The 144,179-nt window shown below is 41.3% G+C and overlaps 2 protein-coding genes, 1 long non-coding RNA gene and 1 other non-coding gene across 62 annotated transcripts; 2 read left to right on the top strand and 2 right to left on the bottom strand.

The window, feature by feature from the left end:
* Nucleotides 1-5,445: 5,445 nt before the first annotated feature.
* Nucleotides 5,446-25,661, top strand: SERBP1 (SERPINE1 mRNA binding protein 1). 10 transcript variants are annotated; one of them, XM_063625308.1, is made up of 9 exons: nt 5,540-5,676; nt 6,023-6,719; nt 10,410-10,560; nt 11,482-11,622; nt 11,742-11,813; nt 12,380-12,502; nt 16,556-16,733; nt 21,391-21,564; nt 23,454-25,661. In XM_063625308.1, exons 2-9 carry the CDS (start codon nt 6,218-6,220, stop codon nt 23,508-23,510), a joined length of 1,398 nt encoding a protein of 465 aa, XP_063481378.1. In that variant the 5' UTR covers nt 5,540-5,676; nt 6,023-6,217; the 3' UTR covers nt 23,511-25,661. The 10 variants fall into 10 exon arrangements, with proteins under 10 accessions (XP_063481381.1, XP_063481378.1, XP_063481376.1 ...); XM_063625306.1 differs by having other exon boundaries at nt 11,724-11,813; XM_063625313.1 differs by having other exon boundaries at nt 5,606-5,676; nt 12,425-12,502.
* LOC134734983 (U6 spliceosomal RNA) lies at nt 19,423-19,524 on the bottom strand. The gene has a single exon (XR_010117850.1). It is a non-coding gene; the product is annotated as a U6 spliceosomal RNA (small nuclear RNA).
* A 12,094-nt stretch (nt 25,662-37,755) lies between the features above and the next one.
* Nucleotides 37,756-132,541, bottom strand: IL12RB2 (interleukin 12 receptor subunit beta 2). Of its 50 annotated transcripts, none has more exons than XM_063625226.1 (20): nt 131,906-132,539; nt 131,598-131,728; nt 126,879-127,216; nt 125,773-125,860; nt 119,328-119,435; nt 117,897-118,184; nt 112,926-113,040; nt 111,411-111,595; nt 110,066-110,208; nt 108,651-108,801; nt 100,570-100,649; nt 88,438-88,657; nt 74,867-75,067; nt 70,281-70,379; nt 70,034-70,192; nt 62,426-62,563; nt 55,608-55,698; nt 51,900-51,999; nt 50,079-50,198; nt 37,756-40,902 (listed from the first exon to the last, which is right to left on the bottom strand). In XM_063625226.1, exons 5-20 carry the CDS (start codon nt 119,401-119,403, stop codon nt 40,360-40,362), a joined length of 2,709 nt encoding a protein of 902 aa, XP_063481296.1. In that variant the 5' UTR covers nt 119,404-119,435; nt 125,773-125,860; nt 126,879-127,216; nt 131,598-131,728; nt 131,906-132,539; the 3' UTR covers nt 37,756-40,359. The 50 variants fall into 50 exon arrangements, 49 of the variants coding, with proteins under 49 accessions (XP_063481296.1, XP_063481303.1, XP_063481304.1 ...); XM_063625233.1 differs by having other exon boundaries at nt 119,328-119,439; nt 131,598-131,689; XM_063625234.1 differs by lacking the exon at nt 131,598-131,728 and adding an exon at nt 128,740-128,851 and having other exon boundaries at nt 119,328-119,439.
* Nucleotides 40,898-53,257, top strand: LOC134734054 (uncharacterized). Its single transcript, XR_010117459.1, has 2 exons — nt 40,898-41,043; nt 53,000-53,257. It is a non-coding gene; the product is annotated as an uncharacterized lncRNA (long non-coding RNA).
* Nucleotides 132,542-144,179: the final 11,638 nt, after the last annotated feature.

Raw genomic sequence — 144,179 nt, 5'->3', positions numbered from 1 at the left:
TAATAGATTAAGGCCTAGCTGTAAGGCCTAAAACTATTTTAAAAAATCTATAAAACTTTTTTTTTTTTTGAGACGGAATCTTGCTCTGTTGCCCAGGCTGGAGTGCAGTGGCGCGATCTTGGCTCACTGCAAGCTCCACCTCCCAGTTCACACCACTCTCCTGCCTCAGCCTCCCGAAGAGCTGGGACTACAGGCACCCGCCACCATGCCTGGCTAATTTTTTTTGTATATTTAATAGAGATGGGGTTTCACCATGTTAGCCAGGATGGTCTCGATCTCCTGACCTCGTGATCTGCCCGCCTCGGCCTCCCAAAGTGCTTGGATTACAGGCGTGAGCCACCGCGCCTGGTGTAAAAATCTATAAAACTTTTAGAAGAAAACATAGAAGTAAATCTTTGTGACCTTAGATTAGGCAAAAGCCTGTTAGATATGACAATAGAGGGCTGGGTGCAGTGGCTCATGCCTGTAATCCCAGCACTTTGGGAGGCTGAGGTGGATGAATCGCTTGAGCTCAGGAGTTTCAAACCAGCCTGGGCAACATGGTGAAACCCCATCTCTACAAAAAACACAAAAAAATTAGGCGGGTGTGCTAGCGTGCACCTGTTGTCCCAGCTACTCGGGAGACTGAGGTCACTTGATCGCAGAAGTTCAAGGCTACAGTGAACCTTCATCAGCCCACTGCACTCCAGCCTGGGCGACAGAGTGAGATCCTATCTCCAGTGAGCCTTCATCAGCCCACTGCACTCCAGCCTGGGCGACAGAGTGAGATCCTATCTCAAAAACAAACAAACAAAAAACAAAAAAAGACAATAGAAGCACAAGTGACCAAAAAAAATAGATAAATTGGATTTTATCATAAAGATCACATCAAATTAAAAACTTTTATGCCCCAAAGGATACTATCAACAAAGTAAAAAGTCTTATGATGTTGGCTATGGGGGAAAAACAAAAGAATAAATGAATTAAAAAGAGAAAAACAAAAAAAGAAAGCGAAAAGTCGATCCCCAGAATGGGAAAAAAAAATTTGCAAATCATATATCGGATAAGAAACTTGCATCTAGAATATATGAAGAACTCTTAAAATGCGATGATAAAAAAGAGAGGTATACCAGTTTTAAAAAGATGCCCAACATCATTAGCCATTGGGGATGCAATGAAAAACCACAAGGAGAACCACTTGACACCCAGTAGAACGGTTACAATAAAAAAGACAGACAATAACAAACATTAGTGAGGATGTGGAGAACTTGGAACTCACATAATTGTTGGTGGGACTGTTAAATTGTGCAGCCTTTTTGGAAAACAGTTTGGCAGTTCCTCAAAATGTTAAACATAGAGTTACTATATGACCTCAGCAATTCCATTCCAAAAGAATCAAAAACATATGTCCACCCAAAGCCTGCAAACAAACATTCCTAACAGTATTATCCATAATAGACAAAAGGTGGAAAAAACCCAAATTTCCATCAACTGATGAATGGATAAATAAAATTTAGTCAATTTATACAGTGGAGTATTATTCAGTTACAAAAAAAAAGTAGTGATAAATGGTACAACATGCATGAACGTTGAAAACATTGTGATAAATGAAAGAAGCCAGTTACAAAAGACCACTCATTATAAGATTCCATTTATATGAAATGTCCAGAATAGGCAAATCTATGAGACAGAAAGTAAATTAGTGACTGCCTAGGGCTGGGGGTAGAAGGAATGAGGAATGACTGCTAATGGGTATAGTTTTCTTTCAGGGGTGACAAAAATGCTCTAAAATTAGATAGTGGTGATGGCTGCACAACCCCGTGAATATACTAAAAACCATTAACTGGTATCCTTTAGGTGGGTGAATTATCTAGCACATGAATTATATCTCTATATAGCTATTTTCTCCCTATGTTTTTTTTTTTTTTGAAGAGCATAACACAGAAAAAAAAAAAGGAAGTTTAGAACCAAGAAGCTCAACTTTCAAAGTGAGTTTGAGGTGGAAAAAGGAGTGTAATATTTCTATTTTTAGCTTTGATTTTCTAACCTTAGCACGAGCCTAGACTTGCAATATTATATTTAGCATTCCATTGTCAGACATAGGGGATTTGTCCTTTTCTTCACAAGGACCACCTTTAGTGGTTTTGTTTTAAAAATACATTATATATTGAATACTCTAAAAATTAGTCTATTTACATTGATGTGATGCCTACATCCAGTGTCCCCAAACTGTTAGAATAGTTTGATTTTGCTACATATGGTAGCAATGTAAAGATGAAGGACTTTTTCCTCTTCCATGTTAACACTGGGTGCCCAGGCTGTAAGGTCAGACTGCCACTCTTTCAGTCAATGTGAATTTGGGAGGGGCACTTAACCTCAGGCTCCCTATCTATAAAAAGGGGATAGAGGTAGTAATACTTTTTACCTCATAATGTCATTCTGAAAATTAAAGGATATAATGCATGTAAAGTATTTAATACTTAGCAGTGTCTAGTGCATAATAAATGCTCAAACTGTAGTACAGTAGGCCCGGTGCAGTGGCTCACACCTGTAATTCCAACACTTTGGGAGGCCAAGATGGGTGGACCACTTGAGGTCAGGCGTTCAAGACCAACCTGGCCAACATGGTGAAACCCTGTCTAAATACAAAATTTTAGCTAAATACAAAAATTTAGCCGGGTGCGGTGGCACAGGCCTGTAATCCCAGCTACTCTGGAGGCTGAGGCAGGAGAATCACCTGAACATGGGTACAAAAAAAAGTAGTACAGCAATTGTTAGTTATTACTACTATTTGTAGCAACAATAACAGGGGGTTGAGATTATTAAGAAATGAATGAAAGCAGATTATAATGTGGCTGAGAATTGAGTACTGTATTAGCATCATGAAAGTAAATGAAGGCAGGAAGGAAGGAAATATAATACTGTTTCTCCATTTTGTTAACATTAGGCAACTATATCGGATATTTAATCATGGTTTTCAGCATTTATTGCTAGAAAACCCTTGTAGATAAGACTGTGAAGTTTCATGAATATTTTTCAGAGAAGAAGATGTGATTCAAATATTGCTACAGAGATGACATTTGAGGCCACATGTCTACTCAGTGATATCGTCTGACACTTGTTGCTTTTATAAATCATTTCTTTAATTTGAATAATAGTGTCTTCCAGGAAATTTCTCGTCCCTTGAGGTTTATTTGGCTGATGTTCTCCTATTGAGAGTAGCAAGAACTTTTAGATATTTTAATATTTAATATTAAGAAATTAATATTTCAACTTTGTAGAATAAAGGAAACTTAGTTATAAAATAACGATTGAGAGATGTAAAAGACCACCTTGAGCTTTATTTGTATACTTTAAAAATGGGCTTTAAAACTTTTTGGAAATATAGAAGATTCTCCCCTTTTCTCCAAATGCTTATTCATAACATTTTTATGTAATCTTAATAGGTAAATTCTCTGAAGAGCATAAATGAACCTCATAAATTCATAGCCAGAAAATTCCTCTACACGTAGCTTATTTTCAAATATTCTTATTGTAATAATGCTTGGCGGTCACGAAGATCTGTTTGGGCAAACCAGAAATCTGTAATGGAGGAGAAAAATGAATAACAACAGGCCTGCCCCACCCCCCAGATTGTGGCAGGAGTAGTTAACTTACTTAAGCTCTTTGTTTTCATTTTCTTAATCTTAAAACAGGAGTAATAACTTTTTTTTTGCGGGGGGGAGGTATGGAGTAATAACTTTCTTATAGAGTTGATGTAAGGTTTAAAGGAGATCACATATGTAAAGTGCACAAAGCACACACTAAAACATCACGTTTTAGTATGAATATTGTTACTGTGGCCGTGGCCAGAAAGAGGTAAGAAGAGGAGCTTTCACAGATGTCTCAAAGATGCAGATGGTCTCAAAGATGCAACAGCCCGTGAAGAGAGAGAATCTGTCAAAATGTGGACAACAGGTGCTGGAGAGGATGTGGAGAAATAGGAACACTTTTACACTGTTGGTGGGACTGTAAACTAGTTCAACCATTGTGGAAGTCAGTGTGGCGATTCCTCAGGGATCTCGAACTAGAAATACCATTTGACCCAGCCATCCCATTACTGGGTATATACCCAAAGGACTATAAATCATGCTGCTATAAAGACACATGCACACGTATGTTTATTGCGGTACTATTCACAATAGCAAAGAGTTGGAACCAACCCAAATGTCCAACAACGATAGACTGGATTAAGAAAATGTGGCACATATACACCATGGAATACTATGCAGCCATAAAAAATGATGAGTTCGTGTCCTTTGTAGGGACATGGATGAAACTGGAAAACATCATTCTCAGTAAACTATCGCAAGGACAAAAAACCAAACACCGCATGTTCTCACTCATAGGTGGGAATTGAACAATGAGAACTCATGGACACAGGAAGGGGAACATCACGCTCCGGGGACTGTTGTGGGGTGGGGGGAGGGGGGAGGGACAGCATTAGGAGATACACCTAATGCTAAATGACGAATTAATGGGTGCAGGAAATCAACATGGCACATGGATACATATGTAACAAACCTGCACATTGTGCACATGTACCCTAAAACCCTAAAGTATAATAAAAAAAAAAAAAAAAAAAAAAACCTGCTCTTTGGAGTCAGAAAAAAAAAAAAAAAATGTGGAGATCTTCTACATTGCACTTGAGCTATTTCAAAAAGGTGGGAAGAGTATGGTCAAAAGCTCCTTGTCTGGTAGGTGCCACAGAGCCAGAGCCTGTGGAAGGGAGGATGAGATAGGGGGTGTGTTTGAGGTTGGGCGGGGGGCGTGTAGGACTGAGGCAGCAGGGAAATAAGTGACTGAGGAACAGGGGAGGATTGAGAAACAAGAAAACCAGGAGGCTTGCTGCCACATGTATGTAATATGACTCGTGTCTTCTATTTTCCCTGCTAAGGAATTGATTTAAAATCTGCTCGGAAATGGATGATTACATTCCACCATGTTACATACCCTGACATGTAACAATGTTTAAATTATATCGGAAATGTAAAAATTGGACTGCTTTCATCAGGGCAGAGTCTGAATTAAAGAGCTGATGTCCAGTCTCCTAGTGTCACTAGCACTTACAGAGGTGTGAATTTGGTAAATCATTTAATCTCTTAGGTGGTTTCAGCATTTGTGAAAAGAGGCAAACTATTTGCCTGACAAAATGTTCAGCTCAAGGTTATTCATAGCTCCTGCCAAATAAGCGATGCATTTGCTATTTTGTGTTAACGGAAAAGAACCTAAAAAATTACGATATATTTAAACACGGTGCTACCAAATGTGCTTGAATACGCAAATTGTATTCTTTTAATGAATTTTAATATTCTCAACTAGCATTAATGCCGTCCTTATTAAGTATTGACTTCAATATTTCCCTCCCCTCACCGCAACTCCTAGCACACATGCACTCGAAATGTTCTAAAATGTTCTGTATTGAGCGCATGTGACTAACACCACAGCCACCTAAGCCCTGACTTGCCGGACAAGAACGGACAATTAATTGGAATGACTGTAACAGCGTTTCTATCAACAGTGCTTCCTGGAGGCTTGCCCCGCGTCTAGCGCTGCACCGTCAGGAGTTAACCACTCCTACGACACCGGCCGCCACACGCTGAGAAGCCCGGGAGAGACGCGCCACGCTCCCATGTGATCGTTTCACTTGTCTTTTTGGTTAGTTCTGCTACCCTAGTTCATGCCCCCGTGAGAGGAAACGTATTTCCCCTCACATGAGACAGAAGAGCCCCGATTCACCGCGCAGGCTGACGGAGGGCCGGCCACTCCAGCAACTGAGCAGCGCGGTCTTGGCACAGGCAGGGTCCAGCCTACCCGCGGCCGGCGCGGCGCCTCAGCAACACCCCCTCCCCCGGAAGTTTGTGCGTCTCAGATGTAAGGTCTGGGAGTCACCTTGACCCTCCTGGAGCGGTGGGGAAAGTTAGCCCTGAGCCCGAGGGGGCGTGAGTGAAACCAAAGAGCACTTTCGCGAGTCAGTTACGCCGTCACATTTTTTTGGTTTCAGGGTAGCTGAAGACCTAGAGAGTTTAAGGGTGGCCAGAGCAGGTGGCAGGACTCCGCCCACCACCACGCTTCCCTTCCTTCAGCTCGCACGCTTCACTCCCTTCGTGGGGTCCCGCCTCTCAGGCGAGCGCGAAGAGTTGTCGCGCGGTTCATCCTGGGAATTGTAGTCCAGACGCAGAGAGTCGCCTCAGGAGAAATGACTCTGGCCTACGTACCCCACAGTGCCTTGCGGCGCTGGCCGCTCCCGGATGTGTGCCTGGCGCCGGAAGAGAAGACGGCCCCCCTCTCTCGGCCCGGCCATCTTGTGGGAAGAGCTGAAGCAGGCGCTCTTGGCTCGGCGCGGCCCGCTGCAATCCGTGGAGGAACGCGCCGCCGAGCCACCATCATGCCTGGGCACTTACAGGAAGGCTTCGGCTGCGTGGTCACCAACCGATTCGACCAGTTATTTGACGACGAATCGGACCCCTTCGAGGTGCTGAAGGCAGCGGAGAACAAGAAAAAAGAAGCCGGCGGCGGCGGCGTTGGGGGCCCAGGGGCCAAGAGCGCAGCTCAGGCCGCGGCCCAGACCAACTCCAACGCGGCAGGCAAACAGCTGCGCAAGGAGTCCCAGAAAGACCGCAAGAACCCGCTGCCCCCCAGCGTTGGCGTGGTTGACAAGAAAGAGGAGACGCAGCCGCCCGTGGCGCTTAAGAAAGAAGGTAAAGCAGGGGCAGAATGTGGGGGAGACTGGGATGGAGGGAAGGAGCGAGGGGGCTGCCGGCTGCCACTTGTTTCTGGAGCTCCGACGGTCCGCGGGAGACTTTGCCGCCTATTTTTTCACGTTTCTTCACGCGACAAAAGCCAGGTCCTGCGAAGGTGCCAGGAGCGTGGTAGCCCCAAGTTCAAGCCACCGCCGGCGAGGTTCTCGGAGCCACCCCTTCCCGCCTCAGGTTGTGAGCAGAGGAGCGTGGTCGGAGATGAGCTGCTCCTCGAGCGCGCTCGGGGTCCTGGGAGGCTGTTGCCTTCCCGCCGGATTCCTTGGCGGGCGAGCGCATGGACTGAGGTGCGGGGAAGCCGGCCGCTCACCGAAGCTTTCCGTAGTTACGGAGGAGCTTGGGGTCCACCGCTGCTTCCTGCGCAGAGCTGCTCCTTTTGAGGTGCTGTTGTTTCAGGCTCCTGTCCTGCCATCTTGTCCCACGACGGCGCGGAGTGTCCCCGCTGAAAAGCAGGGTGTCGTTCCAGGCCGTCAGACGTGTGGAGTAAGCTGCAGTTTGGGGTGCAGCATGTCCCTTATTGTTTCTCCTCCACCTCTCAACTGTTAGGACTTTCTCATAACTTGCTGGGGTGAGTTGAGCCGTTGGGAAATGGAGGAGTTTGGCCACACTCGATTAAGCAGGAGCGGGAATTATGAATGAAGACTAGTGATTGCAGGACATCCCGAGGAACGTCCTCGAGTCACGATCCTCTCTCTCGACTCCCCAAACTGAATCTTCCACGTGGTGGGGTCTGGGCCCCGTGGGTGAAGTGAGTGCAGAGGCTGTCACAGCGTTAGTCGCAGCAGAACTCTTTAGAGTTTGCGCCTTTTTTTCCCCCCACACGTGCGTGAAGCATGGTCAGAGTTTCACTGGCGGTTCATAGTTGCTTCCAGGGCACGGTGAGTTTCACAGGATTGTCCTGATTTTTGCATTCTCGTTACCAGTTTGTGGCGGGTGAAAAAGAAAAAGAGCAAGTAGTTCAGAGATAAGAACGTGCATGATCAGTGGCAAGCAGGTGTCGGACCTAAGGTCTGCATCTTGAAAGCTGCATTTATATGTTGAAAGTTGAAATTACCCCTTTCTGCCACGTGCTTCTCTGAAAGGAGTTGTTTCTCGTTAGCTTTAGTTGAATTCTGTAACATTCAACTAATTTTAAAAATCAAAACAATTTTCTCGTCGTAGGATTTGTTTTAGGAGGGTTTTTTTTTTGTTTTTCTTTTTTTTTGAGGACTTTTGTGAGGCTTGGAATGAAGAACCTCGGTCCTAAGGTGGTGAATAAAAGAAAATAATTAATTCTTGTGGTAAAATTATAGGTTGAGGAAAAATACAGTTGGAGTAATAGAAAGCATGTTCATCACTTAGGCCAAGTATCTCTTCAGCCAGTTAAGCTTTATGGCAATCTAGCACAATTAAATAAATCATTTAATTCGTGTGTTAAGTAACGCTGACTGGTGTAATTATTTAAACTATGCTTAAGCTTAAGAAAGTACAAGAAAAAGTTGAATCTGACGAGTAATGTGTACCAGTTAGATGTGTTCACTCATTTTGAATGTTCAAAACATGAAGCATGGTTTAAATGCCTGAGTTATTTTGATCATGAAGCCCATCTATGAAATAAGCTCTTACCTGAAAAGTAGTATTTTAAGTTACAAATGTGGGGAATGATTTCATGAAGTTAGAACCAAGACTTAAGTTCACCATTCAATAAGTCTTTCCATGGGAAAACTATTCCATGTTAGCAATCGGCATTTTCCTTAGGTCAGTATTTCAGAGCACTCTTATTAAGTTGCATAAAATACAAGCATGTAAAATACAGGAAAAGTGTTGACTGGACAATACCCGTTTTGAGATTCTACTGTCATATTCACTGGGAATAAATCTGTAAACAAAGTCGCTGGAAGGTTAACCTGATTGTGTTCTGTGATTTTGCTAACACATCATGACATAATGCTTGACATACTTTAGACAGATATTTAATATTTATGTTTTATGAATTAATTTTGTAGATTCTCTTGCCCATTTGAAGAACTTGAGAATTGACAGCAGAATATCATTGAGAGTGTAGACCAGGGATTTTCTAAAAAAGAATGAATGCCTTGAAACTAGTGCAGTTAGTGAGCTTGGAAATTATGGATAAGTATATCAAAAGAAGCTTGCATTTTTAAATGTCAGTCTTTTTCATTAGATGAGTTTAATACATTTTTAAGATTCTGTAAACTTGATATTGGGTGGGGACGCCAACTATTGTTCACTTGGGTGTGTTTGGCTTGGATATTATTGCAAGGACTGGCTCCATAACTCCACCCCAGTAAACTTCATTACTGATGACATTTATTTAAATACCTTGGTGTAAGGTCTAATATTTGTAGTCTATCTTGAGTATTTGCAGGGAATGGACTTCAAAATTCTATTGAAGAGATTGATAGTTCTGTTTGGCTCCAGTTACAGGCAGTAGAACAACTGGGTGTGTCCTGATGGTGTTCTGCTTTCTTAGAAAGAACCAAAGTGAAGCAGCTTAAGGTCTTGTAAAACCAATTCCTCACCTGCTTTATGACTTTGTCGGAAATTGGGAATTAGAGCATACCGACAATCTTAAAGTCATTAATTTAACCATCTATTGATCCTCATGGGCACCAGTAATTTAAATTGGTTGCCTTTGTGGGGTTTCAGACATTACAGGAAAAAAGTAGTAAAGGGGGAAATTAGTAAATGCTTCAGCTATCACTTAGTGTCACAAGTTTCTTATTTCTTACATATTGCTTAAAAGGAGTCTTAACGTGTGTGTGTTTGGTTTTTAAAGATTCTTTGAAAATAAAGATAGTTGTTAGGGCATATTTTTTAGAGGACTCTCTCCATGCATAATAAGTAACTGTTTCCTAACGTGGAAGTACTTAGGGATGTGGGAGTGTGTACAAACATATATACACTTATATGCTATAAATTTTTAAACTTTAACAGGGAAAGATGGCCCTTTTTGTGTGCCTGTAGCTAAGAAGACCAAAAGATGACACTTTTTCTGGTTAAATGGCTGTTTTAAACTGAGGTGATGTTCTTTAATTAACCTAAATGCCATATTTTCCTTTCAGATTTGTAATTTCATAGAATTATGAGTCTTAACTGCATTTTTTTCAGATTAGATAGAATAACATAGTGTGGCCTTCACTTTTGTGAGGGGCCATATCTAGTGAGAGTGTTGATTTGCTTGGTTATTTATGAATGGCTGCTGGTATTTTCTTTGGTATTTTAAAAGCCAAAATGTATTGCTTGCCTAAAATTTTTTAAATTTAAAACTTTTTATTAAGAGACTGGTATCTTGGAAAGTGACGGGAATAATGGTTGCCCAAATGATTTCCAAGTCAGTTATAGAAAATGCTTTTGAGGGGGAGAACTTGGCAAACTAAATAGAAGTTTAAAACAAATTTATTGTTTTTATTTTATTTATGTATTTAGTCGGTGATATGGATTGGAAGGTTTATTGTCTTTAAATGGCAGTTTTCTTAAGGTACTTTGTTACACATTAGAGTTGCCCAGTGTTTGCTTTTTTCCAACAGGAAACGGTAGTGGATTGGAAGAGAAGCAGCTTTTGACAGTCCAGGCCTAAACTTTTTGGATTGCAAAAATAATTTGCTCATGCAGGTTATCTTATTGTTTTAGGAATAAGACGAGTTGGAAGAAGACCTGATCAACAACTTCAGGGTGAAGGGAAAATAATTGATAGAAGACCAGAAAGGCGACCACCTCGTGAACGAAGATTCGAAAAGCCACTTGAAGAAAAGGGTGAAGGAGGCGAATTTTCAGTTGATAGGTAAGTTGTTTTTTGTTTTTGAGCCAGGTCTAGCTCAAACTAGGTCTAACGTGTAGGCTGGAGTGCAGTGGTGCAAGCTTAGCTCACTACAGCCTCTGCTTCCTGGGCTCAGGCGATCCTCTCATCTCAGTCTCCTCCTGAGTAATGGACTACAAGGTCACGCCACCACACTTTGCTGATTTTTTTGTAGAGCTGAGGTCTCACTATATATATTGCATTGGTTGGTCTTGAGCTCCTGTGCTCAAGCTATCCTCCTGCAGTATTGGGATTACAAGCGTGAACCAAAAGTCTTCATATTTTGTTAACTTTATGGAGTCACATCTTAATGTTAAGCTATAAATTGGGCCTAATTGCCAGGTAGCAGTCTAGCTAATTGTTTCTCTTAGTTTTTCACAGAAACATCTGTATGTGTGCATTGTTAAGTTTTAGATCTTTGGGTAACGGTTCAAACTTAGGTCTCTTGTAATGGAAACACTTTGTTGAATTGATAACCAATTTCTTTTTCTTGCTCTCTCCAGATACAGAGTTAAGAGGAAAATACTGTTAGTTGAAGGAAAATACTGTTGGTTTATTGTTTATAGCAAAATAAATTACTTATGCAAGTTAGATGTGTTTAATTTTTAAGTGTATTGGTAAATAGTGATGGACTGGATTAGATGTGCAATGAATAGCAGTGGAAAAGTATAGGGTGCACTGGTAGTAATGCTTTAGAGTGCTAAAATAGTTTTCTTTTTCTGGGAGGCTGTCTTGTTCTGGTTTCCTTTATGTTTAGAAATAGACTATTTTGAATTTTCTGAAGCGTATGTATTTAACTGTTGGTTTTTGAGCCAGTAAACATGTTCTCTATTTTTGATCTTTTGGGTGAATTTTCTCATTTCTTCTGGAAACCATTGAAGTATAATTTATTTGTTTGTATTATAGACCGATTATTGACCGACCTATTCGGGGTCGTGGTGGTCTTGGAAGAGGTCGAGGGGGCCGTGGACGTGGAATGGGCCGAGGAGATGGATTTGATTCTCGTGGCAAACGTGAATTTGATAGGCATAGTGGAAGTGATAGATCGTAAGTCTTACTGGTTTTTATTTTACTTTAATATTTTAATCTAATAAACAAACTTTGAATTTCTAGAACTAAAGAGTATTATGTTAACTCAGTTTTGTTAGTTCTTTTTCACATTACAGTGGCCTGAAGCACGAGGACAAACGTGGAGGTAGCGGATCTCACAACTGGGGAACTGTCAAAGACGAATTAACGTTGGTATTCTGATTTTTTAAAAAATTCTGTACCTAACTAGAGGTTAATCCATACCTCTGTCAAATTTTACTTGTCTCTGAGATAAGAGTGAATGCTCTCCTCTGAGAGTTACTGTATTACAAGATAATGTCTTATGGGATGGGTTTGGGTTATAGTGTTGAATGACCGGTTTTTTATACTTCGATATATTTGTTACTCATTTTTTTTTCCCCATATGTATTTGTAGCTTTTCCTGGAACCCCACAATAAGGTTATTTGGGTATTCTGATTATCTTAGTGTCCTTAATAGTTCCTGTTCTAGCTTTTAACTTTGTTGTCATTACAAAATTTGATAAGCTAGTAAAGCTTCATTTTATAATTAACTGCCTTGTTCTGTTACTTTTTAAGTATGAAGTATATGAACTAACTAAACAGTTTATATTGTTTACTTTTCGTCTTCTTCTGGGGAGTGTATTTAGTAGGAAAGGAGTTAGAGAATGTGAGGGCTTATGGTATTTTTGTATGAAGAACTTTTCAGCTACATGTAAATGGACCTAGATGCCTTTCTTTTTCTTTCTTTCCTTAGAGAGTCCCCCAAATACATTCAGAAACAAATATCTTATAATTACAGTGACTTGGATCAATCAAATGTGACTGAGGAAACACCTGAAGGTGAAGAACATCATCCAGTGGCAGACACTGAAAATAAGTAAGTGGTTTTACGTGTAATAGTAATGACCCCGAATTGAAAGCACTGGAGTTTTACCAATAAGATAACCCATAGATTTAATGCTGTTACTTGATGGCTTTTTGTTTTTGACAAGGGAGACTTATTGTACCCTCATCCCTCAAAGAGTATTTAAAAGAATGCTTTTTTTTTTTCTTTTTTTAATAGAGACAGGGTCTCATTATATTGCCTAGGCAGGTCTCGAATTCCTGGGCTCAAGCGTTCCTCCTGCCTTGGCCTCCCAAAGTGCTGGGATTACAGGCATGAGCCACTGCACCCAGCCCTTAAAAGAGTGCTTTATGTGTATATATTTGACTCTAATGCTTTGAAAAATAGAATATTTTAATGTGGTTATTTCTGTTCGATTAGTCATTTTACCATTGTCATAAAACCGTACAAATTTTACTTTGAGATAGTTAAAACTAGAAAATGTGGCCATTTTAAGATTAGTTCTATCTTGAAGTTATTTCCAATGTAGAATTTGGAACATAGCATTACTGGCCTGTTTTTAAATGTATGAAGAGAGCAAAGATCAGAGTATGTTATTCACTATCATTTTTTTTTTCTTTTTTTGAGACAAGGTTTCATTCTGTTGCCCAGGCTGGAGTGCAGTAGAGTGATCTTGGCTCACTGCACCCTCCGCCTCCTGGGCTCAAATGATCGTTCCACTTCAGCCTCCTAAGTAGCTGGGACTACAGGTGCCTGCCACCAGGCCCGGCTAATTTTTGTATTTTTAGTAGAGACAGGGTTTCACCATTTTGCCCAGGCTGGTCTTCAACTCCTGAGCTCAGGCAAGCCATCCACCTTGGCCTCCCAAAGTGCTGGGATTACAGGCGGGAGCCACCTTGCTTGGCCCTTCACTAACTTTTTTTTTTTTTTTGGTGAGATGGAGTTCACTCTTGTTGCTTAGGCTGGAGTGTAGTGGCGCTATCGGCTCACTGCAACCTCCGCCTCTTGGGTTCAAGTGATTCTCCTGCCTCAGCCTCCAGAGCAGCTGGGATTACAGGCACCCGCCACGATGCCTGGTTAATTTTTTTAAATTTTTTAGACTAGCTGGCCAGGCTGGTCTGGAACTCCTGACCTCGGTGATCCACCCTCCTTGGCTTCCCAAAGTGCTGGGATTACAGGCGTGAGCCACCACACCCGGCCTTTCACTAGCTTTTAAAATTACATGGTTTTTTTTGTTTTGTTTTGTTTTGTTTTGTTTTTGAGACATTCTCTCTCTGTTGCCCAGGCTGAAGTACAGTGGCCCTATCTCAGCTCACTGCAACCTCCGCCCCCTGGGTTCAAACGATTCTTCTGCCTCAGCCTCCTGAGTAACTGGAATTACAGGCGTACATCACCACGCCCAGCAAATTTTTTGTATTTTTAGTAAAGACAGGATTTCACCATGTTGGCCAGGCTGGTCTCGAACTCCTGACCTCAGGTGATGCGTCTGCCTTGGCCTTCCAAAGTGCTGGGATTATGGGCACGAGCCATTGCACCTGACCTAAAATCATGTTTACTTTGCCAGTTATTTGTTACAGTATTGTGGTTTAAAGTCTTGGATTACGGGTTATTTAGGACAGTGATTCCTAATCAGAAGCATATTCAAGTTAGTTTGGGGTTGGGAGGGGCAGATGCTTTCTAAACTTTTTCTTTTTTCTTTTCTTTTTTTTTTTTTTTTTTTTTTTTTTTTGAGATGGAGTTTTGCTCTTGTTGCCCATGCTGGAGTGCAATGGCGTGATCTCGGCTCACTGCAACCTCTGCCTCCAGGGTTCAAGCAATTCTCCTGCCTCAGCTCCTGAGTAGCTGGGATTACAGGCATGTGCCACCAGGCCCGGCTAATTTTGTATTTTTAGTAGAGACGGGGTTTCTCCATGTTGGTCAGGCTGATCTTGAACTCTGACCTCAGGTGATCCGCCCTCCTCGGCCTCCCAAAGTGCTGGGATTACAGGTGTGAGCCGCCGCACCTTAAACTTTTTCTTTTCTTCAGGAAGAATTTGCTCGTACGGTGAGCACTGTTAATGATGGGAGTATCATATTCCGTGGATTTGTTGGGATAAGGAAAAATGATATACTGTTGGAGGGAGTAGATAAAAATACATGGTATTGGGTGATGTTTTGAACTTGGTAATAAAAATCTATGCAAAACTATAATGGAATCATAATTTTGCATGATAAACAATGAAATTGTGATTGGTGCCTTAACAAATGAACCCTATGCAACGTTAAGTTTCTCATAGTGGTCAACACAACTTTTTTTTGTTTGTTTTCTTTGAGACGCCATCTCCTGTCTCCCATGCTAGGGTGCAGTGGCGCGATTTTGGCCATTCTGAAGTTCAAGCGATTCTCCTGCCTTAGCCTCCCGAGTACTGGGACTACAGGCATGCTCCACCATGCCCGGCTAATTTTTGTATTTTCAGTAGAGACATGGTTACATCATGTTGGCCAGGCTGGTCTTGAACTCCTGGCCTCAAGTGATCCTTCCGCCTTGGCCTCCCAAAATGCTGGGATTACAGGTGTGAGCCACTGCGTCCAACCACAACTGTTTAATAGAGCCCATGTTCAATCACTCAGAGTGATCTGCAAAGATTATAACTGTTTACCAAAAGGTACTAATGTATTGATAGGCTATTGGTAGCAAATCCTTAGCGCAGTGCCCAGGGGTGAAATTGAGGGTGTTTGGTTTAAAGAAAATAATTATCCATCACATTAGGACAGTCTCTAATCTTACTCCAGAGTAGGGGAGAATCTGGGCATAGCATATGGAAGTATAAATTTAAGAAAGACAACATTGGCTGACTTTGTTTAACTAACTTATATATAGCTTCCAGAGCTTCTGTTTGGTTTTTATTTAATCCTTGCAGTAATTCCTGAAAGGTAGGTGTCATGCCTCCATGATATGATAAAAGGTGTGCTAAGTTCTGTTCCTGGCTGTGTCATAACATATGGGTAACCAGGACGTTTTTTTATATTCTTAGATTTCTCATCTGTAAAATGACTAGGTGGACTCAGTACCCAAGATCCCAAGATCCTGTCAATTCAATATAAACTTGCTCTAGGAAGTTTTGTTTTTTTTTTTTTTTTTTTTTTTTTTGCAGCATAAATGTAACTGGAGGAACTTTGAAGATAGCATTTGTCAAACAGTAAAGGGCAGCATCCAGGGAGATATTTGAGCTCTAAGGCTAACTGAATCACCTGCTATCTTTGGAAAGAAGCAGGGCTCCCCAAATAGCAAATGACTTGTTTGGTGACAATTGCAAATTGAGATTATACTAAAATAATGGATCCTTAGGCCTGTGCTTTGTTTCTGTAAAAAGAGGAAAGGATCATATTCTATAGTTATGACCTGAGAATTATATTTGGAAATAAATGGTTTAGTATTAAATAATGAAACCAGTGTGTGTTTGTGGATAGTTCTATTAGTAGTGAATCCATGGCCTCCTTTCCATATACAGGTTGGTTTGAAAATTGGAGTGTAAGGATTTTAGGATTTGTAGAAACACGGCTATCGTTTTGATTTGCTCTAAGTGCTAGTTGCTGAAACAAAGCATAGAGGAACAGTTCTTTTATATTCCAAAATTTGAACCCTGGTTGCTGACAGACATCCTAGAGGATTACCTTCTTGTGTGTTATTAAGAGTTACATATTGTGGGAATTATGGAAATTAAAAATGTGGTTTAGGAGAAGATAGGCTGAGGATTTTACATAAGAGGGTAGTTTTTAAACAAGGTAGTGTTTTTAAGAAATGTATATTTTAGTATTGGTAAAGCCAGTTCTAGATTGTATTACTGATAAATGATCATTTAAGAGTTCATAAGTATGAATTCCACATTCCTTACTTGTCTATACTGTAGTCAGCAAACACTGAATTCCTGGTCTCTACCAAGTTGCTTAGTTACATAGGAAACTAGGATACCCTCATCCTTGGATAATCTTTCTCTAAAAGATTACAAGGTTAACTTTCTTAATTAAAATCATAAATTTGAAATACTTTCAAAGTAAATGATATCAGCTCTCTACCAGGTATAAAACTTGAAAACCTTTTCACAGGGAGAATGAAGTTGAAGAGGTAAAAGAGGAGGGTCCAAAAGAGATGACTTTGGATGAGTGGAAGGCTATTCAAAATAAGGACCGGGCAAAAGTAGAATTTAATATCCGAAAACCAAATGAAGGTGCTGATGGGCAGTGGAAGAAGGGATTTGTTCTTCATAAATCAAAGAGTGAAGAGGTAAAACTAAGTTTTGTTGTGTTTGAAAATGTTCAGATGTGACTTGAATTGTATTTATAATTTTTGTTTTAAAATTTCAACGTGGGTTATTTGTCTATAAAAAAAGCTTTACATAGGATCATTTGGGGCAGATAATTTGTTTTATAAGGAAAATAAACTGTATTATCACATATTCTAAGAAATTTAGTCCTTTGATCAATTCATAATGATATTTTATGTGGTAGAGTTGCTTTTTCCTAAAAAGCTGTTAGTGGAGTATCGTGTAATTATTGGTGTTCAGAAATACGATAGTTCTTTTCAAAGTTGTGGTTGTATTTTTGAAATCTTGCCAAATGGGATCATTAAAGGGTTGTGGTATTATGGTGTTAGGTTGAAATCTTGACATTTTCATATGGTTTAACCTAAAATGTAAGTGACTTCATTTAGAATTCAACTTTTGAAACTGTCTGCCTATACCATATATAATGGCCAGGACACTCAGTAAATGGTAATATGCATTTTGTCTAAGGAATGACGGCTTTGAAAACCAAAGTATATGTGGGTTTTACTTGAGAAACATGGAAACTAGTGAAAATACAGTTGACTTGTTGAACAACATGAGGGTGCTAGGGGCACTGACCCCGCAGATCAATGCACATGTAACCTTTGACTCTTCCAAAACTTAACTACTAATAACCTGTTGACTGAAAGTCTTAGTGATAACATAACCAGTTAACGCATTTTGTATGTTGCGTATTATATACTGTTTTTACAGTAAAGTAAGCTAAATAAAATGTTGAGAAAATATATTTACTGTTCATTAAGTGGAACTGGATCATCACAAAGGTCTTTATTTTGGATAGAAAGAAAAGGGGTTGGGCTTGCTTGTCTCAAGACTGACAGAGGCAGAATGTTCAAAGCCAAGTTGTTCAAGGGTCAGCTGTATTAGAGTAAGTCACATTGATGGCTTTTGATTTGGTAGCTTCTGTTTAAGCTTGGGGGTGTGTTCTTAGAGGAATGTTTCAGTGCCACTTCCTGTTTGGCTTTAAAAACTCATACAAGCCCTAACTATATTATTTCTTCTCCTAAATTCATTTTGTCTATCAGCTTCCTTTAACCTTTTGACATTTGTGTTTGATTTATTCATATCATAAATTGGGCTGTGCCAGAAATCCAGACTGTGAGTTTTATCATCCTAAGGTAAAGTTAAATTAAAATATTGTGAGGGCAAACCCTTTCAATAAGGTATTAGTTATTTTTATTTTTTTTGAGACAGAGTCTGGCTCTGTCGCCCAGGCTGGAATGCAGTGGCACCATCTCTGCTTACCACAACCTCCACCTCCCGATTCAAACAGTTCTTGTGTCTCAGCCTCCTCAGTAGCTGGGATTACGGACACTCGCCACCACGCCCGGATAATGTTTGTATTTTTAGTAGGGATGAGGTTTCATCATGTTGGCCAGGCTGGTCTTGAACTCCTGGCCTCAGTGATCCACCTGCCTCAGCCTCCCAAAGTGCTGGGATTGTAGACGTGTGCCACCATGCCCAGCCGATAAGCATAATTTTTTAAACTGCAAAATGGCTATAAGACAAACTTGGAAACATTTTAAAATAAAATGGAGGTTAAAAAGATTAAAAGTTTTTTTTAGGTTTAGAACATTTACTCCATATGAATAGTAAATGAGGACATTGTCTTTTTTAAGTCCTGTAGAAAAAAAACTGCATTAGAACACGTGGTTTCGGCCAGGCGCAGTGGCTCACGCCTGTAATCCCAGCACTTTTGGGAGACTGAGGCGGGCGGATCACCTGAGGTCGGGAGTTAAAGACCAGTCTGACCAACATGGAGAAACCCCGTCTCTACTAAAGATACAAAATTAGCCTGGTGTGGTGGTGCATTCCTGTAATCCCAGCTACTCAGGAGGCTGAGGCAGGAGAATCACTTGAACCTGAGAGGCAGAGGTTGCAGTGAGCTGAGATCACACCACTGCACTCCAGCCTGGGCGACAGAGCAAGACTCTCAAAAAAAAAAAAAAAAAAAAAAGACAAACTCTTTAACTTTCACATATCTTCATTCTCGTGACAAATGTGAGGTAGTTAAGGGGAAGGAAGAAACTATTTACAAATGGAGGACCGTGTTACCGTGTTATTGACAGAGCTCAGAGTTTCTGTTTTCTGCTTCTCATTCTGAGTGCTCTAGAAAAAAGGTCGGACACAGTGGCTTACACCTGTAATCCCAGCACTTTGGGAGGCTGAGGCGGGCAGATTGTTGAGTTGAAAGTTTGAGACCAGCCTGGGCAAGATGGCAAAACCCTGTTTCTACAAAAAATATAAAAATTATCTGGATGTGGTTGCACGCACCTGTGGTCTCAGTTACCTGGGAGGCTGAGGTGGGAGAGGATCACTTGAGCCCAGGAGGCAGAGGTTGCAGTGAGCCAAGATTGCATCACTGCATTCCAACCTAGTTGACGGAGCAAGACTGTCTCAAAAAAAAAAAAAGAGGAAAAAAGAAAAGGATCCCCCCCCCCCACCCCCTGCCCTGACTTTATCCCAGTACAGTTTCTTGTTGTCTGCAGGGCCAGGTATCGTTCCAGGACCCAGAGATACTAAAATTTTCAGATGCTCAAGTCCATTATATAAAATGGCATAGTATCTGCATATAGCCTAAACACATTTTCCCTATACTTTATTTTTTATTGTTTCTATTTTTTAATTTAAAATATAGAACAATTTACAGTTTTGCGTGTCATCCTTGTGGGGATCATGCTAATCTTTGTGTTGTTCCACTTTTAGTATATATGCTGCCAAAGTGAGCACTCCCTCATACACTTTGAGACAAGGTCTTGCTCTGTCATGTAGGCTGGAATGCAGTAGCATGGTCCCAGCTTACTGCAGCCTCAGCCTCCCCGTGCTCAAGCGATCCTTCTAGCTCAGCCTTCTGAGTAGCTGGAACTACACACCTGTGCCAACTCCTGGACTCAAGCAGCTGTTCTGCCTATGTCTCCCAGAGTGCTGGGATTACAAGTGTCAGCCACCACACCTGGCCTACTTTTTATTGTTATATGGTTGGTTGGATTTATTTTTTTCTGAATATTTTCGATCTGTGGTTTGCAATAAATTGAAAGCATTGGTTTGAAATAGCAAACATTTAAAAATCACACAATTAGTATATATAATTGATTCTAATTTGCTGGTGTTTTGTGAATTTGTTTTTATGTTTCTAGCCTCCTTTAAAATTTGTATTAGAACATTCTGTTGCCTTACAGTGTGTTGGTGTGGTACAAAGGAGTGACATTTAATACTAGTATGAGTTGATGTAAGGGGTGAAAACATGGATAAAAACACAAAAATTTATTTGTACTTTAAAGGCTAGTTATTAACAGCTGTAATATTTTTTAAGTTGAGTCTAATGGAATTGTAATAGTACAAGTTCTAATGAAAGAACAAAATGTTCTTTATCCCTTTGGAAAAGATTTCTTACATGTATTTAGGAAAAGAAAGCTGTACTTTCAAGTCTTATAAGCACAGTTTTCAATTACAAGATTAAAACCCATCCCAAGCGTACAAGAAGACATCAGGATGGAGCAGTGTAGAATTGTCTGGCTTACTGCTTTTTTCCCCCAGGCTGGGTCATGTATCTTAAACACAAATAGAAAAGAGGATCTGGATTTCACAAACATGACTTCATTTTTAAGAAGTTTCTAGCTGGGCATGGTGGCTCATGCCTGTAGTCCCAGCACTTTGGAAGGCCAAGGCCAGCGGATCGCTTGAGCCTAGGAGTTTGAGACCAGCCTGAGCAACACTGCGAAAACCTGTCTATAAAAAATACAAAAAAAAATTAGCCAGGCGTCATGGCATGTGCCTATAGTCCTAGCTACCTGGGAGGCCGAGGTGGGAGGATCGCTTGAGCCTGGGAGGTGGAGGTTGCAATAAACCCAGATTGTGCCACTGCACTCCAGCCTGGGTGACAGAGCGAGACCCTGTCTCAAAAAAAGGTTCCTGTGACACATTTAAGGTGTGATTTTATTTGTGCATAGCTTTACAAGATTCCCCTCTTTATGTAAAGTGTGTAGTGTTACACTTGAATTTGTAGCTCTCCAATTTGTGTAGAAAAACATAGTGGTTGTATATTAACAGAAAATGCTTCTGAGAAATTTATATGTAATAAGATCTTTACCCTAGTTGTAGTTGGAAGAGTGTAGAACAGAGGTTTTCGAGTGTTCTTTTTAACTTCAATGTTAGTGCTAGTAGTAACCTTATATGTCATCTCTCCAGAGGTCTTCATCAAGGATTCACATTGGAGTCCTGATCTGAAGGGCATATTTAAAATGTACTTGTCCAGATTTCACTGCTAAAGATGATGATTCAGTAGGTCTAGGATGGGCTTCAGCCATTTGGGTTGACTGTGATAGCATACATATCTTTAGTTGAGGACTGCCGATATTACCTGCAGTTTTGAGATGGCGAAAAGTGAAGGAAATTCTTCCTCCGGGATCACTATAGCTGAGCCCTAGCTTGTTAACCTGTGGAGGCACTGAGACATTTGTTCACTGAAAGTACAGTTTGGATTTTTGGTTTTTTTTTTGTTTTGTTTTGTTTTTTTTAGAAGAAAGCTCATTATTTAGAAATTTTGCAATGTTACTTTTCTACCAATAACCCAATCATCTTCACTTACATTTTTAGGCTCATGCTGAAGATTCGGTTATGGACCATCATTTCCGGAAGCCGGCAAATGATATAACGTCTCAGCTGGAGATCAATTTTGGAGACCTTGGCCGCCCAGGACGTGGCGGCAGGGGAGGACGAGGTGGACGTGGGCGTGGTGGCCGCCCAAACCGTGGCAGCAGGACCGACAAGGTAATTTAAGACTTTCTTTTCCTTTTAGATAATTTAAGGACCTCTTGTAAGTCACTGGCTGGGTCAGACTTATAAGTCACTTTTGGGAACATAAGAAGTAGAAGTAGTAGCAGTGTCTTTAAGAAACCGCATGTTAGGTTATATTTTTGTTTAAAGCACTTAAATGCCTTTTTGTGTAGTGCTGTTAGTGGTGTTAAGTTACCACCCTTTTGAGTTCTTCCTAGGTGCCGGTCGTGGTGCTGGGCTAGGCATTTTTTGTACTTAATGTTGTTTAATTCTTGTTACTGTGATGACAGTCTCATTTTCCAGATGAGAAAATTCTGGTATAGTGAATCAGGTTAACTCTTGGCCTTTGCTAAGGCTTAGCTGAAAACCAATCTGTTCACTTTGATAATTCCTAACTGCTTTTTAGGTCTCCACTTAATAACCATTGTGTTCCTTGTATAATTCCTCTTGTGACACTCATGATTGTTGACACTTTTTTCTTTTACTAGACTCTTCTGTGAGAGCTGGGATTCATTTTTGGCTTCCTTTCTATAATCTCTCCAGTGCCTTGAACAGTATGTGGCACAAAACAAGTTCTTAGAGAAATATTTTGATGAATTCCCAAGTAATTGATAGATATGAACTCAGATCTGATGCTTGGAAACAACCATAATGTCCTCCTAAATTCTCAACACCTTACACAACAATTTGGGGACCCACCTGCTTGATTGAGTCTGTTTTTGGTGATTTTAAGGGTAACATCATTGCTGTGTAATGATACTTTGTTCCTCCAAGACCAATCTTTTTTTTTTTTTTTTTTTTTTTAAGGTGGTGGTTGTGTTTATGGGCTTTTCCCATACTTTCTTTTTTTATTTTAGTTCTGTTATTTATACTTTAGGCTATAAAGAGCAGTTTGGACTCCTTTTTTCAGACTTTTAACCTTGATGGTTATTGCTACTTAAATATTAGTTTCTTAGCATGCTTTCACATTGATGCCATTCTTATTTAGCAAGTGGAAAAAGCATAAGAATACTGAACAATGCGAATTCACATACATAATTGCTTGTGAATCTACTCGTATGGTTTATTGGAAAAAGTAAAACAACTGGGCTGGGCGCACTGGCTCACGCCTGTAATCCCAGTACTTGGGAGGTCGGGGTGAACAGATCACCTGAGGTTGGGAATTTGAGACCAGCCTGGCCAACATTGTGAAACCCTGTCTCATTAGCTGGGTGTGGTGGTACACCACTGTAACCTAGCTACTTGGGAGGCTGAGGCACAAGAATCACCTGAACCCAGGAGGTGGAGATTGCAGTGAACTGAGATTATGCTACTGCACTCCATCCTGGGCAACAGAGTAAGACTGTCTCCAAAAAAAAGAGAAAAAGAAAACAACCCATCCTATTACTCTGGAATGAAAATAGATCTTGGTAGAAGTTTAGACAGGGCTCATTGCAAATATATGCAATTTTTTTCTGATCCATAATTTTGTCTTGATACATTTTACCTAGAATTTTAATAGTAGGCTTTTTTTTTTTTGCGATGGAGTCTCACTCTGTTGCCCACGCTGGAGTGCAGTGGCACAGTCTCGGCTCACTGCAACCCTCGCCTCCTAGGTTCAAGTGATTCTCCTGCCTTAGCCTCTTGAGTAGCTGGGATCACAGGTGCCCGCCACCACACCCAGCTAATTGTTTATATTTTTAGTAGAGACAGGGTATCACCATGTTGGCCAGGCTGGTCTCAAAACTCCTGACCTCAGGTGATCCACCCGCCTTGGCCTCCCAAAGTGCTGGGATTACAGGTGTGAGCCACCGTGCCTGGCCAACAGTAAGATTTTTTTAGAGTTCTGTCTTAATGTAGACACTAGCTAACAATGTAATTTAATTTTGGTTTTTCTTTTTCAGTCAAGTGCTTCTGCTCCTGATGTGGATGACCCAGAGGCATTCCCAGCTCTGGCTTAACTGGATGCCATAAGACAACCCTGGTTCCTTTGTGAACCCTTCTGTTCAAAGCTTTTGCATGCTTAAGGATTCCAAACGACTAAGAAATTAAAAAAAAAAAAAAGACTGTCATTCATACCATTCACACCTAAAGACTGAATTTTATCTGTTTTAAAAATGAACTTCTCTCGCTACACAGAAGTAACAAATATGGTAGTCAGTTTTGTATTTAGAAATGTATTGGTAGCAGGGATGTTTTCATAATTTTCAGAGATTATGCATTCTTCATGAATACTTTTGTATTGCTGCTTGCAAATATGCATTTCCAAACTTGAAATATAGGTGTGAACAGTGTGTACCAGTTTAAAGCTTTCACTTCATTTGTGTTTTTTAATTAAGGATTTAGAAGTTCCCCCAATTACAAACTGGTTTTAAATATTGGACATACTGGTTTTAATACCTGCTTTGCATATTCACACATGGTCAACTGGGACATGTTAAACTTTGATTCGTCAAATTTTATGCTGTGTGGAATACTAACTATATGTATTTTAACTTAGTTTTAATATTTTCATTTTTGGGGAAAAATCTTTTTTCACTTCTCATAATAGCTGTTATATATATATGCTAAATCTTTATATACAGAAATATCAGTACTTGAACAAATTCAAAGCACATTTGGTTTATTAACCCTTGCTCCTTGCATGGCTCATTAGGTTCAAATTATAACTGATTTACATTTTCAGCTATATTTACTTTTTAAATGCGTGAGTTTCCCATTTTAAAATCTAAACTAGACATCTTAATTGGTGAAAGTTATTTAAACTACTTATTGTTGGTAGGCACATCCTGTCAAGTGAAGTAGTTTTATAGGTATGGGTTTTTTCTCCCCCTCCACCAGGGTGGGTGGAATAAGTTGATTTGGCCAATGTGTAATATTTAAACTGTTCTGTAAAATAAGTGGCCATTTGGTATGATTTCTGTGTGTGAAAGGTCCCAAAATCAAAATGGTACATCCATAATCAGCAACCATTTAACCCTTCCTTGTTCTAAAACAAAAACCAAAGGGCACTGGTTGGTAGGGTGAGGCAGGGGAGTATTTTAATTTTTGGAATTTGGGAAGCAGACAGCTTTACTTTGTAAGGTTGGAACAGCAGCACTATACATGAAATATAAACCAAAAACCTTTACTGTTTCTAAATTTCCTAGATTGCTATTATTTGGTTGTAAGTTGAGTATTCCACAGAAAGTGGTAATTATCTCTTCTCTCTTCCTCCATTAGAAAATTAGGTTAATAATGGATTCCTATAATGGGAGCATCACCACTTATTAAAACACACATAGAATGATGAATAAAAAAAGTTTTCTAGGATTGTCTTTTATTCTGCCACATTTATTGATAAACAGTGAAGGAATTTTAAAAAAATTTTTAAGAATCGTTTGTCATGTCATTTTTAGAAATGTTCTGCCTGTATGTGATAATGTCCTGTTTTAAAAGTATTGGGCATCTTCAATCTTAAACATTTCTATTTAGCTGATTGATTCTCACATATACTTCTAAAAGAAATTTTATGTTATAAGAGTTACTTTTTGGATAAGAGTTATTAATCTCAGTTACCTACTATTCTGACATTTTAGGAAGGAGGTAATTGTTTTTAAATGATGGATAAACTTGTGCTGGTGTTTTGGATCTTATGATGCTGAGCATGTTCTGCACTGGTGCTAATGTCTAATATAATTTTATGTTTACACACATACGTGCTACCCAGAGATTAATTTAGTCCATATGAACTATTGACCCCTCTTGAGACGGCAACATACGCACTCCTAAATCAGTGTGTTTAGACTTTTCAAGTATCTAACTCATTTCCAAACATGTACCATGTTTTATAAACCTCTTGATTTCCAGCAACATACTATAGAAAACACCTGCTACTCAAGACACAACTTCTTCTCAGTGTCATCCATTGCTGTCGTGAGAGACAACATAGCAATATCTGGTATGTTGCAAGCTTTCAAGATAGCCTGAACTTAAAAAGTTGGTGCATTAGTTGTATCTGATGGATATAAATTTGCCTCCTAGTTCACTTTGTGTCAAGAGCTAAAACTGTGAACCTAACTTTCTCTTATTGGTGGGTAATAACTGAAAATAAAGATTTATTTTCATGCTCACTTCTTAAAAGTCATAAAAACAATCAAATAGGATCATGTTTATTGTCATGTGTTTCCTGGTTTCTGACCTGTGTGCACACCCCTGTGTGTTTATAATTTTAAAATTGAATTTTATATGGTGTTTTTATTTGCTAAAAACTAGGCTGTTGAATCACATTTGGGAAGGGTACTTACCTTAATGACTAATGACTTAATTGGAAAAGTTGAATTCTTGTAAAATACAAAATCCAAGGACTTCTTGGATTTAATCTAATTGTCACTTCTTAGCAGATCACTTTTTTCATAATGAAAGTTAAGCATACTGAATGCTACTTTTGATTGACAAACTGGCTATAATAGTCTAGGGGAAAAATCCCTAAACAGATACAGATTCCTGAAGTAATGGTGGCAGCTGATGTTTCAGTGGACTTTTATCTTGATGTGTTTAAATGGAAGTAATGCCAGAGCTGACATTTTTAAGGCACTTTTACAGCTTGTATTGAAATGATTGGAGACCTGGTTTCTTTATAGCTATTTTGAGACCTGTGGAGTTACACAAGAATTTTTAAAACTGGCACCATATACATCTAGTTAGTTCCTTTACTCTTATTTTTTAAATAAAAGTAGGACACATCATTTCCAGGGTTGTAAATATATTTGGGGCTTGTTTTTGGTATGGGTTTAAAAGGAGGATATTAAGTATTCATTCTAATTTTGTTATTTTTCTAATTGCCAGAGATGGTTGCACTGAAATAAAAATAGGGAGTTGCATACAAAGCCTAAATGTGTATTGGATTTCGAAAATGCTAGGTTGGTGCAATTACTTTTGTACCAACCTAACGTGTCTTTAGGAAAGTACCATCGTGTGGAAGGAAACAACAGGTATTAAAAGGTTCAAAGGAATGAGAAATAGGAAGTTGCTAGAGCCTAACTGATGTTGACTTTAAAGGTAAGATTGTTCAGGTATATTAGTGGACATCTAGTCCAGTGGGATAGCAAATTCCAGGGATCTCAGGTGCATGCAATTCTACTTTCTAAAGTAAACACTTAGAAAATAGATTATAACCCAGACGTTTTGGATTATACTGAGACAAATACGTAAATAAGTTTTAGCAAGTCTGAACATGTACAAGCCAGATCTTCAGGTTAAGAAAAGCCCAGAAACTTCATTATTTACTGTGCTTTGTATGGCATAACTGGTAACAAGGCAGTAAAATGATACATATTTCTACTGGACCGTAGTAATTAAATGATTCATCAGTATCGTTTGCAAGATAATTGGCAGGTTGAGTTAATAGTAAGTGGCAGCTTCCCAGAAATTTGGGTTATTTGGCCTAAGCTGTGCCCTGGGATTACCTCTTCATCTTCCTTGACTTAAGTTCAAATTTGGAGGTTATGTGAAGTGATTGAAATAAATCAGGCAGAGGAAGTCGGTAATTTCAAGAATATAGAGAAAACAAGGTAATCTAAGCATGAGAAGCTTAAGTTTAGGAAATGGTTAGCATATAAATGGCTAAGCCATCAAGATTTTGGCCACAGATGAAAATATGAACATTGGAAATGAGTGCCGTTTAAATAAGATGCTGTATGTAAGCCAGGGGTCAGCAAAGTTCAGCCTGTGACCTGTTTTTTTTTTGTGTGTGTGTGTATGCATCCCCGAGTTAATGGATTTTAGGCTTGTATAGGATTGAAAAAAAAAAAAACCCACAAAAAAAAATGTAGGCAGCCCAGCATAAGATGCAGCCCAGCATAAGGTACCGCCCTTCATAGAGATGTTTGCTGACCCTGGAGCTGTCACTCTCAGGTTATGAGTTTGGTTTTTTTGAAACAGTCTGGCTCTGTCACCCAGGCTGGAGTGCAGTGGCATGATCTCAGGTCACTACAGCCTCCACCTCCCGGGTTCAAGCAATTCTGCCTCAGCCTCCCGAATAGCTGGGATTACAGGTGTACACCACCACACCCAACAATCACTTGAACCCGGGAGGTGGAGGTTGCAGTGAGCCAAGATCATAGCACTGCACTCCAGTCTGGGTGACACACACTGTTTCTCAAAAATAAAAGTTTAGTTCTAGGTACAAATTAAGTGGTCTACCCAACAGGAAGCTGTGAAATTAGAAGTAATTTTAAAGCAAACTTTACACCTCTATATAATCAAAGTAAGGGCAAGGTAAAACTTGTTAGTAAAACATGTTTTATTTTTTTAGCCTGCAACATAAAATATATTCTGAAAGCTGTTAAGGGGTGTATAATCTGTTACAAAAATACCATGATTATAGTTTAGTATTTCACATTTAGTGACTTTCAGATCCCTTTGTGTAAGTCCTTTGTGTTGTGCAAAGAGGTTTTTCTATGAGATGAAAATTATGAACATTTTATATAGGTAAATAAATTCCATAGGTTGAGCTGAGGCAGAAATTAATGGCTCCTGGAGACTGCATCTTTTTTTTTTTTTTTTTTTTTTTTGAGCTTAGAATTCCCATTTGGACAGAATTTAGCTTTTGTGCTATTGATTGCTTCTGTACTAAACTGGCAGCCAATTGTTCACTTCTAAATGGAAGGGAAAAAATTACCCACACAAGTTAGAAAATGATTTACCAAATTATTTTTTTGAGTTTGTATATACTGTTTTAAATCAGTAGTGTTTGTTCCTTTTGCTGCCTATTTGGAAGTATGTGGCAATTCCTAGTGCTCTTGTATGACATATTACTCTTCTTGAGACTTGTATATGCAAGAAAGTATATATAAAAGATACCTGGTGGTACCTTTGTATCTTGAGTTCTGATTCATTATGGACTTTTAGAAATCGATTTAGATAATTGGTTCATACTAGGTGCTCAATCACTGTGACCTTGTGTGGCTTCGTTCCTTAAATAGTTGCTTTAGGTGTTACTGGGTAGAAGCATGGAAAATGAAGGGCTAATATTAAGGATTTTTATGTGTTACTGAGTAGGGAAAATGGGAAGTAGCTTATCTTTGGACAGTTGTATTACTTTGCACTAATCACCTTGTTTGCAGTTGTAGCTGATTCAGTTCTAGATTTTAAGACCAAAAAGATCTCTAATTTAAAGAAACGGTTTTCATATACCTAGAATGAAGATTCTGTTTAAAGTGGTCTTGGTTAACTTGGTTCTTGACGTTTGCCTAAAATTTTGTTGGATTGGGACTAAAATGTTCTATTAGCCAATGAATAACGTCCAAGTAAATTTTTGTTTTATTTTGGGAACTTTTTATCGAATTCTTTGTTTTACACGTAACGCACAGAGAAATGTTGCTTCATATGGCAGCTGCACTTTGAGAGTACTAAGATAAGCACGTGTTTAGACGTTGTCAGAGTGCTCTGACTGCTGGGGTTCTTTTGGAAAGAAATGGACTGAAAGTGGGTGGGTTTTGTATTTTTCCCATTACATGACAACATGTTTAGGCCTTCTTGATTGGTGAACTAAACACATACCTTTGTTTAGAGATAAGACAATTAGTTTGTGTACTTACCCTGAAAATTCATAATTTCGTGTTTTTTGTTTGTTTTTGAGACGAGTCTCACTCTGTTGCCCAGGCTGGAGTGCAGTGGCGCGATGTCGGCTCACTGCAACCTCCGCCTCCCGGGTTCAAGTGATTCTTCTGACTCAGCCTCCTGAGTAGCTAGAGTTACAGGCGCCTGCCACCACGCCCGGCTAATTTTTTGTATTTTTAATAGAGACGGGGTTTCACTATGTTGGCTAGGCTGGTCTCCAAGTCCTGACCTCAGGTGATCCACCCGCCTCGACCTCCCAGAGTGCTGGGATTACAGGCATGAGCCACTGCGCCTGGCTGTTTTGTTTTTTGAGACAGGGTCTTGCTGTGTTGCCCAGGCTAGAGTGCAGTGGCATGATCTTGGCTCACTGCAACCTCTGCCTCCTGGGTTCAAGCAGTTCTCATCCTTCAGCCTCTCAGGTAGCTGGGACTACAGGTTTGCACTACCATGCCCAGATAATTTTTGTATTTTTGGTAGAGGGGGGGTCTTGGCATGTTGACCAGACTGGTCTGGAATTCCTGGCCTTAGGTGATCCACCCGTTTGAGCCTCCCAAAGTGCTGGGATTACAGGCATGAGCCACTAAACCTGATCAAAATTCAGAATTTCTAGTGAAATTTCCACTTTTTTTTTTATAAAAAGAACTTTTCATTAACAACTACAGATAATTTGGTTTTAATTTGATTTTGTGTTCTAAGCTTCATAGTATATTTCTTGCATATTTGCCAAGCCTTTACTTAGGTGCTAAAGCCTGAATCAGGATCTTCTGAAGAATGTATCGGAAGCCTGGATTGGATAAAGCTTTTCTTAAGGCAGATGTTCATTGGTCACTAGTTACAGGCAAATCAATACACATGGCAGGTATATTGTGTGTGCTTCAGACCTCTGTATTTTGTTCATAACAGTATACGTTGAAGATGGAGTGGCACTTAGTCACAGTATATCAGCAAAATTCAGTAGATTTTGTTGATACACAATCCAGTATTAACAATTGGACTGACCTCTTGCATCTTTAGTCAAATGCTAGACCTGGAAGTCATGTTGAATTAAGAAATGCTTTGTATGCTGAGTACTTCTAAGTGAAAATACAAACAACATGAGAGGTTCTCTTCAGGAGAAAATTGACAGTTTATTAAGAGAAAATTTCCAATAAACTGATTTAACCAGCACTTCTCAGTTACAGGAGAGCATGGATGTTTCCTTTTTTCAAGATCATCAATCTCTTGCTACTTAGGGTTATTAAACCTTAAAAATAACTGCAGATTTTTAGATGACAAATTTTGAAGATTGCAGCTGTAGCTGATGAAATGACTTACTGATTATCCTTGCAAATTATTTTAATCTCACAAGCAGGTTAAAAGTGGGTGTAATTCTTTTTAAGCCATCTCTACAGCTACTCTGCCAAAGACAGATTAGAGTTGGTAAACTAAAGAGACTCTGAAGTGTTTACAGGAAGGCAAAGGAATCCAGTCAATTTAAGTATGAGAGTTGGAAAAAAAAAAACTTCGGAAACAAGTGTTGTGAAAAGAAGGAAATGCTCTTTGTTACTAATTTTCATCTGATTTTGTAAGTGTTTTTACAGTTTTTCTAACTAGTAAAAATGCCCTGGGGGTGAGTGGGTGTTCTGCCCTTCCTTGAAGTGTTTCCTTGGGTCCTATTACCTATAGGTGGTAAAACGCCTGAAATGGGAAGGTATCTTGAACCTCACCTGTCATAGTCTTGCATGGGCAATGCCAAGGTCTCTTGATGGAAGAATTCCTTAAAGTTGTGGAACTTGAAAAGAGGCCTGAATTGACCTACAGGGACCCTTTGGCAGCATATGAGAGGTTTGTATCAGTGATGTGACTGAAGTCTCAGAGGAGCCAACTTTAGAATAGTTCTGACACTTGTAAATAAGAAAAGTGACCACTAGCAAAGTATGGAGCCATTTACCACAGAATGAAGGAAAGGCTCTTATTTGTTTCAACAGCTCAGCCACAAAATTGAGTTAAATACAGCCCTAATTCCTTTTTGTTTAAGAAATAGCCTTTATTTTTAGAAAAAGTCAAGTAAATTGGGTGGAGTTCTAGATATTTCTATTAAAGAGGGAAGAGCATATTTTCTGGTTACTTCCTGTTTAAAAGAATGTTTTTATTAATGACAAAATACTCCATTTATCAGTTTACTTCAAATAGTTCTTTTCAAGGAGTGGTACTTCTTTTTTCGTGGCCTACCTGTACCTTGTATTATAGGATTTAGATTAGCTGGGTAGATAAGTTAGCAAATTCAGGAGTGCCAGATTTGTCCTAGTGTCAATTTGTTTTTAAATTTATCTTTTTTTTTTAGGTTGGTTTCTCAAGAGCCAAGAATGAACTAGAACTTCAGAAGTATGGAAACACCAGTTTTTGGTTGCCTCATAAAAGTAACTTTTTTTTGGTCTGAGTTTATTTCAGAGGTTTTTTGGAGACTTCAAAGATTTTGTACAGAATCACAGTTACAGTCAACTACAGTGAGAATCCCAATTGGTGTAAACTTGTACAAAATTTGCATAGAATGGAATTCGAGAGTATTTAAAAGTTATGCTTTGAAACTAGACTGTCTGGTATAAAGTATTAGTTGTGTGAATTCCATTATTATTTAACCTTTGTATTTGTTTCCTCACCTGTGTGGTGGTAAGAACTGATTTACAGTCCTTAAAAACTCTATGCACTAAGTACTGTTAGTGTTATTGACTATAATTAACAATTCCTATTAGAACAGGAATTGGCAAAAATTGGCTTATTATATTTTTATTTATTTTGAGACAGTCTCATTCTGTTGTCCAGGCTGGAGTGCAATCGCACGATCTCTTCTCACTGCACCTTCTGCCTCCTGGGTTCAAGTGATTATCCTGCCTCAGGCTCCTGAGTAGTTGGGATTACAGGCATGTGCCACCATGCCCAGCTAATTTTTTTTTTTTTTTCATTTTTAATAGAGACAGGGTTTCACTCTGTTGGCCAGGCTAGTCTCGAACTCCTGACCTCAAGTGACTCACCTGCCTCGGCCTCCCAAAGTGCTGGGATTACAGGCGTGAGCCACCACGCCTGGCCTTTACATACATTGGATTTCAAAGATTGATGACCTCAAATACTACCTTAACACTCCCATCCCCCACATCACTTGATTGTGTCATGTGCTTTGCTTTTTCTTGGTCTGACAGAAGCACTAAGGGTCAATGCAAGTGCCAAACAGAAGGCAGAGGGCAAAAGAAACATGGGACAGGGCCACAAAGAAAGTAGTCAGCAGTATCTGTTGCTAGACCCCTTGTCCCAGGTCTTTGAAAAGAAATTGGTAATATTTTATTGAGTATCCAATTACAAGAGTAGTGAGTAGGTGTGATTAAAAGAATGCAAAAATTTAGTTAAAAACTATGGCTAGAGGTAACCATGGTTAGCATTTTAATGTATATTCTTTATAATTTCTTGCATTGATTTATGAAAGTGAAATGATTCTGTTGAGCCTTTTTTCCTTTTTCTTATTTTTTCCAGACGTCATTACAAATATCCAGCCTTTTGTAAATGACCATTTCCATGTCAAATATTGATATACTTTTTTTTTTTAAATTTTTTTAAAGAGACAGGGTCTGCCAGGCATGGTGGCTCACTCCTTTAATCCCAGCAGTTTGGGAGGCCTAGGCGAGTGAATCACGAGGTTAGGAGTTCGAGGCCAGCCTGGTGAAACCCCGCCTCTACTAAAAATACAACAATTAGCCAGGCATGGTGGCGGGCACCTGTAATCCCTGCTACTCGGGAGGCTGAGGCAAGAGAATCACTTGAACCCGGGAGACGGAGTTTGCAGTAAGCCAAGATTATACCACTTCACTCCAGCCTGGGTGACAGAGCGAGACTCCGTCTCAAAAAAAAAAAGAGGGTCTCACTCTTGCCCAGGTGATCCTCCTGCCTCCACCTCCCAGGTAGCTGGGACTACAGGTATAAGCCACCATACCCAACTAATTTAAAAAAAAAAAAACTTGGTAGAGATGGGGTCTTGCTATGTTGTTGCCCAGGCTGGTCTCGAACTGGCTTTAAGTAATCCTCTGGCCCTGGCCACCCAGAGAGCTGGGAATATAGGCATGAGCCACTGTACCTGGCCTTGCTTATACTAAAAACAAAACAAAACTGCATAGAATGCTTTTTATCAATTCTAAGATACATCCCAAATTCAGGCATATTAACATGTTAAATTGTGCATCATAGATATCAATGGCATATTATAGTTTTATTGGCATTTTTTTTCTACTTAGAACATAAACTAATGAGATGTCTTAAAACTGCTGGAGTCTTAGATTCTTTGAAATTCAGTGTTTTATTGTACAGATATATCATGATTTAACCAGGTCTCTACTGAAGGGCATTTAAGGCTTTTCCCCCTCACTCCCTGCCCCTCACCATTTTATAAAATCAAATGCTGTTGAGGAATCCTGTATTCAATTTAATATAATTATACTGTTCCTTGGGCTATAGTGTAGGAGTGGAGTTGCTTATTCAGGTTTTATCGAATATTGCCCATCTGCCCTTCACAAAGGGGCCAACTTACACTCCTGATTTTTATTTATTTTTATTTTTATTTTTTGAGATGGGAGTCTTACTCTATTGCCCAGGATGGAGTGCAGTGGTGCAATCTTGGCTCACTGCAACCTCCGCCTCCCAGGTTCAAGCAATTCTCATGCCTCAGCCTCCTGAGTAGCCGGGATTACAGGTGCCCACCATGCCCAGCTAATTTTTTTTTTTTTTTTTTTTAAAGTAGAGACAGGGTTTCTCTGTGTTGGCCAGGCTGGTCTTGAACTCCTGATCTCAAGTGATCCGCCCACCTCTGCCTCCCAAAGTTCTGGGATTACAGGCATGAGCCACCATGCCTGACCTGTTGCAAATATTTTTATGTGTGTGTGTGTGTGTGTGTGTGTGTGAGTTTTGCAAGGCTTTAATCTATTTTGGAAATTCATTCTAATTAGGCTGTGATGTAATGATCCAATTTATTTCCATCAGCCAGCAGATTGATTGAATTTCGTATCTTTTTTTAAGGTGGGAAGAAGACCCTCTGATCTCTTGAGAGGTGCTTTACTTATGAGGGTTCACCTGTCAGCCTTTCATAAAGGTGGATGATGTGAACTTCCATGAGTCCTGCAAGTTAGGAAGAGGAAAACATGCCTCCTTGGGAGGGCTTGAGTGGTGCTATTGGGACAGGTGACAACTACATTAGATGACTGAAAAGAGTAGAACCTGGTGGAGAAAAACCAAGAATCGTACACGGGGAGCTGACTATAATAGAATGTGCCTAGTTTGGCATTGCTTTCACAGGTCTCAGGGGATTGGTGATTTAATGCTGAAGCTGAAAGGCTATTACTGGAAGCTGAAAAATTGGGACAATGTGAAGAGAAGGAGGAAGAGAAAAAAGCTAACACTAGTTTAATTTTCCTATTGCCTATAAGGTAGACAGAAACCCAGAAAATAAAATCTCTGGCTTCAGGGAAAGAGGGGTCCTTCAAAGATACTCATGGTGAGAATCTCACAGTTGACGGTGAGGATTTCCATGAATTCATTAAGAATGAACTCAAGGGCTGGGTGCGGTGGCTCACATCTGTAGTCCCAGCACTTGAGGAGGCCGAGGCAGGGGAATCACTTGAGTTTAGGAGTTTGAGACCAGCCTGAGCAACATTGCAAAACCCTGTCTCTACAAAAAATACAAAAATTAGCTGGGCTTTACTCTCAGACCACAACTAAATACAGAGGCAACTTCTGTGACCAGATGGTGGATGTCAGGGGGTGTTTCCCCACACCAAGCAGCAGACGTCATCTGGGTGTCCTCTAATTCAGTGCCAACACTATTCTGGGCATTGGGAAGCCAGAGATAGTGTCAGATCCCACAAGTTGCGGGCTCAGTCCGCAAGACTGTCTCAACCCTAACCCCCTGGAACTTCTGACCGATCAGCTTCAAGTTGTTCCCACAGCCCCCCCTTTGGGTTTGATTAATTGACTGGAGCAGCTCACAGAACTCCGAGAAACAACTTTGGTTTATTCCAAAGGATACAGATAAAGAGATATGTAGTGCAAGGAATGGGGGAAGGGGCGTGGAGCTCCCATGCGCCACCTTTTTGGAATCTCTACATGTTCAGCTATCTGGATGCTCTCACACTTTCTGGATCCAGTCCTCTTGGGTTTTGCTTTTTGTTGTTTTTTAAGACAGTCTTGCCCTGTCGCCCAGGCTGGAGTGCAGTGGCATGATCTTGGCTCACCACAACCTCCACCTCCGGAGTTCAAGCGATTCTCATGCCCCACCCTTCCAAGTAGTCGAGATTATGGGTATGTGCCACCATGCTTGGTTAATTTTTGTATTTTTAGTGGAAATGGGGTTTTTGCCATATTAGCCAGGCTAGTCTCGAACTCCTGGTCTAGAGTCATCCACCCACCTTGGCCTCCCAAAGTGCTGGGATTACAGGTGTGAGCCAACCGTGCCTGGCCCTCTTGAGTTTTTATGGAAGCTTCATGACATCAGCATTCCTTCTCCCAGGGTATGGGTGGGACCCTCTAATGGGAGGGTCTTAAGACTCACAATTGGAAAGGCAGGGGAATGTTAGAGTGAAAGGAGGGTAGGAGAAGGTCAGAGGCCGGCCCCTGAGGCCTGACACACCCAACATAGCAAAAGACTAAGGAGGGCTACAGGAGTTATTGTTATGGGACATCCATAACAATGGATGGAGTCCCCATCCAGACCCCAAGAGGGGATTCTTGGATCTTGAGCAAGAAAGAATTTGAGGTGAAACCATAGAGTAAAGCGAAAGTAAGTTTATTAAGAAAGTAAAGGAATGAAAGAATGGCTACTCCATAGAGCAACAGCGTGGGCTGCTCAATTGAGCATACTTACAGTTTTTTTGTTGTTGTTTGTTTATTTTTTTGAGACAGAGTCTCACGTTGTTGCCCAGGCTGGAGTGCAATGGTGCAGTCTCGGCTCACTGCAACCTCCGCCTCCCGGGTTCTAAGCAATTCTCGTCTCAGCCACCTGAGTAGCTGGGATTAGAGGCGCATGCCACTACGCCTGACTAATTTTGTATTCTTAGTAGAGATGGGGTTTCACCATGTTGGCCAGTCTGGTCTGGAACTCCTGACACCTCAGGTGATCCACCTACCTCAGCGTCCCAATGTGCTGGGATTACAGGCGTGAGTCACCATGCCTGGCCTGAGTTATTTCTTGATTATATGTTAAACAAGAGGTGAATTATTCATGAGTTTCCCAGGAAAGGAGTAGGCAGTTCCCAGAGCTGTGAGTTTCTCCCCCTTTTAGACCCTATAGGGTAACTTTCTGACGTTGCCTTGGCATTTGTAAACTGTCATGGAGGGAGTGTCTGTTAGCATGCTAATGTATTATAATTAGCATATAATAAGCATGAAGATGACCAGAGGTCACTTTCGTCACCATCTTGGTTTTGGTGGGTTTTGTCTGGCTTCTTTACCACAACCTCTTTTATCAGCAGGGTCTTTGTGACTTACCTTGTGCCAACCTATCTCATCCTGTGACTAAGAATGCCTAACCTGCGGGGAATGCAGCCCAGTAGGTCTCCGCCTTATTTTACCCAGCCTTTATTCAAGATTGAGTTGCTCTGGTTCAAACACCTCTGACATCAGGAGCCTGCAACCGTGGATGGAAACCAATATATATCATTATAAGACCACAAAATTGCAATTTTCCTGAGGAATGAAAGCTTAGCTGTATGTTGGTGAGTATCACCTAGATCTGGTGAACCTAGCAACTTGGTCTGGGGTTTTTACTAGTGGTGGGGGGCAGTGGGGAGAAGGGCAGATTGTGAAAACCCCTTGGGGCAATGGCAGAACAGAGTTACCCAACTTCTGTTATTCATGGAAAGAGGACACCGTATCTGGCAGAGTGAGCTGCCAAAGACATGCTCAAATACGTCTTTAAAACGAGAAACACCCCTCCATGCATCACAATGGTGCTGTCAACAAATGGGAGAGAATGGGGTTTGGGAAGGAAAATGAACGAATGCAAACAATTGTTCCAAGAAGGAGGAAATGGGCACAGATGGGCTGGCTTCTGGAATAGAAAGAATAAGACAAAGCGGTGGCAGGTGATACTCCTGCCTCCCATTTTATTCCCCTTCTCCCCCCCAAAACTGCGTACTTTCCTCACAGTTTGCCCACGAGGGCTTCAAGATCTTTACTCTGAAACAGTTCTGTTGAATTTCACCATAGCTGATCTTCACAGGTGTGGGACAAAGGATAGGCAGAGCTCAAAGTCATCCCTCTGTTCACCTGAGCTACCTCCTTCTCACGTGTAAATTGTGTATTTAGTAAAAGGCTGATCAAAACCCCAAAAGAATGCAACCTTTTGTCTCTTATTTACCTATGACCTGGAAGCCCCCACTTTGAGTTATCCTGCCTTTCCAGACCCAACCAATGTACATCTTACATATGTTGATTGATGTCTTACGTCTCCTTAAAATGTACAAAACCAAGCTGTGCCTTAACCACTTTGGGCACATGTCCTCCAGACCTTCTTAGGGTGTGTCATGTGTGTGTCCTTAACCTTGGCAAAATAAAAACTTTTTAAATTAATTGAGACCTTTCTCAGATACCTTTGGGTTCATGATGCTTACTTTTTTATTGGTAGCTACTATGGACCAGGCATGATGCTGGTGCTGGGGAAACACTGCCAAAGTTCCTGCTTTCAAGTTGTCTGCAGTCCAGCAGAGAAAGTAAGTACATGGAAATCATGCTGAGGGGGCCTCAGCATCTTAGGAGTCTTTAGGAGTCAAGGAAGGATTCCTTAAAAAAAAAAAAAAAAAAAAAAAATTTTTTTTTTGGGAAGACAAATGAGGACTGCAGTATCATATGAGACTTTAAGGGAAAGAAAAGGGTGGGGAGGTTAAATGGGAGACTTGGTAAAATGGGGTGTTGTAGACACAAGGGAGGGGAGGAGAAGAGTGGCTGAGATGGATGAGAGGTAATCAAAAGGAAACCAAAGATAGAAAAACCAGGTATTATAAGAAAACAGTGAAGTTAGCTCCCATTGCCAAAAGATAATAGGTTGTTCCGCTTCTGAGGAGGTGGCCTTGTCTGTCACAGTTTTTGCCAGTCAAGGGCATGTCCTGGGTACAGGCAAGCTACAGCGATGCTGAGAGGAGAGGAACCATTGGGGGTGCCGCACAGTAATAGCTAAATAGAGTGGAATAGAAATAGAAAGGAAGGAACTTTTAAAAAAAAGCCTGAGAAAATGATAGGTGTTAAGTTTGGAATTTCGGGAAACGAGGATGTATCAAGAGTTCCAACCTGAAGAAGTGGAGCAACTGTCCATCGCTCAGTTTCTAGAGCTCTGAGGGAAACCTGGAAAACCTAAAGCCCGAGAACAGTTATTTCTACAGGACTGGGGTATGTATGGACAAGTTTCTAGTTCCGCACATTAGGGAAGAAGTACACATTTGCAACAAGTACTTTGTTAAATGAAAATCCAGAGGATGATGGGGAAGCCATCTCAGTTCCAGTGTTCATGTGGGAAGGGGTAGGGGGTGGACCCTAGGCTTGACAGGAATTTAAGAAAAAGTTTTTTGGATCTTTTATCCTGTTCTTTAGGGAAGAGCACTGTTAGCAGTTTAGACCAAGGCTTTTCTCCACTAGTTTGGCAGAAGTGCCTATGGTGAAGAGACAGAGGCAGCAATGGGCCAGGGAGGGTGGCAAGCCAGGGACCACAGCTTTAAAGAGCAAAACATGGATCATGTTCCAAGTCCATGCTGTGGAAAAGAGAGTTGTCTTCCAGGCTCAACTTGAGCTGGCAGAGGACCAGCTCCATATCTTCTCGGGGAATGAAGCTGTGCTTTTGGGAACAGGGGACAGACAACTTCTGAGGACAACCTCAGAGGCTGGGGTCTTAGACCCTGAGACAGCCCTGGTCCTGAAGGCAGGGCCTGCTGCAGCAAAAAGGAGAGGAAACAAGGGGTCAGAGAGCCTTTGGTCCAGCCCTTTACAAGACACCCGAGATTCAGAGGAGGAGGCTGGGTTGCCCAAGGTACTATGGTACTATGGTGAGTTTACCATAGGTCTTCACCATCCAGCTGCCCTTGATTTGCTGAAAGAGGATGAAGCCAAAATAAAACAATAAACCAGCAAATCTAGGAAAAAGGTACATTCTTTTTTTTTTTTTTTTCTTTTAGAGACAGAGTCTTGCTCTGTTGCCCAGGCTGGAGTGCAGTGGCTCACTGCAAGCCCCGCCTCCCAGGTTCATGTCATTCTCCTCCCTCAGCCTCCTGAGTAGCTGGGACTACAGGTGCCCGCCATCATGCCCAGCTAATTTTTTTTTTTATATTTTTAGTAGAGATGGGGTTTCACCATGTTAGCCAGGATGGTCTCGATCTCCTGAACTCATGATCCGCCTGCCTCAGCCTCCCAAAGTGCTGGGATTACAGGCGTGAGCCACTGTGCCCAGCCAGAAAAAGGTACATTCTTAGACTTCTACAAATAAGACCAGTCATGACCACCTTGGGGGCCCTTTTACATTGGTGTTTACCAGTGTCTTTTATGTCTTCATCTATAGAACTAGGTTGATTTGTTTTGAAGGCTCTCAGTAATCTAGGAGCCATCTAGAGCTGTGCTCTCCAATACAGTAGCCACTAGCCATGTGTGGCGATTTAAATTTACAATCAAAATTTAATTCCTCCGTCAAGCTAAACACATTCCAAGTGATTAATAGCCAATGTGCCTAGTGTCTAATGTACTGGACAGTGAGTGCAGAGGTAGAACATTTCCATCATCTCAGGAAGTTCTGTTGAACAGTACTGATCTATGTACAGCCTGCTGTGTAGCAGGTGCTTTAGAAATAGTCATTGCATGAATGGTCCTCTAGACTGCATGCCGTTAACTACTAAGAGCTGTGGTTTCTACTCTCCTCCTCATTTCCCTTTCTGGCCAGCATACCAAGAAGGTTACTAGGAATTCAAGTTGGAGTCTCTAGGTCCACACAGTGAAGGATGTAATTTTAAGGCCCTGGGAAAGGCAAGATGAGGCATCTGGGTGAAGACCAACTCCCAGTTCCTAAGACTTCCCCAGAGCTGGCTTGCCTGTCCTCTAGCTGCAGCCAGACCGATGGCGGCATCCAGAGTTGACAGCTGCTGGAGCAGGGGCTGGGGGAACTGGGGCAGGCTGTGCTGGTTGAGGGTACACTGACTTTAAGGCTTCAAGCCTCACCACTCAGAGCATGAGGGAGTCACACCTCATCTTTAACTGATCCAGAGTCAGCTTATCACCACAGGAGAAGGTGAGTGGGTGAAGAGAACTTGAGGGGAAAACAGAAAGGGAGATGTGCTGAGGCTCCAGTTCTTCCAGAGAGTCAGCGAGAGGCACCTCACGTGAGGGGAGGTCATCTATGTTGGAGGGTAAGTAGCCATCATGGGTGGGAAGGTCACCCGCTGGGAGCACCGTCCAGGGACAGGCTGGGTTTTCTGGCTTTGGGTCAGAGTCCTTGCTCTCCAGCACCTTGTACAGATCCACCAGTTGTCTGCTCTCAACTGGGAGAGCGCTTGGAGGTGGTGGGCTTGAGGCACTGTGCATCATGTGTTTCTCAGAGGCCTGATCACCTTGGATTCCTTTTTCCCTTTGTGGCCAGTTGGAGCAGTGGGGATGTCTGAAAACTGGGGTCACTTGATGAAGGACTTCACTGATGACCAGCGGTTCAGGATCTTCAGGCATGGGCCAGTCTATCAGGAGCCTGTCCAAGGGCAGCTGTGTCTTCTCCTGAGAGAAAGGAGGAGGAAGAGGCTCACACTGCTGTAGAAGTGACCTAACAACCTATTTCTCCAGGGTTCCCAAACGCCTCACAACCTGCACCGTCTCCTCAGCCCTGGCTGGAACATGGTGGGCACTGGAGTTTGCGAGGTAAGAGAAACAGTTAACATTGTTGGGGAGGCAGAGGGGCGGAAGCCGGAGACTCCTCTCAACCCCCAGCCAGTGAGTGATTCACTGCCCTGCTCAACCTTCAACCTGTTTCCTTCTTTTTTTTTTTTCTTGAGACGAAGTCTCCTTCTGTCACCCAGGCTCGAGTGCAGCGGCACGATCTCGGCTCCCTGTAATCTCCGCCCCCCGGGTTCAAGCAATTCTCAGCCTCCCGAGTGGCTGGGATTATAGGCGTGTGCCACCATGCCTGGCTAATTTTTATATTTTTAGTAGAGACAGGGTTTCACCATGTTAGCCAGGCTGGTCTCGAACTCCTGACCTCAAGTGATCCACCCACCTCGGCCTCCCAAAGTGCTGGGATTACAGGTGTGAGCCACCATGCCCAGCCCTGTTTCTAATGTGAACCAAGCTGTACTACCTGCGTTTCCTTGAGGACAGAGGGCACCGGAGATGCAAAGGAAAGGCTGAGACTGCTTCTGTCTTGGGGAGGAGGCAGTGAAGCCTTTAGGATCACACTGAACAGGTGATGAAGGGACACGAGAGCTGAGTCCTGAGAGATGTGTGGTGTTTTCCAGGTAGGGAGGTGCTGGCAAGGACTGGTGTATTTTGGAACCTGCTAGTTATTTCTTATGACTGGTAACCCGAGGCTTCAGAAACAGGAGGCAGTCACATCACACAGGGCCTTTTAAGTGATGCAAGGGTGTTTGTGCCTTGAGAGAACTACTGAAAGGTTTCAGGCAAGGTAATATTCGTTGTCAGATCTGCTTTTAGGAAAGACTGCTTTGGAATAACATTTTTAGAATAAATTTTCATCTTTTTTTGCCTTTAGCTAATTTTGTTTGTAACAGACAAAATTAGCTTATACTTTTGTTCCTTAATTAATTCATTTTCTCTTAGCATTCTGCCGGTGACCAGCTCTTCCATGTCCTATCTCTTTCCTTTCCGAACTTGCTGCCAATTCCTGAGTCCAAGTCCTTGGCACTTTATTCACATTTTTAAAAAACTGGGCTTTAATTGGGGTCTCTGCATCCTAGAAACAATCCTACACACTGGCTGCCTGACCTTTCCCAAGCAGAGGGTCCAGAGCCTCTACTGACTTGGCTTACATGCAGTCAAGATTCCAGCATTGGCCTGGCAGTTGGTTCCTGCCCTTCCTGCACCTCCCTGTCTTTCTCTTCAGAAGCTGCTCTTTCAGCCACTGTCCCGGTCTTACTAATCACGCCCTTCTCTCAGTGCCCCACACACTTTTGCTTCCACTGCCAGCCTTCACCCTGCTTGTGTGTACTTCCCACTGTCCCCTGCTTCGCACCTTCTCGTTCCATGAGGCCCCTGGTGACTGTTCAGTGAAGAAACCACCGTTAGGTTCTTGGCATGTGATACTTTGTGCTGTCACTCTTTTTTACATGTCTGTAAGCCATATGTGCACAGGGACCAGGTCTTACAGGAGGAGTAGGATGATAAGAAATAGCCATGGGACGAGGCACACCCTGGGGACTAGTCCCAACTCCAACATGGTAGCCTAGGAAGAACCAGTCAACCTCTCTGGGGTCTCAGTTCTCTCATTTGTCCAATGACAAGTTGTGCAAGAGGGGTTTGGTCTGGATCTTCTTCTTACATCCCCTCCCTTGCCTTGGACATGGCAAGTGTCAAGAAAGTGAACAATGGCACTGTCTCAGAACAGATTTCCACAAAGGGCCCCGCCAAGCTAGAGGATGTGTGTGTGTGTTCCACTTCGGGGAGACTGCTCTTTTCTGATCACTACCCAAACTGGCCCTGGCACGTTGGTCTGGCTCGGAACACAGCTGGCAGCTCTGGGAAGCTGAGCCGCCAAAGTGCTGCTACCACAGATGTGGGAAAGATTACACCCTGTGCAGAAATGGCTTGTCGTTTTCACAAGGTGAGATGTTTGCTCTGCCATCAGGAGAGCAACGGCAATACTGAGAGGCCGCTTCTCACGGCTTTTACAAAGCGGGCCCTCTGGCTGCCAAGTCCTTGGGGGCAGGCCTCTTTTTTTTTTTTATTATACTTTAGGTTTTAGGGTACATGTGCACAATGTGCAGGTTTGTTACATATGTATCCATGTGCCATGTTGATTTCCTGCACCCATTAACTCGTCATTTAGCATTAGGTATATCTCCTAATGCTGTCCCTGCCCCCTCCCCCCACCCCACAACAGTCCCCGGAGTGTGATGTTCTCCTTCCTGTGTCCATGAGTTCTCATTGTTCAATTCCTACCTATGAGTGAGAACATGCGGTGTTTGGTTTTTTGTCCTTGCGATAGTTTACTGAGAATGATGTTTTCCAGTTTCATCCATGTCCCTACAAAGGACACGAACTCATCATTTTTTATGGCTGCATAGTATTCCATGGTGTATATGTGCCACATTTTCTTAATCCAGTCTATCGTTGTTGGACACTTGGCTTGGTTCCAACTCTTTGCTATTGTGAATAGTGCCGCAATAAACATACGTGTGCATGTGTCTTTATAGCAGCATGATTTATAGTCCTTTGGGTATATACCCAGTAATGGGATGGCTGGGTCAAATGGTATTTCTAGTTCTAGATCCCTGAGGAATCGCCACACTGACTTCCACAATGGTTGAACTAGTTTACAGTCCCACCAACAGTGTAAAAGTGTTCCTATTTCTCCACATCCTCTCCAGCACCTGTTGTTTCCTGATTTTTTAATGATGGCCATTCTAACTGGTGTGAGATGGTATCTCACTGTGGTTTTGATTTGCATTTCTCTGATGGCCAGTGATGATGAGCATTTCTTCATGTGTTTTTTGGCTGCATAAATGTCTTCTTTTGAGAAGTGTCTGTTCATGTCCTTTGCCCACTTTTTGATGGGGTTGTTTGTTTTTTTCTTGTAAATTTGCTTGAGTTCATTGTAGATTCTGGATATTAGCCCTTTGTCAGATGAGTAGGTTGCAGAAATTTTCTCCCATTCTGTAGGTTGCCTGTTCACTCTGATGGTAGTTTCTTTTGCTGTGCAGAAGCTCTGTAGTTTAATTAGATCCCATTTGTCAATTTTGGCTTTTGTTGCCATTGCTTTTGGTGTTTTAGACATGAAGTCCTTGCCCACGCCTATGTCCTGAATGGTATTGCCTAGGTTTCCTTGTAGGATTTTAATGGTTTTAGGTCTAACATGTAAGTCTTTAATCCATCTTGAATTAATTTTTGTATAAGGTGTAAGGAAGGGATCCAGTTGCAGCTTTCTACATATGGCTAGCCAGTTTTCCCAGCACCATTTATTAAATAGGGAATCCTTTCCCCATGTCTTGTTTTTGTCAGGTTTGTCAAAGATCAGATAGTTGTAGCTATGCAGCATCATTTCTGAGGGCTCTGTTCTGTTCCATTGATCTATGTCTCTGTTGTGGTACCAGTACCATGCTGTTTTGGTTACTGTAGCCTTGTAGTATAGTTTAAAGTCAGGTAGCGTGATGCCTCCAGCTTTGTTCTTTTGGCTTAGGATTGACTTGGCGATGCGGGCTCTTTTTTGGTTCCATATGAACTTTAAAGTAGTTTTTTCCAATTCTGTGAAGAAAGTCATTGGTAGCTTGATGGGGATGGCATTGAATCTATAAATTACCTTGGGCAGTATGGCCATTTTCACGATAATGATTCTTCCAACCCATGAGCATGGAATGTTCTTCCATTTGTTTGTATCCTCTTTGATTTCATTGAGTAGTGGTTTGTAGTTCTCCTTGAAGAGGTCCTTCACATCCCTTGTAAGTTGGATTCCTAGGTATTTTATTCTCTTTGAAGCAATTGTGAATGGGAGTTCACTCATGATTTGGCTCTCTGTTTGTCTGTTATTGGTGTACAAGAATGCTTGTGATTTTTGTACATTGATTTTGTATCCTGAGACTTTGCTGAAGTTGCTAATCAGCTTAAGGAGATTTTGGGCTGAGACAGTGGGGTTTTCTAGATATACAATCATGTCATCTGCAAACAGGGACAATTTAACTTCCTCTTTTCCTAATTGAATACCCTTTATTTCCTTCTCCTGCCTGATTGCTCTGGCCAGAACTTCCAGCACTATGTTGAATAGGAGCAGTGAGAGAGGGCATCCCTGTCTTTTGCCAGTTTTCAGAGGGAATGCTTCCAGTTTTTGCCCATTCAGTATGATATTGGCTGTGGGTTTGTCATAGATAGCTCTTATTATTTTGAGATATGTCCCATCAATACCTAATTTATTGAGAGTTTTTAGCATGAAGGGTTGTTGAATTTTGTCAAAGGCCTTTTCTGCATCTATTGAGATAATCATGTGGTTTTTGTCTTTGGTTCTGTTTATATGCTGGATTACATTTATTGATTTGCGTATGTTGAACCAGCCTTGCATCCCAGTGATGAAGCCCACTTGATTATGGTGGATAAGCTTTTTGATGTGCTGCTGGATTCAGTTTGCCAGTATTTTATTGAGGATTTTTGCATCAATGTTCATCAAGGATATTGCTCTGAAATTCTCTTTTTTGGTTATGTCTCTGCCAGGCTTTGGTATCAGGACGATGCTGGCTTCATAAAATGTGTTAGGGAGGATTCCCTCTTTTTCTATCGATTGGAATAGTTTCAGAAGGAATGGTACCAGTTCCTCCTTGTACCTCTGGTAGAATTCGGCTGTGAATCCATCAGGTCCTGGACTCTTTTTGGTTGGTAAGCTATTGATTATTGCCACAATTTCAGAACCTGTTATTGGTCTATTCAGAGATTCAACTTCTTCCTGGTTTAGTCTTGGGAGGGTGTATTTGTCGAGGAATTTATCCATTTCTTCTAGATTTTCTAGTTTATTTGGATAGAGGTGTTTGTAGTATTCTCTGATGGTAGATTGTATTTCTGTGGGATCGGTGGTGATATCCCCTTTTTCATTTTTTATTGCATCTATTTGATTCTTCTCTCTTTTCTTCTTTATTAGTCTTGCTAGCGGTCTATCAATTTTGTTGATCTTTTCAAAAAACCAGCTCCTGGATTCATTAATTTTTTGAAGAGTTTTTTGTGTCTCTATTTCCTTCAGTTCTGCTCTGATTTTAGTTATTTCTAGCCTTCTGCTAGCTTTTGAATGTGTTTGCTCTTGCTTTTCTAGTTCTTTTAATTGTGATGTTAGGGTGTCAATTTTTGATCTTTCCTGCTTTCTCTTGTGGGCATTTAGTGCTATAAATTTCCCTCTACACACTGCTTTGAACGTGTCCCAGAGATTCTGGTATGTTGTGTCTTTGTTCTCGTTGGTTTCAAAGAACATCTTTATTTCTGCCTTCATTTCATTATGTAGCCAATAGTCATTGAGGAGCAGGTTGTTCAGTTTCCATGTAGTTGAGCGGTTTTGAGTGAGTTTCTTAATCCTGAGTTCTAGTTTGATTGCACTGTGGTCTGAGAGACAGTTTGTTATAATTTCTGTTCTTTTACATTTGCTGAGGAGAGCTTTACTTCCAACTATGTGGTCAATTTTGGAATAGGTGTGGTGTGGTGCTGAAAAAAATGTATATTCTGTTGATTTGGGGTGGAGAGTTCTGTAGATGTCTATTAGGTCCACTTTATGTAGAGCTGAGTTCAATTCCTGGATATCCTTGTTAACCTTCTGTCTCATTGATCTGTCTAATGTTGACAGTGGGGTGTTAAAATCTCCCATTATTATTGTGTGGGAGTTTAAGTAAGTCCCTTTGTAGGTCACTCAGGACTTGCTTTATGAATCTGGGTGCTCCTGTGTTGGGTGCATATATATTTAGGATAGTTAGCTCTTCTTGTTGAATTGATCCCTTTACCATTATGTAATGGCCTTCTTTGTCTCTTTTGATCTTTGTTGGTTTAAAGTCTATTTTATCAGAGACTAGGATTGCAACCCCTGCCTTTTTTTGTTTTCCATTTGCTTGATAGATCTTCCTCCATCCCTTTATTTTGAGTCTATGTGTTTCTCTGCACGTGAGATGGGTTTCCTGAATACAGCACACTGATGGGTCCTGACTCCTTATCCAGTTTGCCAGTCTGTGTCTTTTAATTGGAGCATTTAGCCCATTTACATTTAACATTAATATTGTAATGTGTGAATCTGATCCTGTCATTATGATGTTAGTTGGTTATTTTGCTCGTTAGTTGATGCAGTTTCTTCCTAGCCTCGATGGTCTTTACAATTTGGCATGTTTTTGCAGTGGCTTGTACCGGTTGTTCCTTTCCATGTTTAGTGCTTCCTTCAGGAGCTCTTTTAGGGCAGGCCTGGTGGTGACAAAATCACTCAGTGTTTGCTTGTCTGCAAAGTATTTTATTTCTCCTTCACTTATGAAGCTTAGTTTGGCGGGATACGAAATTCTGAGTTGAAAATTCTTTTCTTTAAGAATGTTGAATATCGGCCCCCACTCTCTTCTGACTTGTAGAGTTTCTGCCGAGAGATCAGCTGTTAGTCTGATGGGCTTCCCTTTGTGGGTAACCCGACCTTTCTCTCTGGCTGCCCTTAACATTTTTTCCTTCATTTCAACTTTGGTGAATCTGACAATTATGTGTCTTGGAGTTGCTCTTCTCGAGGAGTATTTTTGTGGCGTTCTCTGTATTTCCTGAATCTGAATGTTGGCCTGCCTTGCTAGATTGGGGAAGTTCTCTTGGATAATATCTTGCAGAGTGTTTTCCAACTTGGTTCCATTCTCCCCGTCATTTTCAGGTACACCAATCAGACGTAGGTTTGGTCTTTTCACATAGTCCCAAATTTCTTGGAGGCTTTGTTCATTTCTTTTTATTCTTTTTTCTCTAAACTTCCCTTCTCTCTTCATTTCATCTTCCATCAGCGATACCCTTTCTTCCAGTTGATCGCATCTGCTACTGAGGCTTCTGCAATCTTCGCGTAGTTCTCGAAACTTGGCTTTCAGCTCCATCAGCTCCTTTAAGCCCTTCTCTCCATTGGTTATTCTAGTTATCCAATCTTCTAATTTTTTTTCAAAGTTTTTAACTTCTTTGCTATTGTTTTGAATTTCGTCTCGTAGCTCAGAGTAGTTTGATCGTCTGAAGCCTTCTTCTCTCAACTCGTCAAAGTCATCCTCCATCCAGTTTTGTTCCGTTGCTGGTGAGGAACTGCATTCCTTTGGAGGAGGAGAGGTGCTCTGCTTTTTAGAGTTTCCAGTTTTTCTGCTCTGTTTTTTCCCCATCTTTGTGGTTTTATCTCCTTTTTGTCTTTGATGATGGTGATGTACAGATGGGTTTTTGGTGTGGATGTCCTTTCTGTTTGTTAGTTTTCCTTCTACCAGACAGGACCCTCAGCTGCAGGTCTGTTGGAGTTTACTAGAGGTCCACTCCAGACCCTGTTTGGCTGGGTGTCAGCAGCAGTGGCTGCAGAACAGCGGATTTTCGTGAGACCACAAATTCAGCTGTCTGACAGTTCCTCTGGAAGTTTTGTCTCAGAGGCGTACCCGGCTGAATGAGGTGTCAGTCTGTCCCTACTGGGGGTGTGCCTCCCAGTTAGGCTGCTCAGGGGTGAGGGACCCACTTTAGGAGGCAGTGTGTCTGTTCTCAGATCTCCAGCTGCGTGCTGGGAGAACCACTACTCTCTTCAAAGCTGTCAGTCAGACAGGGACATTTAAGTCTGTGGAGGTTCCTGCTGAGTTTTTGTTTGTCTGTGCCGGGGGGCAGGCCTCTTAAACCACTATCGGTTCAGGAACCTCATGGACACTATTTTAAGCTTTTACAAGCTGGATAACACTCCAGCCATCCCCTTTATGATTTGGCCTTTTCCTTCAGAGCTTTAGGGCACATGGTGGTGTAGCCACATCTTAAGAAACAGTAGGGGGAGGGAAGGCCTGAGAGCTCAAAGCACATTTGCTAGGAGGGGAGGACACACTATTTATTGTGTTTCTGTTGTCTGCCTCTGCCTGGCACCTGGAGAGCAGTTTGCTTTCTAAAAAGAGTCCACCTCCTTCAAGGGTCAAGCCACATGGGGTTCTAAGGCCATCTCAAGGCCTTCATCCTAGAGGCCATATTTAAGCTGCTTAATTTTTAAAATTTTCTAATTCATTGGTTATTTTTGCAAAAAAATTATATGCACATAGTTTTCTTAAGATATTCTAGGCTGGGTGTGGTGGCTCCCGCCTGTACTCCCAACACTTTGGGAGGCTGCGGCGGGTGGATCACTTGAGGTCAGGAGTTCAAGACCAGCCTGGCCAACATGGTGAAACCCCATGTCTACTAAAAAAATACAAAAAATTAGCCGGGCGTGGTGGCGGGCGCCTGCAGTCCCAGCTACTCAGGAGGCTGAGGCAGGAGAATGGCGTGAACCCGGGAGGCGGAGCTTGCAGTGAGCCAAGATGGTGCCACTGCACTGCAGCCTGGGCGACAGAGCGAGACTCTGTCCCTCCCAAAAAGGATATCTAAAAGTTCAAAGGGACTATGTAATGAAAATTAAGTGGCCCTCATACTCTCAACCCTCCCCCTGGAGGCAACCACCATTATCTGTTTCATATGTATCATAGTTGGCTTCCAGAAATATCCTGTGCCCATGCTGCAGATGTTTGAGTGTAAAATCGCCCTCATTTTTATATAAATAGACCCACTTTAGACAATTGTGATAAATATTGCTCTTTTTACTTTTAAGTATCTATCTTGTAGATCTTTAGGCACGTATAGATCTATCTCATTTTTTTAGTTTTTGCCTAATACCCTATTGTATGGATGTTCCCAAAATGTTTAATTTGCATCCTGGTGCACCTTTACGTTATGCCCGAGTTTTTGCTTCTATTGATAATGCTGCAATGGATACGCTTATGCTACATAACTTTGGGCATATGTATACCAATTTCCATCACCTTCCTCCTGTCTTACTTTCTCTGATAAGTCTCTTCAGCTCAGAGGTGTAGACTGCTAGAAACTCTCTCCTCACCCCGTGTTTAAAGATCCTTTAAAATGTATAGTGCAATGATGGGCAGCACATCCTGCTTGGATATGAGTCCAGGCTCCACCATTTACTCGCTGACTAACATTGGGCAAGTTACGTAGTCCTCTGTGCCTCAGTTTCCTCATGCGGAAAATGAAGATAATCATACAACCTCATGCCGGGCACGGTGGCTCACGCCTATAATCCCAGCACTTTGGGAGGCCGAGGCGAGCGGATCACAAGGTCGGGAGATGGAGACCATCCTGGCTAACACGGTGAAACCCCGTCTCTGCTAAAAATACAAAAAAAAAAATTAGCCGGGCGTGATGGCAGGCGTCTGTAGTCCTAGCTACTTGGGAGGCTGAGGCAGGAGAATGGCGTGAACCTGGAAGGCAAAGCTTGCAGTGAGCTGAGATTGCACCACTGCACTCCAGCGTGGGCGACAGAGCAAGACTCCGTCTCAAAAAAAAAAAAAAAATCATATGACTTCATAAAGATGTTTATGGGTTAAATGTTAACGTATGAAAATGTTTTCAAAAGTGCCTGGTACATAGAAGATAAATATATCTAAATTATAATAATGAATGTATAATATTACTATATAATTATATATTATATGACAGAATATATAAAATATATAATTATATAACCTGTATATTATATATATAAAATAGTGATAACAGCAGTTTGTATATATATATATATAAAACAGCAGTTTGTGTGTGTGTGTATATATACACACACACACACACACACACACTGCTGTTATTATCACTATTTTTGCTGTTGTAACTTAATAGGGATGAAATCCCTCAAAGGAGACTTAAAGTATGGGTCTTCTTGGGAAGAAAGTGAATGATCTTTGTCTTATATGACCCATGTGCTTTACATGGCATCTTATTTAATCCTCACGGTGGTGAGTAAGAATGATATTGTCAACTCCTGTTTTATTGAGGCTGAAACTTGGGCTCAGATAGTTGGGCAAGTTGCCCAAGAGTCACACACATAGTAAGTGGCAGAGGCAGGGGTGGCCTCCGGGCTTGACTTGAAAGGCACTAAACTGTAGTGACTTAAATGCCTAAAGAAGTTGTGGCTGGGATCCACTCTTTTTTTTTGAATGGAGGCTGGGACTATGGAATGCTGGCTTCTGGCCTGAGGAAGGGTGTGGATAACAGAACACACTCGGTAGTTGGAGAGAAGCATCTTGAGCAAGAAGTGTTATAAGGTCTTGGAAAGGGAGCCTGGAGCTGTCAAAGCCGCAGGCGATGGGAGGAATATTGGCTTGCTGCTTCTCTCTCCTATTTCTCCCCTTAAATGTAGTCTTCATATTCAGATGCTTTCGACTTCCAGACCCTCCACCAGGGATGACCCATCTTGCCCACTGTGAGCTTTCTCACCTCCTTTCCTGGGCTGCAGCAGTTCTCTTCACTTCCTTTACTCTCCCCTCTCTCATCTATCTGCCAGCTGATCAACCTCTCCTTTAAAACCTTTTCTTTGCACAGTGGAATGATGTACTGGCTTCTTGCCCAAACCAAAATAGTATGGGTTCTATTTATCTTTTCTATGCTTAGACAGGAAAATCAAAATCTTCAATTCTCTTGAAGTTTGGATGAGTCAATGCTCAGGCTAGTACTCAACAAATGGCAAAAAAAAAAAAAAAAAAAAAAAAAAAAAGTTTGCTTTCTTCTTTTGAAATAAGTTAGGTGACGAGAACAGGAGAGCAGTTTGGTGAGAAGGGGAATGTGAGGCATACTGAGGAATAAAAAGCTAGGGGGTTTTAGTCTTATGATCATAAACTTCAGAAGATTCCTGTGCATGGTTTCTCTTAAGTTCAGGAAGAAAAATGGGAGTGAAGACTCAGTGGTAGCTTAGCATGAATAACTTAAGCTCAACCATAGGGTCTCAGCACCCAGGCTTCCTCGTAACTACGGTGGAAATCTTAGATGTGATCACTAGAACCCCACTGACTGACCACAGAGGAATGATACCTTACCTCCGCAATGGGATATTTCTTAGCACAAGTGCTATTTGCTGGATCTGGAATTTCTCTGCTACACCACTGAGGTCTGAGGGCCGCTAGGAGAACAAATACCCTATAGATAAAGAAAACAGTAACATTTGCTTAGGTGTGCACACAGTGGCATGGAAGCACAGGTTCTCAGTGCAGTAACTTCAGTGTAAAGGCTGCTTTTGTATGCAAATGAAAGATAAACACTGAAAGACAAAGATGATTTATCGTCCAAGGCTAGGGTAGTCTTCTGTGAAATTACAACACAGCCACTTGGGGTTTGCTAAATAAACCATGGAACTTTTTTTTTTTTTTTTTTTTGAGACGGAGTCTCGCTCTGTCGCCCAGGCTGGAGTGCAGTGGCGCAATCTCGGCTCACTGCAAGCTCCGCCTCCCGGGTTCACGCCATTCTCCTGCCTCAGCCTCTCCGAGTAGCTGGGACTACAGGCGCCCGCCACCACGCCCGGCTAATTTTTTGTATTTTTAGTAGAGACGGGGTCTCACTGTGGTCTCGATCTCCTGACCTCGTGATCCGCCCGCCTCGGCCTCCCAAAGTGCTGGGATTACAAGCGTGAGCCACCGCGCCCGGCCAAACCATGGAACTTTTGATCAACCTAATATTTAGCAATCTTCTATCACTATCCAGCTATGCATTCATTCAACAAATACTGATTGAACCCCTAATATGTGACCGGCACAATGCTACCTGCCAAGCATTGAAGATGACATGTTCCCTACCGTTACTATTTAGCTAATTAGAATATTTACAAAGAGTTTGTAATGACAGGTAAATCATGCAAACAGTTGAAAAAAAGACAGGATTCAAAATGGTATAAATAGCTTTAACACAACCATGTTAAAAATGCCAAGAAAAAACTATTATGGGAAATATCTGAAATATCTATTAACAGTGGTTGTATTTGGCAATAAGAGGAAATATAGGTCTTTTATGATGTAGAAGGAAAAATCCTAAAAACATTTCTTATAAATGCATGTGACTTATTTTTTTTAAAGTTCATGAACAATATGAAACATTTTTAAAGACTTGGCTTTGATAAGCTTTGATTTTTTTTTTTTTTTTAAAGTGTGCTTTACAATTTATCTAACCTTTTGAAGTAAGAGATGTGGCCATGTGACTAGGTTTTCTCCAGAGAAATATGAGCAGAAGTGTCTGTGATCTCATAGAGATCATGCAGATGAAGACAATACCTAGGGGATGGTATGCCAGAAAGATGGAAGAAAACTGAGTCCCCAGATAACTATGGAGCACAGCTGCCCACCAATCTGGATACATTACCTCAGGGCCGTTATTTGGAAGATAAATAAAGTATTACTTAAGCCACTGTACTTTGGGTCCTCTTTTTTTTTTTTTTTTTTTAAGGCAGTTTAGCCTGCACTGTAACTGATCTTCACCATTTCCATGAAGAGGATGCATGTGATCCTAGCTGACTCCTTTTGAATTAAACTTTTTCAAAGTCTACCCAAAGACAGCTTCGCTTTGAAGTATCTATCACACATTAGATCTTCAATCAATGTACAGACTGTTAGACAAGTTCAATGGCTGGTAGAATGACTTTGAGTTAGTTTTATTTTGACCTCTTCTCTTACTTTACACAGCATTTGAAGAAAACTTTGTATTGAATAACCAACTCATTAAAAATCTTTTCTTTGAAAAAAAATACATGTTTACTAAGGAAATTCTAAAAATATAATTAAACGAGAAAAACTAAAATCACCTACAATTATATCCCCAGATATAAACACCATTAATATTGTGGTTTAGGCCAGGCACGGTGGCTCACGCCTGTAATCCCAGCACTTTGGGAGGCTGAGGCGGGTGGATCATGAGGTCAGGAGTTTGAGACCAGCCTGGGCAACATGGTGAAACCCCGTCTCTACCAAAAATACAAAAAGTAGCCGAGCGTGGTGGCGGGCACCTGTAGTCCCAGCTACTCGGGAGGCTGAGGCAGGAGAATTGCTTGAACCCAGGAAGCAGAGGCTGCAGTGAGCCAAGATCACGCCACTGCACTCCAGCCTGGGCGACAGAGTGACACTCTGTCTCAAAACAAAACAAAAATACTGTGGTTTATATCCTTGGGGCAGAGAGTAATTGCCACCCAATATTCATTTTCCCTCCTTCTTAGGACGAGGACCCAGATTTATTAGGACGACAATGCACTTGGCTAAAGTACCACAGTTTTGTTTTCTTTTCTTGCAGCTCTACCTCCAAGGAAAGACCACAGTGTTTTTTTTTGTTCTTATTGCTCTTTTAGGCTGGAGTGCAGTGGCGCAATCTCAACTTACTACAACCTCTGCCTCCCAGGTTCAAGTGATTCTCATGCCTCAGCCTCCTGAATACCGGGACTACAGGTGTGCACCACCATGGCTGACTAATTTTTGTATTTTCAGTAGAGACAGTTTCACCATGCTGTCCAGGCTGGTCTTGAACTCCTGACCTGAGGTGATCTGCCTGCCTCCTCCTCCCAAAGTGCTGAGATTACAGGCATGAGCCACCATGCCCAGGCTCAGTCACATTATTTTGGCTTTTATATTATATATAACCAAATTTAATGCGAACTGATATATCTTACATTTGCATCTGTGTGTATGCACTGTTTTTAAGAAATGAAAGTACATATTGTTTGGCAGGCTGCCTTTTAAATGGAACATGGTAAATGTTGTTCATACCATTTGATTTCTTTTTTTTTTTTGAGACAGTCTTGCTGTGTTGCCAGGGTGGAGTGCAGTGGTGCGATCTCGGCTCACTGCAATCTCCGCCTCCCAGGTTCAAGCAATTCTCCTGCCTTAGCCTCCTGAGTCTCAGCTGGGACTACAGGCTTGTGCCACCACACCCAGCTAATTTTTGTATTTTTAGTAGAGATGGGGTTTCAACATGTTGGTCAGGATGGTCTCCATCTCCTGACCTCGTGATCTGCTCACCTCAGCCTCCCAAAGTGCTGGGATTACAGGTATGAGCCACTGTGCCCGGCCTGCCATACTATTTAATTTCAACATCATCTTTCATGGACACATAATATGTTATAGTACAAGATATATCAGGATTTAGTTAACCAATCGCTTATCATTGGGCATTTAGGTTGTCTAAAATATTTTTCTTTTCTGAAAATTATTTCAGTGAACATATTTTCCACTAAATATCTGCAGACATCTATAATAGAATAGGCTGGGCGCAGGGGCTCATGCCTGTAATCCCAGCACTTTGGGAAGCTGAGGCAGGTGGATCACGTGAGGTCAGGAGTTCGGGACCAGCCTGGCCAACATCATGAAACCCCGTCTCTAATAAAAAAATTAGCTGGGCGTGGTGGTTGGCACCTGTAATCCCAGCTACTTGGGAGGCTGAGGCAGGACAATCGCTTGAACCCAGGAGGTGGAGGTTGCAGTGAGCTGAAATCACACCATTGCACTTCAGCCTGGGTGACAAGAGCGAAACTCTGTGTCAAAAAAAAATTTTTGAAAAAGAAAATATATATAATACATTTCTAGTTAGAGATTATTAGATCAAAAGATATATTTTTAAGGATTTGACACATACTGTTACCCAAAGTGGTTAAATAAGTTTAGTCTCTCACCAGGAATGTGTGAGAGTGTCCATTTCCCTAACCCATGGCAGCAACAGCTATTATCATTTTTTAAAAGCCTCATTTACCCACTTGGTAGGTGTAACCGACTCACTTTTGCTGGAAGTAATGCGTTGAGAAAACGCCCACCACGATGATAGCAATGCAAATGCTTGGTGCCACAAACGCCGTCCAGTTGGCTTTACCTGAAAAGTTAGGGAGTCCTGTGACTGAGTTGTCATCAATGAACATTTCAAAACCCTAATTGGTGTATGGGCCCTCTGGGCCTTACCCACAGCTCCTGGGCAGCTGTGCTCAAGAACAAGGTACATTCACTTTTGTTTATGCAGTGCGGGAAATGGGACCCTAAGGGGACCAATTCTATGGTTCTAAGAGGAGCTCTGGCCCTACAGGGCTCCTCCCACTCACAGGGTCAGAAAGAAAGGAGGCACGGAATGCAAAGTACACTTGTGAATTGGGAGCGTCGACTTAGTCCTGGCTGTGCCGCTTGCAGACGTGTAATCTGTGGACTTCAGTTTCTTTCTTTTTTTTTTTTTGAGATGGAGTGTCACTGTGACTCCCAGGCTGGAGTGCAATGGCGCAATCTCGGCTCACTGCAATCTCCGCCTCCCAGGTTCAAGCGATTCTCCTGCCTCAGCCTCCTGAGTAGCTGGGATTACAGGCACGTGCCACCATGCCCGGCTAATTTTTGTATTTTTAGTACAAAAATTGTACTATTCATGACTTCTTTAGACAGCAGAGCCATGTCCTATTTATGTTTGTATCCCAGCACCTAACAGAGACTGTTACATGGTTACTACTCAGCAAGTGCTGGATGAATTAATGGACAATTCCAATAAGTAGTAAAATGCTATAGTTCTTTTCATAGGAAAGAACAGGCACAATTTCAGGTATTTCAAAAATTTCACAATCACCCTAGCTAAAGGCTTATGCCATACTTTGCTAAAATTAATACCTACTATTTCTTGAGGACCTCCTATATTCAGACATGCTGCCATGTGCTTTAGATACACCGTCTCTGATCTTCATAACAACCAGCAAGGTATATGTCACCATTCACATTTTATAGATCAAGAAACTGAAGTCCAGGCCGGGCACGGTGGCTCACGCCTGTAATCCCAGCACTTTGGGAGGCCGAGGCAGGCGGATCATGAGGTCAAGAGTTCAAGACCAGCCTGGCCAATATGGTGAAGAAAACTTTGTATTGAATAACCAACTCATTAAAAATCTTTTCTTTGAAAAATAATACATGTTTACTAAGGAAATTCTAAAAATATAATTAAATGAGAAAAACTAAAATCACCTACAATTATATCCCCAGATATAAACACCATTAATATTGTGGTTTAGGCCGGGCGCGGTGGCTCACGCCCGTAATCCCAGCACTTTGGGAGGCTGAGGCGGGTAGATCATGAGGTCAGGAGTTTGAGACCAGCCTGGCCAACATGGTGAAACCCCGTCTCTACCAAAAATACAAAAAGTAGTCATGAATATAGTATAGGATACAGATGTGTGAACATGTAAACAATAAGCCATGATGCCATGGTGATATCGTTTGGCTGTGTGCCCACCCAAATCTCATCTCGAATTGTAATTCCCATAATCCCCACATGTGGTGGGAGGGACCCACTGGGAGGTGATAGAATCATGGGGGCAGTTACCCCATGCTACTCTTCTCTTGCTATGAGGGAGTTCTCACAAGAATCTGATGGTTTCCTAAGGGGCTTTACCCCTGCTTTGCTCTCATTCTTCTCTCTCCTGCTGCCTTTTGAAGAAGGATGTGTTTGCTTTCCCTTCAGCCATGATTGTAAGTTTCCTGAGGCCTCCCTAGCCATGCTGAATTATGAGTCAATTAAACCTCTTTATAAATTACCCAGTCTCGGGTATGTCCTTATAGCAGCATGAGAACAGACTAATATAGTAAGTAAATTGGTACCATATAGAGTGGGGTGCTGCTGTAAAGATACCTGAGAATGTGGAAGCAACTTTGGAAACGGATGAAGGCAGAGGTTGGAACAGTTTGGAGGGCTCAGAAAAAGACAGGAAAATGTGGGAAAGTTTGGAATTTCCTAGCAACTTGGAGGGCTCAGGAGACAGGAAGATGTGGGAAAGTTAAGAACTTCCTAGAGACTTGTTGAATAGCTTTGACCAAAATGCTGGTAGTGATGTGGACAATGAAGTTGAGAATGAAGTGGTCTCAGATGGAGACGAGGAACTTGTTGGGATCTGGAGTAAAGGTTACTCTTGCTATGCAAACAGACTGGTGGCATTTTGTACCTGCCCCAGAGATCTTTGGAACTTTGAACTTGAGAGAGATGATTTAGGATATCTGGCAGAAGAAATTTCTAAGCAGCAAAACATTCAAGAGGAAGCAGAACATAAAAGTTTGGAAAATTTGCAGCCTGATGATGCAATAGAAAAGAAAACCCTATTTTCTGAGGAGAAAGTCAAGCTGGCTGCAGAAATTTGCATAGGTAATGAGGAGCCAAATGTTAATTACCAAGACAATGGGGAAAATATCTCCTAAGCATGTTAGGAACCTTCATGACAGCCCCTCCCATGACAGCCCCTCCCATCACAGGCCTGGAGGCCTAGGAGGGAAAAATGGTTTTCAGGGCTGGGTCCAGGGCCCCCACTTCTGTGTGCAGCCTTGGGACTTGGTGTTCTGCATCCCAGCCACTCCAGCTTGGCTAAAAGGGACCAACATACAGCTCAGGCCATTGCTTCATAGGGTGCAAGCCCCAGGCCTTGGCAGCTTCCATGTGGTGTTGGGCCTGTGGGTGTGCAGAGGTCAACAGTTCAGGTTTGGAGAACTTTGCCTAGATTTCACAGGATGTATGGAAGTGCCTGGATGCCCAGGCAGAAGTTTGCTGCAGGGGCAGAGCCCTCATGGAGAACCTCTGCTAGGGCAGTGTGGAAGAGAAATGTGGGGTGCAAGCCCGTACACAGGGTCCCCACTGGGCACTGCCTAGTGGAGCTGTGAAAAGAGGGCCACTGTCCTCCAGACCCTAGAATGGTAGATCCACTGACAGCTTGCACCATGCACCTGGAAAAGCTGCAGACACTCAATGCCAGCTATGAAGGCAGTTGGGAGGGGGCTGTACCCTGCAAAGCCACAGGGGTGGAGCTGCCCAAGGCTGTGGGAGCCCACCTCTTGCATCAGCATGACCTAATGTGAGACATGGAGTTAACCTATTTATGCTTGAGGTTGAAATTTTTTGAATTTTTGTCTGAGTAAAAAATCTGACCTTGGCAATGACCTTAAACAGTAGGATATAAACAACTCCCACATGCTTAGCGTTCCAATAATGGAACACTAGGCATAAGTGGGTCTAAGCAGGAGATCATTTTGGAGCTTTAAGATTTAATGATTGCCCTGTTGGATTTTGGACTTGCATGGGGCCTACAGCCCCTTTGTTTTGGCCAATTTCTCCCATTTGGAAGGGGTGTATTTTCCCAATGACTGTACCCCCTTTATATCTAGGAAGTAACTAGCTTGCTTTTGATTTTATAGGCTCATAGGTGGAAGAGACTTGCTTTGTCTCGGATGAGACTTTGGACTTGGACTTTTGGGCTATTACTGGAATGACCTAAGACTTCAGGGGACTGTTCAAAATGCGTGATTGTGTTTTGAAATGTGAGGACATGAGGTTTGGGAGGGGTCAGGGTGGGATGATATGGTTTGGCTGTGTCCCCACCCAAATCTTATTCTTGAATTATAGTTCCCATGATCCCCACATGTGGTGGGAGGGACTTGCTGGGAGGTAATTCAATCACGGGGGCAGTTATCTCCATGCTGTTCTTGTGATAGTAAGTGAGTTCTCACAATAATCTGATGGTTTTCTAAGGGGTCTTTCCCCCACTTGGCTGTCATTCTTCTGTCTCCTGGCACCTTGTGAAGGACGTGTTTGCTTTCCCTTCTGCCATGATTATAAGTTTCCTTAGGCTTCCCCAGCCCTGTGGAACTGTGAATCAATTAAACCTCTTTCCTCTATAAATTATCCAGTCTCGGGTATGTCCTTATTAGCAGCGTGAGAATGGACTAATTCACATGGGATACGTATGAAAACAGGGGTGTATGCAATGTCCACAGCAGTGTAGCAGAGAACAGCATGGAAAACTGGCTCACAAGTAGCAGAGGAAGGTTTTGCAAAAGGCACAATGTCAAAAGTTTAGAGTTGATTAGCTGGGCATGGTGGCAGGAGCCTATAGTCTTAACTACTTGTGAGGCTGAGGCATGAGAATCACTTGGGCCCAGGATTTTGAGGCTGCAGTGAGCTATGATCATGCCACTATACTCCAGCCTGGACAATAGAGTGAGACCCTGTCTCAAAAAAAAAAAAAAAAAAAATGTAGAGTTGGAGGATGAATAGGAGCCAGCTAAATGGATAAGCTAACAAAGGAAGACCAGACCAGAAAAAAAAAACAAAAAAAACTATGCAAAGGCATGGAAGGAGGGAACAGCCATTACTTTCAGGCAACTGCAGGAAGTCTGGTCTTGCTCCATAATGAATGCTGAAGTGTGTGGCAAAGGATCAAACTAGATGGGTAAACAGGACCATGTGGACCTGGCATTTCCAGCTTGAAGGCCCTTGGGGAACCACTGATGAGTTACAACAAGAGAAGTAATGCCAGCATCTGGAGTCTTGCAGAAAGACTCCTCTTCTGATTGAATGAAAAACAGGCTGGGTGGGGGAGTGAGCAGGAGGAGCCAGAGGCCAGAGACCTGTTAGGGCTCATGAGAAGTGTCAACAGGGCTGAACAGGGAAGTTAATGGAGGTAACCTTTTTTCTACCCCATACAATCAGGAGGATCTGGCCTTCCTTTGTTTTTAAATTGAGATGGGGTCTTGCTATGTTGCCCAGGCTGGTGTGGAACTCCTGTGTTCAATCAATCCTCCCACCTTGGCCTCCCAAAATGCTAAGATTATAGGTGGGAGCCACGGCAATTGGCCAAATCTCACGTTTCTTCAGCATCTGCTTTCCTTTCTGGGCAGATGGAACAAGTTTGGAGTAAAACCAGCAGCAAGATGCTGAGTCCTTTTTTGTTTTTAATTTTTTTCATTTTTGAGACAGAGTCTCGCTCTGTCACCCAGGCTGGAGTGCAGTGGTGCGATCTCAGCTCCCTGCAGCCTCTGCCTCCTGGGTTCAAGCGATTCTCTTGCCTCAGCCTCCTGAGTAGCTGGGATTACAGGCATGGGCCACCACTCCTGGCTAATTTTTGTCTGGGTCCTTAATCCACATTAATCGAGCAAGTTAACTTTCTTTTCTTTTTTTGAAACATAGTCTCACTCTGTCGCCCAGGCTGGAGCGCAGTGGCGCGATCTCGGCTCACTGCAAGCTCCACCTCCCGGGTTCACGCCATTCTCCCGCCTCAGCCTCCCGAGTAGCCGGGACTACAGGCACCCGCCACCATGCCCGGCTAATTTTTTTGTATTTTTTTAGTAGAGACGAGGTTTCACCATGTTAGCCAGGATGGTCTCGATCTCCTGACCTCGTGATCCGCCCGCCTCGGCCTCCCAAAGTGCTGGGATTACAGAGAGGAGCTACCGTGCCCGGCCGCAAGTTAACTTTCATGGGAGTGCTGGGGAGATGAGAAGAAGTCTTGTCAATTTCCCAGTGGAGAGTTTCCTGGCATAGAACAACAAAGTCTCTTGAATGATCAACTTGATGCTTCATGTCACAAAGCAAGAACAGCTTGTTTTATGCTTAGAGCAGATGCAAATGAGCATTGCTAGAGAGAACAGCGTGACTTAGTTGGCAGAGGGAAGCCCATGCTAGCTGGGTCACTTATTCATCAGACTCAAATTTAACTTAAGCACCTCAAATCTGAGTTTGATTTGTAGTTCTGCCACTTACCACTTCCATGACCTTGGGTAATCTTTCTGTACCACCTTAGTCCCCTCACTTTAAAAAGGCATGATAATCCTTCATTTTTAAATTCATTTCATATTGAGTGTCTGGTAGGATGGGGTAGGTATAACCATGTAATTTTGTTAAGGAAATATTAGCAAAAGTATATGTTATAGGTTGAACTGGGTGATCCTCAAATTTGTATGTTGAAGTCCTAAACCCCCAGCCTCAGAATGTGACCTCATTTGAAATTAGGATCATTGCATATATAATTAAGATGAAGTCATACTGGAGTAGAGTGGGCCCCTAATCCAATACGACTGGTGTCCTTATAAGAAGGAGACACATGGAGAATGCCAGATGAAAGCAGAGACCTACAAGCCAAGTAATATCAATGACTACCTGCAAATTACTGGAAAAGAGGAGAGAGGTCTGGAATAGATTCTCTCTCATAGCCCTCCGAAAGAACCAACCCTGCTGACACCTTGATCTTGGACTTCTAGCCTCTAGAACTGTGAGACAATAGATTTCTCTTGATTAGGCCACTCAGTTTGTGGTGCTTCGTTACAGCAGCCCCAGCAAATTAATGTAGTACACAAAGCGCATAACAGAATGACTGTTGCATATGCAATAGCTGCTGTTGTTATTGTTGATGTGATTCTCACCATTTGTGGAACAGATACTTAATAAGCAAGTACTGTGTGCTGGCCACCATGCTAGGCCTCGAAGACAGAGGTAAACAGGTATCAGTCCTTGCCTACAGGATTCAGAGTTTTGAGTAGGAGTTAAATGTAAGTGCATTATGTAAGGAGCATTTGGGAAGGCTTCCTGAAGGAGGAAGGATTTCTGATGAATTTTGAAACGTGAGTAGACACTGTCTCCAAGAAGATAGTAGAGTGGTAAAGCATTCTATTTAGGAGAAACAGCAAGTGTAAAGTGACAGCAAGAAAGTTATTAGTGAATTAAAGAAAATCTGATTATCTCTCTACCAAATGTAATAGGAGTGCATGCCTGTGCAAGAATCCAGGGTAGGCTCATCATCCTTAACATTGCCTCTTACCTTGCAGACAAAATTCCCTCTCATTTCCGTGGGAACTTTCGCCAGCAGCTGTCAGAGCTGTCATCCACAGGACATATGTCACTCGGGGCTGCAGGCTGTTTATTGGATGTGAATTTTGGGAGACTCTATAGGGAATTTCTGAAAGGAAGATAAAGGAAGAAAGGCACGTATTTAAAGGATATGGCTTTTAATGTAGGCTTCTACTCATTTTTACTGTTTAATGCTTCATTTAATTTGGAAGGAAAAAGCATTTTGCCATTTTAAAATAGTCCAAATTCCTCAGTACTTAATACCTTAATAGGCCCTAGACATTGTCATTTATGGACATCTCACTCCACAGCATATCAAACAAATTATTTTTTTGTAGTAAAATCTGTTATTTTTACTTTATTTTCTAATTTTCTTTTTTTTTGTATTTTGTGGTAAAATCTTTTGAATAAATTTTTGTTATTTTGCTTTTGAAAATATTTAGCTATAGTTAACTCCCTTTATTTCCAATGATGATAATATTTCTAGTATTTATCAGGCTTATTTGGGAGTTCTGGAGGAGAAATGTTAAATTTACAAATTGTTTTCAAGGCTATGAAACTTTTTTTTTTTTTTTGAGACAGGGTCTTTGTCTGTCGCCCAGGCTGGAGAGCAGTGATGCGATCCTGGCTCACTGCAACCTCCGCCTCCTGGGTTCAAGCAATTCTCCTGCCTCAGCTTCCCAAGTAGCTGGGACTACAGTTATGTGCCACCATGCCCAGCTAATTTTTGTATTTTTATCAGTGATGGGGTTTCACCATGTTGGCCAGGCTGGTCTTGAACTCCTGGCCTCAAGTAATCTGCCTGCCTCAGCCTCCCAAAATGCTGGATTACAAGTGTGAGTCACTGCGTCCGGCCTGTTATGAAATTTTGTATTTTGTATTTTTTTTTTTTTTTTTGAGATGGAGTTTTGCTCTGTTGCCCAGGCTAGAGTGCAGTGGCACGATCTTGGCTCACTGTAACCTCTGCCTCCTAAGTTCAAGCAATTCTTCTGCCTCAGCCTCCCAAGTAGCTGGGACTACAGGTGTGTGCCACCACGCCTGGCTAATTTTGTATTTTTAGTAGAGATGGGGTTTCACCATGTTGGCCAGGCTGATCTTGAAATCCTGGCCTCAAGTGATCTGCCCACCTCAGCCTCCCAAAGTGCTGGGATTATAGGCGTGAGCCCCCACACCCAGCCTATGTAAGTTTAACAATTAATGAAACAGACATTAACTTTTTTTTTTTTTTTGACACGGAGTCTTGCTCTGTCACCCAGGCTGGAGTGCAGTGATACGATCTTGGCTCACTGCAACCTCTGCCTCCCGAGTTCAAGCAATTCTTCAGCCTCAGCCTCCTGAGTAACTGGGATTATAGGCACGTGCCACCATACTCGGCTAAGTTTTGTATTTTTAGTAGAGATGGGGTTTCACCATGTTGGCCAGGCTGGTCTCGAACTCCTGACCTCGTGATCCGCCCGCCTTGGCCTCCCAAAGTGCTGGGATTACAGGCATGAGCCACAGCACCTGGCCTCACTTAACATTTTTAAACTTTGATTTTGCACTTTTCCATTTGTAGGTTCTAGGCCCTGAGCTTAATGAGGATCTTCAGTCTGACATAAAATCATTAAACACTAGAGCACCGATACCCAGATTTATTTGGCAGCTGTAAACTTAGATTACCAGTTCCTTATGTTCTCAACACCCCTGCAGTTTTCTCTGTAGGGAAGATTTTGTGTTTTGAGTAATACACTGATGCTGTTTTTTTAATCTAAGAAACATGAGTGTAGGCAGCCTGTAATGAATAGACAATCTCCAGTGGCCTGCTGGGTTTGGATTTTGGAATGACCTTTCAGAAGCTGGGGAGGATGGCAGAGTCAAGGCCAGCACTCTAGCAGAAGTAGCCTGTGTCAACTAAAAACAAAATAGACAAATTTCAATAGGTGTTTTTTGTTTTTTTTTTTTTAAGATGGAGTCTCGCTCTGTCACCCAGGCTAGAGTGCAATGGCACAATCTCGGCTCACTGCAACCTGAGTTCAAGCAATTCTCCCACCGTGGCCTCCCGAGTAGTTGGGATTACAGGCATCTGCCATCATGCCTGGTTGATTTTTGTATTTTTGTAGAGATGGAGTTTCACCACGTTGGTCGGGCTGGTCTTGAAATCCCGACCTCAGGTGATCCGCCTGCCTCAGCCTCCCAAAGTGCTGGGACTACAGGCATGAACCACCACACCCCGCCGAGTTTCAGTTGGTTTTGAGGTTCATTTTGCCAACTTTGAGGTTGAGGTTGAAAAAGAAACACAAATTACAATAGGATCTGTGACCTATGCTGAGGACCTCAATATTTAAAAAGGAAAGAGAGGGGAAACTGGGACAGGAAAAAATGGGTGGGGGGTGGGGAAGATAGGCAGTGAGGCAAAGTGGTCTTGTGAGCCTTTGATTAGCACTCAGTGAATCTACATTTTACATGTGAAAGGAGGGGTAAAGGGTCAATTATGCATTTTTTTCTGGAACTCAGTAAATCTATATTTGACATAAAGCAAGCATATGAAGTTACAGCTATCTGTTTGGTAACAAAAGAAAGGCAGTTTTTGCATGACTCAGCTCCCAAGCTTATCTTTTCTTCTGGCATAGTGAGTTTGGGGTCTTGAGATTTTATTTTCCTTTCACACCTGCTAGCTCATTGAGATGACTTCATCTGTGCTGGTGATCACAGGGAAAACTAGAACTCAGCATCATATATTCAGCATATACTGGCTCACAAACTCCGGGGCAAGTCAGAGATGTCTTGCATGCTGAATTTATTTCAACAGTCATAAATATGAGTGCCTACACTGGACAAGGCACTGACAATACAAAAGCATAGAATCTGCCTCAAAGAGTCCACTATCTAATGGGGAAAAGAGACCCCTTCCATTATCCCATCCCTGCTTACTATGGGTAATCAGCAAGATGAAGTCCTATAATATTACCTCTACTCCACCCAAAGGGGTTGAGGCCCATGCAGATAATTTATTCACCATGAATATCACAGAATTTCTATATTTTACATCCTGTTGAGAAAAGTCCTTGTGGAAAATTCTCAAGTCTACTCTAGCCTGGTGAGATTGCTTGCGTAGACTTAAGCTATATGATTGGGCTTAAAAAGCCCTTTCTCTATTCCTAACGCAGGGGATTAAAAAATTAATTTTCGAGAGACCTTCTGTTCCTCCTGCTGCAGCAAAACATCAGCAAGCGTCAGGGAATCAACTGTCCAACTGTGTGAGGGCATCCTTAACTCTGGGAGTGAAATGAGATATTGGAACAGAAGGGAAGGGATTTGTATGGGTTGCTGGGCCAATAAAGTTTATCCACACACACACACACACACACGCGCACACACACACACACGCATACATATTAGAAGAACAAAAACAGAAGCTCTATGGGAAGAGGCAGTGAGGAAGATGATGGTGTCAGCAGTTTGGTTGGCAAAATAGGCTGAGTTGTGTAATAGGAGAAAGAAGTCAAGAAGTCAAGCAGGAAATACCAGTCCTGCTCCCTCTGGGCTGTGATCTCTGGCGGAGATAAAAGAGGCCATTCAATCTTTGGCAGTCTGAAAACTTACACTCAGGGTGGTTCAATGATAAAGGCACCAGTGTAGGGAGATGTGATAGTTGCCAGTTATTGGAAAGGCTGTAGATAGGAAGGTCAAGTGGTGCTAGACAAAACAGCTGCACTGCTATTGGAAACAAGTTTTTAACGATTGGATTTAACAAAGGGTAGAGTGGTATTCAGCTGTTCATTTTTATGAAGCACCTACCATGTGTCTGCCTGTATTCTAGGTATGAGGAGACGATGGTGAGCAAATGCCATGGCTTCTTCCCTTAAGATGCTTAGAGACTGTTGGCAAAGACTACTAGGTAGTAGCAAAGTATAATGTGTTCTCCAGTAGAAAAATGTGCTGGCCGGCCAGGCGCGGTGGCTCACGCCTGTAATCCCAGCACTTTGGGAAGCCAAGGTGGGTGGATCACGAGGTCAAGAGATCGAGACCATCCTGGCTAACACGCTGAAACCCCATCTCTACTAAAAATACAAAAAATCAGCCAGGCGTGGTGGTGGCGCCTGTAATCCCAGCTACTCAGGAGGCTGAGGCAGGAGAATGGCATGAACCCGGGAGGCAGAGCTTGCAGTAAGCCGAGATCGCACCACTGCACTCCAGCCTGGGTGACAGAGTGAGACTCTGTCTCAAAAAAAAAAAAAAAAAAAAAAGAGAAAAGAAAAATGTGCTGGCCATGGCTCTACTGGTGCACATGGCAATATGGACAAGCTTCCAGAGGAGTGGCTGTGCACAGAACCACCCATATAACTCACTACAATCCAGATACCTGGGTTCCTCCCTGGCTCTACACCTTACCTCCTCTGCCAAGGCAGGTCCTTCATTTTTTGCCCTTACCATGTTCCACATGTGCCGTTAATACTGCTGCCTGGTCAATGGTGCTGAAACACCAGTAAGATGGGGCCATCAAAGCAGAACACCTTCCTGCTTTGCCTTTCTCTCTCCTCCTCAACCTACCACCTCCTACCACTCTCTAGAAAGTGCCCTTGTGAATTCACCAATGATTTCTGGTTGCCAAATGCAATAAGTAGTTGTCAGTCCTTGATTATGACAGTTATATCCCTTTTGTGTACTTCTCCTTTTTATTTTTTACTCTTTGAGACAGAGTCCATCTCTGTTGCCCAGGCTGGAGTGCAGTGGTGCAATTTCAGCTTACTGCAACCTCTGCCTCTTGGGCTCAGTGATCCTCACACCTCAGCCTCCCGAGTAGCTGGGACTGCAGGCGCACACCACCATGCCTGGCTAATTTTTTGTAATTTTGGTAGAGACAGGCTTTCACCATGTTGCCCAGGCTGGTCTTGACCTATTGGGCTGAAACGATCTGCCCACCTCAGCCTCCCAAAGTGCTGTGATTACAGGCATGAGCCACCATGCCCAGCCTCCTTTTGTGTACTTTTCTATCTCCCTCATAGACTGTGAGCTTGTCGAAGATAGGGAATAGGTTTTTGTTTTGTTTTGTTTTGTTTTTTTTTGAGACAGAGTCTCGCTCTGTTACCTAGGCTGGAGTGCAATGGCACGATCTTGGCTCACTGCAACCTCCACCTCCTGGGTTCAAGTGATTCTCTTGCCTCAACCTCCCGAGTAGCTGGGATTACATGCGCCCGCCACAACGCCCAGCTAATTTTTGTATTTTTAGTAGAGACAGGGTTTCACCATGTTGGTCAGGCTGGTCTCAAACTCCTGATCTCGTGATCCGCCCGCCTCGGCCACCCAAAGTGCTGGGATTACAGGCATGAGCCACCGTGCCCGGCAGGGAATAGGGATACTTACTGAATTAAATGGAAATTTAACCTAAACTAGTATAAAATAGGACTGTGAATCTGCACTCTCCCTCCCCTTTTAGCTTATTTTTAAATACCCTTATGCAGGCTTTAGAGTCATCAGATTTGTGACAAAATAAGGAAGGCATTTTCTTCAACATCCACAAGAGCAGCTTTAAGAATCAACAGACTCAAGAGACTTTGACTATTAAAGTAGACGGCTTACTGCTAAAAAAAAAAAAAAAAAAAAAAAAAAAGAGGCTGGGCTGGGTGGCTCATGCCTGGAATCTCAGCACTGTGGGAGGCCAAGGCAGACAGATCACCTGAGGTTAGGTGTTCAAGACCAGCCTGGCCAACATGGTGAAACCCCTCTTCTACTAACAATACAAAAATCAGCAGGAGGGCATGGTGGCACATGTCTGTAATCCCAGCTACTCAGGAGGCTGAGGCAGGAGAATCACCTGAACTGGGGAGGTAGAGGTTGCAGTGAGCCGAGATCGTGCCATTGCACTCCAGCCTAGGCAACAGAGCAAGGCTCCATATTAAAAAAAAAAAAAAAAGAATCAACAGACCATGTGGTTGCAAACAGGTATCTCAATTTAAACTCTGCCAAAATGAAAGTTATTTGGGGGACAAATTTCACATGAGGAATTCCAGATGGCTTAAGAAGAGATCCATTGATTCCTTACCTCTTGGGGTGCATTTCAGAACTGACTTACTCTGGGACAAGTCCAGGGAGAAGCAGTTCTGATCAGTGATATGTTCTGTTTATCAATGGTGGATTTGTTCAACAAATGACCGTAAGCCCTTATGATGCCATACTACAGAGATGATAAAAAAGAATGACATAAGTTCACATGGATGGATGTAGAAAAGTCTCTAGCATGTATTACTGAGAGGTAAAAGCAAGGTATAGATCAGAATATTGAAAAAGATCTCAACTTTATTCTTGTATATGCATCAATTGTTTTTTTCTGGAAGAATACACAAGGGATTGTTAACAGCCTAAGTGTGAAGGGAAGACGAATTTTCTTTTTATATCTTTCTGAACTATTTTTATGTTTTAGTATTATTTATATAATAAAAATTAACCAGCTTTTAAAGTCACACTGTGGACCTCTTAAAGTCAAGAGAGAAGACAAACTCCTAAAGCTTCCCAGGTGAAAATCACCCCTGCAGGCAGCTCTCTGGCAGCTGCATCTTAGGGTGGCTTTGTTGCATTGTTCTTGGACCTACTAACTCTCATAAAGAAATACAAATGTTCCTTCTTTATGACAAATGTTCCTGAAAGCTAGCTGCTTACAAAATAAACAGAAGGTCAAGTCAAGAAAAACAAAAACTCTGAATAAATCAAAGATTGGAACATCAAGTGTGGCAAGTGACTTGGAGCTGTACATGAATGAGTGAGTGATCCATGACATCATTTGAGACAACACTCTAGCTAGAGTTTAATTGCTTTAGTTTTATACTTACAGAATAATTTTGGGCCATAAAGGGTTACTTAAACTGTATCATATTTTATCCATTTTAAGAAGAAAATAATATGCCATAATAGTAATTGCAAATGTGGGGATTTAAAAGTTCTCCAGATGCATTTCTTGTGAACCTCAAGGCCTATACAGGATTGGCGGGGCGCTATGGCCCACGCCTGTAATCCCAGCACTTTGGGAGGCCGAGGTAGGCAAATCACCTGAGCCCAGGAGTTGGAGACCAGCCTGGACAACACAGGGAGACTCTGTCTTTACAAAACATTAAAAAATTAGCTGGACATGGTGGCATGCACCTGTAGTTCCCACTACTTGGGAGGCTGAGGCAGGAGGATTGCTTGAGCCCAGGGAGGTCAAGGCTGCAGTGATCTGTGATTGCACCACTGCACTCAGCCTGGGCAACAGAGTGAGGCACTGTCTCAAAAAAACAAAGAAGTCTATACAGTATTGAAGTGACTTGTTTGTTGAAATGCTGTCTCTCCATATGAGTAAGCACCTTAAGAACTAGTCCATTTACTTCATTTCTGTATCTTTAGCAATTTGCTTGGCACATAACACATATTCAGTAACTTCCTGTTTGTGTGTTTAGATGTCTTTTCTAATTCTTCATTCAGTTAACTTTACAGGTATTTATGCATTACTTGCTATATGCCAGGCATTGCGCTAGCACACGTGTGTAGAAGTGCACGCACACTCCCTTTGTTTTCCTGACATCCAAACAAGAAGGCCCCACTCACTGCATTTGGTTCTCACACATACCACAGAGCTGAGGCTGGGAGTTGGAGTCCCGTTCCTTCCAGTATATCCTGTAATGGACGAGGCAGCCCATTTGCTCCTGAACTGGAATGCTGTTCCATGAAATTAAAATGCTCCCCTTTTCCTCTGTGATGGCATTAATGTGGGGGCCACTCAGTGGTGCTGTAAAGTAGGGCACAGGAGGCTTCTGTCACCCTCCAAATCCAAATCATTAAAGCTAAAGCAAAATTTGTATGGTCCCAAGACTCACCTTTGGGCTTAGAGTTACCCAGGATGGAGCTGCATCCTCCTTGATCCCCTGAGAGTGCATACACACGGATTTCATAACAGACGTAGGATTTTATGTTCTCTGCAAGAAAAAGGGAATTCCCATAACAGCCGTGCCATTACTGTGAGTCACTAAAGGAGCCATTTTATTATCTAATACAAATGCTTTCAAGGTGTTTCTTGCCTTGTCCTGGTTTAAAGATGGTTCAAGCACAGTCTGGACTGATGACCTGTGTTACAAATTCTCAGCATCTGATTTGCCATGACGTTGGCTTCTGGAAGTTACTGCTCCCAACTTCAAAGGATGAGATCAACCAACCAACCAACCAACCAACCTGAGTTTCTTTCCATAAACAAACAGGATCACCGTGATTAAGAAAGAGACAAAAGCTATTTGAGTTCCAACACGGATTTAAATACAACCACACACACACACACACACACGCACCCAGACTGCTTTTGAAACAACAAAACAACTTGCCTTCAAGAAAAAAAAGCCTATGGCGTGAACCCGGGAGGCGGAGCTTGCAGTGAGCCAAGATTGTGCCACTGCACTCCAGCCTGGGTGACAGAGCAAGACTCCATCTCAAAAAAAAAAAAAAAAACCTTTGATTTCTACAAATAAAGCATTTGCTGTTTACAGGAAAGTGAGGCTGGAATTTTGCAGACATAGAACCTGAATGGCTTTTAGAATTCCGCGATGCTTATCAAGGTCTGACAGGGCAGATGACACACTAAGCCATAACTAACCGCGCGCTCTGGGTGCAATCCAACCCCTTGTTACCCCATCTCCTCTCCCTGTATGTTCCAGTTAGATTTCCGTTGCTTCCCAGCCTGGAAGATTTAAAAGGTACTTGGGAATGTTAATGCTCCTTCCTGGCTTTTAAAGCGCCACACTTTCAATTTTCTGTCAGTCATGAAGCTTATTGGCAAGTCTTTCTTCCCCACCAAAATTCCTTATTTCTATGAATCTCAGATTTCTACTACTTGTGAATAAAAGGCCCCTTTCATAGATACCTCTGCTGAAATACTTTTACATTTCAAATGAACATTTAAAGGAAAAAGAGATAAGTCCTACTAGGTAACTATAGTATCAGGGAGTCAAAGTAAGAACCCTATCCAGTATTGATTAATGCCCTGCCGATAGGTAGCCAGGGTCCCCTACGCTGACAGTTGATTAGGGTTTAACTTTTTTTTTTTCAGGAAGAATTATATCATAGAAAAATTTATTAAATTATGTGTGTTTTATATGAAAATCCATTGCCCATTAAATATTCCAGCAAATAGCACATAAAACTCAGTTGTGCAACCAGTGCTGTCAGAAGAGGCCATGACAAGATCAAAACACAGGCCATGGGTAAATTCCAGTTTGAGTTCATGAACCAAGTGAAGTGGAGAAGAGGACACAGTCAGCTTGGTATGGTAATCCAAAGATTCCTCATGGGTGGTATCGACACCAAGAAGCCCAAAGGGCAACATGGAATATGAAATCCTATTTAATGTGGGAGGGGCCAGTGAGTAGCTTTCAGCCCCCAGTGCCTGGATGTTCTGCCCCTAGTCGTGAAAGGGGCCAACCAACCACTGCCTCATGGAGGCATGGGAGTTCCACATGAGCTCCCTAGGCAGACGGTTCCGTTGTATTTTGCCACTCAAAATGTGAGCTCAGGGCAGAGGCCTTGGGAACTGCTGCATTAGAAGCGGTGGTTTATTTTTGTGAATGGCTCACCTTTAGTGGCGGGGGGAAGACAATGTGGTTCTGTAACTCAGCTGACACTTCCCTTTCCACCAAGAGTAGAGCCTACTAGCAAGCTTCTTCCCCAGTTCTGGCCTCAAGAACTCCTGTTTTACTGGCTGATTCTTGTATGAACACTCCCTAACAATATCTGCTCCCCACCTCAAAACCTTCTGTGGATGAAGCCCATACTCCTAAGACTTTTATTTCCTTTCTAGAGTCTGGCCGCAATTTCCAGACTCATTTCCCACCACTCCCATACATACATACATACCTAGCACCCTTCAGCAAAGTCCCTGCTTCCATGTTTATAAACCATCACTTAGGTGGTTTTTCTGCAGAAAGCTAATTTCACCTCTTAAGTGTGGGAGAAGGCAAACATTAAATGACCAGTAACGAGGAAGAAGAAGGCAGAAGAGGGTGGAAGAGGGCCCCCAACAACTCTAGGCGCAGGGAAGGTTTTCTAGACACCATGATGTTATGTATTTGTAAAAGGAGTGGCTCTATATGGTCAGAAGCAATTTCACCCAGACAGGACAGGGCTGGTCTCTAGCCTAGCCTCCACCGACCTATAAATCAGGAGCCGGGCTGTATACTGGCCCACTCCAAAATGTCCAAATCTGCCCCAGCATGGCTGGTGAAAATCAGTAACGAGTGATCTTACTGACTAGAGGAGGCCATTTTGAATTAATAATAACCATGAATTGCTTAATTTTTAAGTGTTTATTTCCAGACTGTAACATCAACATAAACTAATAGCTAACCAAGTGTTTCCAAGCAGGAGAACAACTTTAATTTAATTAAGTTATTTTATTCATATATATATACATATATATATATTTTTTTTAGATGGAGTCTCACTCTGTCACCCAGGCTGGAGTGCAATGGCATGATCTCGGCTCACTGCAATCTCCGCTTCCCGGGTTCAAGCAATTATCCTGCCTTAGCCTCCCAAGTAGCTGGATTATAGGTGCCCACCATCATGCCCAGCGAATGTTTGTAATTTTAGTAGGGATGGGGTTTCGCCATGTTGGCCAGGCTGGTCTTGAACTCCTGACCTCCGCCTCCCAAAGTGTTGGGATTACAGGCGTGAGCCACGGCGCCCAGCCTAGTATATTGATTTTATTCAAATGAATATTATTTCTAAAGTGCATAAAGACACTTATTTCACTAAGTATGGAAAACATCTCTCTTGCCATATAGTTCAAACTATCCCACAGGGGTAAGTCCTAATACAGCTTATAATAATGATTACAATTTCTTAGCAGCTTAAAGTTTGGTAAATGCTTTTTCTATCCACTTTCACCTGATTTGATGAGTATAACAGCCCTGAAAGAAAACTGGGTCTACTGCAAAAGCTCTAGGGACAGGGAACACACTGCCTTGAGAGGTAATCGATTGTCCCATTAGAGAACATTCAAAGGCAGGAAACTGCTTTTTCAAAATTGAGCTGATAGCTACTTCTTTTATAATTTCCACACAGGGCTTTAGTTTTTCTCTCCAGAGCAACAAAGGAAAACATACTCTTTTGTGTGTAATGTCAAAACCAGCAACAGCCATCAAGCCGTCCCATTCCCGTGCCCATCTAGAATTCTCTTTTCTAGGCTAAATGGTTTCCAGATTAGAAGTTCCAGGCCCCTAATAAGTTGGTCATCTTCCTCTGGATGCTTACTAGGTTATGTAGGCAGCATTCTATTTAAGGGTAGTCATGAAAAATTAACCTGCTAGAATTCTGAGCAGCCAGACTATAAAAGAGGTGCACAGTTAAGAATGGACTCATGTATGATTATGCAGTGTGCTATTTATTTCATTTGTATAAATCTTGTCACCTTAAGCAGGGTGTGTATTTCCTCCTAGACATGTGTAATGATTGTTATAGAAACATTATAGGATTTAGAGCTTGAAAACCTTAAAATATTAGCTCTGTCTCATGTAATAATAATAATGATGAGAGCTAAATTACTGAGCCCTTAAAATGTATTAGGCATTGTTCAAAACATTTTCCATGAAGTAATTCAGCTAGTCTTCACAATAACCCAACGAGGCAGGTAATATTATTATCCTCATTTTTCCGATGAGGAAACTGAGGCACAAAGCGGTTAAGGAACTTGCCCTAGATCACACAGACAGAGCCAAGACTCAAACCCAGGTAGTGTGGCTGCAGAGCCAGAACTTTAAACCACTGATTCAATTCAGTGCTGAATTTACGCTTAACAATGACATTAAGTTCTGCCCAATCATTTTAATATATTTTCAGGTGCGTTCTCTCACTTGATTCTAACCACTGACAGATTAGGAAACTGAGGGTTAGAAACACCAATTATCATATAGATAATTCTGGATTTAGTATTACACAATTAATAAGCAACGGAATCGGGAATGAAGGACTTCCTGGTTTCCTCATTTATACAATGGTCATAGCGACTCTTACTGAACATGACTGCTTTGAGAGTTATTAAATAAATGAACTCCCCAGAGTTAAGGATGGCCTCATGTATTATCATGCAGTGTGCTATGATAAATAAAGATGTCTATTACACTGGCCAGTTAACTTAGCTCTCAGCCATACTTGTTCGGTTCAGTTATTCATTCATCTTCTTTGGCATTGTGCTAGGGATGTGGATTTTCCATAAATAAGAGAGTTTTTAGTCAACCAGTTGGTCATTTATGTCTGCAGTGGAGTATTCTAAAGTGCTGCTGGATGGACTCTAGGTCATCAGTCTCTCTTATCATGTAGCCACCTGTAATTGAAGGCAGGGTTCTGGCTCTTGCCTGCAGTTTCCTCAAACAAATGTGAACTTAGTAACCCTCTAGAAGGAAGGTGAACAATTAGGTACCTGAAATCAGAGCAGACACATTGTAGGGCGGACTCCGTAGCCAGTTCAGAGGGACCTGTGTGTCACCCCCTGGATGGAGCTCTCTCCATTCCACCACGTACTCCTGAACTGCAAAGGGATCTTTGCTGGGAGGCTGCCAAGTCACCAGAATGTTGTCCATGCCCTCCGAGTTTGCAGAGACCTGGCGAGGAGCCAGCAACCCTTTATCGGGCAGAAAGAGGAGAAACAAAATAAAAAAAGAGGAGGGATAAAGATTTAAACAACAAAAAAAAGCCAAACAGCTTATCCCAACAAAGTTTCAGGAAGAATCTGTTTACTTTTAAAGACTTTGGAGTCACAGATTTAAGTTTATTTCATTTCTCAGTTCATGGAGAACTAACAACATCAGCTTGTTCAAACATTATGTAAAATGTCATGTGTACAATTATTTTCCCCTTCTTTTCCTTTCTCTTTTATTTTTTTCTTTTTTCTTTTCCTTCCTTCCCTTCCTTCCTTCCTTACCTACCTCCCTTCCTTCCTTCTACCCTTCCTTCCTTCCTTCCTTCTTTTTCTTTTTCTTCTCTCTCTTCGTTTTTTTTTCTTGAGACAGGGTCTTACTTTGTCACCCAGGCTGGAGTGCAGTGGCATAAGCACAGATCACTGCAGACTCAACCTCCCAGATTCAAGTGATCCTCCCACCTTAGCCTCCTGAGTAGCTGAGACCACAGGTGCATGTCACCACACACAGCTAATTTATTTTTTTTTTTATTAGAGAGAGACAAGGTCTTGCTACGTTGCCCAAGCTGATCTCAAACTCCTGGGCTCAAGTGATCCTCCTGCCTAGGCCTCTCAAAGGGCTTGGATTACAGGCATGAGCCACCATGCCCAGCCCCATTCCTTTTTCCATTTCTATAGCCTCAAAGGTGCCTAATCTTTGTGAATATATTAGACATCTTTCTAATCTACCATTCATATATTTGTTTAGACAAATTCCTATCCTTGAAATTTAGTGTTATTTTGTGTGTATGTGTTGAATTTTCATGAAATGTATTGGGAGATAAATCTAATGCTTTTTGTTTTTTTCACTCAACATGTTTCTGGGACGTATACATCCTGCTGCTATTATGTAAATCCGACTCATTTTTTCAGACTGCTACCTAAACCCTTTACTTGTCCAGTGTTTGACTGAGAAGCAGGAAGTTCTTTTGGAGTGTCTGCAAACACAAACAAGGATGCAATGAATATTCTCTTGCACGTTCTCTTGTGTGCCTGTGCAAGAATGTTTCTGTGTTTCTGGATATATATGCATAGAATTGCTGGATTATAGAGCAAATTCACATATTATTTTACAAAATACTGCCAGATTAATCTCTCAAATAGCCAGTTGACACTCCAGCAAGAAAAGCATGAAGGCCCTCATTTCTCCGCCAATACTTAGTATTTTCTGATTTTCTAATTTTTATCAATCTGGTATATATAAAGTGGTATTTAATTGTGGTTTTATTTTCATTTTTCTGATTTTTCTTTTTTTTTTTTTTTTTGCGATGGAGTCTTGCTCTGTCTTGCCCAGGCTGGAGTGCAGTGGCACCATCTCGGCTCACTGCGGCCTCCGCCTCCCAGGTTCAAGCAATTCTCCTGTCTCAGCCTCCCGAGTAGCTGGGACTACAGGCGTCTGCCACCACACCCAACTAATTTTGTATTTTTAGTAGAGACGAGGTTTCACCATGTTGGCCAGGCTGGTCTGGAACTCTTGACCTCAGGTGATCCACCCGCCTTGGGCGCCCAAAGTGCTGGGATTACAGCACTTTGTGGGCCATCGCACCCGGCCATTTTTCTGATTTCTTATGAAGCTGAGCTTCTTTACATATATTACTAGTTATTTGACTTTCCCCTTCTATGAATGCCAATTCATATACTTCACTCATTTCCATCAGGTTTCCTGCATTCTCTCTGATTTGCAGACAACTTTTTATATTGTAGATTTTAGTCTTAACAGTTTTCAACAGTATCTTACCTAGCCTGTCAACTCTCTGATAACTTAATGACACATATATAGCTACTTTGATGTTGGTAAATTTATCCATTGCTTGTGTACTTTACATCTTATTTATGAAATCCTTCTGTCCTAGGGTCATGAAGACACTCAGCTACATTTTCTCCCATTGGTTTTTAGTTTTACCTTTCACATTTAATGGGTTTTTAAATTCAAATCCAACAAAAGCGTTTTTTTCCAGGGGGAGAATACATTTTACTATTTTTCCACATGGTGAGTCAGTTTTTCCCAATGTCATCACATTTGGCATCTCATCCCTGTCATATACCAAGTTTCATATAATCATGGGTCTGTGTCTGGGTTGGCCACTTTACCAGAAAACACTGTTCATGTTACCAGGCTTTGTAATGTCTGACTATTTCGTCAGTAAAGTCTTTTCCTTTTTACTCCTCTTTATTTATTTATTTATTTTGAGACAGTCTCCCTCTGTTGCCCAGGCTGGCATGCAGTGGTGCAATCTTGGCTCACTGCAACCTCCGCCTCCCGGATTCAAGAAATTCTCCTGCCTCAGCCTCCCAAGTAGCTGGGATTACAGGCGTGTGCCACCATGCCTGGCTAATTTTTTGTATTTCTTGTAGAGAGAAGGTTTCACCATGTTGGCCAGGCTGGTCTTGAACTCCTGACCTCAGGTGATCCACCCACCTTGGCCTCCCAAAGTGCTGGGATTACACGCGTGAGCCACTGCGCCAGGCCTGCATGGTTTCTTTGAAGAAGTTAGATGTAATTCTTGTATTTGGTCTTACAAAGTTTTCTTTTTCCTGTGTCTTCTTTCAAGAGTTTTTTCTTTACCTTTGATTTTCTGCAGTTTGAATGATGTATGTAAGTATATTTTTTGTGGGTAGAGGGTGCCATTTACCCTGTTTGGTGTTCTTTAAGGTTCCTGGGTCTGTGGTTTGGTGTCTGACATTAATTTGAGAAATTCTCATTCATTATTGTTTCAAATATTTCTTTTCTTTCTTTTTTTTTAACGTTCTCATATTTCCATTATGTGTATGTTACATCTTTTGTAGTTGTTCCACAGATTTTGTATATGCTGTTATGTTTTTTCAGTCTTTGTTCTCTTTGCTTTTCAGTTTTAGCGGTTTCTATTGACATATCTTCAAGCTCAAAAACTCCTCCCCCAGATATGTCTATTTTACGAATCACCCATCAAAGACATTCTTCATTTGTTACACTGTTTTTGATCTCTAGCATTTCTTTTTTGACTCTTTCTTAGAATTCTAATCTCTCTGATTACCCTGTCCATCGGTTTTTGCAGGTTTTCTACTTTATCTGTTAGAGCCCTTAGCATATTAAACATAGTTGTTTTAAATTCCTGGTCTGATAATTCCAACACCCCTGCCATATCCAAGTATGGTTCTGATGCTTGCTGTGTCTCAACAAACTGTTGTTTTGTTGTTGTTTTTTGCCTTTTAGAATGCCTTATAATTTTTTGTTGAAAGGTGGGTATGATTTACTGAGTAAAAGCATATGCAGTAAATGGGTTTTTAGTAATGCGGTAGAAAGGTGTTGGGGGAAAGAAAGCATTCTATAACCCTGTGATTACATCCCAGTCTTTTTGTGAGGCCATGCTCTTGCACTGGGAACTTGCCAGGGCGTATCAGTTTTCCCCCCTTAAGTGGGATAGGATGGCTACAGTGGGCTGGAGTTGGGTATTTTCCTTCTCCCACCTAGAAGAATAGAGGGGACTGGAGTTGGGTATTTCGTTTCCCTCCACATAGAAGGCCAGACTAGGATGGAATTAGATATGTTCCTCCCACCAGGCTGGTTAGGTTCTGATAAAACTCCAATACTTTAGCCCTATTAAAACAGTTTCCTTGGAGGGCAGGCCTTGTTAAGAACAGAATGCTCTGGTGTCTTTTTTTTTGAGACAGAGTTTTGCTCTGTCACAGGCTGGAGTGCAGTAGAGTGATCTTGGTTCACTGCAACCTCCGCCTCTGGGTTCAAGTGATTCTCCTGCCTTAGCTTCCCAAGTAGCTGGGATTACAGGCACGCGCCACCACGCCTGGCTAATTTTTGTATTTTTAATAGAGACAGGGTTTTGCCATGTTGGCCAGGCTGGTCTCAAACTCCTGACCTCAAGTGATCTGCCTGCCTTGGCCTCCCAAAGTGCTGGAATTACAAGGCGTGAACCAACGCACCTGGCCAACTCTGATGTATTTTATAACGGTTCCTTTTTCCCTCCCACTGAGAGACACCTGGGGGATTTTTCTGATATTCACTGTGATAACCTGGTCAATCTCCTTTTTTTTTTTTTTTTTTCTGAGACAGTCTTGCTCTGTCACCCAGGCTGGAGTGCAGTGGTGCCATCTTGACTCACTGCAACCTCTGCGTCCCGGGTTCAAGTGATTATCCTGCCTCAGCCTCCCAAGCAGCTGGGATCACAGGCATGTACTACCACGCTGGCTAATTTGCATTTTTAGTAGAGATGGGGTTTCACCATGTTGGCCAGGATGGTTTCAAACTCCTGACCTCTAGTGATCCGCCTGCCTCAGCCTCCCAAAGTGTTGGGATTACAGGTGTGAGCCACCGCGCCCAGCCCCTGGTCAAGCTCCTTAAGATAAAACTCACAAAACTGTGAGGACCTCCTATGACTGATCCACAGTGGAGGTTTTAACTCTCAGATTTGTCCGTTCTGAGCCTCCAGCAATTCGTGAGTTACAGTTTAGGTTTTCTTACCTCAGCACTGGTTCCCATGAAGTTTTCTGCTTGGGGATTTTTGCTATGGTAATTTGTGATTCTCTGTATTTACCTGTCTATCTCTTCAATTTTCGGGGCAGTGGCTTGCCATATAACCTCACTTCTCATAGGTCAAAGAAGTGTTGACTTTCCAGTTTGTTGAGTTTTTACTTGTTATTATGACAGAATGATGACCTCCAAAGTGCCTTAGATGCTAGACTGGAAACTGAAAGTATCACCACTGTGTTTTTTGTTTTTTTTTTTGAGATGCTTTGTTGCCCAGGCTGGAGTGCAATGGCATGATCTCGGCTCACTGCAACTGCCACCGTTCAAGTGATTCTCCTGTCTCAGCCTCCGGAGTAGCTGAGATTAAGGGCATATGCCACGACTCCCGGCTAATTTTTGTATTTTTAGTAGAGACAAAGTTTCACCATGTCGGCCAGGCTGGTCTTTAACTCCTAATCACAAGTGAGCTACCTGACTCAGCCCCCCAAAGTGCTGGGATTACAGGCGTGAGCCACTGTGCCCAGCCTCCACTAATTTCTAATACATGTGTTGAATTTACATCTCTCATTCATCAGGTTATGTGTCAAGGTTCATAAGTGATTTAGGCAATAACTTTTCTTGTGCTGTCTTTATCTGATTTTAATACCAAAGTTAAATTCGTCTTAGAAAATAGGTTGGACAGCTTTATTTTATATTTTCCATAGCAACTTGAACTAACACTGAATTCAGAGTTCAGTTGTAAAACAATGTGTGGCTGGGGCTTTTTTGGAGGGCATGTTGTATATAAATAAGTTTTTTATTCTTATTTATTTTATTTTTTTGAGACAGAGTCTTGCTCTGTCACCTAGGCTGGAGTTCAGTGGCACGATCTTGGCTCACTGCAATCTTTGCCTCCCGGGCTCAAGTCATTTTCGTGCCTCAGCCTCCCGAGTAGCTGGAACCACAGGCGTGCACCACTATGCCTGGCTAATTTTTGTATTTTTGTAGAGACGGGGTTTCACAATGTTGGCCAGGCTGGTCTGGACCTCCTGGCCTCAAGTGATCTGCCTGCCTTGGCCTCCCAAAGTGCTGGGATTATAGGCATAAGCCACTGCACCTGGGCTGTTTTTTATTCTTAACAGTTATTTATTTAAAATTAAAAAAATATTTTTGTGCCAATTTTTTAGCTTTTACAATATTTAACCATAAGTTTATTTCAGCTAGGTTTGAAAGTTTACTTTTACTAGGGGAAAATATTCTTTCCCTCTTGTTTTGCTTGGTGTTTTATTTGCATCTTCTCTCTCTCTCTTTTATCCTCACATCTTGTTCCTCTGAATTTACTCTATTACCTAAGTTCTCTCTCGTTTTAATTTTTTTAATTTTAATTAATTTTTTTTTGAGATGGAGTTTCACTCTTGTTGCCCAAGCTGGAGTGCAGTGGCGCAATCTTGGTTCACTGCAACCTCTGTCTCCTGGCTTCAAGCGATTCTCCTGCCTCAGCCTCCAAAGTAGCTGGGATTACAGGCCCACACCACCATCCCCAGCTAATTTTTGTATTTTTAGTAGAGACGGGGTTTCACCAGGTTGGCCAAGCTGGTCTCAAACTCCTGGCATCAGGTGATCTGCCCGCCTTGACCTCCCAAAGTGCTGGGATTACAGGCGTGAGCCACCGTGCCCAGCCAGTTCTCTCTCATTTTTAAATGATAGTTTAGCTGGAGAAACATTTCCAGATTTAAAGTTCTTTCCTTTCTTCCATTTGAAGATATTACGTTATTGTATTTTTATATGTTCTGTTATTGACATATCTAGTGTCCTTTTGATTCTTGTTGCTTAGTAGTTGATTTGCTTTTTTCTCCGTGAATATCGTTATCCTTTTTTCTTTGGCTTTAAGGTCCTTACACTTTACAATAAAATGAAAAAAAAGTTATGTTGGGTTTAGCACTCTGAGGCCTTTCCACTTGAGATCTTATGTCTTTCTTTCATTCTGTAATATTCTTGACCACTAGTCTTCAAATATTTGCTCCCCTCCATTTTTTTCCTCTACCCTAACTCCTTTTAGACGGTTGATATAACTTCTATTTCTGCTCTTTCAGTGTTTTAATTTTTCTAATCTTTCAATTTCTTACCCATTTTTTTACACCTTGTGGAAGATTTTCACCCCTAGTCTTCCTCTCACTAATTGAATCTTCAGATCAGTCCTCTCTGCTATTCATCCCATCGGCTGAGTTAGTTGTTTCAATAACTAAACTTTCCTTGCATTCTCTTAAATATGGTGAAGTTTGTATGATGGAAAAGATAGATGTAATTGGCCACTATCAGACGAAAGTAGAATAGTATTCTAGCAAAATGTTCGAACCACATGAAGCCCTAATATGAAAAGATGTTTGAAGAATGCAGTGCAACTGAAGTTTAAGAGATGGAAACAACTAAATGTGTTTGTTTTCTAAATAGACAAAGTATATTAGAAACTTCAAAGGTTAAAAAAAACACTTTTTCCAGCTTCTATTACTAGTTGCTATACAATACTGAAATCATTTTCTTTAATGGCCCTTTGAGGTTATTCTAATAAAACATGCTTTTTTTTTTTTTTTTTTTCTTTTCTTTTCTTTTGAGACAGAATCTCACTCTGTCACCCAAGCTGGAGTGAAGTGGCATGATCTCGGCTCACTGCAACCTCCACTTCCCAGTTTCAAGCAATTCCTGTGCCTCAGCCTCCTGAGTAGCTGGGATTACAGGTGTGTGCCATCACACCCAGCTAATTTTTCTTTATTTTTATTTATTTATTTTTTTAGTAGAGACAGGGTTTTGCCATGTTGGCCAGGCTGGTCTTAAATTCCTGGCCTCGAGTGATTTGCCTGTCTCAGCCTCCCAAAGTGCTAGAATAACGGCATGAGCTACCATGCTTAGCCTAAAACATGCTATATTTAAGAGTGAATAAGCAATCTGTTTAACATCACATAAAAAACCCCTAAACATTCCATGCTGACTCTGTTTGGGTTTTCTTCATAACTACCTGTTTCTGACTCATGTTTTGGTTTTCTCTCTTTTCTTTCTAAGGATGCTTTTTACATTTATTCTAATCTTTTGTACTATCTGTTGCATTAGTTCTGTTTCCTATGATACTGATTTGTTGCCTGTCATTCCCAGGGCTTGTGGTCTTCACATTTTGTCTTGATGTTTTCTTTTGGGATCATGTTTTATTTTCTTTGATTGGTCAACAACCTTGGCTTTTCTTACTTTATAGGGAGAGGAGTCAAAGTACAGCTGTAGCTCATGGTCCTCCATGTATGTTTAGGGTAGGGAGGAGGGCTTTTCAGCTTGGAAAGCTCTAGGCCAGAGACCCTGCAGTGATACAACCTGAGCTCTTTGTCCCCAGGCACCCCTTAGGCATACATGTACCTCCAGAATCAAACTAGTACCTCTGTGGTAGGCACTGCTTTTCATGAGGGAATTGGGCTATTATTCTTGTTTGAGACTGCCAGGCCCATGGGATGGGTGGCAGGAAACAAATGCTGAAGGGTCAGCCAGCTCACAGGCACTCTTTGCTCCCAGCTTTCCTCCCCAGTGAGGTTCCAGGGCTTCCTGGACGGTGACTCTGCACTGCTCCCCAGAATTCCCTACCCCATCATGGAGATGCCTGGGCAGTGATCACAACAGGATAACAAGGGGAAGAAACAACGAGAACAAGTATAAAGCTCCCTTGGTCCTCCCCGCTTCATCACTACTCCCCACCAGGGGGAACTCGGCCATCCATATCTTCTCTCTCTGCAGCAGCTTCAGGGCCAGGCTTAGTGGCAGAGCCTGTAGACAGTGTACTGGCCATCTTGTCAGGAACTGGAATTCCCAGCAATGGTTCCTTGTCTTCACTTGCCTTGGTAGTTGATGTCCCAGTTGTACTGTGGGCTTTTTGTTTTGTTTTGTTTTTTGAGAATAAAATTTACTCATTCAGCAAGGATTATTGAACACTGTGGTTTGCAAGATCCTTTGCCAAGTATTGAGGTAAAAATGCCAAAGAGCCTTTCTAGCCGCTGCTTTCTCTGGAATTAGCTAAGTAAATCAACTTGGCACTGCCCAGGGTTCTCCTGTCTCTGAGTCACCACACTTGCCAGGAACCAACTTGGAATTTCCTCTCATGAAGTTTGCTGGGGCATGTTCTTTCCTTCAGAAGTCTGCTAACAACTCACCTTCTCCCTGTCACTTTTCAAAATTATTCCTTTAGCCTCAATCATTCAACTCCTCATCTCCATTTTCACTGAGAGCTTCTGTATGAAGTTACAACGTTCAGAAGGCATTTGGAAAAACTGCTCACCCAAGGGTGGTCTGGTTTTCCATGTAGCTCTGCCACTACTGGATGTATGATCTTGGCTCAGTTACGTCACCTCCTAGGACCCCAGTCTCTGCCATCTCTGTGAGCCTGTGTTTATGACCATACTGGCTTCTGACTCTTCCTGTAGTTTCAAGAGGTCTTGAGTAGAAGGGCTGGGTCTTTGAAATATTTAGTACATTTTGCTAGTTGACCAGTAGGTTTAGCACACATTCCTTTTTTTTTTTTTTTTTCTTTTTCTTTTTGAGACAGGGTCTCTCAGTCTGTTGCCCAGGCTGGAGTACAGTGGCATGATCTTGGTTCACTGCAACCTCCACCTCCTGGGTTCAAGCGATTCTCCTGCCTCAGCCTCCCGAGTAGCTGGGACTACAGGAACACACTACCACACCTGGCTAATTTTGTATTTTTTGGTGGAGACAGGGTTTCACTGTATTGGCCAGGCTGGTTTTGAACTCCTGGCCTCAAGTGATCTACCTGCCTCGGCCTCCCAAAGTCCTGGGATTACAGGCGTGAGCCACGGCGCCTGGCTCTGTCCTTTTTTTTTTTTTAGATAATGTCTTGCTCTGTTGGCCAGGGTGAAGTACAGTGGCATGATCATGGCTCACAGCAGCCTCCAACTCCTGGGCTCAAGCAATCCTCCTGCCTCAGCCTCCCAAGTAGCTCAGAAAACAGTCATGTGCCATCATGCCTGGCTAGCGTGTAACTTTTATCATAAGTTAACAAAATCACTCTTGTGCCTCTTGATATACAATGCTGTGGCAGGTGCTTTTTATAATAAATTTGTTTCTGGTCTCTCAAAATCAGCATAAATCAGCCTAAATAATGTTAGGGCATTATTTTATCCTTTTCTTGAAGGAAAGATACATATGTAAATAGTATGAACATATACTGAAAGAGGAGAAGGCACAAAGTCATGTTCTACCCCTACAGATCATTCAGGGTATGTGTGAGACAAAGTCCTCAAAGACAGGACCATGCAGTTCGCCAGTTTGTTCTCCAGGTCCTTCTGGGACACACAACTACTGTGTTGAATGGCTTAGCTGTGATCTTAGGAGAGGCAAGAGGCCCTTGAGATTCCAGCACTTCTAAGGCCCTCTTAATGACAGCTTGGCTCTAAAGAATTGCCTCATGTCCTTCTTTCCCTCCAGACATATCTCTGCATCAACCCCATTCTTACCATTCTAAGATCAATGGTCCTCTGTCCACTCTCAAGAGGATGAAGTGTTCCTCTTCCCTCTTTTGGTCACTGGCTCCTCATCATCTCCCATCTCCCCAGGGACTTTATTCTATTATTCCTCCCTCTCCTTTGTCTTCAACTTCTTCCTTATCCCTGGTTCTTCTTTTCAAGTCCTACGCCTGCTCAGCTCTCACTTTAAAACAAACCCTCACGCCTGCACGCCTGCTCTCCCTCACCTGGCTAGCACCACTTTGTCTCTCCATACTTGGTACACATGTCACCAGCTCTCCTGGCCTCCTCTCCAAGCTCATGCTTTAGCTTTTCTCTGTTCCTAGAGCCCCCATGCATACCTCTAACCTCATGCTTATTCCACTGTACTGCACTTTACTTGCTCACATGTCTGACCCTCCCCCTCGACTAAATGTAAGTTGAGGACCTCGACTGTATTTTTACCTATGCTGGATTCCAACTGCCTTATATAGTGTATGCTCAAAAATGACTGTTGAATGAATAAAGTAGAAATGAACTCTAACATGATGAAAGTGGCGTTTGAGAAGTTGTCACCAAATCTAACTAAGGAACCTGGAAGGGGACCATAGAATTCATGCGGTTTAAAACTTCAAGACCCATCTGCAGTGAGGTTTGAAGAAGTAAGTTATTCTGATGTATTTCATTTTAAAAACAGCAGAATAGAACCACAGAATTCACTTTAAAAAGTACATACGCAGTACTTAGCCATTGAAGAACAAATTTTTAAATATAAAAAGCAAAAGGGAAGAAAAATAACTTGTAATTCCAGATGTAGAGATGATCTCTGTTAACATTTCTATCTATATTCAGCTAGACATTTTTTTAATTTTACCCTTCAAAAAATACGTGCTCATGTAAACGTTTATTTTTTATTTACTTTTGAGACAGAGTCTCACTTTTTCACCCAGGCTGGAGTGCAGTGGTGTGATCACAGTTCACTGCAATCTCAACCTCCTAGCCTCAAGAACTCCTTCCACCTCATCCTCCCAAGTAGTGGGACCACAGCTGACTAATCTTCTTATTTTTATTTTTTTTGTATCTTTTTCCTTATGTTGGCCTGGCTGGTCTCAAACTTCTGGGCTCAAGCAATCCTCCACCTTGCCCTCCCAAAGTGCTGGGATTAGAGGTGTGAGCCACTGTGCTGGTTGTAATATGTATTTAAAATGGCATCATCTCATACACACTTTTAAAATCTTACCTTTTCACTTATAATGTGTATCTGTCTATGTTAATAAAAAACATAGCTACAACATCCCTTTAATGTTGGTGTAGGATTAAGGCAGGTGAGGGTCATGATGAGTTTAACCAGTCCATTCTTTACTATTACACACTTAGGTTGTTTATGGTGTTTCACGGTTTCAAACAATTTTTCAACAAACATCTTTGTACTAACATTTTTAAGCACTTATCCTATGATATGCTGAGTATACATTTCTAAGGCTAAAATTACCTGGTCAAAAGATACAAGTTTAATTTAAAGTTTGTTACATATGGCCAAGTTGCTCCCTAGTAAGTTGTACCGATTTACGCACTCACTAGCGTGTGCAAGAACATCTTCCCCACACCCTCACCAACATGGGGATGTTCATTCTCCTTACTCTTTCTCAGTCTGATCTGGTTTCTCAGGTTTTCTCAAAATGTGTATCTCACTGATTGCTAGTTAGGCTGAACATTTTCATATCTTTGTTGCTCCTTTTATACTTCTTTTTGAGTTGTTTGTTCATATTCCCTAGTTTCATATATTTGAAAAAGTTATATAGATAAATATAGACAGAGATTACCAGTTGCCTACAAACACCTTCTCCTCATCTTTTTTTAGCAAGGGAACATTGCTGCCTTAATATATTTTTGAGCCTCCTTTGCAGCTGGGTGTGACCAGGTGACCAGTGGGCTGATGAATGCAAGTGTTGTTGTGAGACCTGGGGTAAAGCTCCTTAAAAGTAAGGGCTGAGCCCTTCTTTTCCTTTTCTGCTGTCTAGAAGGAAATAGCTAGAGCCTTGGCAGCCATGTTGGACCATTTCCATCATGAGGATGAAAGCCAAACTTGGCAGAGGGAACAGAAAGGAGGAGCCTAGAGCCCTGATGGCATCGTGAGGCTGTCACAGCAGCCCTAGGCTGTCTACCTCTGGACTTCTCTTTTTTTGAGAGGATAAATAAGTTCCTATGGTCAGGCTTTTGGTAAGAACCCTAATCCCAAGAGAAATTCCTAACTCATACACCAACCCACGGTTATATTCATATAATATACATATATTGTTTACTTGTATATATACATTAATACTTACCTGTATTTTCTTCTAAGTATTTTATCTAATACTTTATTTCTATGTGTACAGATATATGACTGAAAAGATATATAACCAAGATTTAACAGTGTATATTAAATAATAGTATTTTGGTAGACTTTTTCAAAATGAAGATTGCTAAACCCACTGGTAGATAAAATTATTATACTGAATTTTAAGAAAGGATCTCATTACAGAGTTTTACTCTATTAGGCATTTTTTGAAGTTAGGCCAATGAACTTGACATGGAATTCTTTTATAATACAGATCTTGAGAAATAGGATTAATATCAATTTCCTTGCCTAATTGTGAGCTTTTATCCTGAGAAGTTAATTTTCAGAGGATATGACTATAAAGTGTGACTCTACATCTAGTTGGGAATTTTCTGATAAAGGTAACTGGATATGTGTCTAAGCTTGTCCAATAAAGGGCTGTGGTAAAACAAAATTTTACTATAGTTTCATTAGAGTCAGAATCTCAATATTATTGGTTGTATTTATTTATTTATTTGTTTTTGATGAAAGGAGTCTCACTGTGAGGCCCAGACTGGCATGGAACTCCACTCCTGGGCTTACGCAATCCTCCTGCCTCATAGTCCTAAGTAGCTGGGACCACAGGTACACACCACCATCCCCGGCTTTGGTTTTAAAATATGTTTTGACTTTAGGTGTAAAATGTTTCCTGAAACTTAACACATATCCTGCTTCTATAAAAGCTAGTCAGATATTGGTGTTCAATTTAATGTAACTAGCATTTCCTTAACTACAATGTATTAAATACCTGCTATGTATTAATATTTAGTTTCAAAATGACCTATGAGACAGGCAATATAATTCCTATTTTAGAGAGAAGGACACTGAAGCTCAGAGGTGTTCATTCACTTGTCCAAGGCTACTCATAGGCTGATTGGAAAAAAAAAAAAAAACCTCTGAAAGCTGTTGAGTCCAAAGCCTGAACCCCTAGCTACTCATTTTAGGTCCTGGGTTGGGCCTGCAGGAGAGAAGAGATGAGTAAGACACAGTTTTCCACAGGCAATGTTAAAGAAAAATTAGAACTTACCTGCCTCACACAGGTTCATTATGTTAACGCGAGTGGGCAGAGAAGTGCCTTTTGAATTTGCTGCAGACACAGCCACAGCCCAATTTCCGGTTCTAGGAATGACTGTGGTCCAGGAGGTGTGTCCTGTGATGTTCTGTGTCATGGCTTTCCCTCCTGTCAGCTCCTGCAAGGTCACCTGATAGTGGAGAATTTTTCCTCTTGCCTCCGAGACACTCAGATGCTGCAACAAGACACATTTATTCACTATTTACTCCCAGACAAGATCACTGATGCTCTGTGCCTGGACCTCAAGGGTACAGATGTACTAGGCAGCTACAGCTAAGTGACCTTTTTATTCATATCATCTCATGTTCCCTGCTACACACTTTTATGCGACACCCACCTTCCCCTCCCTTCCATTTAGGACATAAAAAATCAGTTACGTTTTTAAAAGATAATTCTTAAGAACACATTGATTTTCTGTTTTGCTTTAAAATGAAACTTACTAATAGTTGACAACTTGGTCACATCCAATAGAACAAGTGTAGAATCTCAACTCAGAAGATCTGGATTTGAGTTCCAGCTCTACTGTTTACACAGCCCAAGGGCAAGGCCCTCAGCCCCTCTAGTCTCCATTTCTAAATCTGTAAATCACACACACACACACACACACACACAACCTTTTCTACAGAAAGTGCACTGCTGCTCAAGACATGAAACAGAAGCTTTTCAAGAGCTAACCTAGTCAAATCTTCATTTAGTGAATTGAATTAGCCATCTGTGCTAGGAAACTAAGACACTGTTCATAAACGTGTGACTAACAACTTTTGGAACTGCAAAAATTCCAGTTGAGATCATTTGGGAGCAATCCCAGAAAGTAAGGAGAGAACTAATTATTTATATTATAACCCTGTTTTGACAAGGACCATGGGAAACAGAAGCATAGAATATGGAGAGTTGTCAAGTCTAGCATTGGCGGTGCCCATCCATGCCTAATGCAAGGTGAGGAAGGCTTGCTCACCAGATTCTGGTGCTACAGTTTTCTTGGCAAGGCTGTCCCTTCCATGGGTGGGGGGCCTCCAGCTGCCTTTGCTGAAAGACACACTGTAGTCAGCAAATGCCTCTTGCTTGGGTTCCCTGCTCACCAAGCTCTCTTCTAATAATTTGGTTTCCTTTGTCGTTTGTCAGGAAAGGCTGGGCTAACATGAACATCTGGTTCACTTATAATCTGTATTTTTCACTTTAAGTGAATAAATTGGCCTTCTGATTATAATTTGGCTTCTGAAGCCATTAGCATACTGGGAGGGAATGTTCCAGTCTGCTGACTCGAGCCTTCTGGTTGGCCCCACAGCTGCGTTTCTTGCTGAAATTAATCCATGAGCATCTAGTTTTTATATTTCCATTTCTGGAAGCTTGATTAATTCAGGTCCATTCTGGTGACCCTTCTGGATCCAAAAGGCCCAAAACTAGATCTTAAACCATAGTCAGTGCACCAGGTGGATGTCATGTTGCTGTGGCCCTTTTGTGTGGATGTTCTGCCTTTCCCTAAAGTCAGCATTTCAAACATCTGTCGCAGCTGATCTCATAGTCCTGTTGTATGGATTAGAATGAGCAAGTGGTTTTTAGAGTAGGATGTTCTGAACTATTATTATTAAATATGCCCTTTGTCAGAGGAGAAAAACAATAAATTAAAGCAGACACTGGCGAGGGAAGACCATCCCCTCAGCTATCTCTCACTCCATCCTTCCCTATCCGTCTCTTCTGCAAGTCCAGAGACAGGACTGTTACCTGCACTCACACCCCAAGTTTTCCAACCCTAAGGTACTTCCCAAGAGTTAACTGAGCTCACAAAACTCTTCTTTATGGCCAGGGACCCAAGAGGCTTCAGTTCCACGCTAACATTGCAAACCAGTCTTCTTATCTCCCTCCCACTGTCCTTCATAAACATCCCAGAAATCTCATTTGATATAATAGTAAAGTGCTAAAGGAAGGGGTGAAGTGTTATCTTGGATCCAATGGCTGTGCACAGTCTAGTAAATAGGGGTGTGGCTCTGAAGGATCATGAAGTTTTCCAGAGGGCACGGACCCAGACTCTTACATTTTCCCCTTCACATCCCATATTTTAGAGTTGAAAATATCAATGAAAAGGTGGGAGTGGGATGGAAGTAGGTGGACAAGTAAATATGGTATCCCATAGGTTAGGCTGATATAAGATGTCAAACTGAATTTTTGGAATAACGATTATCCTTTCTTAGGTAATTGGTCTCCTTAATCAAATTGAAAAACAAGCCTAACTGGTCCGACAGGGTCCATGGAACAAAAACTTCAATGAGCCAATAGGAAAACAGATATTTAGCCACGTATTCTCTTGAAGCAACTGAAAACAGTATAATCAGTTCAGGGTTTTTTTTTTTTTTTTTTTTTTTTTTTAAGGCAGCATAAAGTTTGCAAATGGTGTATGTAGTCCATCACTCCTGGATTATGCCTTGCCCTGATGGAAGCGATTATCATCAAGGAACCACCAAACTGGAGGTGAATCTACAGATTAACAATTAATTCAATGATTCATTTTATAAGTGCGAAAACGGGGGCCCAGGGGCATGAAGTGACTTGTTTAAGGCCATTCAATGGACAGATGAAGAAGGTAGGCGCAGAATCCAGAGCTCTCAACTTCTAGGCCAATGTTCCCTCTGTTATGACGTGCTGCTCCTTATACAGGCAACCCTGAGACAATGAACTGGTAGGTGTGGGCAGCCGTGTTTCACAGTTGAAAACCCCAGTCACCCTTCCAGCCCAAAATTGCAAAGCAACTTCTCTAATTGTGAGGTTTGGTACATTCTGACATGCAGCACGAACAGGCAGCAAGAGTTCATCCATTTGGGAAGGGTGGAGACCGAGAATCCCTTTTTTTCCAGAGTTAGCAGGTTCTGAGTCACAGGAGACGAGCTGTGAGCTCAGAAGGACTGCAAACCGGAGGAGCCCGCCGACTCTTCCGAGATCAACTCATTTGTATGCTGGTGCTGCTGGTTTGGGTGAATGATAAAGGAAACACCAACATTTATTGGGCTATACCATGAGCCAGGAGTTTTATGTCTAATGTCCCATTTAGCCCTTGTAACTGTCCATTCTGATTTTGAGGATGTTGAAGCTTGGGGAAGTCAAGGAACTGTTTCAAATAGTCCCCACAGAAAAGTAATGTGAGATTTTTGAGTGCCCTCTGGTGGATGTGAGAGCGGTGCGCGGTATCCAGAATGTGTCTTGCATCCCTGGGAGTGTCTCCAAGACCTGCCACCTCTTGTTCCTACTCTGACAGTGCTAAGAATGGGTCTCAGGCCAGTGTTCTTACTGTCATTGTCACCTTCTCCTATTGGTAAGAATATGTTATAAAGGAACCACAGTCCCATTGCCTCTCTCCTTCAGTTTTCTTTCTGCTATGTCCTGTGGGAAATGATTTAAGTTTATTATGGAAAGCCTTTCTGACTTGGCTTTGTCTGAGAACTAAAGAGTGAACAGCTCTCAGTAAACCTACTGTAAGAGTTCTGCTGCCTGAAAAAGCTTTCAGCATTAAAAACGTGGTAAATGTAATCCATGACAGGACAAAATCTGACACATTTCAGAATGCAATGCATCTGTTTTTATTTTTAATTAAAGATCTATTGGAGGAGGGGTGTCTCCATGAATTAATAAATCATGTCTTCTTAAGATTTAAAAAACTTACTGAACTTCTCATAAAGTAATGCTCTACTTCTGAACTTCCCCGATGCAAATAATAAAAAAAAAATCTGTTAGCGCTTAGCCTGTATCAAAGAAGAGGGTCTATAATCTAGACCTTAGACAGCTGGGGGAATCTGAACACTATTAATCACAGCTTTTATTTCTTTTGATTTTGGCTTTGGAATACTGTTGACTTTGATTTTTTTCTTATTAGAGCAGATCCTTTGCTTTCTTGCTCTACCACATAGCAGCTGTATGATCTTGGGCAAATTATTTTCCCTTTTTGAGCCTCAGTGCCCTTATTTATAAAATAAGGATACTGTCATGTACAGTGTAGGCTTATTGGAGCATTCAATGAGTTAAGGGAGGTAAACTGTTTTAAAGAGTGCTTGGCACATGTTAAGACTCTTGGTGACTTCCCTTCTCTCAGTTACTCTAAAGTAACATAAAAATATCACGATTGTCAGTTTTGCTAATACACTTACATGACTCTTCTACCAGTCTATGAAGAGCTAGGTCATCTTGACTCTTGGCTTACTCTTCTGTTCTATATGGAAGTCTCACCAATGCCATTCAGTTGGTTACAAAATACATGTAATTTGTACGTTTTTGTAGGCATCTTGATTTTAAAACTCACTGCCTTCTGCAACCCCAGTCCAAATGAAGTGATTCAAAAGACAACCCTCGGCCGCGCGCGGTGGCTCACACCTGTAATCCCAGCACTTTGGGAGGCCGAGGTGGGCAAATCACTCGAAGTCAAGAATTTGAGACCAGCTCGGCCAACATGGTGAAACCTTGTTTCTACTAAAAATATAAAAATTAGCTGGGCATAATGGTGCAGGCCTATAATCACAGCTACTCGAGAGGCTGAGGTGGGAGAATTGCTTGAACCCAGGAGGCAGAGGTTATAGTGAGCTAATATCACACCACTGTACTCCAACCTGGGTGACAGAGTGAGAACCTCTCTCAAAAAAAAAAAAAAAAAGACAACCCTCACCTGGACATTTTAGAAAACACTCCATTGAAACTGTCTATCTAAGGATCTATTTTCCCACTAGCACCCTCAATGTCATGCACAATGTTTGCCTCATAACAATAACTTAACACTTTTCACAACGATTTCATTAATCTTCACAACAACTTCATGTGATCTGCACTTTACTCATGACTAAAATAAGGAGCAGAGAGTTTAAGCACTTTGCCCAAGAACATCCAGCCAATAAGTAGTGAAGCTGGAACGCAAACCCAGGTGGCACAGCTCTACCAAGAGGTGAACTCTTAACTGCTGGACCATGCTAGCACTTCCTAGATACTCCCCAGTGTTCTGCTATACTGAACTGACTTAACTGATAGTCAAACCTCTTGGTGGTGACCCTGGCATAATGATTTCTATCTTGTTTGGCAGCTAGAAAAACAGAAAAATAAGAGAAACTTTCATGAAAGCAAAACTTTAAAATGCCCTTCCCATCTCCTCTTTCTATCTTCTGTTAATTCTTGGCTACCTACTCTCTTATTTTTTTTGCACTGGCCACATTCTGCTGTCCAATCAAAATTCCCTACTTTCAGCTGGCATAACATGTGTGACTAGTAAGCAAGGAAAAGCAGCCCTTTCTTTCCAAAAATATCTTTGGAAATGCTGTGCCTGCCTGTGATGGGCCAGGATTGGGAAGGGGGAGATAGAATTGAATACTGCAACAAAACAATCTAAATTGTACCATCTGCTGCTTTTGTATTTAAATATTGATTCTGAGATCAGATAGATCCTATAATTATATAAATGCCCCAAGGTCCTGGCAGCCAATCCTCACTAGGGATTTACAGTAGACCTTTGTCCTCCATCAATATAAATCAGGTCCCAAATAATACTTTCCACTTTTAACAAGCTTTTTCATATGAGGAGGCCAAAGAATTCATCACTTCAGTGAAATGTGATATAGGTTGGAATATTCTGCATATGAGAGAGAAATACAAGGAGAAAGAGACAAAGTGAATGTACTGAATAAGCTGTTCCTTTCACAACAGTCTCTCTGAGGCTGTGCCGTAAATTGGTATACGGGGCTTGCTATCTTCTCTTTCTTTCCATCTTCTGTGGTTTGAGGGTAGCTGTTTGTCAAAATGAATTACCTCATATAACAAATAAAAAACACTAAATCTTTTCCCCACTTTTGGAACCAAGAGTTTTCTTTCTTTTTTTTCTTTTTGAAATGGAGTCTCACACTGTCGTCCAGGCTGGAGTGCAGTGGCGTGATCTCAGCTCACTGCAACTCTGCTTCCTGGGTTCAAGCGATTCTCCTGCCTCAGCCTCTTGAGTAGCTGGAATTGCAGCCGTATGCCACCATGCCTGGCTAATATTTTTGTATTTTTAGTACAGACAGGGTTTGGCTGGTCTTGAACTCCTGACCTCAGGTGATCCTCCCACCTCGGCCTCCCAAAGTGCTTAGATTACAGGCATGAGCCACCATGCCCGGTCCGAGTTTTCTTAACTCTCTCTGTATTGCTCTCAAAACACAGGAGCTGTGCTGCTGAATATGGGAGGGAGCCCCTAGCTGTAGGAAGTCATGGAGCCCTTGAAACATGGTTAGTCCGAGCCAAGATGTGCTACTGTCTGGAGGGTGAAGTCTTAACCAATGTGCCCATACTGGCACTTAGTAGACTCACCAGTTTTTGAAAACTTGGTAGGATAAAAAGGTTATAAAATATCCAAATAATTTTAAAAATTGATTACATGGTGAAATGACAATGTTCTGGATCTACTGGGTTAGATAAAATGTATTATTAGGCCGAGAGCCGTGGCTCACGCCTGTAATCCCAGCACTTTGGGAGGCTGAGGCGGGAGGATCACTTGAGGTCAGGAGTTTGAGACCAGTCTGGCCAACATGGCAAAATCTCGTCTCTACTAAAAATACAAAAATTAGCCAGGCATGGTGGCACATACCTGTAATCTGAGTTACCTGGGAGGCTGAGGCACAAGAATCACTTGAATTTAGGAGGCAGAGGTTGCAATGAGCCAAGATCACGCCACTGCACTCCAGCCTGGGCGACAGAGGGAGACTCTATCTCAAAAAAAAAAAAATTATTAAAATTAATTTCACCTGTTTCTTTTTACATTTTAAAATTTGGCTACATAAAAATTTTTAATCATGCATGTTGCTCACATTTGTGGCTTGCTTTTATTTCCATGGAACAGTGCAAGGTAATCCTTTCCATGCCAAATCCATAGAGGTGTCCCGCTCTGATTTCTTACCACTCCCCTGCTCCACTAGGCGAGCCTAACCACATCCCTCCACCTGAACCTGGAACTGCTCCCTCACACCCAAGTGTCCCCAGCCTCCTGCTCCTGCTCCCGTCCTCTTGCTGGACCTCCCTGACACCCAAGTGTCCCCAGCCTCCTGCTCCTGCTCCTGTCCTCTTGCTGGACCTCCCTGACACCCAAGTGTCCCCAGCATCCTGCTGCTGCTGCTATCCTCTTGCTGGATTGTGAGGTCCAGGACATGAGGACTGGATTTGTCTCGTTCACTTCCATAGCCCAGCTATGCAGTACAGTGTCTAACACCGAAGAAGAGCTTCATATGTTTGTTTGAGTGAATGAATGAGCTTAACATGAATATTTCTCTTCCAGACTCATGGCCTCAAACAAATTTCAAAAGTTTGTGATTTGCTAAGATCAAGATAACGAGAGGATGCTAAAGAAATTAAGAGAGGAAACTGGAAAGGTTGATGTGGCTTTACTGGTTCTCATATCTTTTTCATATGTATATGAAAGGTGGTTTTCTTCTTAAAAGATACATGCTGTTTTAACTAGAAAAGAAGTATATTGGAATCATGGATTGAGATACTTAATTAAGGAAAGGATACAATATGAAACAGTACAGAAGGAGAGGAGAAAGGAAGTTTGAGGGACAGGATTGCTAAAAGGGGCCTAATCCAACCCTAGGGCTGTTTGTAATCAAGCAACATTTTTTACTTTTATTGCATTTGTGGTTTTAACAATACCCAGGTGTTCTTGTTTCATTTCATAGATTAGGCTGTACTTTTTGGCTTCAACATTGAAAGTATTTTTCCTCTTACAAATAGCTATGGGCCAGGTGTGGTGGCTCACGCCTGTAGTTCCAGCATTTTGGGAGGTTGAGGTGGGCAGATCACTTGAACCCAGGAGTCTGTGACTAGCCTGGGCAACATGGTGAAACCCTGTCTCTGTGACAAACAAAAATTAGCTAGGCGTGGTGATGGATGCCTGTAGTCTCAGCTACTTGGGAGGCTGAGGTGGGAGGATCACTTGAGCACAGGAGGTGAAGGCTGCAGTGAGCCGAGATTGTGCCACCGCACTTCAGCCTGGGGAACAGAATGAGACACTGTCTCAAAAAAAAAGGTATGATTTTAAAAAGTAGTACAAGATATTTTTGAGGAAATGGTACTTTCAGGAGAAACTAAGGCATGGGAAAAGGAGTGACAAACCATAACAAAGCAAAGGTCTCCTTCACCAGCATCCTCACATCCTCACACACTGACACATGCTCCCATTCATACATACACACACACTCACATACCTACATATTCGCACCCTACTCACATGCCCACACTCCTACGCCTTCCACACACTCACATCCTTACACTCACATTGACACCCACACTCACACACATACTCCCACCCCAACCCCCAGGGGCTGCACCCAATCAGCACGGAGTTGTTCTCCTCTAATGTAAACATCCTACAAAAGTGAAAGGTCATCTCACATTTCCCCATATGCAAGAGAAAAGCGCTCTCACTTTATTCATAGGCAAATGGCGTTTTACTTGGGGCTTCCTTTGATGCCAAGGCATGAAATTTCCTTCTTTGCAGTGGTGGGTGTTTCTTGCATTTGGTTTCCCAGAGTTGCTCAAAGGAAAAAAAAAAACAAAAACAAACAAACAAAAAAACCCAAAAAACCACCACACATGCCCTTGCTCTCTTTCCCCAGTGAGGTATGACGTGGGCCCTATCACAAAGCGATCGGGCTGCAGAGTTTTCCTTCTAGCCTGACACTTAGATGAGTCCCTTGTACCACAGCATTCCCTTGAATTCCCAAGCCTGCCTGAGAGTGGCATGAGGAATCCCTGTTAGAGGCTGGGATAAGAGCGGACTCAAATCACCTGAAATCCCCTCACTGGAAGTCACCTCTTGAAACCTCAGTTTCCATGTTTTAAACTGTGGGGTGAGACTACATGACAGTTAAACCCCTTTGGCTCTAGAAGTCTACAACTCTGTGGCTCTGTGGTCCAAAGCAGGACTGCTCAGTAACTCTGGTCAGTGTTTCCATTCCCACCCTCAGCTGAGTGGCCTGTTTGGGGCCATTAAAGAAGCCCAGGTTTGACAGAAAAGGACTTAATCCTGTGACAATTTAGGACTGCGTCCAACTTTCCTTGGGGAGCCTCTTAGACTAGAGAGTCACTGAAGGTTTTGAGGTTGGCTTTTGATGACCACCATCTGACATCAAGTTATAGAAGCTTCTAGTGCTTACCTTTTTCTTTCTCTTTCTTTCCTTTTCTTTGCTTTCTTTCTTTGCTTTCTTTCTTTTCTTTCTTTCTTTTTCTTCTTTCTCTTACTTTCTTTTTCCCTTTCTTCTCTTTCCTCTTTCTCTATTTTCTTTTTCCTTCCTTCCCTCCTTCCCTCCCTTCCCTCCTTCCTTCCTCCTTCCTTCCTTCCTTCCTTCCTTCCTTCCTCCCTTCCCTTCCCTTCCTTCTTTGTTTTGCTCTGTCACTCAGGCTGGAGTACTGTGGCGCGATCTCAGCTCACTACAACCTCTGCCTCCCGGGTTCAAGGGATTCTCCTGCTTCAATCTCCCAAGTAGCTGAGACTACAGGTGAGCATCACCATGCCCAGCTAACTTTTTTGTATTTTGGTAGAGACAGGGTTTCAGCATGTTGGCCAGGATGGTCTCAAACTCCTGGACTTAAGTGCTTTGCCCACCTCGACCTCCCCAAGTGCTGGGATTAGGGATTATGGGCGTGAGCCACTGTGCCTGGCCCTTTTTGGTTTCTTATAAGCCAGTTCCAACCCCAGGCATCCTTCTTGAGCCCACAATTCTGACTACACAAAAGGAAACATTTTCTAAACAATAAGAGATGTTCAACCATGGCATGGGTAGACTACAAAGTGAGATTCTCCCTGTCCCAGAATATCCCCACTGAGACATCTGTCTGTCCTGGCAGGAGTAGGAGCCATGTTTATAATGAAAGGAAGGCTGAACTAGAAGAGCTTTGAAGTCCCTCCAAATTCCAAGACCTCATTATAGAACCTAAGCCTCGTGAAGATAGAAATAAAATCAGGGCAGCAGAGAAGAAATCGCATACTCACATTTACCAAGCATCACTCATGGCCGACACATACTTATTTTGACTTCACTCTGGTGCTGGTTTCAGGGAACCATGATGATGTCCACTATGAACTCTGTTTGTTACAGTGAGAAGCACACAGGCATGGAGCTTTCACCGTCAGGGTAAACATGCATCATGCAGCACTGATGAATTTTACACTGGTGGCCCTCGTGATTTTTACATTTGTGTCCTCTCATTTGCTGATCCCCACAATGGTCTTGTCAGCTCTGCAGATACCAGTATCATTACCCTCATTCTACTGAGAGAAACCCTTGAGTTGAGAGGCGTGGAATAGATTAACACGTAGCATATCTTTCCATATCACTGTTGAGGACATTTTTGGAGGAGAAACCTTTACATGAGAGGAGGAATTTTGGTTTTAACCAGTCACTTGCTCGTGAAAAGGAAATAATTAGGCTGGGTTCTTCTATAATATTCACAAATTATGGCTGTTCTAAACGTCCTGCTTTGAGAATTGTCTTGCTATTAAAAGTAGATTCATTTTAAAATAAATTTTGAGCTGCAGTGTTAGTTTCAAAGTGAAGAGCCTGATCGTGATTCACCAGGCTATTTATAGTAGTCTCTTCTTATACCAGACATTTTATGTGTGTGTGAGAGAGACAGGGAGGAGAAAGAAGAAATAACTCATTTCTTAAAACTGAAGAAGCGTGCAATGATCAAAACCCATCAAAACCCATCATGTGAACCCCATCAGAGGACTTTATAATTGTTATTCTTACTCTTCTGGTTTTGTGCTCATTCAGATTCATAATTCCAAAACTTTCTATCCTCAACTGGAAGAGGTGTAGTGAAGAGGATGTGAGTTCTGAGAAATAAAGAGTGCAGTTCACCAGGAAACCTCTTATGAGCATGCTAATCAGTAGCTCATTTCAAATCACACAGCATTTTCCTTCAGCAAAGATGAGTCACGATGCAGCAGTTCTGGATAAGGTTTCAGTCTCAGGTCTGTGCTTAGTAGCTGGGTGACTTTGGGCAAGAACTTCCTCTCTTTCCTCTGTCTGATACTTGTTTATTCATTCATTCATTCATTCATTCATTCGTTTTCTCATTCACTGGTAAGTGGGCATACCAGTACTTACCTCAGGGGGTTTTTGTGAGGATTAAATAAAATGGCAATGCCAGCTTTCAGTGCTTTGTGAAACTTTCACATTCTATGATAATGTCAGGCTTCACTGTTTTCTGGAAAGTTGTCTAATTTACTACTGTTTTATTACCATTCCTGAGGAAGGGCTGCTTTCTATTCCTGTTTGTGTGATTTTCTCTTTTTTTTGAAATGGAGTCTCACTCTGTCACCCAAGCTCAAGTGCAGTGGCATGATCTTGGCTCACTGCAACCCCTGCCTCCCGGGTTCAAGTGATTCTCGTGCCTCAGCCTCCCCAGTAGCTGGGATTACAGGCACGTGCCACCACGCCTGGCTAATTTTTGTATTTTCAGTAGAGATGCGGTTTTGCCATGCTGGCCAGGCTGGTCTCTAACCCCTGACCTCAAGTGATCTGCCTGCCTTGGCCTCCCAAAGTGCTGGGATTACAGGCGTGAGCCACCGCACCTGGCCTGTTTATGTGATTTTCTACCACTGTTACTGTTCCTAAAGTAGAGCAGCTTTTTCTTTCCTCCTTCTCCCTCTTCAGTGACTTAACAAACATTATTAAATATCCACATCCACAGCTTTTTCATCTTTTGTTTCCCAAAGAGTGAATAAGTGAAGTGACATGGTCACTGCTGGGCATATTTATGTAGGAGAGATGGGGGTGGGCAGAAAGGGGACAACAGTCAGAAGAGATGATGTAGTTGGGGTCAGAGGGTAGAAGTGCCAGGGATGGATAAAGACCTTGATCTTACAGGAAGTGGGATTGAAACGATGTGACTGTGTGGAAGAAGGAACTCAGCTCTCACCCCTGTCCACCAAAGGCACATGACACTGTGGTGTGTCATGAATATGTCTGAGAAAATAAGCTCTAGCAAAATCATTGAAGCCTCATATAAAAGCCACTATGCAAATAGGTCTTTTTCTGCCTTGAAACTGATATTATTCCCTTGAGTTTTAAGTTGACACTTAAAACTTACCTTCCAGAAAAGAGAAATCTGTTGTCTACTGTAGTCAATGTGCCGTTTCATGTACCAGACATCTAACATCCCAGTAGGCTCTGTTTCAAAGGAGAAAAAAAGACATATTTTCATATATTTACTACTTTGAAAGTTAGCCGGTCATTCAGTAAGCGATTCTGGAAGAGTAGAATTAGAGGATAACTTCAATTATCTGTGTGTGTCACAGTATTTTTTCTTTTTCTTGTTTAACAATGAACATATATATCTTTGGCCAAAAAGTCAGAAAAACAAGGTTACCTTAAAAACAAATTTAAAAAAAATGATGAGGAATTTGTTTCTTAATTTACTCTTTTTTTTTTTTTTTCGAGACAGGATCTTGCTCTGTTGCCTAGGCTGGAATGCAGTGATGCAGTGGCATGATCTTGGCTCACTGCAACCTCCACTTCCCAGGCTCAAGTAGTCCTCCTGCCTCAGCCTCCCACATAGCTGGGACTACAGGTGCGCACCACCACGCCTGGCTAATTGCTGTAGTTTTTGTACAGACAGGGTTTCATCATGTTGCCCAGGCTGGTCTCAAACTCCTGAGCTCAAGCGATCCACCCACCTTGGCCTCCCAAAGTGCTAGGATTACATAGGCATGAGCCACTGCACCCGGCCTTAACTTACTCTTAAAACATGTGTTATTCGGTGAAACCCCGTCTCTACTAAAAATACAAAAAATTAGGCGGGTGTGTTGGCGGGCGCCTGTAGTCCCAGCTACTCGGGAGGCTGAGGCAGGAGAATGGCGTGAACCCGGGAGGCGGAGCTTGCAGTGAGCCGAGATTGCGCCACTGCACTCCAGCCTGGGCGACAGAGCGAGACTCCGTCTCAAAAAAAAAAAAAAAAAAAAAAAAAAAAACCAAAACATGTGTTATTAAAATAACCCAAGGAAAGTACATGTGGCTTTAGCACCATAAGACAGAGCAAAAAAATAAAAATAAAGTATATGTGGTTCTTTTTTTTTTTTTTTTTTTTTTTACTAGAATGCAGAAAGAATTCTCAACAGAGAAGATACAACTCATATAGAAAAACACTTTTTGGTCTTGTAAAAATACACTAATATAAATGACAAACCTTGTGTTCATCTCCATTCCTAGACTTATCATGGTATAGTATAATTATTTGGTGTGTGATCATTAGACAGTGATGTACTTAAAGGAAAGTCCTATCTCACTTAATATGCCACATACCCAGCGCAGCACTTAGAATATAATAGGCTCCTAATAAGGGTTAAGTAATGAATGAACAAATCACATATTATCTATTTAATGCCAAAACACAGGCTGAACTGATTAAATAACCACCAGTCTGTAAGACAATGGTCAAATATGGCCCAACTTCATTTCAGCCAAACATACTTGCAAAGAGACTAAATAATCAACTCCTGTATGTGTAAGCGTGAGTGTGTGTGCATGAGTTCATGCTCACGTGAGTGAGTGAAGTCATTTTGTTTTCTCTACCATCGAGTCACTTAGATTTGTTTTGATTTACAGCCAGGAGTGGAACCAGTAGAAACAACTCCTGAAAACAGGCTTCAGCTGCACCAAGCTAATTTCCTCAACAGTGAAACTTAGAGTGTATTTGAGGGGAGGCTGCACTGGGGTTTTTTGCTAGGTTAGAAAGTTCCATCTAACCAGATGGAAATTTCTAGAAAATTAAGTCCAACCACCTGGATAACAGGAGATTAAGAGAAGAGCAAAAGAGAAAGAAAGGGAGCGCAAGTACCCGCATGTAGAGGGCAGGTGCTGTGTGGGCCCATCCACAGCTCCCTCTTCCCTCCTCCTGCAGTAGTCAGTGTGAGCTTCAGAGCCAGGTCTGCGGGGTAAGCCCAGCTCTGTGACTTTGAACAAATGCTAACCACATCCTTCAGCTAGCTCCCTCATCTGTCAGATGAGGGTGATAATTCCACACGTCACACAGGGCAGAGTGGGAATTTCAGTGGAGCGTGCTGACACATGGTGAGTGCTCAGCAAGTGTAGCTCTTGCTGTTTCCCGCATTTGAAAACTGAAGTGCTGAAAGGTTAAGGAACTTGCTTAAGGTCCCAGAACTAATCAACAGAAATGCCAGGCTTTGAACACAAATCTGTTTTATCCCAGAGCCCATAGCCTTGGCTCTGCACCATGCAGGTGCCTGGCTCTGAGAAAGCTAATGGTTTCTCTGGGATACTTCCGCTCTCCATCAGGTGGGCCTTCTTTTTGTTCTATCCTCTCCTTCGTTACTTCCTTTTCCTGCCTCTCTTGCTCTACTTTCTTTTTTGTTTTTTTCTAAACATTCACTCTTTTCTTTCCTCTCCTTTGCAGTAGTGGTAGTATTTATCTTTTCAGTGAAGACTTAGAGGTAAGCAATGCTTATGTAAAACATTTTGAAAATGCTCTTAATTCTCCAGGAATATGAAGAGTGGCCCAGGAGTCAAACCTGGGACTTCTATCTGCTAGCTTAGATGCAAAAAGGAAAAAAGCACAGGCAACAAAGGAAAGGGGATGTGACATTCACTAACCACCTACTGTCAGGTGGTGTCTGGACACTTTATATACATCATCTCATTTAACCCTCACATAACGCAAGGGTGCATATGATTACATCTGCTTTATAGCTGAGGACAAGGAGGCTGGCAAAAGTTAAATGATTTACAAAAGACTTGGGCCTGGTAAATGGCAAAGCTGAGGACTGAACCCAAGTCTTGCTTTCCCCAAAGACCCTGCTTTTCCCATTACAGTTCACTACATTGACCAAGACCTGAATACTCCACAAACTAGATAATCCAGACATTTGCAAAATCAGGGTTTGGAAACCTGGGTGTGCTCAGTGTCAAAGCCAGTTGAGTTGTACCACAGTAGTACATGTCTTCAGTTAATTACATATTGGTAAGAAATCTAAAGGGGACACTCATTGACTCATTAAAAATCTACAACCCAGCAGATTATTACAGAGCTAAGAATCAAATTCTAGAATTATACTCTTTTCACAAGGTAAATTGCAAGTAAACTGAAATGTTAATGGTGCCCACCTGCAATGTAAACCTCCATGGGAGATAAATCATTAGTTGAATCTGCATGAGTCTCAAAGTGTAACATTTCATGACCAGGGGTGTAAAATCGCTGTTGCTTCAAGCAACACAAGGGCTAATAGTGAGGAGAATCTTTGACATTCAACTGTCACAGAGTCACTAAAAGTTCTAACCTCAACGTTATCTAGCCAAATACAGATAAAACTGTTATAGGCACATGAGAAAAAAAAAGCCAAAGGCCAGTATGTTCAAGTGATTTCAAAAGAAATGGGTACAAATGACTAAACATACAAATATGAGAAATGGAAGTCAGATGTAACTACTTTGTCTGTAAAGGAAAAAAACTGTAGGGTTAAAGTGGAAGAAGCCACCAATATGAAAAAGAGATGACCTTGCCTCAGACTCCACCAAGCAAAAGGAAGCAATCAGATGGAAATTCTCTTCTCTTTCCACCACGAAAACGTTCAAACTCCCCCAACCAATTCCCTAACACAGCACTGCTAATGATGTCCCAGTGGATGAATCATCCCTACTTCCATCACCGTCCAACTCCTTAGCCAGAGTTCTGGACCCCACTCCCTCTTGCTTTATCAAAGACGTCTCTCCAGCCATTCTCCCCACTTTCCCTGTGTCATTAATTTCTCCTTTTCTGCTGGACCCTTTTCATCCCCTTGCAAATACACTATATTATCTCAGATCCTAAAAACAAAAACAACAAAAGATTGATATCTCTGCTCTTCTTCATGTAACTTCTTGAAAAGGGTTCTGAATTGTCATTCCTTCCTTCCAAGATAGGTGTTGAGCTTAGAGGAGAACAAGTGAAGGAGAGAAGGGTTTAGGGACTGTTACTGAATCTCAAACATAACACTTTCCTGTTAGTGAAAGTGTCTGATATAAATCTCTTGAGAAAAGAATCATTCATTCTCAAGCCTCAAGCAAAAAGACACACATATGATGCTTTCGAGTATAGCTAGCTTAGGGGTCAGCAAACTACAGCCCCTGGGCCAAATCTGGCCCTCTGCCTGTTTTAATACATCCTGTAAGCAAATGATTTTGATAATGGTTGAAAAGAAATCAAAAGAAGAATCCAGCCGGGCGTGGTGGCTCACGCCTGTAATCCCAGAACTTTGGGAGGCCGAGGTGGGCGGATCACGAGGTCAGGAGATCGAGACCATCCTGGCTAACATGGTGAAACCCCGTCTCTACTAAAAATACAAAAAATTAGCCGGGTGTGGTGGCGGGCACCTGTAGTCCCAGCTACTCGGGAGGCTGAGGCAGGAGAATGGCATGAACCTGGGAGGCGGAGCTTGCAGTGAGCCGAGATCGCGCCACTGCACTCCGGCCTGGGGGACAGAGCGAGACTCCATCTCCAAACAAAGAAGAATCCTTTTTAGTGACGTGAAGATTACATAAAATTCCAATTTCAGCATACATAAATAAAGTTTTGTTGGAACACAGCCATGCCTGTTTGTTTAGGTATTGTCAATGGCAGCTTGCATGTGACAATAGCACATTTAGTAGTGACAGATCGTATGATCTGCAAAGCTGAAAATATTTACTATCTGGACCTGTAGAGAAAATGTTTGCCAATCCTCCAAGCTTGACTGTTCTCAAATGTCTGCTATCCAAAATAACCTCTAGTATTTAATTGTTCACACCTATCTTATCTTGGCAATATTTTAAAATTACAAATGAGTGCATGAATTTCCTAGCTTCTCAATGTGGGAAGATGTGGCTGCAGCTGGTAACTCTTCATTTTCTCCCCCTTTAGGGATTATTCACCCCTCACCGTTGCTGTCACCATGATCGGGGAAGGTTTTTCCTTTACCACTCTGCCCCTCCAAAGTACCAATGAACATGCAACGCTTCCTTTGTTAGCTGTAATAGAGTTGAGCAAGATCACAAACTGCAAATAAGACTTTATAAAATGGCGGATTAACAGACAGAGACACATATTGGTAACATAGCTCTAAGGAACAGCTGATTAATCAGTATTTTGGCATCTCTTCCTGGGTGTTCTAAGTGGTGAGACATCACCTTCCCTCAATACCTGTGCATATTCTCAGGCATGTCTGGGCACCTTGAGCCCAAATTCAAGAATGTTTTCCTACTACAAGGAAAATGTGGCTGCTCTCTTCCCAGTGTCACTATCAGGCCTGCCTTTGATGGATGCTGATTTCAAGACTGTTCTCTTAAACACAGCAAAGTAGTTTCTTTCCTCCTACCCCTTACTTTGCGGTCATTTAAAAAGTGTTTTTCAGTGATAAGAGCTGAATTTAATGACATAGTAAGGACCCTGTGGAGTAAAGGACCTAACCCACTGTTCGAATGATATAAATAAACAACTGCACCCAATCCACCCAGATATGTTACGTTTCTCTCAATTTTGAGAAGCAAAGGCTGCAAAAAGGCTGACTCTGTTATAGAGTCATTCACAGTTTTAGAGAGTACCTAAAAAAAAAAAAAGCTTACTAGTAATTTTTTTTAAATGCCAAGTTACATATGAGTACACATTGAAAGGGTTAAAAGGAAGACGTGTTAAAAAAAATTCACACCTTTTACGTTTACATCAATTGGTGTTTCATAAAGAAACTGATGACAGAAACAGCGGGTAAGGGGTGAAAACCAAAAGCAGCTTAGAGTAAGAGAAAAAAGACCTGCAACAACCCACAGAAAAATCAAACACAGAAAAGGGAGATTCGGAGATAGAAAGGGAGCCAACAGAGCTTGGTAAAGGTGGTGTAGCTCAGAGTATGGGTTTCCCTCTTCATGAATACCTCCAGTGACTGAATAAGCCAGCTTCCTAGGTTCAATTCATAACCATCCATGAGTTCACAGCCATAATGAGTTGCTACACTCACTGTTATGATGGTGGTTTATTTTATAGGAAATGAGAAAGTTACTGTGCTGCCTTGAAGGAATTTTAATTCAAAAGACAAACACTTTTTAAAAAAGAAAAGAAAACCCTTTTCACACATCTCTAACTAGGTCATTATCATATGTGAGTAAGAATGACAAGAATTCACAAGCCCAGAGTTTCCCTAGTTTATAGTTTGGCTTAATGTGATATAACTTAAATATTTCTCAGACTACTTACTACCTTGAACTTGGATATAAAATATAGCCCATTTTCAGAAATTTTATCTGTACCACATATATAAACAAAATCTAATTCATGAGATAGTCTTTAAAAAAATTACTTTGACTATATGTAATAAAAGGATATTATGAGTAAGCTCTGGATTATAAAAGTAACAACCAGAGGGCAAGTGGTTCAACATTAAGAGATTTTATTATAAAATGAGTGGTAATAAATTATCATTTGTTGGATAAATTCGCTTTTAGACAATTTTTAAAGTGTATTCTGTAATCCCAGCACTTTGGGAGGCCAAGGCAGGTGGATCACCTGAGGTCAAGAGTTCGAGCCCAGCCTGGCCAACATGGTGAAACCCGTCTCTACTGAAAATAACAAAAATTAGCTGGGCATGGTAGTGCACGCCTGTAATCCCAGCTACTTGGGAGGCTGAGGCAGGAGAATCACTGGAACACAGGAGGCAGAGGTTGCAGTGAGCCGAGATTGTGCCACTGCACGTCAGCCTGGGCGACAGAGCAAGACTCTGTCTCAAAAAACAAAAAAATGCAATTAATACAAGAAGTAAGGAAGAATGTAAGATTATTCTATGAATCATATATTAGGTATTATATTCTGCTGAAGGCCCTTCAGTTCCTTGAATGTCACTGATGTATGATTGCCAAGCATCAGCAGCTACCAAAAGCCATTAGTAGCTCACAGAAAATAAATGCAACTTAATTATGAGAGGTTAAATGCACACATATCCATAAATTTCACAAATAAGAATTTAGATTTTGCATGATAATGTTACAAAAGCTCCAGATAATGAACAATGGATTATGTGCCAAAAAGTTTTTCTCTGAGTCAAATTTATATAAATTATGAAAGGCTCTCTACTATATCACTAAATGAGTGCATTTATTTATTTATTTATTTATTTATTTATTTATGAGATGAAGTCTTGATCTGTTGCCCAGGCTGGATTGCAGTGGCACAATCTTGGCTCATTGCAACTTTTGCCTCCCGGGTTCAAGTGATTCTCCTGCCTTAGCCTCCCGAATAGCTGGGAGTACAGGCAGGCACCATGATGCTTGGCTAATTTCTTGTCTTTTTAGTAGAGATGGGATTTCATCATGCTGGCCAGGCTGGTCTCGAACTCCTGACCTCGTGATCCGCCCACCTCAGCCTCCCAAAGTGCTGGGATTACAGGCGTGAGCCACCATGCCCGGCCTAAATGAGTGCTTTTAAAAACTAATATTCAGGTGGCTATTTCTTGTGTCTCCAAAGATTTAATATTGGCATAAAGTTTACATAGGCATTTTTGCTTCAATAAAATATTTTCTTATACTTCAATAACATTCCCTTCCCAATAATTACTAAAAAAGAAAAATTCATCAGACTGAAAAACACATTTGATATCCTTTTCATAGCTATGGGTGGCCAGGTGGTTCTCATCTGTGCAGTAAATATCAAAGGCTTGGAGTACAGTGTTATAATATTTGGACAAGAGAGGATTGCTGGATGCTAAATTTTATTTTGAAATATGTGTCTCCAGAGCCTACTTTCTTTCAAGCTTTTCATATAGCTTATTGAGCCACATTACTTTTCATAGAATCAAAAATATAAAATATATGAAGCTTTAACAAGAAATGAAATTAATTACTGGTTATAGCTCTGTGAAATAAGTTACTGAGATAGTACGAGAGATAAGAGTTATAACCAAGCATTATAACCAACACGACTGATAGCAAACAGCAGTAGAACTTACCCAATGTTAAAAATTTCCTAGCAATATAAACATACTTCCTTGAACAGTTTCAGCACTTAAGTTAATATAAAAATTAACTTGTTAACTAATGCAGTCATGCTTTTTGATTCAGCACCAGTACTTTAAAGATTCTATTCCAAGGAAATCATTACATCTTCCCCTCTCTCCCCTTTATTCCTCCCCGATACGTATGTACATTTTGGACATATACCTTCTTCTGGTGTTTGTGCTCTCAATGATTCGCTCCAATTACTCCAACTTCCCTTATAAAGATGTAGCTTAGAGGAAATCTGAAATTCATATTCTGTAAATGGTTTCAGATCCAGCAAATCATGTCTTCCTTTGGCCTTTGTAACATTAACCTTGAAACAGACATTTTTTTAAAGTGCCTATTAATACTAGATTGCTAATTTAAAGAATTTTAACATAAAATGCAAAAAAAAAAAAAAAAAACCCAGGCTATTTGATCTTATTTTAATTTTTTTTTTTTTTTGAGACAGAGTCTTGCTCTGTCCCCCAGGCTGGAGTGCAGTGGCGCGATCTCGGCTCACTGCAAGCTCCGCCTCCCGGGTTCATGCCATTTTCCTGCCTCAGCCTCCCGAGTAGCTGGGACTACAGGCGCCCGCCACCACGCCCGGCTAATTTTTTGTATTTTTAGTAGAGACGGGGTTTCACCGTGTTAGCCAGGATGGTCTCGATCTCCTGACCTCATGATCCGCCCGCCTCGGCCTCCCAAAGTGCTGGGATTACAGGCTTGAGCCACCGCGCCCGGCCATGATCTTATTTGTTTTTCAGACATACCACTAAATGAGAAGAAATATCAGTGTCTGTCTTACCGAATGGATATGATATTAATCTGAAATGATAGCTCCTCATCAAAAATAAAACAAAATCTCCGGGGACTAAGAACCTATCTATGTAGGTTCTCGAGCGGGATCCTGAAAACAGCTGAAAAATAAGACTGAAAACTACGAAGTTTCAAAACGTCTTGGAGAAGTTTCTACACTAGAGATTATTTTTTATTTGATTACAATTAGGATGTGATGAATGTTTTAACACAAACATAGAACTGGCTTTTTAAGAAAAAAAACCCTTTAATTAGTTATACTCTCTTGAATATCAGCTATCTGTGGAACTGATCCTTTGTTATTATATGCCATTGAATTTTATAACAATCCTGGAAAGAATCATAATCCTATACCTTTTATTTTGAAACATGTAATACCTAGTATTATATTAAATTGTAGACCTTTTCTTTGGAATATTAAATTCTATATAAATCTCTGTGGACATTTCTTAATATTTCTCTTTTCAATATATTTTTAAATGCTAAAAAATAATAACAGGATGGGGGTAAATAATAAGGAGAAATGAATCCTCTGTTAGAAATAAACTATAGAAAATTAATATTGGTCTACAAAAGCCTTAAAAATTTCAGAATCAGAGATCAAAATTCAGATATTTCTTAATCAACAGAGGCGTACATGACTTTCTGATAGTTCTCTACTGTGTACTTTTGGGATAAATATTCTTAAACTCTATATTTTGCTGTATGAAAAGACAGAGGTCTGCGCAGCAATATTAAGAACGCTTCAATGCTTTTTCCTTCACTCTGAAGATCATTACCATATTCCAGAGCCTGCTGTTACTGGGCCGATATCTGAGTCGATTAAGCAGTACCAGTCCCTCATCTCTCCAATAAAGGGTACATCTGCTCACGGAAGCCTTTTGAAATTTGATTCTAATGTCCCACGGTGGAAGAGGCCTCACTAGTAACCAGGACAAACAAAAAAGTGTGGTTCAGGATCTGTGATCAGCAACTGTCTTATGTACTAGCATGAGCTATAAAGAGTTTGACAGAACTCAGTTCTGAGATGCACAACCATCAACATTTGGTAAAATATAAAAGAGAAAAGTTCCAGGCTTTAAGAAAGAATTTTTTTAAAAGCTGGATTCACTTCTGAATCTTTAAAACAATCCCCCTTAATCAAATCTCATTTTCACCAAATAACTACTACCAACATTAGTGGTAAGTTTCAACTCCACTTAGTCCAATGGTTTTTAAAAAACCAATGTGCCAAACCCAAGAGTTCCAATGACTGAGAAGCCAGAGGTGGCTAGTGATGACTGCCTCAGGAGGAGAAGAAATGTTGGTAGGAAAATTCATAGCAAAGGGACAGGGGAAAAGAACAAGGGGGCAAGAAGGTAGCCTAGAGATGAACGGTCTATGAAAGAAAATGGGAGGAAGCCTGAGAAGAAATGTGGTGGAAAAGTGTATAGTAAATGCCAACGATCAGACTCATCGTTAGCAGTATGTATGCAGAGAAGTGCCGTGGAAAGAGAGGCGAGAAGCACTTAGTGTGAGGTTGGAACTTCAGGCAGCCCAGTTCTGCCTGGATGGTCAGAACTTGGAATGCTTGAGATTGGCCTCTGATTCAACCGGACCAATTACATTTGCTCAGAAAGGTACTGGCTCACTCCAGGGATGGAGGTAAGTATTCTCAGAGCAAGATGCATCTGTGTTGAGAAATTTCATTTATAGTTTGTACCTCGCTGCTCTAGCCTAGCAGGCCCACATGTAGCCTATCTCACAACAATGGGAGTAGCCACGGGGGTGAAAGGACACCTCCTCCAAGAAGGGCTTGCACTGAGCATCTTGAATGACCTCACAGGACCCTCTCCTCAGTGAGGTGGTATCATTAGTAGCTGGTTCTTTCATGGGATTTGAATCCAGGGGCTAATTTCTTCAATAGAGAGAATAATGTTGAACATCCCACTATGTATAGCCATCTTTAGATAGCTCTAGAATCTGCACCCTTTTACTTGCATCAAAGTAACTTCTATCTTTTGCTTATGCCTGTTGGCCAATTTCCATCAATCTCTGTCTTTCTTGAAACAACCATATAAAAAAGATTTGAGTGATTTTAAAAATAATTATAAAGTACCAGTGAAATAGTGAAATAAAATATACCTATGTCCAAGAATGTGAATGTGGATGGAAATGAAGAGGAGCTTCCAAGACTATTGACAGCAGTAACCTTGGCTGTGAAATTAGATTCAGGTGATTCAGGGGTGAGGTTGATTCCAAAGTCCAAATAGTCACAATAAGTATCTTTACATTGCTTCTGCCAGGTTAAATTTTTTGGTCCACTTAGCCTGTAAATAAAACACAACCACGTGTAGCAAGATGTTTTATGTGCTATTTTCTACTTACAGTAGAAAAGAACAAAATGTTTAAATATTTAGAATTCTAGACAATTTTTAAAGGTCAATCTTATGACTGAGGATATACCCCAGGAACATTTATATTATATGGTCATATAAGACTATACTTCACCCAACTCCCTTTTTTGGTAGAACTGAGTTCTTTCATGTTCATGTAGATCGGTAACCAAGCCTACGCTGCTGAAATTCCCCAAACCCTGCTGTCATCTTGGCTCCCCAGCGCAGTTCCAAACATTATCCTAAGCACCGAGGCCACCTTGACATCTGTGGAACAGAACTGTCAGTTCCTAGTACAGCAGTGGCCAGAGTAGAATCCGGGGCTATTTTACCCTAATACTGAGACCTGCGTGTTGATAGATATTTCCTTTAGGTTAGAAAAAGTACATGTACTACAGAACCCCTCCTTTCCTCCATCTCCTCCTCACTCAGGAATAGCACAAATCAGCTGGATATTTAACGGGATCATGAAATCTACTTCAAGGAACAGAATCTCCCAGACTCTCTCTTCTCATGGACTCTTAGGTCAGCCAATGGTGCTTTAAAAAGAAACTTCTCCAAGCGAATGGAAAACTACCACAAGGAGGAGTTTATTTATGTATCATGACCCCAAGATTCTACAGCTGCAAAAAAGAGAAGCGATCTTATGCAGCTAGTTTAACCCTACTAGAGTGGGAAAGAACAGCTATAACTTGGATCTTGGATGCACTGAAGAGAACTCTGAGTTAGAACTCAGACCCAAGACATCAGGTCTCTCATACTATAGGTGAATGAACCAGTTTTAACTATAAACATAGAAACTTTTAAAAAAGTATCTAATTGTCTAGAAGTATCTATTGCTTCTCCTCTCTGGTAAAAATAAAACAGATAGGCCGGGCGCCGTGGCTCACGGCTGTAATCCCAGCACTTTGGGAGGCTGAGGAGGGCAGATCACGAGGTCAAGAGATCGAGACCATCCTGGCCAACATGGTGAAACCCCATCTCTGCTAAAAATACAAAAATTAGCTGGGCATGGTAGTGAGTGCCTGTAATCTCAGTTACTCAGGAGGCTGAGGCAGGAGAATCACTTGAACCCGGGAAGCAGAGGTTGCAGTGAGCCAAGACTGCACCGCTGCACTCTAGCCTGGTGACAGAGTGAGACTCCGTCTCAAAATGAACAAACAATAAATAAACAAATAAATAAAAATAAATAAAACAGATATTTCTAAATGTCATTTAAGAGAAGATCTACAAAATAGCTGCAAAAATACAGCCTCTCACTCACTGTAGAGTATACTCAGTGTATAGGTGGGTGTCTCGCCCTCTTTCCCAGGTGCAGGCCACAGTCCCTTGTTCTCCCTTCTGTATGCAGGATAAATTTTGAGGCTGTTCTGGAGCAACTTTAAAAAGAAAAGACAAAACCTTATATATCACACAGGTGATATTTCAACCAAATTGTTATTATCTGCCATCAACATGACAATACGTCCCCCACATGCTGTAAACCCAGGTAAACTAGAAGCTATTTTAGATTCCATCCAAGTCCCAGTTTGCCATTAAGGCATAAATTTCTCCTAGAAACAGTAATAATAGTAGTAAATATGGATCAAATACTATATGCCTAGCCAAGTGCTATGTGCAGTTTTTCTGAATTAGACAGCGTAGCACTCCATGAAGTAGATACCATTATTATCTTTATTTTTTCAGAGAGGAAACTGACGGAGGTAAAATATCTGGCCCAAGATCATAAAATTATGAAGTGGCAGATTCAAGGCTCCTGCTCAGCTGTGGGTAACTCAAGTCCAAGGCTTTTACTCCATATTCTACCATTTTCCCTGACAGGTAAACATCCAATGCTAGCTCCATTACCCCTGCTAATAATAAATTAATTTCTTTTAGAGTGGTGCCCATTCAAATATTAGAAACCTTTAAAAACGAGAGACTTATTTGCTTTCTTCACCAGACATTTGCTGTCAAGACACTTACACCCACTCGCCTCAGTCATGTCCTCCTGGGCTATACCATCTAAATCTAATTTCTGCATTGTCTCTTGGAGCACTTTATGGACATTTATAAATTAATTCTTTTGTGTACATAGGCATTGAGTACCTGCCACGAACCAGGCACAGTGCTAGCTGTGGAAATACAAAGATGTACAAAGCAAGCATGGTCCCTTCTACTGTAAGGTGTGTATTTTTAAATAAAGCTATTTTATAGTGAAAGGACCCAAACTAGGAATTTCTTGGACAAAATGGAGGTAAGAGAAATACTCAGCGATTCAGTCATCCCATTTTACCCTAATACCTAGACCCACGTGCAGATATGTATTTCCTTTAGGTTAGATAAAATGAGTATACTACAGAAATCCTAGCTATTGTCTACACTGAAAAAAACTGTAATTGATTAAATGAATGTCTTTTTTGTCCTTAGCATCCACCACAGACACAGGCACAGGAATGCCCACTGTGTGACCTTGGACAAGTCAGAGCTTCAGTTGAATCTATAAAATGGGTATAATGATATCTAGCTCATATAGTTTTAATAGAATAAAAAACTTTTCCTTTAAAAAAGCCTCTTCTCACTGGATGAAGTGGCTCACGCCTGTAATCCCAACAATTTGGGAGGCTGAGGCGGGCAGATCACTTGAGGTTAGGAGTTTGAGACCAGCTTGGCCAACATGGTGAAACTTCTTCTTTACTTAAAATACAAAAATTAGCTGGGTATGGTGGCACATGCTGTAATTCCAGCTACTGAGGAGGCTGAGGCATGAGAATCACTTGAACTCAAAAGGTAGAGGTTGCGCTGAGCTGAGACTGTGCTAGTGTACTCCAGCCTGGGTGACAGAGTGAGACTTTGTCTCAAAAAAGAAAGAAAGAAAGAAAAAAAACACTGGAGGCTCTTGCTGAACGTAGAATTAAGGGATGTTACCAATAAATTTCAACAACCAACCTTTGAGCTCTTACTACGTGCCACACTCTTGCTAAGCACACTAGATGCATGACCCCATTTAATCTGTATAAATGACTCAAGAGGGATGCATTCAAATGAACCTCATATAATGGATGAAGAAGCTGAGGCTCAGAGATGTTAGGTAACATGTTTAAGGTCACATAGCTAGTAAGTGTCGTAGAGCTGAGTTTGAGCTAGTTCTCTCTGATTCAACATCTATTCTTGTTCCATTTTATGAAGCTGCCTGGGGCATCACTTCCTCTAAGGCATATCGACTGGAAACATCAGAGTCTTTCTCAACATTTCCTCTTCATTTTCTACATCCAGTTAGTCATCAAATTCAGTGGATCCTACTTCCACCAGGTTTGAGCTGTTTCCATGTTTGGTTCCCATTGCAACTGCCCTAGATAAGGACTTGATCCCTTCTCCCTGGACTATTACAATAGTTTACTCTTTTCTCAGAGACTCCACACAGGTGGTCTGAGAGTCATTTTAACTTACAAGTTCATACTTAAAAGTTAGAGTCCTGGGCCAGGCACAGTGGATCATGCCTGTAATTCCAACACTTTGGGAGGCCGAGGCAGGCAGACAGCTTGAGCCCAGGAGTTTGAGCCTGGGTAACATGGTGAAACCCCATCTCTACTAAAAATACAAAAATTAGCCAGACATGGTGGTGTGTGTCTATAATCCCGCTACTTGGGAGGCTGACGGGGGCGATCACTGAGATTAGGAATTGGAGACCAGCCTGGCCAACATGGTGAAACCCCCTCCCTAATAAAATACAAAAATTAGCCGGGCATGGTGGTGCATGCCTGTAATCCCAGCTATTTGGGAGGCTGAGGCAGAAGAATTGCTTGAGCCCAGGAGGCAGAGGTTGAAGTGAGACGAGATCACGCCACTGCACTCCAGCTTGGGCAACAGCCCGAGATTCCATCTCAAAACAAACAAACAAACGAAAATCTCTTCCTTGTGTATATATATGTACCCATGAACACATATACATTTAGATATGTTTATATATATATTTACACAGTGTATACTTATGCATATACACACACTACTCATGACTGAGCCATATAGAATACTATATTAACTTTTCATTTTCTGTACAACTTTTACTCTTAGAATTAGTAATTATCTTGTTTTTCCATTTGTTTAGTTTTCTTGTTAATAAAATTTCAAACTTGCAAGCCAATTATCTGAATCACTGTTCAATATACTGCAATGTATTGGGACTTCTATCCATTTCATCTGCTTGAGGATCTCTCTCGGAGCCTTGTGAATTTTCCAATATAAGACAGGTTGTCTCCATGCCTGGTACCCAGCTGTCATTCTGGGACTGCTCATCCTCAATGTCTCCTAAGTTCCTTCTTTTTTTTCCTTTGGCTCTCTTGTTTCTTAGATTTCATGTTTTCTTCCTTCTTGTCTAATTACTTGGGTTGGTGGAGCATAGCCTCCAGTAGTTCCCTGGGAAAGGGTGCATGTGAGGAAATATTTTGAGCATAGTTTAAAATGTCTTTATTCTACCCTCATGTTTGACTGATACTTTGAGTATAGAATTCTAAGTTGAAAAGAGTTTGTAGTCACGACTCTTGTTGCCTCCCACATTCCAGGTTGCTGTTGAGAAGCCTAAAGCCATCACCTAAATGCCTCCCATGTGCCTTGCATGGGATTAAGCACTTTGCATATAAGAGGTCTTCTAATTACTATGACCATTTTATGAGGTAGATGTTATTATCTTCATAACACAGATGGAGAAACTGAGGCTCAGATAATTTAAGTTGTCTAAAGTACACTGCTACTGGCAGAGTTGAGATTCAAAGCCTATGCTACTTCTACTATACTGCAGGCTGTCAATGCTGAGAGTATATGACTCATAGTGGTGTGAACAGGAGGCCCTGAGCTGGAAGGTGAGTACTTGGCCTAGTTTATACCTCCTTCCTACCAATGATCTGCTTGGCCATTTGCTTGGTCTTCTGCTCCATGCTTCTGGTGGCCCTCCAGGAAAATTGCCTGGCACCAACTATACATATATATCCTTATAGGTCACAGAGAAGAGGTTTCCATCTTTCCTGGACAGAGTCTCATTGAGCTGTATATCACTGCCTTTATGACAGAGACGATGTCTATGAGGCTTGGTCAGCCAGCCTGCTAGAGCAATTCTTCCTAGTCTCTTCATGACTCTTGTCTGCCACCCCAAAGCTTCCTTGGAACCACTGAGGCACAGGGTGCCATGGAATCCCTCAAGGCCCATGCTTGCTTATGGGATTGCCTGGTCAGACCTGCAAGGCTGTGGGCCACAGGCTGTGAACTGCAGGCAGGTGTGCTGCTGGCTGCTGGTTCATCCTGTGCACTGTGGCTCATGCTGCAGATGTCAACTCTGACACTTTAGTTCTAATCCCCCAGCAGCTGCCTGAAGGGACCAGCAATGCAAGCCAGCAGTGTGAGAAGCTGATCCCCTGTCAGGTGGACTTTGGCCAGTGGGAGATAGTTAAGTTCTTCTTTCTCTTGTCATGAGATTTCTGTATGCCCTTTCTGGGAGTGTCCCTAAGTGTATAAACAACCAGCTGTATTTTCTGTTGAAGCTGTGGCCAGTCCAGTAATGTTACCACCTGGTATTTGCTTTTGTCCCTTTCCTGGCTCACTCCTTCCCTCTTGCTTCCCTGGGGTTGTGTAACTCCTCTGCCCCATGCCCCCTTCCCATGAATTGTTAGCAAGTCAGGTTTTTGCTTTTTTTTTTGCTGGAGTCAGTTTCCTAGAGAACTGAGGGAAAGATAGCAAGTATGATCAATGTTTTCTTTTACCTTCTGTTAAGTATGAGAACCAGTGGTCTGGGTGAGCATGGATGGAAGAACTATTCTGGGAGGCATTAAGTTAGATAGGGTGAGAGGTGCTGCTCAAATCTGTGTAGTCATTCTGGGCTGCATAAGTCTAAAAAGACATCTCTTCTTTCTTTTTAGGAGGCTGTAGCTTTAAACATATTCTCATAAGTCAAAAAAGCATAAAGACCCACCTGCAGAGATCCATTTTTTCTGCCACTGGAGTTAAGGACAACAGATAAATGGTTTTAATGGCAAGAGAAGGAGAGAGAGAGAAAGAGAGAGAGAGAGAGAGAGACTTGCCAAATAAGATTCCAGTTTCTGAACTCACACTGAAGCTCTCAGGTCGGTATCAAGATAAAATACTTCAATGTGGTGGGAAAAGAAAGAACATTAACCTGTATTTGGGTTTCTGCTTAACACCAAATATCAAAAGATCAAAAATACCAAAAGATCACCAAGTTTTAAATTCAAAATGGAATGCTCACCACCAACGAAGATCTCTGCTCCACATATTTGAATTTCATCACTATTGATACAGGCCAGTTTGCAGACAAACAAGGTTGTACCAAGGGGAAGACTTGTGACTTGAGAATTGAGGGAGTGGCCATGGTGAAAATTGATTCTTCTGTCAAACTTGTACAGGATTAACTTGTTACGTCTGGAATAGTGCAAGCAGCCTTGTCTGGGCTTCAAAGAGCATGAAATATTGACAGTGGATCCAAGTAAAATTACACGGGAAGGCTTCACAGTCACATCGCCTCTCTTGCACGCATCTGCAATAAGATACAAATGCAATATTTAGTTAGTGATAATAAATCCATTTCAAAATGAAGAGTTTATGTAATTCCCCAAAACAGGGTAAAATTAACCCCATCAGATCATGCAAATATAATTAACCTACATGTCTCTGGTTATAATGGTGATGTACAATGAAAACAGAAGGTAAACATATTAAAGTCTAATGTATTTGAATGAAAATATGCATCCTTCTCATAACAGTAATACTATAATCAGAACTATAACCAGGAAAGTGGTTAGAAAGCAGGATTGGAAGAACATTCAGGAACACAGTTCTGGGAAAAACCAGCCTCTCTTATATGCAAATTATTTACCAGACTACTAAAGGCTTCCCAGAAAAAAACACATTTGTTTCTATCACCATTTATGATTTATAATTTTTACTTAAATACTTGTACTAAGAAAAAAAAGACAGTTTTAAAAGAGTATTTAAAAAGTATTGCAAACATTGTGCTACTACACTCCAGCCTGGGCAACAGAGCCAGACCCTGCCACAGAAAAAAACAAACAAATTTGTGGAGGGTGGGAGGCAGGAAGAAAAATGTGCTGAACAAACCAACACAAGAACAGAAAACCAAACAGTGCATGTTCTCACTCTTCAGTGGGAGTTGAACAATGAGAACACATGGACACGGGGGTGGGGGTGCATCACAAATCAGGCCTGTCATGGGGTGGGGGCTGGGGGAAAGATAGCATTAGGAGAAATACTTAATGTAGTTGACAGGTTGATGGGTGCAGCAAACCACCATGGCACAGGTATACCTATGTAACAAACCTGCACATTCTGCACATGTACTCCAGAACTTAAAGTATAATAAAAAAAAAAGAAAAAAAAAAAGAAAAATGTGCTGAAATGTAAAACATGTATTTGTGATGCCTAGCTGGGTTACCAAGCCACTTTCTTAGGAAGAAATAAAATAATTGGACCCTTATATTAATCATTAGTGCAAATTAAATAACTATTAGTTATAGACAGAACCAGATTTATCCACTTAAATGACAGAGATTGACTACAAAAGAGCAACTATCAGAACATTTACCACAAATACATACTTCATCTGTAACTGAGAATTTCAACCACAAATTCCTCCACAGAGTAACTTACAGAAATATCTTACCTATTTTTGCTTTAATCAACAGCCACGTGATTATAAAAATAAGTGCCAATGAGCATCCTCTAAAAGTATGTGCCATCAACAATCAACTCTGGTATAGAATTTTGTATTCTTCCTTGCAAAAGAAGACAAATTCATTCATGTTAAATACGTTCAGAAAATACCAGAGCCAAAATAGCTCAGAAGAGCTTCAAGTGCCACTTTATTTTTCTCCACCTTGTTGAGATCTTGTTATTTTAAAAAATGACATATGCCTTTAAAACTAGTAAATCGAATATCTTAGCCACCTTCCAAACCCCATCTCAGTGAAACTTCTTGGGGTCAGCAAAGGATTAGAGAAGGAATTTGGATGTCTTAGTTTATTTGGGCTGCTGTAACAAAATACCATGAACTGGGTAGATTATAAACATCAGAAATTTGTTTCTCGCAGTTCTGGGGACTGGCAAGTTCAAGATCAAGAGGTCAGCAGATTCAGTGTCTGGTGAGGGTCCACTTCATAGATGGTTCATAGATGGGGCCTTCTTGCTGTGACCTCACGTGGTGGAAGGGACAACAGAGCTCTCTGGGATCTCTTTTATAAGGTCACTAGTCCCATTCGTGAAAATTCTACCTTCATGACCCAATCACCTCCCAAAGACCCCAACTCCTAATATCATCACCTTGAGAGTTAGGATTTTAACATATAAATTTGAGGGGGACATAAACATTCAGACCACAGCAATAGGCTTTGGGGTCCTTTAACATTGGGTTTAAATACTTGAGGCCATGTGCAAGTTGCTTAACCTGTCTGAGACTTAGTCCCACACAACACTTTTCTTTTTTTTCCTTCTAAACAAGGCTTCATCATCATACCATACAGAGTAGTTTGACTAATCAGAGTTTCTGATCCAGTCATGTGATTCTGGAATCAGTAGATTGAAAAATGGCTCATAACCCATCTGGAACTTAGTAAAATATTGATCTCTTTGGCAGTAAAAAAGGAATTCCAAGGGTTGTTTGGGTTTTCTAGAGAAGCTTGTTTACTTATTTGTTTTTTAATTACTTATTTTACAGAGTGATTTTATCTTGAATAGGTCAGAAAACATAAGCTGGCAATTTCTGATCTGTTTCAAATTCAAATCCAAGGAATGGCTCTATTGGTCAGTAACAAATTCTTTAAATTCTATTAAAGATAGGCCAAAAATTCATAAAGTAGGCTGGGAAGTTCTGTGATGTCAGGCCACTAAAAAGTAGTCAATGCAAAGCAAAAGTTTACCTCTTAACCCCATATCTAGACGTATGCCAGAAAATATTGAAGAGCTTCAGAAAATTTCACTTATTCATTCAATATGGATGGCTGCCTTTCATGTGCTAGGCACACTAAGTGCTACAGACAAAGCATTCCTGTCCCTATGGGGTTCTAGGAAAGTGTCCTTTGTATCCTCTACCTCTAGCCTAGTCATCATTCAGGAAAACCCTAAATAATGTTAGCATAAGTCTTTGCTGGCTGATCTTTGTTTTCCTCTTGATTTTTAACTCTTGGAGGACCTTAGCACACTCAAGGTACTTTTTTTTTTTCTATTTCTACTTTCTCCTTAGGGGATCTCACCTGGTTCCCTGGCTCTAGATGTCATCTGCTAGCTAAATATTTCAGAGTAGATCTTCAACTCACACATCCCCCTGAGCTGCAGTCTCATCCATCTGTCTCCTTGGCATCACCTCTTAGATGTCTAACAGATTCTCAATATTAAGGTGTTCAGTTTGAATTCTTGGCACCCTTTCTCCAAATTCGTTCCTCCTTCAGCCTTTTCTATCTCAGTGAATGATATTCTTACCCCTAAGTGGCTAAAAACACCTAGAAGTCATCTTTGATTCCAACATTTTTCTCATCTCCTACAGCTAAACCATCTCTAGTCCTGTCAACTTTACCTCCAAAATATGTTACAGATCAATGCACTTCTCTCCATTCCAACTGTCCCCTCACCCTAGTCCAAACCACTGTCATCTCTCCCCTAGTCTATGCTAGCCATCAACGTGTCTTTCCAAACCATCCTTGCCCTTTCTAAGCCATTTTCACAGAGCCAACTACCTTTGAAAAACATAAATTAGATCATGTTACCCGCTGCACACCACCACTATTTGAAACCCTTCAACAGGTCCCTACTGCTGTTAGAAAAATATCCACAGCCCATACCACACACAATCTCTCAGCCACTGCATGGACTCACTTCTTCCCATCTTGTCATCCTCGCTTACATTTTTGCCTGGTTCACTCTGCTCCATTCACACTGGCCTTCAGACTGTTCCTTGAACAGTGCCCTTTGCTGCCTAGAAGACTTTGCATTTTCCATGTCATCTGCTAGAATCCTCTTCCCTTGCTTCTTCGTGTGGCTGATGTATCTACACCCTTTAGATTTCAGCTCATGTGTTACTTCCCCCAGAGAGCCCCTCCCTGACCACTGTCTCTATCCCTCCCATGCCCTCCCTGACCAATGTGGTCTTCCCCAGTTGATTTTTTACTCATCACCTTATTATTGTCTTCATGGCACAATCTGTAACTACCTTATTTCTTTACTTAATTACTTGTCATCTGTCTTCTGTACTAGAATATAAGCCCCATAAGAGCAGGAACATTGACTACCTTGCTCACTGTTGAATACCAGCACTTAACACTGGGAAACAGTAAGTACTCAACAAATGTCTATTGAAAGAAAGATGCAAAGGAGGGAAAGGAATATGATCTTTAGAAAACTCCCTATAAACATGCCTGTGGTAGACAGGAAAATGGCTCACCAAAGATGTCCATGCCCTAATTCCCAGAATCTGTGAACAGGTTACCCTACATGGCAAAGACACTTTGGAGACATGATTAAAGTTAAGGACCTTGAGATGGGAAGATTATTCTGGATTAACCAAGTGGGCCCAATGTAATCACACGAGTCCTTAAAAGTGTACAGGAAAGGCAGGAGAGCGGGTCAGAGAGATATGATGTACTAAGGACTTGCTCTGCTGCTGCTGGCTCTGAAGTGGAGGAAGGAGCCAATGAATGTGACAGCCTCTAAAAGCTGGGGATGGATCTCAGTTCAGATACATAAAATGGATTTCTTGTGAGTCATTGTTAAAACATTTGAGAAGCACAGATTTAAGCCAAAATCTGCAGGTCTCCCCGTCTCTAAACCAAAAAGTCCAAGGTCATGGAATACAATGGCCTCTGTGAGCTAATTTCTGTCTTTATCACCAGCCACATCCACCACCACTCTCTGCTGACACTACCATCTAGTGACACTGAGCTGCTTATACTTACTCCTGCCCGTCCCATGCCTATTCATGCCTCTGTGTCTTTCCTTCATGCTATTCTCTTTACTTTCCCACTATTTTTAGACTGGGTGAGTCTTATTCATCCATCTAAACTCAGTTCAGACACCTTTCATTCAGTTATTCATTCAATAAATATGTATTAAGTAGCTGCTAAGTGCCAAGGCCTTGGGATACGGTAAAGAACAAGGCAGAAGGGATTTTAGCACTCATGGAAACAACATCCTGGAGTAGAGAGGCAAAAAACAAAAATATAAGCAACAAACTGGTGAGTTCAGGCAATAATAAAAGAAGGACATAAAAGAGGAGAGACCCTGGGGAGGATAGAAATTTGTCAACAAACGCATTTGTAGGAGGCGAAGCTTGGGCTAAAACTGGTGCTGGCCAACTGAAGATGTGGGAACACTTTTCCTCACAGAGGAATGGTGAATGCACAGCCTGGAGGCAGAGGAACGAGCTTGCCAAGGGAGAGGTACAGAAATAAGGTCAAGGTGGTTGGAGAAAGTGACTGCAGGGAGAATGGTATGTGATGAAATTAGAGAAGACGTCAGGAGCCAGATTTACTATGGACTTGTTTGTCAAAAAAGGGAGCCTAGATTTTACTCTCAAATATATGGGAAACCACTGGTGTTTAATTAGGAATTTTACTTATTTAATTGAGTTTTAATTGAGGGTTTAACAAGATATGAGTGACATTAACACACACACACACACACACACACACACACAACTCTGGGGACTAGGGTGGATGCAGGCAGACCAGTTAGGAAATGACTGCAGAGGCACAGGTAAAATGATGATGATGTGGTCCTCAGGTGTAGTGGCAATGGAAAGAAGTGGTCAGATTTCAGGAAGCTTTACTTATGTCTTCAGGTCAGAGTGAACCCTCCTATCAGTATCGTCAGAGCACCCTGGCATCTTCCTATCTTAGCACGTACCATAATTAAAGAGAACTAATTTATTTAGATACCTGTCTATCTCCTCTATTACCTTGCAAGCTCCTCAGGGGCAGAGGCCACAATTTGTGGCACATAGTAGGCATGTGCTGTCCTGGATAAAACTTAAATTGTGTGTGTATGCTCATCTATTTTACTTCTAGTTTAGTTTAATGCAACTACATTAAAACTACTTACATTAAATCTTATTCTACTACACTGTGGTTGGATTAAGTTTTTGTTATATTAGTAAAGGTGTTAAAATATACTCTTCTGACATATTGACTATTTGAGTTAAAGGCACTTGAGAAACAGCAGGGGCAAGAAGATCACTTTGACTTTCCTGCTGTTTCTTAAAATCAGAAGGTGAAATTCCCATATGAAAGACACTCCCTGTACTAGAAAGGAAGTCAACAACATCTTTATCTTCAAGGATGAAAAGTTGAGACCAAGAGAATTTTGTACAGACTTTGGCATCCCCACATAATTCAGTCACATTTTTATAGGTTACTATTCCTTGCTCAATCCAGTATTTAAGTAACTTACTCTAACTACTTCTTTGGGTCTTCACTTTTTGCATGTCTCCCATGTCCCATAATATTTGTTGAGCAAATTTGTATTTTTTTTCCTGTTTATCTAATGTCAATTTAATTCTCAGACTCAACCAAGACCCTAGGAGGATGGAGGGGAGTTTTTCTACCCCTACAGTAGCTATGCTAGCTGCTGCATTAAACTTTGGAATATTCTGGCATAGATAAAATTATGTATTGAACTGGAAGATAACTGAATGAATGGCTACATAGGGATTAAGTAGGTTTCTGCTTCCTAACTGCAAAAGATATCTATGGCACCCCTTTGTAGAAATTTTCAACATGGATCAAAATTGATGAAGCTATAACATTCTCCAAATAGTAAAATACTCAGATGATAATTATAAGGATTTAAAAAAAGGATATATATGAAATATGTTTTAATATATATTATGTCCTATTATTAAATAGGTTAAAATATATGTGTATATTATATAAACATATATATTTATATGAAATAGGTAAAATGGAAGATAAATTTGAGTTTACATAATGGTACATTGATCCAAACACAAACTTGCTCATTTTCTCTGACTACCAGGTAAAAATAGCTTCTCCATTTATGAGAAGTTCAGAATCCCCAAAGACCTTCAAGTAAATGAGGTATCTTCCACTAAAATGAAACCTCCTGTAACTGTAAACATCCTTCACATACCCTGCCTAGAGGGTAAATATTAAAACAACAACTCTGTCTTGAATCAGAAAATCAAAGAGTGTGCTATGTCACTGACTCATCACTCAAGTTGTGACAGTTTCCAGATGGTGAAAACAACGTCTCAGATCGGGGATGGGGGTGGGGTGGGCGGGAACAAGCCAGATATACACCGACCATCAGGAAGGCAGAGACAACAAGTACTCCGTGACCAGCCTCTTTCCCCATTGCTCTAGAAAGAAGCACAAAGCATGCAGCTACTTCAAAATTGTACTGCGCTAGGCTAGGAAAAAAGAAACTCTTAAGTTTCCTTTCACAGGTGATAATCTCACGTTGGCAGAAAAACTTTCTACTTCCAAATTATTTTTCTTCTGTAGCACTGTATTAAGGTCAAGGGAAATAGTGGTATTAAGGAAAAGAAAAAGGTGAATGAATCTCAGTTCTGCTGTATGCTATTGACTGTGAGAGCACCATTTCCTCATGCCTTACAATAGGTATAGTAACACCTAGCTCGACAAAGTTACGGTGACGATTAAGGCAGTTATTGTGAACAGTCCATGGTGTCATGGATTCATGAGAATACTTAGCACAAAGTAGGACCCCACTGAGGCTGGCTCCTATTTCCCCTGCTGATTCCCTCGTTTGTATTTCTTTACTAAATCACATATGATTTTCAGTGTACCAGAGTTGTATGTTTTGTTAGGCCAGGTAAAAAAAAATCTTAATTCCTAAGACTATCAAAGAATTTAAAAAGTCAGGGGAGCAAGGAGCCACACAAGTTACTAGTAACTACTGTGTCCTGCTGCTCCCTTCCCCTCCAACAGCTGACATTTCAGTCTGGACTACCACAGACAACCAAATGATTGTTTCAAGTGTGTCCCAAGGCTGGTTGTCATATAAATGCATGTCGTTAATGATCAGGTGACTAAACGAGGCAAAGAACAAAATTCTTCCCTTCTGCCTGCAAAGCTACTTACAGAGATACGTTCTACTGGTAGCAGATCAATATACAGACAACACTTCAGAGGTCATTTATTCCCGACTTTACAAATGGATCACCGTGGCCTAGAAAAAAAGAGGGGACTTGCTCAAGTTCACATTAATAGCAAAATCCAGATCAGAACCTCAGTCTCTCTCTCTCTCTCTTTCTCTCTGATGCAGTCTCGTTCTGTCATCCAGGCTGGAGTGCAATGGCACCATCTTGGATCACTGCAACTTCCACCTCCTGGGTTCAAGTGATTCTCTTTGCTCAGCCTCCCGAGCAGCTGGGACTACAGGCATGCGCCACCACACCTGGCTAGCTAATTTTTGTATTTTTAGTAGAGACGGGGTTTCACCATGTTGGCCAGGCTGGTCTTGAACTAACCTCAGGTGATCTGCCTGCCTCAGCCTCCCACAGTGCTGGGATTACAGGCATGAGCCACCGTGCCTGGCCAGTCTCTTGATTTCTAATCCAACATTACTTCTACATGTCAGACTGCTTGTAATCAATAGCAACAGTAGCAGCATAATACTAAAAATAATGCTAATCTTAACACTATACTAATACTAATGCTGCAATTTTTTGATCTCTTACTATATTTCAGGCATGATGCTAGGCACCTTACATACAATGTTTATGATATCTATCTAGTAAAGTATTTATAATGCCTAATGCTTTACTCTTCAGAAGGTTGACTCATTACTTCTGATGCCCACCTCCCTCAAAAGAGGATGAAACAGCAACACTCAGCGCACATACAATATGTAACTATATCTAATGCTATTCCACTACGGTGATGGAAAAGGATAATCAAGTTACCAATTAGCTAACCTTCTCTTCTTCATGAAATTTCCTGAGTTATGGTCATGAAAATGAACTGTTTTTCATTCCAAGTCTACCATTTGGTGACAGAATGTAACAAGCCATTACATGGGCAAAAGCCCGTCTATCAGGCCCCATCATCAAACCAGCCCCATTCATAATGTCATGGTAAATGGCTTGAAGGTGAAGGAAAGTAAAATGCATAACCTTCTCTACTTTTTCTTCTTTCTATTCAATAGTCCAAGCACTGTTTACATGAGCCAAATTTAACACACACACCTGTTTTCCTTTTTGTGCAGCTGATGAGGTTGCCTGGGATTTTCTCTAATTTCATTGGTAAGCATTTGTAGTCCTATGGTTCCTCTTTAATTTCATCCAAGTACAGGAACTTTCTTTTCTTGCTCAAATTCAGGAGACTTCCGAATTTTTGTTCCTTTTTTTTTTTTTTAATTCAATGTGTTTTCTCCTTTCCCTCTTTATGGCTTTTTTTTTTTTTTTCCTTAACTTCCTTTATTCTTTTCTCTCTTCTTTTTCTATTTTTTCTGGAATGTTGTTTCTGTCAATTCTGTTTGTCTTTATTTCCATTTTAGATATATCCCATTTGACGTAATAGACTCCTGAAATGTTGTGTGTAAACAAATCACAGTTGAAATGAATTTATCCCACCCCAACCCCTGAATCATCTGTACTGAGAACTATTTTATCCTATAGATTGAACAAGCATTTCTCCAATATAACAGTAAAAAGAAAGAAAGAAACAAGACATGAATGGAGTCTTGGAGAAACAAGACACTTTCAAATAAACTACGTGACCTCTTTTCTTTCTTGAGTAGCTCCCGTAAGCCTAAAACTTACATGGCAAGCGTTCAGCAAAGCTTCAGAAACTCCAACCGTCTCTGATTCACTCTCTGTATCCTGCTAGACCTATTGATAAAATAAGCTGTCTTCTACTGGGAAGGATGATGTGCTGGAAAGAGGCCCCAGGCACCATCCTTGGTTCCTCCACTTCTGCCTGTGTCACCATGGCAGGTAACTTCATACTTCAAAGCCTCCTTTCCTTATTTTAAAAATAGCAATTGACCTTTATTGAGAAAATTAAACCTCTTTCACTAACTTTTCTTCCTTAGTTTATTGGAAAGTTTTTTTCTTTGACATCTTCAATCTGGAAGTCTCTGTTGTGGACAATGGCAGGAGGTTTATCTTTGGATCTTGGGTATTGCAAAGTCCTGGCCAAGTTTTGCTTCACCTTGTAAGCAACCACTGAGTATTTTCATAAAGTACTACAAGGCATTAACATATTAAAATAATTGCATTGTTTTGAGAATTTTCTAAGAATTTCACAATTGTCTTAAGATAATTGGAGGCACACTTGGGAGGGGAATTAAAAAACTAAGGGTAGTGATCACCATGCCACAATGTCTCCCCAGGTTTCTCATATAAATTAAGAATTCAGCTGAAGTCTCTACACCAACAACCCTCCATCTCAGTATTTCCTGATATTTTACTTAATGTGTTGTTTTTCCTGCATATCATTGCAAAACAGAGGTTAAGATTCTAATTTTAATAATCTTTTGTAGGCATTTACTTAGTAGTTTATCACTGTGCAAAACATATAATTTTGTTGTTAATATTTGGTCAAATACATAAAGTAATGATTAGTATCCTATTCTACAGATAGAAAAATCTGTAAGTTGACCAAGATAACCCAGAAAAACCACACATAAATCTAGAATTGGATTTGAATTACATTCCTATGCTTCCCTTCTCCATAAGCACCTGAGAAATAAAAATCCTAACTTGATACTGTTAGTCTAACTGCTTTCCCTCTTCTGTTGGTTTAAATTCTGCAGGAACAGGCTTACCCCCTCATTCATTCTCAGCACGCCTCAGGGCTCCCATGTTAAACCCACAAAGCTACTACCTCCAAGAGGAATTGAACCATGTTTATGCTCATCACCTCAGTCCAAGCTCCTAGAAGAGCCTCCTGATCAACTGTAGTAGTAATGAAAAGAGCAGTGGATCAGCTCAAGACACCTAAGTCTTGGCTCGGATAATTCTAGCTGTATGGCCTGTGACAAAACACTTGATCACTCAGCCTAAGTTTCTTCATCTGTAGAAAGGGAATAAAAACAGCACCTACTGGACGGGCGTGGTGACTCACACCTGTAATCCCAGCACTTTGGCAGGTTGAGGCAGGCAGATCACGAGGTCAAGAGATCGAGACCATCCTAGCCAACACGGTGAAACTCCGTCTGTACTAAAAATACAAAAATTAGCTGGGCATACTGGCATGCACCTGTAATCCCAGCTATTTGGGAGGCTGAGGCAGGAGAGTCACTTGAACCCGGGAGGTGGAGGTTGCAGTGAGCCAAGATCGCACCACTGCACTCCAGCCTGGCGACAGAGCAAGACTCCGTTTCAAAAACAAAAAACAAACAAAAAACCAGCACCTACCTCACAGGATTATTGGGAGGGTTAAATGACAAGCTGTTAGCAGAGTACCTGGTATATAGCAAGAGCTCAATCAATGTTACCTGCTATTATTATGATAAGAAAAAAGGCAGTATCACTTCTTTTCAGTGACACTACAAGAATTAAGTTAGATGGCCTTGCTTTTGACTCCTCTCTTTGTCCATTCATCTGATTTAACACTGAATTGATTAAAACTAGATTCCATACCTCCTAACTTCATGCCACCTATCATTTAAGACATATTAAGTATTCTCAAAATTTTCCCAAACAATTTTGACTTCGTAGGTCATGAACTGGGCCTTACATTTCTTTATATTCACTAAGTCTAAGTCCAGCAAATGCACTGACCATAATGCACATGTTCAATACTTATTTGGAAAACAAAAACAAAAACAAACCACTGTTACACTAGCGAAGAGCACTAGAAACTTTCAAGGGCAAAGGAAATTGTATAAGACTTCTTTTGGGATTTGGATTTTTTTTTTTTTTTTTTTGAGATGCAGTTTCATTCTTGTCGCCCAGGCTGGAGTGCAGTGGTGTGATCTCTGCTCACTGCAACCTCTGCCTCCTGGGTTCAAGCGATTCTCCTGTCTCAACCTCCCAAGTAGCTGGGATTACAGGTGTGTGCCACCATGCTCCACTAATTTTTGTATTTTCAGTAGAGATGGGGTTTTGCCATGTTGGCCAGGCTAGTCTCAAACTTCTGACCTCAGGTGATCCCCCCACCTCGGCCTCCCAAAGTGCTGGGATTACAGGTATGAGCCAGCGTGTCCCGCCATTCTGCACAAATTTATTTGTAGGAGTTGACCGCAGTGCTGTGAGTGTAATTACAAAGATGACAAATAATTTGGTAGAGAACAAAGCAGGTGCAGCAATACAAAAATAAGTCCACAATTGAGAAATGATGCCCAATACCTACTGTACTTGGAGGATTCTTCTACCTTAAAAATTATACGTGTGCTTTAGAATTTTTTTTTTTCACACTAAAACGCATTCTAATACAGAAAAGATTCCGTTTGTCAAAGTTTGGGAATTTATCAGCCTATATAACAAACATGACATTCAGGAGGCATGACATATGGAAAAGAGCATATTGCAAACTTTTCTGGAGCCTGTTGTGCATAACAGATAGTGTAATGTATTGAGGATTTCACATTAAAATAGGGAAGGAAAGTGTTAGCTCTTAGCCACTAAGGTCCTTTTAGTTATGTGTTGGACAGAGAAATAGGGCACTGTACCATTCCTATTAATGGAAAATGAGAATCCAACATTTGTTTGTTCAAGTGGAGGTGGTTATAAGGTTCTGAGCCAGAGAGGTGGAAACAGAAGGAACACAGTTTTGAGCCAGAAACCTGTAACTCTCTAACTGTGTGAAACATGTAAGTTTCCACATCTGTAAAATGGGAATACTAATAACAATTTCACTATGTTTTTAAGGAATTAGATAATATATATCCCAAAACCAAATACATAGTAGGTGCTCGACAAAGATATTCATCGCACACACATAGCACATTATAACAATTATCTAGAATTTTAAAAATGGAGAAAAAGGACTAATTTTGCCTTATTCTTTATATATATATGCGTATATATATATACATATATATATATATATATACATATATATATATATATATATACATATATATATATATATATATATATATATATGTGTGTGTATGTAAGTATTTATTTTTAAGACAGAGTCTCACTCTCTTGCCCAGGTTGGAGTGCAGCGGCCCCATCTTGTCTCACTGTAACCTCTGTCTCCTGGGTTCAAGCAATTCTCCTGCCTCAGTCTCCCGAGTAGCTGGGATTACAGGCGTGCGCCATCATGCCCAGCTAATTTTTGTATTTTTAATAGATACAGGGTTTCATCACGTTGGCCAGGCTGGTCTTGAACTCCTGACCTCAAGTGATCTGCCCACCTTGGCCTCCCAAAATGCTGGGATTCCAGGTGTGAGCCACCGTGCCGGGACCGTGTTCTTAGACAAGGTCTATTTATATGCTTTTAGGTTACTATTTGTAAGACCTGGATCTAATGGTACAGATACATAATCCCGTACAATGGTGACACTGATATTTAGTGTGTCCCAGGGAGATGAGAAGGGCCTCATAGTTCACAAAGGAAGGGGCATATCACAGAAGAGAAAACTGAGGCTGGTCAATTTACTTGCACCAGAGCATCTCGCTAGCAACCGGCCAGGCAGGGACTCGGGGTCAGTCCAGAGGCCACAGGAAAGCCTGCCGAGACCGGGACAGTGCACCCTCAGCCGGGACTATGGAACCCCCCCCCAATATCTTACATTAGATACACTTTCAAGCAACGGGAGCCACGTCTGTGGGCCTGAACCAAGGCTGCCCCCTCAGCGGCGCCCTCTGCCCTCCTCCAGTCGCCGTCCCCTCCCTTCCGTGTGAGCCTGAACCAAGGCTGCCCCCTCAGCGGCGCCCTCTGCCCTTTTCCAGTCGCCGTCCCCTCCCTTCCGTGTGAGCCCACCCCTCTGTGCCCGGCCCAGAGAGTACCTTGGAGGCTCAGTCCGCGCGCTCCCTCCCCGCATCCAGCCAAACCACAGCCCAGTGCCTCCAAGTGAACATCTGTGCCCAGGGCGTTAGGACTGTGACGAAGAGAAGCCGTTTGGGATCATATTGGAAGACTTTAAAAAAAATAAATATACATATATATAATTTTTTTTTTTTTTCTTAAAGAGAGAAGCCGTCGCCGAAGCCCCCTCGGGAGACGCGGGGCACGGAATCCCGGGCGCGCAGACACCCTGCTGGTCCGGGATCCTGGGGTTCTCTCTGTGCCCGACCCCGAGCCACTGGTCACTCACCGCGTGTCGCCTGCCTGCGGGGACCGGGTGGCTCTGGTGCTCTGGGCCGCACGTGTCGCGCTCTCCGCGGCGCTCGGGCGTTCCCGGTGCCAGCGCCCGCCCTCCCGCCTCCGCGCCGCCAACTCCGGGGTGGGTGCGGGGGGCTGGCGGCGAGTGCGGATCGGGCCGGGGCGAGGGCCGGGGCGGGGCGGAGAGGACTCGCTTCTCAGTTCAGCTCCGCAGCCGGGCGGGCGCCCGTGGTCTCCACGCCGCAGGTGGAAGCGGGCTCGGGCGGGATTCTGCCACCTGTGGGCTCTGCTGTGCCGCCGTGAGCAGGATAATTCTCTCTCCGCCGTCAGTTCCCCTCAGATAAAACGCGGATAATACAGCCTGTCTCACAAGGCGGAGCAAGGGTCGGCCGGGGTGAGGTGCGTTTATGCACCAAGATACGATAGGCGCGACAAAAGCGTGTTGTCGGCGTCCACAGCCGCGGGGACGCTGCACGTTGTCGACAGCCAGCAGGGAACTTTCCTCAGACGCCCTCGCTCCGTGCTCCGCGCCGGCCCTCACCGCGCCGGCTCTCACCACACCTGAGCGCCGAGGCCTCCCGAGCGGACTGTGCGCGACACCGCCCCCTGGAGTGCGGGCAGAACACACTGCAACTTCCATTGGTATTTGCTGTCTGAAAAATGAGAGGAAAGTTAAACTTGAACAGACGGCGTGTCACCACTCCCATCTAGGTCCCGTGTTATAAGTGGTGTTCTCAGGCAAGGGGGAAAACTGCCCAGAGTGCAGAGGGGTCGGCAGCTCTGCATAATATTATTTATGACAATATTACTTAGAAAAAAACTTTTCTTTAAATCCATAAAGACAGACGCTCACTCTGTTACCCAGGCTGGTCTCAAACTTCTGGCCTCAAGCAATCCTCCCGCCTTGGCTTCCCAAAGTGCAGGGATTACAGGCCTGAGCCTCGGCGCCCGTCAACTTAGATTTCTTTAAATCTAAGACTTCCTTAATTATAAGACATACCATTATTTATGCACTAGTAAGAAATAAAAAGAACTGCCAGGTAAACAATAACAACGCTTTCTCAACATTTAGAATATTTTAAACTAAAATTTTATTTAGAGATTTTTAGATATCTCTAAATAAAATTTAGATTTTAAACATATGTATATTATCTATCGAATTTTTTTTTAAAGTCCCCCCGCCCCCCCCCGTTGTCTCTGGAGTTTTCTTCCAGTCCACTGAGCCCAATACAGGTTTGCTGAGCCCGCAGAAGCGGACAACTACATACCACGCGTCTGGGCATTACCTTAAAACCGCTCTCAATGTTTGAGATGTTAAATATGAAAAATGTACATCTTAGAATCAGCAACGTAAAATAGATTGTCTTTATGGGATTGTGACATACTGTAGTTTACATGCTTTAGTAATTTATCTACATGAGTAATTTTACTAAAATCTTTTAAATCGTAGAATCTAGAATCTTAATATTACTTTGTAATGAGATGATACATAATTGTAAAAATCATTTGTAACAAAGATTTTAAAAGTTGTCTTAAAGTGAGTTATTTTCTTTATTTTTACAAAAAAACCCCAAATACCCTAAATTTGCTGATCTTTTCTGTATTGATAGATGGCTCTCGGCATACGTTATCTAACAGATCTTTTTGAAGAACAAAAAACCCCAGAGGTTTATTTGTTGTTGTTTCTTCAAGGTAATTTTCACACCAAGTGATACGTTGTTATGAAGAGATGATTTGAGAACAAGTATTTCAAAGTGTTTCCATTATTGTGTTTTTCTTACTAAAGACTATATGATTGTCATCACAGAAAATGCTTTTAAAAACTGGGAAACAATTTGCTATTTTGTTTCAATCTTTTAATTGAGCAGTTCAGTGGACTTTGAAACCATTTGTTAAAAAAATATAAAAATGCAGCAGCTTCTCATTAATTTAAAACGAAAACTGATTGATATCAGGAATGAGATTATTATAGCCGAATGTTATAACAATCTTGCATAATTCATGGATTTTTCAATACTTTTTAGAGAGAAGGAAGGCTTTTAATTTTGTTGATAAATCAATAATTTCAAAAACGTATTTTACTCTTTATCTTATTTAAAAATTTAATTTATGTATTTGTGTGTGCGTGTGTGTGTGTGTATATACACATATACACACATATACATATACATATGTTTTGTAAGGAAATAAAAAAACAACCAAACATATGTTGGGGATGTTTCTCAAAAGTGCTTTTTTTCTGAAGGAGTATACCATCTAAAATGTTGAAAGACCACAGCTCTGTTAACTTCTAATGGTAGCATCTTACAAAATTGCTGAAGTCAGACACAAAATGGTGTTTCAAATGCATCTGAGGCATATTCTTTGAGGGAACAGATGAGAGCTATTGAGGAAAGAACTTGAATCTAGTTGTTAAGCAAGAATGACAAATTATGAGAATACAGTAAGATGCAGGTAACAGTGATAGCCCTCTTTATTCTCTTCTTTTCCCTAGATGCAGGAAAAACAAAGTCAGAAGATGACCACTCTTACATAAATATCATTTGAGAAATTTTCATGCTCTAGGTCCATCAGTATATTGTTTAACTTAGACTTACATTATCAAGTGAAGACTTGCACTGATTGCCATTGGTAACAGTGGTTCTCTTATCCTGCATGATCCCTGGATTATAAACTCTATGCACGCAAGGATCCCTTATCTTCAGCATGTGGCACACTGAGTGGTACAGGGCAGGTAGTCAATAAGTATTTATTGAGTTGAACTGACTTGTTCTGGAGAGATCCCATTCTTTTTGGCCAATTCAACAGGATTGTAGGTGTTGTTCAATCTTCACACTTTTCAACAGTTAAAAATTAGTTGGAGGCCGGGCGCGGTGGCGCAAGCCTGTAATCCCAGCACTTTGGGAGGCCGAGGCGGGCGGATCACAAGGTCAGGAGATCGAGACCATCCTGGCTAACACGGTGAAACCCCGTCTCTACTAAAAAAAAAAATACAAAAAATCAGCCGCGTGCGGTGGCGGGTGCCTGTAGTCCCAGCTACTCGGGAGGCTGAGGCAGGAGAATGGCGTGAACCCGGGAGGCGGAGCTTGCAGTGAGCTGAGATCGCGCCACTGCACTCCAGCCTGGGGGAGAGAGCAAGACTCCGTCTCAAAAAAAAAAAAAAAAAAAAAAAAATTAGTTGGAAAATTAAATACATTTTTTCTTAGCAAGTCGGTAACCTTTCTGTATGAAATCACCATCTGTAGAGGCCTTTCTATTTCTCCACTTCTTTTTTCTGCCTTCTCCTCCTATTACTATCTGGGAGTTTCACTAATACAGGCATGGCTTTTGTCAGTGCTTGCCTGTCTAGTTAGAGAATAAAACAAAAACAAAAATAACAACAAAAACAAACTTGCTTCTGTGCTTTCTAAAGAATAAACCCTAGATGGTAGATGATGCCTACTGAAGCAAGAGCCTAATATACAACCCAAAATGTCAACTATGATCGTTAACCATTTTTAAGTCTATGGGTATGATATGGTCTTCTGTGTAGCTGTCAGGTAAATGAATGTACTTGTAAATCAAAAGCTCAATTAAGTGGATAACCACAGTGACAGTGACAAAGTCTTTTCTAGGAAATACTAGTTCAGTTTCCATTTCTGGTATAGTTCCATTACCTTAAATGTCTAATTTGGTTCATTGCTGATACCAAACACCCTGAAAATACGTAATCACACTATTCTATGAATAACTGAGATGTGCTTTTCCTAAAGTGTCGCTTGTCAGGTTAAATACTAAGAGGTGGTTGCTAACATAGTGATTTAGGGCATCAAATGAATGCTGGCACTCGTTAAACTTGGTAAGAAGGTTTTAACTTCATTTTAAACTTTTACTTATAATGAGGAAACTCAGAATCTAAGATTAACTGTTCAACCTTAACTGCCTCATTTTGTAAAACTTTCATTTCTAAAAGTTTTTACTTTGTTAGTTTTACTCATCTCTCCAAAGTATTAAACTTATAGGACACCAACATAACTCCTGAATATATTTGTAGTGTTATGTATTGAAAAGGTTTATATAAAATTAAAATAGTGCAATACCAGATTCTCAGATTATGAATAATCTCCATAATTCTTAAGATGTAGATTTACACCTTCTCCACAACTGACATTTTACAAGCACAAACATTGTTTACAGATGAACAAACTGGCCAGGCTCAGTGGCTCATACATATAATCTCAGCATTTTAGGAGGCTGAAGCAGGTGGATCACCTGAGGTCAGGAGTTCAAGACCAGCCTGGCCAACATGGAGAAATCCCATCTCTACTGAACATACAAAACTTAGCCAGGCGTGGTGGCACACACCTGTAATCCCAGCTACTCTGGAGGCTGAGGCAGGAGAATGGCTTGAATCCAGGAGGCAGAGGTTGCAGTGAGCCAACATGGCACCATTGCACTCCAGCCTGAGCAACGGAGCGAGACTCTGTCCAAAACAAAAAAGATGAACAAACCACATGGAAATTGCCATGTCCTGGGGAGGAGCAGTGTGTTTTCAAGAGGTCTTTAGGTTGCTGAACGCCTTGTTAAGTGAACATAAAGGTTAAAAAGCAAAGTGAGACGTGAGGCAAATTTAAGGCTGTGATAGCTGCAGGGTCCTACACAACATAAACTTTATTCACAAACTGGCTCTGCTATTCTTAGCAGCTAAATCTAAACATACGTTACAGGATTCACAGATTCCATCATGTCATGGCTGGTTACCTGATCATCAGAGCCAGAACTTTTGGTGGTGCAAAACTTTGACAAGTTCTTATAAAAAGGAGAGTGATTTGCATAAAAGGCAAATTTCTCACAAACATTCCCACACATATGTTCCTCATCGTTGTTGTTGTTGTTTGTTTTTGGTTTGTTATAGAGTACATCAACAGAAGCCCTATGAAAAGTACTCTGAAATGTGGATTATAATTATTAAGATTCTTTTCTACATTCCACTCTTCTGGCTTCAAATGTCCTTTTTTTTCCATGCTTCTCATACATAGAAAACACCCTGATTCCCCAAATGAGACAACCCAAAGTCCTGTCCAGTCACGGCATCCAGCTCAGAGCCAAGCTCTCTGAAAAATGAGCAGTGGTGGCTAGCCAGTGAGATATGCCTCCTCTGGGTCCACAGCCTATAAACAAACAAGTAAAAAATGCCTTTATAGACATATAAAAGCATTTTATTTTTTTTTATATTTAAGCCATATAGAAAATATATTCTAGGTTTAAACAAATTGAGCTATTCTATTTCCCTATCTGTCCATCCATCTATCTTTTGTTTTCCTTTTACCACATGACACAAACTTCATTCCATAATGCACATAGTAGCGCTCTCATTTTTTTTTCTTTTTTCCTCTCTCTTTTTTTGTTTTTTTAGACAGAGTCTCACTCTGTTGCCCAGGCTGGAGTGCAGTGACACAATCTCAGCTCACTGCAGCCTCCGCCTCCTGGGTTCAAACGATTCTCCTGCCTCAGTCTCCCAAGTAGCTGGGACTACAGGCATGTGCCACCACACCCTGCTAATTTTTGTATTTTGTCTTTTTAGTAGGGCCTCAGCTTCCCAAAAGTGCTGGGATTACAGGCATGAGCCAGCGTGCCTGGCCTCATTTTTTTTTCAATAGCTACAAGTATTCCATACCATGTATGTACTAAGATTTAGTCAACCATTCTCTTATTTACAGGTCTTCAGGTTTCTAATTCCCACCTGCCCCCTTGCCTCCCCCAAAATGCAGCATACTCACCAAAATAAAAATATTCTTACACATATACTTGTACAAATATATGGTGCTTTTATTTGTGGGTAACATAATCTCATATGTAGCTTGTTGAATCAAAGAATATGAGCTTTTTCACTTTAATGGATTATGCCACATTACTATCCAAATTGTAGTAATTCATACTTCCACTAGCATGCCACATTATCACTAATAGTGAATGCTATAAATCTTCTGTAATTATCAATCCAACATGTGAAAAATGATATTTCATTGCCTTACACTGTGTATCTTTGACTGCAAACATCTTTTCATATGTCTGATAGTTTAAAAATATGTATTATTAATTTATTTCTGTCTACCTTCAAATAGTATGCCAGTTTATGTATAATACAAAAACTTTACAATAGTATGCTTCTCTCCTTATATCTTTTGTACTGTTTGATTGTACATTTTACTTTCATTTATGTTTTAAGCCCCATGATACATTATTACTATTTTTGGTTTACTTAACTAAGTAATTTTAATTTTAAATTTAATTTTAAAAAATTAAAAAATATAAAACCCCAAATTTTCTTTATTCCCTCATATATTTACAATTGCCAGTGCTATTTATTCCTTTGTATAGATCAAAGTTTCCAGCTGGTATCATTTCCCTTCAGCCTAAAGAACTTATTTTAATATTTCCTATAGCACAGGTCTGCTCTTGACAAACTTTCTTAGCTTTTGTGTTCTTAAAAATTGTTTTATTTTGCCTTCATTTTTGAAGATTTTTTTTTACTGTATGTAAAATTCTAGGTTTACTTCTCCTCCTCTCAGCATATTAAATATATTATTTCATAGTTTTCTGGTTTGCATCGTTTCTGTTGAGAAGTCAGTGTTAAGTCTAATCTTGCACTCCTGTAAGTAATTTTTTTTCTCTTAATGCCGTTCAGATCTCCTTATAATGGATTTTCAACTATTATATTATGACGTGCCTTGGTGTGGTCTCCTTTGTGTTTATTCTGCTTAGTATTTATTGAGCTTCTTGGATCTGTGGTTTTGTAGTTTTTGCCAAATTTGGAAAACTTTTCAGATTTATTTCTTCAATCGTTTCTTCTGCCTACCATCGCTAGATTCTAATTACATAATTTTGGTGTGTTTGATACTGTGCTACAGGTCACTGAGGCTCTATTCACTTTTTTTTCAGTCTTTTTTTTCTCTGCTTCAGTTTGGAAAAATCTGATTGCTATATCTCCAAGTTCATTGCTTTTTCTTCTGCAGTATCAAATCTGTGAAATCCATCCAATTAGTTTTTTACATAAGATATTAAAGTATTTTTCAGCTCTGGAAATTCCATATATTTTTTATAGTTTCAATTTCTCTTATTATTAGCTTTTCTTTTAAATCCTTGAGATTTTTATAACAGTTGTAAAATCCTTGTCTGCTATTTCTGTTATCTCTGTTATTTCTGGGTCTGTTTCTATTGCTGACTTTTCTCCTAGTTATGAGTCTTATTATTTGTGCTCCTTTGCCCATCTAGTAGCTTTTTTCTACTGAACCCTTGAGATTGTGAATGTTGCATGACCTGCAAAGCCTAAGATATTTGCTATCTGGCCCTTTAAAGAAAAGTTGCCGCACCCTACTCTAGATGTACAGAATTGTGTTGAGTAAAATTGTCAGTATATGGAGTTCACAGTATGCAATTGTCTTTTTAAGTCCACATACCCTTTTAATTTTTTGTTTTATCTTATTTTCTTTTCCCCTCATTTATCATTCATCTCAATGCTATTCTTCTTTCTACTCCATTGACACTCGTATTTATAAATATCTTTCCAATTCACATCCCTTGTGTTTATTTACATACATATGGATCTGTGATAAAATACATTGCTATATGCTTTAAAATTTTAAATAAATGGTAGTATGTTATAGATTTAATGCTGCTTTTAAGTTTTTTCTCCATCATGTTTTTATAGTCAATCCATGTTGCTACAAGTGGCTTCATGCTTTCAGCCTGCTGCATAGCATTCCATCACCAGCATAACCCACATTCACATAGCCATGCTCATATTGATGGGCTTCTAGGTTGCCTCCAATTCCTTGCTACCACAAATAACACCTTGATAAGAGAACATCCTAATGTGTGTCCCTTGTGTACATATCTGGGTGTTTCTATGAGGTGTGTATCCAGAAACAGAAGTGCTGGGTCATAAGAGACGCACCCACTCAATTGTAATAAGTACTACCACATTGCTCTCCAAAATTGGCTGTGCCCATTGGCACTCATATGAGTACCACATAAAAGTGTGTTTTCCCACATCCTTTCCAGAATTTTGTCTTATCCAACTTTATTTGTTTCCTGTTGCTTTGCAACAAATTACTACAAACTTACTGGCTTATGGCCAGGCGCGGTGGCTCATGCTTGTAATCCCAGCACTTTGGGAGGCTGAGGCAGGCGGATCATGAGGTCAGGAGATCGAGACCATCATGGCTTACACGGTGAAACCCCGTCTCTACTAAAAATACAAAAAATTAGCCGGGCGTGGTGGCGGGCACCTGTAGTCCCAGCTACTCGGGAGGCTGAGGCGGGAGAATGGCGTGAACCTGGGAGGTGGAGGTTGCAGTGAGCCGAGATCGCGCCACTGCACTCCAGCCTGGGCGACAGAGCGAGACTCCGTCTCAAAAAAAAAAAAAAAAAAAAAAAACAACAACAACTTACTGGCTTACAACAATACAAATTTTTACAGTTCTGAAGTTCTGAAGTTTGAAATGGGTATGGTTGAGCTAAAACCCAACTTGTTGGCAGGGCTGCATTCTCTTCTGGTGCCTCTAGGAGAGAGTTCTTTTTCTTGCCTTTCCTAGCTGCTAGAGCTACGGGCACTCTGGCTCATGATGGCTCCCTTCCATCTGCAAACACAGCAATGGCCAGTCAAATCCTTCTCACCTCCTATCACTCTAACCCTCTCTCTTCTCACTCCTTCCACAGTACAAGAATGCTTGTGACTGCATTGGGCTCACTTGAATAACCTCTCAATCTTAAAGTCAACTCACGAGCAACCTTAATCCCATCTGCAGCCTTAATTCTCTTTTGTCATGTAACCTAACATATTCACAGACTCTGGAGATTAGGGTGTAGATCTCTTTGGGAGGTCATTTATTTTCTGCCTGCACATCAACTTTCTAATTTTTGCCAATCTGTAAAGCATCGCAGTGAAGCTAAAATGCACAAAGAACTCCTGTAAATTGATAAGGAAAAGAAAATGAATAGAAAATAAGTAATTGATAAAAAGAGACAATTCATAGGAGGAGAAACCTGAAAGACTAATAAATATATGAAAAGATGTTCAACTTCACTATTAATAATAGAAACACACATTAAAACTATACCAAGACCATTTTTGCAATAGTTTCACAGTTGTGCAACCATCACTACCATGAATTTTCTTTCCTTATTTGAGATGGAATTTCGCTCTTGTTGCCCAGGCTGGAGTGCAATGGCGCTAACTTGGCTCACTGCAACCTTCACCTCCCGGGTGCAAGCGATTCTCCTGCCTCAGACTCCTGAGTAGCTGGGATTACAGGTATATGCCACCACACTTGGCTAATTTTGTAGTTTTAGTAGAGACAGGGTTTCACCATGTTGGTCAGGCTGGTCTCGAACTCCTGACCTCAGGTGATCCACCCACCTCGGCCTCCCAGAGTTCTGGGGTTACAGGTGTGAGCCACCGTCCCCAGCACAATCAATTTTAGAACCTTTCATCACCCCCAAAATAAATACTGTAGCCTTTAGTTATCATCCTCAGTCCCTCTGTCCCTGCACCCCACATTCTTGCAAAACAGTAATCTATTTTCTGTATCCATAGATTTGCCTATTCTAGACAGTTAATGCAAATGAAATTATGTAATATGTGGTCTTTTGCAACTGGCTTATTTTACTTAGCATAACGTTTTCAAGGTTTATCTGTATTGTGGCATGTATCAGTACTTCATTCCTTTTTAGAGACGAACAACATTCCATTGTATTATACATTGCTTTTTGTTTATCCATTCATCAGCTGATAGACATTTTGATTATTCTACTGTTTTGGTGGAATGATGCTGCTATGAATATTCATATACAAATTTTTGCATGGACATACATTTTCATTTCTCTTGAGTATATTCCTAGGAGTAAAATTGCTGGGTTAAATAGTATGTTTAAGTTTTCAAGAAACTGCCAGACTGTTTTCCAAAACGGCTGCATCATTCTAAATTCCTACTATCAGTAGTATATGAAGGTTCTGAGTTTTCCACAGCCTCACTAAAACCTGTTGTTATATCTTTCTGATTATAGCCATCCTAGTGAATGTGAAGCAGTATTTCTTTCCCTGTTTTATTTGCATGAGACCATTTTTTTACATATCATATTGACAAAGATAAAAATTTGAAAAAAAAAAAAACACTGAGATAGAGAGAAAAATTGGGAGAAAACAGTACGTTAACCCACATTGCTGGTGGCCATGTACGTTAGCATAACCTCTATGGAGGGCTATTGTTTTAGCTATCAAAATTTTAACTGCATATAACCTTTGACTTAACAATTCCTCATCTCGCAATTTGAACTTCAGATACTCTTGCACATGGAAATGTGGAAAATGATGTATGTACATTGTTGGTACCAATTTCCATTTACATGGTGTTGGTTATATACAAGGAATATGATGCTTCACTTTAAAATAATGAAACAACTTTATTTGTACTGACGTGAATTATCCCCAAGATATATTCATATGTGAAAAAAGTGAAGTGCAGATGAATGTTCTACTCTGCTGTCATTTTGTAAAACAATAAGAAAAAAATATTTGCCTATGTGTGCCTAGGATATCTCTAAAAAAAAATGCAAAAGAAACAAAGAGTGACTGCCTAGAAAAGGAAATTGGATGGCTGGGAAAGATGGGAGGAGATTTTAATGTTATATTTCTTTTTGTATCTTTGAATTTTGAGCTATATGTATGCTATACCTATTTTATAAATAATGTTTACTTAAAATTTTTTACACACAAAATTCTGGCATTACTTATTATGTTAATTCTAACTTTGTTGTTTGTCATTATGATAAAAGAACTCTTTTGGTTACATTTTCTAATTGGGTGTTGCTGGAACCAAGGGACAATTTTTTTTTTTTTGAGACAGAGTCTCGCTTTGTCGCCCAGGCTGGAGTACAGTGGCACGATCTCAGCTCACTGCGTCCTTGACCTTTTGGGCTCAGGTGATCCTCCCACCTCAGCCTCATGAGTAACTGGGACTATAGGAATGCAATGCCACTCCCAGCTAATTTTTTTGTGTTTTTAGTAGAAACGGAATTTTGCTATGTTGCCCAGGCTGAACTCCTGGACTCAAGCAATTCGCCTGCCTCTGCCTCCCAGAGTGCTGGGATTATAAGCCTGAGCCACCACGCTTGGCCCACTAGTGCTTTTATATACTGATCTGTTTTGGTAAACTTTACAACAATCTGTTATCACAGTTTATTTTATTGGTTATAATAGTTTATCTTGCATCTTTTAAATGCAAATGATTATATCACCTAAGAATAGTGAAACCTTTGTCTCTTCACTTCTAATTCTTCTTATTTCTTTTTATTGTCTTATTGTGTTGTTTTGGTGGAGTTTTCTTTTTCCCATTCTCACTAACGGGACAACCCTGTGTGGTTCCCAGGGTTATGCAAGATTTCCATCAAGCACAGGTCCAAGACTGATCACTTAACTCTCCTAAGCGGTATTAAAACTCCAGTCCTAAAGGCCTATAATTGTTTCTTCACTCCTGTGAGCTGTTCTGTTTTCTCTCTTACTTGATGCCCTTACTTTGGGCCTCCTTTCATTTCTGACACATGGGGTTGTTCTTTGTTGCTTTTCGCTTGGCTATATATTTCAAACAATTAAAAAATATGTTTAGATCATTGGGAAAAAAAGAAAAAATAATAGGATTTCTAAGTGTTTGGAGTTAGAAAGAGCTTCCTGTATCAGTCTAGTCTGCCATATTATTTTCTGGATGTCTCTGCCTGATCATCCTTCCCTTTTAACCCCCCTTACTGTCCTTATTTTTTTCCCCAGTCATTCGAAGGCAGGTACATTTGTCATTTGTCAGATTTTTTTTTTTTTTTTTAACCATCTTTGCTTCTCTCCATATTCTCTTTCCTTTGCTGTATCAGTGTTCTACTGCTATGTCATGAATTGCCATAAATGTAGGGGCTTGGAATAATACATTGTCATCTTATGGTTTCGGCAGCTCAGGAGTCTAGGCACAACTTAACTATGTTCTCTGTTTGGAGTCTCACAAGGCTGCAGTCACCGTGTGGACCAGGGCTATGATAGCATCTGAGGTTTTTGTCCTCTTCCAAGTTCAACAGAGTTGTTGGCTGAATTCATTTCCTTGCATCTGATGAACTCTTGGTGGCTTCCTTGCATCTGATGAACTCTTCAGTGTGCAGTGCTAATTGCTTATTCAAGGCAAGCAGGAAGATTTCTTTGAACTCAGGGAGGGCTTCAGTCCCTCTTTTAAAGGGCTCATCTGATT

The sequence above is a fragment of the Symphalangus syndactylus genome, chromosome 12 (genome assembly GCF_028878055.3).
Source record: "Symphalangus syndactylus isolate Jambi chromosome 12, NHGRI_mSymSyn1-v2.1_pri, whole genome shotgun sequence".
In the NCBI taxonomy this organism is placed as follows: Eukaryota; Metazoa; Chordata; class Mammalia; order Primates; family Hylobatidae; genus Symphalangus; species Symphalangus syndactylus.
Note: the sequence above shows the minus strand (reverse complement) of the source record. Positions and strands in the feature narration are given on the sequence as shown.

Coding starts and splice junctions, on each gene's coding strand:
- SERBP1 (XM_063625306.1), top strand. CDS start 6,218: ATGACTCTGGCCTACGTACCCCACAGTGCCTTGCGGCGCTGGCCGCTC. Junction 10,561..11,481: donor GGCGAATTTTCAGTTGATAG/GTAAGTTGTTTT, acceptor TTTGTATTATAG/ACCGATTATTGACCGACCTA. Junction 11,814..12,379: donor ACTGTCAAAGACGAATTAAC/GTTGGTATTCTG, acceptor TTCTTTCCTTAG/AGAGTCCCCCAAATACATTC.
- IL12RB2 (XM_063625226.1), bottom strand. CDS start 119,403: ATGGCACATACTTTTAGAGGATGCTCATTGGCACTTATTTTTATAATC. Junction 113,041..117,896: donor AGCAGAGATCTTCGTTGGTG/GTGAGCATTCCA, acceptor TTCTTTTTAAAG/TTGCTCCAGAACAGCCTCAA. Junction 40,903..50,078: donor GCCACCGTGCCCGGCATGAG/GTTGTATGATTA, acceptor CCTTTCTCTCAG/GAGAAGACACAGCTGCCCTT.